Source organism: Telmatherina bonti (genome assembly GCF_933228915.1).
Source record: "Telmatherina bonti genome assembly, chromosome: 12".
Lineage (NCBI taxonomy): Eukaryota > Metazoa > Chordata > Actinopteri > Atheriniformes > Telmatherinidae > Telmatherina > Telmatherina bonti.
In genome coordinates this window covers 15,461,073-15,605,251 of record NC_136610.1, presented here as the reverse complement: position 1 = coordinate 15,605,251, position 144,179 = coordinate 15,461,073, and the positions used below count along the sequence as shown (strand labels likewise).

The 144,179-nt window shown below is 39.3% G+C and overlaps 3 protein-coding genes across 4 annotated transcripts in view; 2 read left to right on the top strand and 1 right to left on the bottom strand.

The window, feature by feature from the left end:
- The window catches only part of etfdh (electron transfer flavoprotein dehydrogenase), a 21,189-nt gene extending 5,986 nt beyond the window's left edge, over nucleotides 1-15,203 (top strand). The window contains exons 4-13 of the mRNA XM_079249977.1: nucleotides 648-729; nucleotides 3,341-3,459; nucleotides 4,580-4,657; nucleotides 5,544-5,690; nucleotides 6,548-6,688; nucleotides 10,855-10,998; nucleotides 12,009-12,177; nucleotides 12,940-13,122; nucleotides 13,537-13,758; nucleotides 14,595-15,203. Coding sequence (XP_079106103.1) covers nucleotides 648-729; nucleotides 3,341-3,459; nucleotides 4,580-4,657; nucleotides 5,544-5,690; nucleotides 6,548-6,688; nucleotides 10,855-10,998; nucleotides 12,009-12,177; nucleotides 12,940-13,122; nucleotides 13,537-13,758; nucleotides 14,595-14,758 — 1,449 coding nt within the window. The 3' untranslated portion in view covers nucleotides 14,759-15,203. The remainder of the gene's footprint in view (nucleotides 1-647; nucleotides 730-3,340; nucleotides 3,460-4,579; nucleotides 4,658-5,543; nucleotides 5,691-6,547; nucleotides 6,689-10,854; nucleotides 10,999-12,008; nucleotides 12,178-12,939; nucleotides 13,123-13,536; nucleotides 13,759-14,594) is intronic.
- A 127-nt stretch (nucleotides 15,204-15,330) lies between these two features.
- ppid (peptidylprolyl isomerase D) lies at nucleotides 15,331-20,761 on the bottom strand. Its single transcript, XM_079249978.1, has 10 exons — nucleotides 20,619-20,761; nucleotides 19,522-19,662; nucleotides 19,115-19,221; nucleotides 18,253-18,441; nucleotides 18,023-18,145; nucleotides 17,522-17,628; nucleotides 17,115-17,256; nucleotides 16,689-16,775; nucleotides 16,299-16,341; nucleotides 15,331-15,550 (listed from the first exon to the last, which is right to left on the bottom strand). Exons 1-10 carry the CDS (start codon nucleotides 20,701-20,703, stop codon nucleotides 15,462-15,464), a joined length of 1,113 nt encoding a protein of 370 aa, XP_079106104.1. The 5' UTR covers nucleotides 20,704-20,761; the 3' UTR covers nucleotides 15,331-15,461.
- Nucleotides 20,762-29,380: 8,619 nt separating this feature from the next.
- rapgef2b (Rap guanine nucleotide exchange factor 2b) lies at nucleotides 29,381-126,509 on the top strand. 2 transcript variants are annotated; one of them, XM_079249991.1, is made up of 29 exons: nucleotides 29,381-30,016; nucleotides 55,163-55,233; nucleotides 58,834-58,890; nucleotides 67,170-67,253; nucleotides 79,420-79,495; nucleotides 82,014-82,181; nucleotides 102,585-102,716; nucleotides 106,363-106,540; nucleotides 107,984-108,120; nucleotides 108,971-109,129; nucleotides 109,773-109,925; nucleotides 110,014-110,178; nucleotides 110,986-111,093; nucleotides 111,201-111,404; nucleotides 114,040-114,148; nucleotides 114,286-114,562; nucleotides 114,831-114,988; nucleotides 115,665-115,905; nucleotides 116,005-116,388; nucleotides 116,561-116,772; nucleotides 117,368-117,491; nucleotides 117,915-117,938; nucleotides 119,021-119,244; nucleotides 119,503-119,670; nucleotides 120,032-120,181; nucleotides 121,453-121,654; nucleotides 121,755-122,263; nucleotides 122,543-122,836; nucleotides 126,338-126,509. In XM_079249991.1, exons 1-29 carry the CDS (start codon nucleotides 29,948-29,950, stop codon nucleotides 126,361-126,363), a joined length of 4,863 nt encoding a protein of 1,620 aa, XP_079106117.1. In that variant the 5' UTR covers nucleotides 29,381-29,947; the 3' UTR covers nucleotides 126,364-126,509. The 2 variants fall into 2 exon arrangements, with proteins under 2 accessions (XP_079106117.1, XP_079106116.1); XM_079249990.1 differs by having other exon boundaries at nucleotides 122,543-122,956; nucleotides 126,338-126,447.
- The last annotated feature ends 17,670 nt before the right edge of the window (nucleotides 126,510-144,179 follow it).

Sequence of the window (144,179 nt, the reverse complement as noted above, 5' to 3'; positions counted from 1 at the left end):
TGCTGTTGCTGTTATTATTTGTACAAATGAGCAGCTAGCAGAGAAATACAGAAAACCGTCTTACCCCAGCGTGCATTGATGTGCCATTCTGGATGAGCTGCACTGCCTGAGCTACTTCTGTGCATTGCAGACACAGCCTCATGTTGCCTCGAGTGGTGACGGCACTGGCAAAATGTAAACGTGACCAAGTCTCAGCCAGAAAGAATTAGGACTGGGATGAATGAAAACAAAAACACATGTTCCTTTGCACAGACAGAGAAAGAGTCTGTGGCTATCACCTGCAGCATCTTTTCTTTGTAGGGTTGTTTTGCTTATTGCCTTTCTGCATCTGTTGTCTGTTCCACTTGTATAACAGCAGGTGATCAGTTTCTTCCTTGCTGGACAGATTGACATCTTAGAAGTGAGACTGACTTTAAGTTACTTGGTAATGATTATGTGTTTTCTTCATTTTTTGGGGGGGCAGTGTACTCATTTAGTGTATATATGAGAATTCCACAACAAGAACACCAACCAATGTTTGATATATTTATGTATATATGTCCATATGTTGTAATTGAGCATAATTATTAGAACCTTTTTCTTGAAATAAAGTACTTATCATAAGAACCTAAACTCCCAACAGCTCACATTATCTTTATCCCTCTCAGGCACCTCTTAACACTCCGGTGACTGAAGATGTGTTCAACATTTTTACAGAGAAACACAGAATCCCTGTCCCCATACTGCCAGGTAAAGGTCTTATTTTTTTATTTATTTATTTTTTTTTAATTCTTGATGGCTCCTTAATATATCACAGTATTAATCAGACATAAAGAAGATTTCTGCTTGTGTCAGTCATTTATAACCATTAGTTTGAGCTTTAAGCAGGGGTGAAAGTGGGTTATTAAAAAAAAAAAAAAAAAAAAAAAAAAAAAGGACATGTGCTCTTTCAGTGGCAAGTCAGCATGTCCCACAGAATCTGGTATCTGTGAAAGTGCAGATAAATTGATTTCATGTATTAATCTAAACTGGTCGATTACTACCGTTTTTTTTTAAAAATATATATCTAATCTACTCTTCTTAGGATTTCATATTTACAGCAGCTTCGACCCCCACTGTTTATTCATATATTAATATATTAGGGGTGGAGCTTTAATGCGTTAGAGAGGGAGAGGGAGAGAGAGAGAGAGCGCTAAATGTTCCAGCTGTTCTCCAGCTGCACATGTTTCCTCTGTAAACGACATATAGTCCAGCCCAGCCTCTGGTCAGCGGATGTTGTGGTTAGTGACAGATTAAAGACAGAAGAGAAGATCCTCGTGTGGTTAAAATCTCTTCCGCTTCCCAGTGAAGTAGGCAAATAGACAAAGGGGAATTGTGAAGATGAAATCAGTCTTTCTGTCTTGTACCGAGCCGGGTTCAGGATCCCTTCCACCCCTACTCTAACACCATCCCCTTCACATCTGGATGACGATGTGTGATCGAACTGAAAATTCTTTCCGGAGGATGTGCTCAACCCTGAAATCAAAACGCAAAGCACAAGGCCTACCCATCGTTAACGTTTTATCATTGTTTTATCAGCCAAACATGTCAGCTTTCTAACTAATCATATTACTTATCTTTTATATCATACATGCAATTAAAGGTTTACTTTTAAAACAAAGCATGAACTATGAATTAAATTAATATTCATACAAGTTTAGCTAAATTATCTTTTTTTTTCTCTTGAAACTTCTTTTCATTCTTTTATAATATGCATATGCAGATGCTGTGCATTAAAATAGAGGAGGCATATTTCGATGCTATTTATTTATTGAAGAATTTACTTTAAGTTTTTCTTTTTTGTTCTTGGTTTCATTTTAAATGTAATTAAACATGTTCTTGTTTACACCAAAATAAAGCCGTTTTATGACTTCCATTTGTTCCCTTACTGTACTAATAAAAAAGAACCAAATTGGGACCTTAAAAGCAATGTACATACCAAACTGTGATTTTGATGTATCGTTACAACCCTAATAGAAAAGTGGAGAGATCGATAGATGTATTTAATAGTGGTAGTGAAGCCATTTTGTCCTGAGAATGTCAAAAAGCTGGGTGTAATGTGAATAAGACACTACTACCAAATACTAATTACAACAGGATATCCACATGTGATGATGGCCGCCTAAACTGTTCAATTTCTTACAATTAAGCAACTTTTAAAAAATTTATAGTCTAAAAAATGTTTAAAAAATGTATGTAAATCTAAACTTCAAAAATATGTTGATTATAACCATATGGTGGTCGCCCTGTGATGCCGTATTTGGGCTGCGATGTCGTGAGGATGTTAAAATGAAAGTTTCACCGAACCAACAGTCCTTTAAAGCTTCTCTGACATCGGGACATTGCTTTAGATGATTGCTTATTACATGGCATCCCCGAAAGTTAGCTGTTAGTTACAACTGTTTTATTCATACATGAAAATGTGGGCAGTGTGTGCATTATCAATGACTTACTTATAAGTTGCTATAGCAACAGGTCTTTGTTAATGTTAATTAGCCATGTGCTAATTGCATAGAATGGCACTGTCTTACCTGATGTAATACAACTGTGTTCAGTGACTTAGTGGAAGTGTAGTTTGAGTGTCATTGCAGCTTTTTAATCTGTCTTATTGCACTGTTGGTAAAGATGAGCATAGAAATGACTTCCCATCCTGAGCACAGTATTAAATGGATGGTGGCCATTAGTAGCTCCAATCCTTCTGGACATTAATTTTTTTTTTTTTTTTTTTTAAATCTGTAAGTGGATCCAGTTGCCAGTTATCCAGTTAGGGCCACTACTTAAAAAAATGTGCACATGTTTCTCTTCTTCTATGTGCCCTTTTAGGAGTTGTGATAAACTGCAAAAGTTACATGCCAAGAACTGTGATTAAAATTGTAATTGTTTCCCAGCACTAATGAACAAAAAATGATTATTTAAGCAAAGTGATACAGTATGAGTAAAACAGTTTTCTGTCTTAGATTTTGTTACATGTACCACTTTTTTTTATCTCATGAATGACATCTGGGAAATTACTTTAGAAAAGACTGTAGTAATGTGGTGTTGTTTTTTTTCTCTTTACTTTAAAAGTTGTTCAAAGCAGATGGTAAGAGTCAAACCCAGTGACCAATCCTCCCTTGCTTCATGTATTAAGTGTGTGTGCATAAAGATGGGTGGCGCTGAATTGAAGCACTTCGATTCAGACTTGTGGTTGTATTAATGGTTTGCACTGAGAACATCCGATCCAAGAGCTGTCTTTTAAACTGGCATCCAAACTTGTTGATGAAACAGCGTTATGTCCACAATGACCTCATGTTTGCATGCTTTTTTTTTATGCTATGTGTAGGTCTGCCCATGCGGAACCACGGTAACTACCTCGTGAGGCTGGGGAATTTGGTGCGCTGGTTGGGAGAACAGGCTGAGGAGCTTGGAGTTGAGCTTTATCCTGGTTATGCTGCAGCTGAGGTGTCATCTCTGCATTGAAAGTTTGCATACATATTTCTGTCTGTATTAAGCCATTATGTTATTAGCTTTCCAAGGCTATAAATGGAAATTTTTTGATAATCATTTTAATTTTGTTGTATGAACCGTTTAACAAGATAACTTTTTTTGGAGCTTTATATTGTGAATATTGACCTAAATGCTGATTCAGCATTTTGTTAGAGGATTGGTAGAAAGGGTTTAAAAGTCCTCATCTCATTATTTTCTCTTTTATTGTTTTTTTTGCATCTAGGTAATACAAGATTTGATATTGATGCTAATTTAAATAAATTTGTTTAAAAACAATTTTAAATGCCATGGTTAGTTCTGTAACAAAATATCCTGTCTTAAAGAAATCAGTGCACATCTGGAGGCCGACCAAAATGTTTAAATCTGCTGTCAAGTGAAACCTTGAAAAAAGTGATGACAAAAGGTTCAACACAAAGCGGAAATCATTCTGAAGCATCAAGAATAGAAAGATAAATTGCTGTAAAACATCACAGGCAGCAGCAGCATTTTTTTTTTAACAGTTTAATCTGTAGCAGAATGGCAGGAAGGAAAAAAGACGAGAAAATAGTTGAGACAACTCATGACCTGCAGCAGACCACATCACCTGACAATGTGACAGAACGCCGAAGGAGCCAGATGAGTTCTGAAAGGATAGACTGTCAGATTGGGCCAAATACAGCAAAGCTGAATGGACAGCACTTCATTGCTCAGATTGACAGTGACCCAACACACACTGTGAAAGAAGCGTGGGGGATTTTGAACGTAAAGAATATATAATCTTCTGCAATGGCTGAGTCAGTCACTCAAATATGGCGTGCATTGGCCTCGCTGAGAACAAAATAAAGAGAGTAAAAGACCCATGACTTTGCCCTCAGGGGCTAATTTTAACATACAAGTTTGATTTTTTTTTTTTTTTGTATATAACTTAACTTTTTTTTAGCATCATTCACATATTTCCAACCTGACTGAGCAGCTTTCATTTATTCTGTCAGACATTAGTTGATGTTTTCTTCTCTCCACAGACATATAATAATCATTAAAATGTGTCCTGTCCCTTCAGCTTCAAATGCTAACTGTTATCGCTTATTACATGAAGGTGCTCTTTCACGAAGATGGAAGTATGAAAGGAATCGCCACCAATGATGTGGGCATAGCCAAAGATGGCTCACCAAAGGTAATGTATCTGAACAAGTTGATTTGATAATACTGTCCGCATATTCCTATGTCATGGTAGTGTGAATGTTTACACATTCATACAATTAGATGCATCAGTTCTTTTGAAGGAATATGTGAAAGAAATAGAAGCACAGTCTTATTTAAGGAAATGTAGCACGAAAAGCTTGGATTTCTTTTTTTTTTTTTTTTTTTTTTGCCTCCGCCAAGGAGGTTTTGTTTTGGCCCACATTTATTTGGCGTCTGCCCCTCTGTCTGTTTGTATGTTTGTTTGCAACTTGACACAAAAACTACGGGGCATATTTTTATATATGTTTTTACTAACCTGAGTATGGATCGTGGTGTATCTTGGATTCCATTAAATGTAGGGAGTGATCTGGAAGGAATTGTGGACACGGATTAAAAGATTCTTTAATATCAGAAGAAATAAGCTGCTTGCTGGATGTCTGTCTACGCACCCCAAGGGTTTTTTTTTTTGCTCCATTTCTATATACTCAGTTCAATGCAGCTTTATTTGTATAGCGCTACTTGTCAACAATGTCATCTCAGGGAACTTTACAGACATATAAATTAAAGGTAATTCATAATAAATAGCCTTGTTAAGAGAAACCAACAGATTGCATCAAATCTCGACATGGATCCAATCTCCATATTTGATCCTGAGCATGCAAGAGGAGGCGGCTCAATCGTCCAAAAAAAAAAAAAAAAAAAAGCTATTGTTTGCCTTTGGACACAAGATGGGGTTGGATATTTTGTAAGCATATATATATTTTTAAAAATCTGTTTGTTTTTTTTTTCATGAAAACATCTCAGTGTTTTTTGCCAGAACTGTTTGAACTGTTTGATTTATTACTTTTGTAACATATTTTATATTTGTTTTTTCTCAGGATGTTTTTGAAAGGGGAATGGAGCTCCATGCTAAGGTCACATTGTTTGGAGAGGGCTGCCATGGTCACTTGGCCAAGCAACTTTACAAGCAGTTTAACTTGCGTGAGAACTGTGAGCCCCAGACCTACGCGATAGGCCTCAAAGAGGTAAATAACGTAAACTGCCTTCATCGGTTTTGCACTGCAGAGAAGACTTCATGACTGTGGGTGTTTATCTGTGATTATCTGCTTTACTGTTTAGTTGTTATTGCATTTTTAGGGCCAATTTGCCAAATGTTATGTGTTGAAACCCTTAGAAAGGAATAAATCAAACTGAGGTCCAGGCAGCTTCTGTTAGGTAAAACTAGCATAACATTATTGTGCCACAACTGAGCACAGAGTTAAAGTCAGCTGCAAATCAGCTTTTTATCAGATCTCAAACAATAGATTTCCTGGATATTGTATATTTAAAAACATTAGAAGTTATGCTTTGAGTGGAAATAAGACAATTCCTGTTTGCATTAAAAAAGTTGTTTAAGCTAAGGAGGGGGATTTACAACTTAAAAGGGTTGCTCATTTTTTGAATTTATGAAGCCAGAACTAATCTCAAGTACAGATGTGTGTCTGTTTTGGGTGCAAAATTATGGAATGGCCTAAACAGTGACAGAGATGTGTAATTCTTTGTTAGCTTTAAAATGTAATATTAAAAGTTATAATAAAATTTGATTTAATTTTTTTTCCCTTTTATTTAAGCTATTATGTGATGTATCAGTGCTGATGTTTTTATTGTGAATTGTTTCAGTGATGACATAGGATTGGCAAAAATACGCCTTGGGGCTTCAGCCTATTCCTTTTTTGATGCTGACTGATGAATTGTTGTAAAAGTATGATTTTTCTTTTGGTTATATTTTGGTTTATAAACCAAAATAAAAGCATTCATTCATTCATTCAAGTGTGTAAAAAAAACAAAAAAAACTTCATGTTCTGATTGTTTTTTTGATGTTTTTTTTAATATATCACTTTAGCTGTGGATGATTGATGAAAAGAAGTGGAAACCTGGCAGAACGGAGCATTCTGTGGGTTGGCCCTTAGACAGAAACACATACGGAGGATCCTTCCTGTATCATCTGAATGAAGGAGAACCTCTTGTGGCCTTAGGTTTTGTGGTGAGTGGCTTTTATTTATATTCTGTCAGTGCATAAATAGATATAACAGCAAAACTTTATTCAAGAGTTGGAAATAAAAAAAAGTCTTGAACATAATTGTCATACAAACCGTGCACCGTGAGAATGCCTACAAAGAACATTTTTAGATATAGCAAGGCTAGTTTATTTTTTATAGCACAGTCTAACATTCAAAGTGCTTTAGAGACATTAAAACATTAGAAAATAAAGAGCAAAATCAAAAGAAAATTGAACATAAAGAAATGAACTTTTAAATGAAAGCTATTGAAATGCAGCTGGGAACAGGTGTTTCAGCTGATCCGAGGCTTTCTGGGGATTTCTTCCAGACACGTGGAGCATAGAAGCTGAATGCAGCTTCTTCATATTTGGTTCAGACACTGGGAACTTAACTTGATGGATTTACAGTTTCCTGGCCTATGTTTGGAGCATGCTGTGGCTCACTTTACTTACAAAAAGCTTTTTTAGAAAGCCGCTCCTAGGCCTGTCACAGTTACAAATTTTTCCATGCAATTAATTCTCATAAATTATTGCGACAGATGATAAAATTGCACTTACCTGTTATTGTTGTCATTTTGAGACCATTTTCAACTAAATAACAAAAATTTCCTATTAATGCAAGTAGACTCTTTCAAAGATCAACATACCTTCATTTCTAAGGAACATATAGCTCGATGTGCAGATTAGTTTATGCTGATCCAGTCCCCAGTCTGCTAACACAGGCATGTGGTCTCTAAACACTTCAAGGTTCAAGGTCCAGGCAGCAGTTATACAATCTATGGTGAAGCTCATCTGTGGGGACATGTTTGGACTTGAGCAGAGGTGGAATGGTGAAACTGAAAGTCTGATCCTCTTCAGTAGGCTGTGTCATTTTTCCTGTCATAGTAAAGTTGTGGAAATGCCATTTTTAACATGAATGTTTATCCAAGCAACTCATACTAGCTGTGAATTTTGATGGGGTTTTTTTTTAGTTTTTTTTTTTTTTATAATTTTGAATTGAATTTTTTTCAGTTTGTGAATTGTGAACTTAGCAACATTTTTCAGAATGTCACCTTTTTAACTATTGAACGAAGAGTTCATGGTTGTTTTAAGTGCAGATGGAAACTTGTTGCATTGCCGTGTTTAGGTAATATGTCTTAAAACAAACATGGCACAAGAAAAAGACAAATGGAAATTATTGCGTCCAGCAAACTCATTGCTCACATTTTTTGTTATTGTGCGATTAATTGACTTATTGCTTATTGCGACAGGCCTAGCCGCTCTGTTTTTGACAGAGACAGAACTTTCTTATAAACAAGGTCCCAGCATGTCCTGGGATAAATCATGATAGTCATTATCCACGCAGCCTGGACCCTCCACGCATCATACATCTACATTTAACGGTCTAGTAACGTCATGGTTTAGGACCTCATATTGTTGCTTGGACACATCGTTTGACCCTGTATGTAGATGGATGTGTCTCAGAGTTGGGTTTTCAGCCACAGCTTGCAGAATTCTCTCCTGATCACTGATCTTATCTTCGGTAAAGCAGAGGGCTTTGGTGTTCTTACCGCACATCCGTTGAACATCACTTGCAGAAGAATCACTAAGACTCATCAGAGTTTCAGGCCCAGCCTTTAGCTTTCCCTGTGGCCTTTTCTTCTCTAACTAGTTAGCAGTCATTCATTTAGCAAATATCATTTGGAATATTTGCTTATTTAGACTTACTAAATAACTTAATACATCTTGACTGTCAAACACTGAGCTCTGCTTGACCCATGTCCTTGAGCTTAATTAATAACTGAAGTGCCAAGAGGAAATTTAATTATAATTTCCATAAACAGCAACTTGAATATTAATTAACTGCATAAAATTATCATTTTGAATTGTGTTTTGTTTTGTTTTTTTTTGTTTTTTTTTAAATAATAACAAAACTAGTTATTAAATGCAAGTACAACTGCTTAAATAATTAAATAATTTCTCCTTGTCAGAAGAGACATCCTCACCTCAAGAGTGCTCCAGCTAGCTTCCCTTCTGGGAGCAAACCTGCATCTATGACACCATGGAAAACATGACATTCCACTGTTTCTTGCAGGCTGCATTGGATTTCTGATAAAGAGAATTTGATTTCATATTAATTTTTTTTTTTTTTTTAAAGGTTTATTTTGTTAATTAGGTCAGTTGATTGTCATTCATGTCCATGGAGCAGGCCTGAGAGTAAAGATCAAAACATGCTGGCAGCATCTGGCAAAATGACAGATGCTCTACAATGCGCTGCTCAGCCTAACTTTTTCAGAAAGTCTGTTGTTTTTTTTGTTTTTTTTAAGTTTCTAATCATTTTTTTAAAAATATTTATTGTCTCTCAGGTATTTTATAACTACATTCAGTGGAGAGACAGAAAATGGGGTTATAGGAGAAATGGGAAGAGGAGTGTGTGCGCTCTGTATATGTGTGTATGTGATATATATACACATGCATGTACGTGTGACTGAAAAATACACTTGAATGTCTTTAAATTGCTCTGTAATATACTTAATTGTGCAAAATATTTTAATATTCATAAATTGTTTCTATTATGTAACGCACTTTGTGTTGCTTTTGGCATGAGAAGTGCTTTATAAATAAATTTGAATATGAAATGCATGAGGAGAGAGTGGTTATAATGGTAACAAGTAACAAGCCTTAACAACCCACAATCTTGTCATTAAATCTTGACAGCAAAAGGTTGGGTAAAAAAAACAAGTATAGGAAGTGTGGATATGCATGCAGAGGTTGGCTGAAAACATTTGAAGATTTAACATTTTATGGTATGATACATGCAAATAATAATTGTTTGATATCTGAAGTTCATATTAAGTTGCTCTAAATGGCCGAACTGTGCCACCTGCTGATGTAAATTTATACAAGTGCTGTCTTTCATCTTGTGAGTTTCAAATAGGAGCATTGCAGAATATGTAGACTGTGTGGTTGGAAAACAAAAAGCATATGGAACATTTCATAGGTTGTTCAGCTGCTCTCTAGATAGTGTCACTTATCAAAATATCCAAACTGAACTAATTGACTTAACATTACCTATAAATTCCATATTTTAGTTAAGTCACCACAGCACATCATCTGTTTGGTCAGATGCTGCCTGCAGCAGATGGCGGCCACTCATCGTGTGAATCTTGCAGCAAAGTGCTGCAAACTTGTTTAGTGTGTAACTGGCAAGCTGTTTTCTTCCAAATGTTGTTTTTCAGTCTTGTCTCTTGTTCTCCAATTATTCTAATGAAGTTGAGACGTTGTGTAAAACCCAAAATAAAAACACTCTACAATGATTTGCAGATATTTTTTTAACCTGTATTTAATTAGATACACTACAAAGACAAGATATTTGGTGTTCAAACTGATCAATTAATTTTTCTGAAAATATCGAAAATATTCAGTCATTTTGAATCTGATGCCTGCAACATGTCCCAAAAGAGCTGACGGGAGCAACAAAAGACTGGGGAAGGTGAAAAATGCATTGAAAACACTGTTTGGAACACTCCACTGGTGGACTGGTTACCTGGAATCAGATGAGGGTCACGATTGGGTATGAAAGGAGCGTCATGTTGCAGGCATCAAATACAAAACGAGTGAATATATGCAAATAATTTATCAATTTTAACATTAAATATCTTGTCATTGTAGTGCACTCAATTGAATGCAAGTTAAAAAGGATTTCACATTATTTTTCTTTTTTTATGAATTTTTTTACACAGCATTGTAACTTTGAGACTTGGACTGTAGGCGCTGTTACTTTCAAAACTTCCCTTTGAGACATTGCAGTCGTGAATTGGTGTGTTTTGTTTGTGTGATTTCATTTTTGTGTGTGTCAGAGGAAAAGTAAGTTGTACAACTGCAGCACCGTCATTGAAAATGAGTTTATTGGAGTGTTGTTTTCTCATCAGTGCCAGTAGGAACTCATTTTAAAGTAATAACAACTGCTGATGAATCATTTGATGCAGGTTTTAATGCCAGTTAAATACTTTGATTCAGGATGCTGGGAGCTATTTTGCCCGGTGTAGTAAGGGTTTTCCCAAACATTCAGCACACCAGTGACTGTAACAGAGGCACACAGCTCCAAACCAGCAGGTTAACCTCAGACTTGACTGACTTTTGCTTTTGTTTTGTTTTACTTCTCACATCAGGTTGGTCTGGACTACTCCAACCCTTATTTAAGCCCTTTCAGGGAGTTCCAACGCTGGAAGCACCACCCTTTTGTATCTGCCACACTGGAGGGAGGTCAGAGGATTGCTTATGGAGCTCGAGCCTTAAATGAAGGAGGATTTCAGGTATTTTTATCCACACACTGGTCAGGAAAACTACTGTTAACCAGGCTGAATACAGCTTTATCACTGGGGATATAATCAGATGTACCATCATTAAACTTTCTTGTCCTACGAGGGCTTTTTAACTTATTTTTTGTCATATTAAGTCAAAGGCATCATCAGAATAATACATTAAGTGGCAAATTAATTATTTTTCTACATATCTGAAAAATGCCTTTTTAAGATAATTTATTAATATCCTTTAAGTTCTGCTGCTTTACTGTGTTTTTTTTTTTTTTAAGTGTTCCACATTTATTTTGAGCCTCTTAACTACTTGTTTCAACTTTTCTATGGGTCTCTAGATCTTATCTGCCAGCCTTATTTTGTTCTTAGAATAAAGGACTGGTGAAAAATATCAACACAAAGTTGGGTAATATTTAATCAGACATGCTTTTCCTTTGAGAAGATCATGAGCAATATATGAATACAGATGCGATTAATTATCTTCCAAGTGGAAACTTCATAAGCAATTTAAACAGACTTAGTATTTGTATTCAAATGAAAAGATGATAGCTGTGTGTCAGTTACACAGAGAATATTTATAATTAGTGTATCATTGCTCTTTGGAAATGGAAATGGGTCATGGCTGAGGGAGAAGAGAAACCAAGGCAAACTAGCAAAACTCAAATCAATAAAGGCTCCATTATTCTCAGAGATGAGTCATCTAACTTTTATGTCAGGGAAACTGTTTTGAAGCATCTAATGAAAATGTCCATGCTGATGGGCAGCAGGGATCTGATCGGGTGTTGATTTAAAGAGGAAAAACTGTGGTCAATATTTTCATTCTTAGTAGATTTTGATTTGGAAATTTCCATTTTATAATTTACTTATTGTTTGTTAGAAAATATCCAACTTTAAATACTAGATGTGTTAATGAAATATTTACCCAAGATGCAGCTGGTTGCATAACAACTAAATTACAGAAATCTTGTTAATACTTGGGTTTTACAAAGTAAACTCTTTACTTCTCCCAGTCTATTCCGAAGTTGACTTTCCCTGGAGGTTTGCTGATTGGCTGCAGTCCTGGTTTCATGAATGTCCCAAAGATCAAAGGCACCCACACAGCTATGAAGAGTGGTATTCTTGCAGCTGAGGCCATTTTCCCTAAAGTCACGGCAGAGAACCTGGATTCAGAGACGGCAGGTACAAAATTTAAGACCCATTGCTAATTATGACAATAAGCACCAGTAGCTGTTTGCACTTCATTTGGTTACCTGGTGTGTAACTCACAGCAGAGTGCCGCTCAGTCAAATGCACAACCGACAGTAAACTGGGTAACACGCTTTCAAATAACCATGTTAAAGGGTGGACTTTGTAAGGAGTGGGACTATGTAAAGTACTTGTAGATATTTAGCATATTTCCTCTTGAAGGAAGTGGTGAAGGTGCTGTAATTTTAGAGATTTGGGGGGAGGGGGGGGAGGGGGGACTCTGATGGGGAGTCTGGCTAAAAATCACTTAAAAGGGACCATTTGAGGATGAATTTTGAAAGTCAGAGCAATGGAAACTTGTCAAAATCTGAGGTTTTAGCAAAAGCTAGATATATTGAGTTTCACACAGTGTCACTGCCTGCACGGTTGTTACCCCATGTATTCTGCTAAGACCTCCAGTTCAGCTTTGCAGATCTAGTCTCAAATTTAAAACACTTATTCAATTTTTGCAAAAGTTGTTGGTTTCTCTTTTTGATGAAACCTTTTCATTTGTTGTTTTACTCCACTGTGTATTTGCTGAGATAGTAACAAGGTCAAAACATTTCATAGAAACTTCTATTTGAAGAGAAAAATGTTAATATTCACTTTGTGTTCACGACAAACCTTGACTCCCTAAAGATGTCAAAATAAAGAAATGTGAAAACACCAATAAGGAAATAAAAGTCCTTTTGATTTGTTTCAATTGACTCTTCATAGGACTCCATGTTCCTGAGTATGCGGAGAACTTGAAGAATTCATGGGTGTGGAAGGAGTTGTACTCTGTCAGAAACATCAGGCCATCCTTCCACAATTACTTTGGCCTGTATGGTGGAATGGTCTACACTGGGATTTTCTACTGGATCTTGAGAGGAAAAGAGCCTTGGACATTGAAACACTGTGGTGAGTACTGCAGAAAAAGCGACCGTACAGGTTCAAATGTTTTTTGTTTGTAGACTCAGCACATCTCTAAAGCACTGTTTATAGTCATTACAAGTAAAAAAAAACAAAAACAAATTAAAGGTACTGAAACAAAAGGTCACAAGAAAATGGAAAATGTTGATGTTGAAGTGTGACATTTTTGCCATCATCTAAAACTAAACTGTAAATATCAGTCCATGACATGAGCTGAATACACAGAGAAACGTGCATGTGCAGCCAGCCGAGCGCTGCTGTTTATCACTCTGGTTACGTATGTTGACATAGACCGGTTGTATCCAGATGATGCCAGTGGTTTTTCTTCGGGTGTGTTGGGGTCATCTTATCATAGCAGGGGAAATCAACATTTTGTAACCAGCTGTGGTCAATTTGTGGCAGGCATTGATGCAAACCAGCTGAAACCGGCTAAAGACTGTAAACCCATTGACTACCCCAAGCCCGACGGCAAGATAAGCTTTGACCTACTCTCCTCTGTGGCTTTGAGTGGCACCAACCACGAGGGGGACCAGCCCCCACATCTGACCTTAAAGGATGACAGCATACCTGTGGCCAGGAACCTGGGCATTTATGATGGACCTGAGCAGCGCTTCTGCCCTGCAGGTAACACAATCATGCTGGCTGAAAAGTCTTACCACACACAATATATCCAGGTGCAGATAAGAGTTAATCTTTCCTACAGTGGATGGTGAGGAAGTGAAAACTGGGCTTTTGATGCAAACAGAATCACTGCAGTGTTAAATCTGCAAATACTAAATACAACTCACACAATCAGATGTTTATTATGACAGCGGGAAGGTTGCATGTTATTAGCCATAGGTGTGGTGATAGAATTGTCTGCTGTAATTTAGATAATTTAGAAACGCCATTCGCAGACAACAGTGGCGACTTCTACAGCCTGCTTCATCTTAAACTCATCAGAGGATGAAATTGATCTGAATTTTACAGAGTCATCATGGTCCATCTCATCAATGTCTCCTCAACAGAGACGCTGATTAAAAGTCCATTATCCAATTTTGAAATCAGTCTCCTTTTGTGGAAAGCCCTTGACCAATTAGCAATGTTAAGTGTGTTTCTGTAGTGCGGCACCTGTCAAGGCTACGCTTCTCTGGAAACATAAAAACCATTGCATATTTAAAATGGTTTGACACATTGATCTGCTGCTGAAGTATTAATGATTAAATCCTTTTTATTCATCATTTTTTTGTTAAACTGCAGTAAACATGAAAGCTTCCCTGCAGATTAATTACGTTACCTGTGCGCATCAAAAGACATAAATTAAAAGCGCTATTAAGAAATATTTCATCACACATGCAAATGATTCTGCTGTTTAGGAAAAGCTGACATTTATTGGAAGGAAATGTAATCAAACAAAATTACGGTTTTTTTTGTTTGTTTGTTTTTTTTTTTCCTTTCCTCCCTTCACTGAACTATCCCAGGTGTCTACGAGTACGTTCCCCTGGAAACAGGAGACGGGATGAGACTGCAGATAAACGCTCAGAACTGTGTCCACTGCAAGACCTGTGACATTAAGGACCCGAGCCAAAACATCAACTGGGTCGTGCCGGAGGGTGGCGGCGGACCCGCCTACAATGGAATGTAAACATGCCTACATTCTTTGTTTTATACCGTTTGTCTTGCAAGATGAAAAGTAAAGCCACGTTCGAGGTTACCGTACTCGCCAGTGTATGTGCCTAAGATTGAAATATTTATGTAGATGGTACAAGAACAATGACTAAAGTGGAGGCAGAGGAGCTTAGGAACCCTGAAACCCATGTAGAAGACCGGACCATGTACAAGTTCAGTTAAAGCTGGCAGTTTCTATATCTCTTCAGGGGCATTTTAATTAGTATAAGAGTGTCTTGTTTTTAATAAGTCCTTGTCCAACAGCAAGTTAATATATTTCTCACAATCTTGTGAAACGCAACAGCCTATAAAATGAATGTGAGAGCATAACTGGTGGCATATCTTGACAGCATTTAATCCAGGTATTATTGTATATATAAAATTCCAATGTCACAGAAACAAATAAAGAAAACTTGACTGTATCATTTGTTATTGACCTCCAGAATAAAACAAGTGTGCTTTATCAGGTTAGAGGTGTTTTAAAGAGAAAATTCAACTACAATGTGACACAACAGCATTAATTAACTTAAAACTCCTGTTATTAGTGAGCTGTTCCATCACAGTGGAGCTGCTTGTTCCAGCAGAATACGACATGAACCATCCAAACAAAACAGTGCATTTTCACACCGTCACAGACCTGAAACTTCACTTATTAGCAAATGAAGCAGTGCTTCATGAGGTCATGCAAACATTTTAGCATAGATTTTCTTCTCTTTTTCCTTCTCTTCTTGGATTTTTTGATGAACACGCTTCATCTCATTGCTGATAGCTGTCAAAAGAAGGGACAAATTTTCAGACAAATTGTTTCAGTCTCAATGTGTCACACAACTTTTACTGCGTTCTTCCACCTTTAATCTGACGTGTGTTTGTTTTGGTCGTGTTGAACCCAAAATAACCTTTACATTTTAGTCTGTTCCCTGTATTTAGTTGACTGGAATCAAATAGCATGTTTAAACATGGGCCAGAGTTTCCTTCTTTCATCCACATCTTCCCAAACATGCCAAACTTTCGAAGCCAAGAGCTCATACACGCTCATTTTTAATGCAGAAGGTTGCCAGTCGGATGCCTCGCTCTGCCATGTTTATGCACATCCCACAGACAGTCTGAGTGCTGCATTTCCGCATCTTCAAGTTCTGCCTTTTAAGTTATTTAACATAGTGTTATTAACACTTAAAGATTCAAAATCCCCTACATCTGCACTGCAACCCATCTTAAAAAAAAAAAAAAAAAAAAAAAAAACTAATTTTTCCCTTTACCACAAATCTAAAGTGTCAATATTTGCAGAGAACCCAAATCCACAAAGTGCACACAAAGTTAACGTACTGGGAAATATCACACTTCCAGGAGTTTCACAACATGAACTGACTAGTTGATATCCTGTTCATCCAGCCAGATTCAGTAAGTAAAGTATCAGAATGAAATATTGCAAACACAAGTGTGGAGGAAGCAAAACGTTTCCTGTCTTCTCTGCATGCTAATATCAAGTCTGGAGTTTATGGGGGGAAATGATATCTCACCTTTATCATCTGGAGCAATTTCTTGAGCTTTCTTTAGATCAGTCTGTCAAGTAAGAAGCACAGCAAATAATCTGGTAAGTAAAGTTGCACGAGATTAAGTGCACAAAGCAACAAACGGTGTTTTCATTTGCTTTAAAAATGGCTTTAATTCTTTCTTAATTTCTGTCTAAACAGGCATTTTGCTACTAGAATGCAGATGAGACCTCATTCCCTCCACTTAGACTTAAGAAGTTGTGATCATCCAGTCATCCTCACGGCCCTCATTTGCAGATGAAGGGCTAAATGATATGACCTTCTTGATCCCCAAAATGAAGGTAAAAGTAGGGCATCAGGTCAAAAGGAAGGAACTGGCAACAACCCTGTTAGAGAGTAGTGCTTTGTGAAGGTTACCAGAGCTTTGTTGTATTCCTTCATCCCCTGCCAGGCCTGGGCTCTCCGGAAAAGTGCCTTAGTGTTGGTTTGGTTCAGCTCTAGAGCCTGAAAAAGAAATGAAGCGTCACTGCCTCCAACCGTTTTCGGTTTTTATTCTTTTAACTGATACGGTAGATTAAGTCCCACCAAGAATCCCCCTAAAGCAGTCACACATCAGATACGTTTCTGCTCATTTTCCTCACGATATCGATGCATCATGAAATGAAAGTTTAGAGCAATAACCCACTTGTTTGGATCAGTTTTGCTTGCTGTTAAGTTCACTGAAATGTAAAATACTTCATCACAGAGATAAATTATGTCATTTAAAACATGCTTCTCAATAGTTAAGCTATGTGGTTGTATTGCACAAGCTGTGTAGGTTTGCTTAGTGTGTGCTAACGTCACCTCGTTGCAGCTGTCCAGAGCATCCTGCCACAGCTGCATCTTCAGTTTGCAAGCAGCTGTGTTGAGGAAGCAGCTGAGCGCCGTAGGCTCCAACTTCTGTTGCGCCTCCCCCTCGAGTTGATCTCCGCACATCTCCAAGTACCTGCACCATTTAAAGTGAAAATGGCTTGATTGCTTTAGATGTCCAACTTTTGTTTAGAGTATGCCTGAACATGAGGCTCATACACACCAGCATCAACAGAACAATGACTTTGCAATGTGAACTCAATTCATATCCTGTGTGCACCATTTATTTTTTTTATTTTTTTTTATCGAGGAATCCTTTATTTTTACTTTGAAAGTGCTTCTCAAAATCTGAGGATGACTGTGACAGAAAGTAAACAGACAATGTTAAGATTGTCCTGTACCTGAGGGCTTTATTATACTTGTTGACTGCAGCTTTCCAGTCTTGTTTCTTAAACAGGTCGTTTCCGATGTTCTTCACGTCTTCAGCAACGGCCAGAACTTTGTCAACCTTAAGAGAGAGCCCAGATGAATTCAACACCAGACTTGGAACATATTTCTTTCATTTTGCAGACATAAAAATTCAATCCGGTTTCAAATTTGGCTTTTTATTTTTGCCGTTTTAGCCTCGACTTCTGAGAATAAAGAGACATTATAAACATCCCATTAAGTCTGCTGTAAACTAAACTGATGCGAACAGGTTACAGACAGAGTTACGTTGTCCTGCTTCCCATGTTTACCAGACTTAACATGTACCGGAACTTCATATCAAAATTTCTATCTGTCCCCTTGACTGGATATGGTGGTAAATGAGTATTTCCAGAAATGGCAAATTGGTCCTTGCGGACCTGTGCGATGCTATCTGCCAAAGTTAACCCGTGTCCTTGAAGATCAAAGATACTTACATCTTTAAAGTTGATGTCGGAGTCCTCGGGGAAGTCTGGGTTGGCATCTCCTGTTCCATCGCTTGGTGCGGTGCCCCAGCTGTCCCCGTCCTTATGCTCACCGCAGTCAGCTATGAGGCAAGGCTGCATGGGTAGTCATTAGCAGAAACCTCAGTAAGACATTTACCACAGATCTAATGGAACGACTTTCTACATGTAATTTAACTAAAGGTCTTTAAAAAGGCATTTACCTTTACAGGCGCATCCTCTGTAGTTTCAATAGATTCAAGCATTTTTACAACTCCCATCCCTTTTAACACCTGTCCAAAGACCACATGCTTTCCATCCAAGTGCGGCGTAGCAACAGTCGTGATGAAGAACTGCGAGCCGTTGGTGTTCGGCCCAGCATTGGCCATGCTGAGCAGACCCACCTTGTCGTGCTGCATGAGTAAGAAGACAACAACTTCATCACCAAAAAGCATTTCATTTTTTTTATTTTTTTTTTTATTCATAATTTAAGTATTCAAAACAAACAACCTACACAGTCCCATACATATATACATACGTTCTTACATAAACCTAGACATACTTATACCTGCACGCATACATTTAGCCTATACATACATACATTTACATCTGCATACAAAATATATACACACATACCCACGTTTATGTATATGTATATACCCCATGCAAAACCCTTCCATTTTAGCTACTAAATATAATTTACATGCTACATGTCGAAAGCCCTGACACACACTCCCTCTATGTCCTATGGGAAACTGTCTCCCTTGTATGGGGGGAAAAAAAAAAAAAAACTCGACATCAATCCCTCATTTATGATCCCATGTGTCCCCATACCAGCTTCCAAATAGATTCAGAGTTCATTTTAGTATCATTTAGCAAAAAGCATTTCAAAGTAGTCTCGTTTGGCATCTTCAGTCAGTAAGACAGTTTTCAGTGTCATTGATACTAAAATCCTCTTCATTTTCAAATAAGTCCTTTTTTAGGTAATTTTTAGTCTGCACAGTAACTGCTCAGGTCCCCAAAAACCATGTTAAAATCTCCTGTAATAGAGTTACACAGTCAGAGCTCTGGTGTTTGGTAGCTTACCTTGTAGTGAAAGTTTTCATCCTCAAACTTCTCTCCATAGATGCTCTCACCGCCTGTGCCGTTATGGTTAGAAAAGTCTCCTCCTTGGATCATGAACTTCTTGATGACTGCCAAAGACAAAAGTTAAATGACTTTTCTGAGTTTAACCAAGCTGAAGGTTAAAAATTCTTTAGTTGTGATTAAATTTTCCCTGTGCTTTTACATGGCAATTCTCAATCACCGGCGGGGTATTCTGGCACAAACGAAACTCAAATCTTAAAAAATACACACATCATCAAAAAAAAAAATATTTGAATCTGTCACAACAATAAATGTCCCTGTAGCTACTCCACTATCACACAGCTTCTCAACAAAATGTCCTTCCAAGCTCAAATGTCACACCAAAGAAAAGGTTTAAGGCTGTGTACTTCTGTGGAAAGGGCATCCTTTGAAGTGCAGTGGTTTTCCTGTTAATTTGCCGATGCCTTTCTCGCCAGTGCAGAGCGCCCGGAAGTTTTCTGCAGTCTTCGGGGTGATGTCAGCAAACAGCTCCAGAACGATCCGACCGGCTAAAGACAAATCAGTCAAAAATCAGTGTAAAGCCTCATAGGATTTACATTATACAACTTTAAGAGGTATATGACATATTTATCTTCATAAATTTCATATTCACATTACATATTAAAATAAATGTCTTTTTGTGCCTCTCTCCAAGAGTAACTAGATAGATAGATAGATAGATAGGGTTGGGAAAATAGAATCGGAAATCGGGATTTTTTCTTCACAATTTTAAAATCAATTTTATTGTTAATTTTTTTTTTTTTTCTTCAAATAAATGAATGCACTATAAAGTTTTTGTCAATTTTATTGTTTTTTATTGATATTTTTACTTGTCTTCTTGGGCATTATAGTAGCAGAATGATGGTCTGGCTACTGTGTTGTTTTTTCCTCATTGAAATGAAGAAAAATGACAAGCAAAAAAAAAAGTTTTATACTTTTTTTTTGTTTTTAATCTACAAAAATTAGAAATATCGGAGAATTGTGAGAATCCCAATTTACATCGAATCGGCACCCAAAAAAATCAGAATCTAATCGAATCGGGACAAAAGCATATTGTCACACCCCTGATGGATGGATGGATAGATAGATATAGATAGATAGATAGATATTGTGACGTCCCTGGTACAACATGGGCATTAGTAGGCTGAAAGCACAGCAGAAGCTGATGATGGACACATTTACAACTTGACCCAGTAGACACACGTTGTTCGTCTATGTCCTGAACAAGCACTATTACAGACTGTCACATTGCTCATATTCCAACTAAATAAGCCATTCCAAGCACATGAAGTCTTTTGTAAAGAAACAAGGCTGTCTCAAAATCGGAACTGACTCTAACTTGGTGTAAATGAGTCCGTTTCTTGAAGAAGCTACAACATGCCATGAAGGTGCTAAGCTAACCAGGCTAGCTATTGAATTAGGGTAAAGAGGAGTTTGCTCTCAGTAGACTGGAAAATGTCCGAACCATTTTCACCATCAACGTCCACATCAAAGAAGACACGAGGGTTCTCGGGGTTGGAGGGCTTTGCGGACGGTGATGGGTGGGACATTTTAACAAGAAATCGTTACTTGTTCTGGCTAAAGTAGCTAAAGCCCTGCCGGTTTACTGGAGCAGGTTCAACGTTAGGAGAGCTTTCGGAACTTCCGCTTGAGAACTTCAAAATAAAACTCGGCTCAATAAATTTTATTTTATTAAATTTGAACTCTACATGAATTTTTATTTGTAAATCAGAATGTGACTTTACAACAATTGGAAAACTTTCTTCAATTTATTTGCAGAATTTGTGCATATTTTGGTCATGACTTGCAGTTAACACATCCGTAGAAAATTAAGTTATACTTCAAATAAGCCTAGTTTACAGAACAGAGTTTGCAATTAAACCTCCATGCCTTGACAACTCAGTTCTGTCCTACAAGGATGACTCTCCAGCAGGTTTTCAATGTATTTCTGCTTTAACTTGCTTTAACGAGTCTTTGTGCAGAACTTCATACATCCTTTAATTTGGAGCAGGTATACACTGAAAACCTACAGGACTGCAGAATAGGATCAAATTGAGTAGCCCTGTTCTATGCACTCACAGCTATGTGATCTGCCCATGTCACAGGCACTTATGTCACCACATACGGTTTTGGAATACAGGCTGATGACAAGATGGGTGGTTGCTCTCCTTTTTTTTTTTAGCTTACAGGACATGGTATCTATGGTTTCAAAAATACAACATCATGAACCGTTTTCCAGTTTGCCTCAGACAGTTTTGGTCCAGAAAGAATGGTGGTAATTCTACATAGTGTTCTTTGCATGACTGAATTGTGCCTGTGTTTAATGGAGACACGGGCACAATTCATAAGCTCATCAGCAATTTTAACCTTAGTCCAGTGTTTTTCAACCACTGTGCCGTGGCACACTAGTGTGCCGTGAGAGATTATCAGGTGTGCCCTGAAAAATTACCCAATTTCACCTAATTGTTCTAAAAAGCCACATTGTCTTAATCCAAACAGGCTCCAGTCAAAGACAAAAATGTTCCTTCTTGTGTTTATATGATTTCTATTCAAGAGGCTTTGATGAGATGGACTTTATATTAATTATATATATTTTTTTTGTTTTTTGTTTTTTGTTTTAGATATGTCTCCACCATAAAGTTCAAAATGAACCGTTTTCTGTGGAATTGTCAATTGCAGCCGTTTAAACATCTGAACTATTCATTTTCAAATAAAGGATGGGTTTATAAGAGTTTGAAAGTGCTGCATTTTGTTTTGATTTACATTTTAACTGTCTCACACTTTTCCAATTTTTGGTACGTATTTTTTCTTAAAACACAATAACAAACATTTCACAGAAACACACTTTTATGAAGCATTTCACAAATACAACAGATCATGAGAAGCAAACATGACCTTTCACACAAAAATAAAAAAGTCACAGCAAAGGAAAAATAAAGGTTTATTTTTATGTTGGTCTTTTTAAACTTTGGACATTTTGTTAATTATACAGTTTAATGCAATGTACTGCGTATCTGTGACAGCGACTAAAAGTTTTAAAACAATGCGACATGTTTAGTTTTTACATTTAGATATTGAGATATTTAAAAATCATGAAAAATCCTGTGAAATTCCAGTATATATCCCGATTTTCTTGGTTCATGAAATGTCACAGCTGTGTTGAGGTTAAGGAGATTGACTCTGAATGACACCTTATGTTAACAAGATTTTTGTTTGTTTGTTTTTTTTTTTTAACGAAGGGCAACTTCTTGGCTGGTTCCCAGTACACATTTTGGACTGTCCTGAAAATGTTTTGTCACAACAAACTCAGCCAAAACATGCCTTCAGGTGAGTGTCAGATTAAGGCCAGCCGATCGTAATGATGGTGTTACAAACAAATTGCCACTGACCCCAAGAAATCGATGTCTATTTGACTCATTATGTGAAGATTGATGGTTTTGCTTGTGACAAACAACATTTACAGTTATCTATACCAGACAGAAGAGGATGTTATTGCTTTTGCCATGGGGAGGGATTACCAGGAGCCTCTGAAATGAGACTCAAAAGTGTGTATCTGTGACAGTTTAAGAGGGGTGAGGGACCTCTAAAACCAAGATCAGTCTAGTAATCATAGTCACTTATTTTTGGATGACAGTTTTAGGAATAAAGACCTCGTCCGGAATCCTTGAGGAGGATGTCAGAGCTTTGATAAAGACTTATTCCGCTTATATAGTTGACACTGTCAAAGATCTGTGCCACTTTTGAATGACAATGGTTATGTTTGATAAAGTGCAGCCATAAATCTTCCAGTTGACATTCACAGTTGCTTTGAATTGTTAAAAGCCGAGGCATATTCCGCTGGATATGAATAATAAGCGTGCCGTTTTCATAGAGAATTCTTCAGGCTGAAGGATGAGCAAAAGAAACAATGTTGAAAAGTCAACTGTCATAAAAAAAAAAAAGTTGCGTGATCAAACTCTTTAGTCAGGTCCTCCATCCAGCGAAAGGTGGCAGAATAGCATCCGCTGTTACCTCCGATTATTTCTGGGAAACTTAGTGTTGACTTCTGGTGAGTCATCCGTCACGCTTATTCTGAGAAGAAACAAATATTAAACCCATTAGAGCCCAGAGAGACATTAAGGAATATAAATCAAGCAAGTGGCATAACTGGCCTTCATGTTTACCAAAAGGGTGCGTCTTTTTTTTTTTTTTTCTTACTGAGCAATGTTCTTTAGCATATTAAAGAATCGCTTGTAAGAGAGTTGTGTATTAGATCATGATGTTTCACCAGGAAAAGAAGAAAATGTCCTGTACTAATGAGTTTGCATTTATTCCTGTGCTGTCAAAGTGAATAAATATTTTTTTTATTTTGCATTTAAAAAGGCCTATGTTCTCATTACGATGCTTTACATACTGGTTGAGTTTTTGAAGGATATTAGGAATGAATATGCAGAAGTTGGTCTGAGGCTGAACATGACGGTGCAACACAAAAAAAAGTATTCCACTTATGAACAGAGATAGCTGGATGTTTGCAGAGCTTCTTCAGGCATTCTGAAGAGTCCATCTGAATAAAGAGAAAATGATGAATAGAGAAGGGACTGGTGTGATTAAAAATATTTCAGAGTTTTAAGAATCTCAGAATGTATTGAAGGGAATTTACAATATTTCTCATTATTCATGTCCCGACTTGCAGATAAGCAGGTGCTTCACAGATCAAGAAAAATACTATTTTCACTTCTTTTCTTGGAAATTATCCACTTCTTGTCTGGACTGTTGGCATTTTAACAGCTCGGTTTCATATGTCCAGGTTTTTAAACCTTCAACCTCAAGGCTGAATGAGTCCGGTGAATTGTCAATAATTTATTTTTAAATCCCCAAAAGAATTTTCATGCTCATCAAATATTAAACAGGGAGACAAATCAATATATGGCAGCGGCGTCAAGCTCCGATTCTAAAAGGCCAAATCCTGCAGTTTTTAGATGTCACCCTGCTTCAACACGCCAAATCCAAAGTAATAAGTTATTATGCAGAATTTCAGCCTATTTTTATGTGAGTTAGGTGTTGTTTTAAAGCAGAAAACATCAAAAACCTGCAGGATGTGGGCCTTCAAGACCCTCATAGTTGTCAAAATAACACAGAAATATTGCGATTTGTTAAAGGATAACTCTGTTACACTGCCAGGCCTCCCAAGATTTTGTCTTTACAAATGAGTGCCAAATTTGCATTGCATAGTTTATTGATTCAACATTTATGACCAGTCTGACTGCCCTGACTGGGTAGCAAAGAGAAACTGTGGTCCCAGTATCTCCATCCTTGCTCTAACTGCATCCTTACGTCCTCTGCCACCATTCAAGCCCATTCAGAACCCTGTTGTTAAACGCTCCCTCAGACTCTACATTCAATTCAGGAAGCACTTCAGTCTTCACAGCTTGTCTCCTCTCAGTCCCATCACACCAAATCATCTGTTCACGCCATCTATTCAAGATGCTGCTTTTCTGAATGGGCACGAGAAAGGTATCGGATGCTTCAGTGACCTTCATGTTGATAATAATGTAGCTTCATTCAACCAGCTGAGTCAGAAATACAACCTTTCTAAGTCAGATTTCTTTAGGTATTTGCAAGCCAGACACTACTTTTCTCTGTCAGTCTTCTGCTATGCTGTCACTATCAGGTACCTAAATTGTGGGATACCATCCCCTCCCTGAAGCTGCAGCATAAAAGACTTGTCTCAGGTATTATAATAGAACGCTGGACTTGAGATGTGCATCTGTGACTAAGCTCCCGATGGGAGGAAGACCTGAGCCTGTTTTGTCAGATGAAACCTGGAACTCAGTACTGAAACATGTCAGCTCATCATTTCTGCGCCTGTCACTGCCTTATTCCATTCAAAGTTGTCCATCTGTCTTATGTCTGGTTTTATATGGCAAAAACTCTTGTTATATTCTGGAGTTAGACTCTGACAAATGCAGAAATATTGAAGCTTCATTAATGTACATGTACTGGTCCTGTTCCAGTCTCAACAGATATTTCACTCTCTCTGAGGGATTAAGTTAGATCCTGATCCTATTCTTGCTCCGTTTAGAGAGAACAGACGGTTGACCCCAGGACAACACCATTTTCTGTCCTTTGCCACCCTTCTGGCTAGACGTGGCATCCTCCTAAAGTGGAGGGATGTTACCCCATCATCTCATTTGCAGTGGATGTCATGTTCTATTTAAGGCTCGAGAAATTTCAACTCCTACTCCAGCGCTTCATGGGAAGGTTTCAGAAGGTTTGGGGGCTTTTCCTGCACTCATCCAGCACCTCTGATAGATTTCCAGAGTGGTGGTCGATTGAACTCATTCATTTACTTGTTAGGCCGGGCCCATGATGGATCCTGACTGTAAGGGGAACGATGCTGGCGCTGATTTTCCCCTTACAATTTTTACATATTATTCTTATGTTCAGTCATATCAATGTACATTTCTAATTCTAGGTTGACTTGTAAATAATAAAAATATTAGAATGAAGAACTCTTGCAGCCTTGTGTTTATATCAGAGGTTCTCCTTGTGTCCCTGTTCATATGTGGACAAAACTGATAGTCCTGATATTTAGTTACATCTCTTCAAAGAGACTGATATTTTTTTTCTTTCTTTTTTTTACAACTGATTATTAAACACTCATATGTGAACAAGTGATGTCCATAACTGACATTATGGTGTTTTGTAAGTCTGTTACAGTTGGTCTGCTTTTTCTGCTTCATTTTGTTACCTTTTAGAACAGGAAGTTTTGTGATGACTTAGACAAAAAATTAAATTTGCTGTCCTAAGTTGTCACATGGAAAACAGTAAAAAAAAAAAATAAAAAAATAAAAATAAATAAAAGGGGCTGAGTTCCTCTTTATTTAAGCACTGAAGATTTCCCTGACCTCAATGACTTCAGTAATAGAAACACCTCTGTTCTGGTCCAGCAGTTGTCTGAAAAAGGCTGTAATTCTTCACACCACAGCATCACAGATAAAGGATAGATCCAAATCATCCAGAACAGTAAGTTCAGAAAGAAAATCAATTATAAATACCAAATTAAGGATTTAAGATGTTTTGTGATGCTCCACAAGTCTCAGCACAACACTGGGTAGATGAAGCAAAAGCTACAGATTTATTTACTAGTCACTTGGAATAAAAGCGTCTACTAAATGACTGGCGCACATGTGATCCCATTTAGACCCAATGTCTGTTTTTTTTTAAGGAAGACCAGTTTTCCAGATGTTAAATAACTGTCTATACTTGCATATGTGGATAAATAAAAGATTCTTTATCTTCTACTTCTTAACAATGGACTCCTCATTTCCAAAAATTATGCCAATAGCAATGAAGAGGATGCTCATCTGGGCATTAAAGGTAATAATAGTTAAAGATGATTCTGCCTTTAAATTGATTAGCTGACGGTAAATGAGTGTTGCTGCTTGTATTCATGGCATCAGTATTTCTAACACCATGGCTGTAGCCCTCTGTCCATCTTCATACTTCAAAGATATTCCCGCACTGGTGTTTTAATCATGATGACATGCATAACCTGAATGGAGGCTTGTGGATTTATGTTTTTATCACTAATTTTTCCTTTAAATTCAAGAAACTGCAGCAAATATAGATTATACTGTGCTATTATTATTTCTAAAGAGTTATTTGCAGTAACTAAAAAGCTGATTAAATGCAGATATTTTGTTCTGAAAAATGTAAACGCACAGGATAAACCTCCCGGGTGTTTGTTCAGGTCAGTAGCCTGTTTGTGTCAGATGTCTGTCTGAGTCAGTGGTTGATTTCTTATTCACAGCTTGAGGCGCTGTATGTTCCTGCTCAAGTGGAAGTGATGCATTATGGATGGGGAAACAGATAGTTTACAATGCAATTGCTCAACACTGTGCAAACCTGAGATGTTCTCATTTGGACCAGCGCATGTGTGATAGGATTCTGAGCTATGAGTACAGGGATGTGAAAAAAGTAAAAAAAAAAAAAAAAAAAAAATTGGGTTACAAATTGTGTCTTACTGGTTGTCCTGAAACTTGTGGGTGACTCTGTCTTCCAGTGCTGCACGTAACTCTGTTTTCTATCAGAAAAAAAAAAAAAAAAGAAAAAATCTGAGATAAGTTTTATTTACCCCAGCCAACATGTCTAATTATGTTACATGCAGTGCATAATGCCCTAAATCAGCGTTGGCTCCCTGAAGATTTACATAAATGCCATTCTGACTTGATTAATGATCCATTTGTCCCACAGCACAGCAGCTATACATTCTATCATCTGCATTTCATACTCAGTTTGTATGACATTGTGCCACTTCAACGAAAGACAATCCCCCAACATGCTCATTAACACACATTGCACATGGTCAGCTTTATTCCTACCTTGATTTGCATATTGCTGAGCAGCGTGTCACGATTCAGCAGCTGGTTATACTGCCATCCCCAGCCCACCTCACCCACATAGCTCTGCCTGGGCATGATTAGGTGAGCATTTGGTGCAGCTCTGCACAAATATGAGAGGTCACCTGTGGCCTCAGGTGATGGGGAGCCCACACCGATGTGCTGGGAGAAATAATTTGATCTTGGCCTATAGTCTCTGATTCCATCTGGACCTTGTCACAATGAGGAGAACAGTATGGATTTAATGGGAAAGTGTGTCCAGATTTTTGACTGGCTCCATCTATCTATCTACCTATCTATCTATCTATCTGTCTATCTGTCTGTCTGTCTGTCTGTCTGTCTGTCAAAAAATACAATTTGTGAAATTACACATGTGCACAACCTTTATAGATAAAAAAAACAACAACAAATGTTAAAATAAAAACAATAAAAGTATATTGTATATGAGTTTTTCCTACCAGTAAAAATCATCCGTTGTCCACTCTGTGGCCCTCCTGATGCTGCGTCACCTTTTTGCATCATTTATCCTCTCTTATGTTTAGATTGTTGCAGACTGGAACCCAATGGATCGCTAATACAAGCCCAGCGGTCTGCCCTGTCTCTCTGTGGGGGTCACGGCTGGTTGTAATGCAACCACTGGTTGTCATGGTGACAATGCTTGAGGCCTAGTTACATTCTATAAACAGGGCAGGCTTCAGCCATTGAACTGTGTCCAGTGTATATCACCTTTCATCTCAAATTATTCGAGTTAATCAATCAGCATCAAGGTGGAAAACATATTTTTTAAATTATGTTATTTGAGTGGTGTGGCTTTTGTGTGGAATATATAGTCAGTACAGTGAGAGGTTAGCAGCAGGTTTTATGGGGTGAATAAGAAGGCTTGAATCCGTTTAATTTTAAATGTCACTTCTTGTGAAGAAAAAATATGCCTTATATTTGTTGTATCTAACATCATCTTTCTTTGCTATAGTTATATTATTCATAATATTAATTTTATTTTGCCTTTTTTTTTCTTTTTTTAACTATTCTTGGGCTGCCAACATAGTATTGCTCATGTATATTCTCTCTCTGTTCTTTCGTATGTGTAAATCTCCAAATATTCACTAGGTGGCGCTAAAGTCCTAGTTTTCCCATTCCACGGCCCCCATTCCGTTCTTTGTTGAATAGACTCGCCCATAATGAGCCTGCTCCATATGTCTAAATATCTGTGAAGTTGAATTTAGGCAGGAACAACTTAATAAGAAGTGCTTTCATCACACTGTCAAAATAAGATGACCGAGATAAGCAATACTTCTGGTTTTTTGTTGACCGAAAGTCTCTTGCACTCTATTACTGGTCAGAAGTAAAACACTAATTTAAATGGCTATTCTCTGTTTTGCAGTTATTTGTTGTAAAAACATTATCAAAACATCAAGTTTAAGAAATCTGAAAATAAAACACAAGAGGCTTCCTGCGCCGGGGATTTCCTTGAGTCGATCGGTGAAGACAAAAAAATGCTGTTGATCTAACACCGAAGGACAAACAGTTGTGTGCTTTGTGACAAGCTTCCCCGGGTCACAGTTATGCCTTTTTATTCATTTTTGTATATATATATATATTTTTTTGCTGTGAATCACATGTGAAGAAATATGCGTTGAAATAGAGATTTTTTAAAAATAGATTTAAATGAATTACAACCTACTGGATCGGTCATTTACTTATTGCCTAAACGCACAAACTTTTGTTTTGAAAAGCTTTGCCGGAAGTGCATCTATTAATTAATTCACACTTGATTGTCATTGTGTCAGTCACCATGGTGGTGGCATACAACAGCGTACGGCATCGGCAGTGGACCAATCTTCACTTTTAGACCTATTAAAACTCTAATATAATGAGTTTTCTTAGTGGCTGTGAGGGTCAGCCTGTCATAATGGACGCCGGTTTGTTGTTGTCGGGATAGCTTTTAGTTTTTAAGCTCACTTTTTGTTTCCTGGATCCTACATGGAATTTCTTCCCGTCGCTAGCAGAATGCTGAGGAGACAAGGAATGGCTTTACCTAACGCTGGCTTGAATAAAGGGACATCGCTTTTTACTGCTAGAGAATAACGCAAACAAAAAAGAAGAGGGAAGACTGTGTGAGTTGCGCTTTGACAAGAAGTTTCTTCCCGGTTGGCACCGGCGTTGGCAGTCCGGCTTCGGATTTGGGGCAGCAGAGGGACAGATACCCCCGAGGAGACTGCTCTGCTGTCTGGTTCCAGTCGTGGCCTGGCTTCGGGCACTCCCAGCTTATCCGCTAGTTTCGGAGCACACCCGACAAGACTTAAAGCAAGACAATAGGGGGGACTCTCTTTGTTTATCTCTCTACCCCTGGATATTCATAAACACTTTCAAGGAATAGACCCATATTATCTTGTAGACGGCGTCTTCCAAAACAATGGCGTCTTATGTGGATAACAGCTTTCGGCAGGCTGTGATGATGAATCCGGCTGAAAGGACGCAACAGGTCAGAGAAATGATTTATTACAATTAGCTACTAATGAAACCCACATTGCGAAGTGGTTGTTTCCGCTGTACTTTGTCAGGCTGCTGTAGCGAGATAACATGGCAACAGCAACGAGCCCTCACCGTCCTGATCTACAACTGTTGCCATGCAGCTCGTTCCCGAGCAACGCACGGCTACATCCCGCTAAGCCCTTTTATCAGCATAGATAATCGAGGCTACTTAACATAACAGGAGCTGCAACCATCGTGGGAATCTAACCCGCTTTAGTTTGTGCACCATTGCTCAGGTGCAGCCTGTAAACCTCATATATGCAAATTGACCTTTGGATTTTTACGCAACGTATGTTTAAATAAAATATTTGAGGCTCATCCAAATTTAGGGGGCGCTTAGCGGGCCAAAACAACATACTAAAAAGGGGCTTATAGATGAATAAATAACGAGAGAGAGGGATAATAACCACACAATGCTTTACTGTTGAAGCCAAGTGTTTTTTCTTGGATCTTTGGAGTGGCCAGCCGGACAGATCTAAGACTTGCTAATCATGTGGTTTGTGGTTTGTTGCCCCCTTTAGCCTCATATCACATGCATTCAAGCTTGCATCACATTTAAATTAAGATCTCATTTACATTCTTATTGGTGCAATAAAAATAAATCCAGTTTGGCTGTGAAAGTGGTATCATCCCCTTTGAGCACCTGCAAATGGTGCTGCTTTAGCAAAGCTTTCCACACAATAGAATAGGCAATCAATAAACCACCACTTAAACCAGTGAGCTACAGTTAGGGGGACAGCTTTGCCCTTCTATCTGACAATTATGGTGTCATTGGCGGCTTGTTAACTGCCCCTAGGCTTATGATCTTCACATCTTTTTGCCAGTTGTAATTTCAATGGGTGACAAATGCCAGGATATGGATGGTTACACACGAGATGTTAGATGTCTCGGTGGGATTACTATTTTAAAAGTTGCCTTAAATCCAGATTAATCCGTAATAAATTAAATCATACATCTTTTGTTTAACATGTTAGTTGAGTTGTCAGATTGTTTACTTTTATTGAGAAACTATCAGTAAAAATAAAATGTTTGTTCTTTTAGTAGTCTACAACATCAGTTTCATAACCACGCTTGTCTTGATAATTTACCTGCAGGAAAAAAAAGCTGTTAAGGGTCATGTTCAAAACTGCTTCAGTCATTCGTAGCCCACCAGGAATATAACGAAGAGTTCAGAATAAAACACTTCAACAGAATATGTTACTCTGTGTGATTAGCCAACAACCCCTTTTTTTTTTTTGCATTGCATTCATGTCCTGTTGCGTTCGTAGAGAAGTCTACACCTTTTCTTTTCTCAGGAATAATAGCAACTTGAAAAGCTGTAGTTATTTGACAAAATTCTTTTTAGCATTGATTGACATTTTTGGAATCATGTGACTTTATGCCTCTATTAGTAGTCAGCTTTATTTCAATAGCAGCACCTTTCCTGGTGTTCTATTAACGTGGAGAGAGGTGCTGTTGTGGCACAGATGGGTTCATCCTAATGGTGTTGGCAGGACCTCTCTGTCAGGATTAGCTAACGGATACAGGGATCTGTTTTTATCTCTCAAGACTGACTATGGTGGGGCTTGACCCTCTGTTTCACACTGTTGTCACATGACAGGTTAAATAACTGACCACTTGACAGCTACTGTTCTCACTGGCTTTGTCAGTTTCCTTTGTATGATTTTGGGCTGGGAGTGGAAATGATCTTGGCAGCGGTGAAACGATGCAGGCTGATAGTCAAAAGAACATAAAAATGACATGGATCCCTTTATTTTTTCCCCAGCAGTGATGTAAATTAAGATAAAAGCTGTTTTATCATTAACATCTTTCAGATGGACAAATTAAGTTATGCATTACAGAGAATATTGCAGTTCTGTTAAAGGGGCCAAATGACGTCTGAAATATGCAGGACTTTCCCAGCAGAACCCTCTTCTTTCAGTTATTTAATGCTGGTTGTATTAGTTATACTATTTACATTATGATTTTTGCCACTTTAGTACACACTATTCACCAATTTTCTCCTAATCCACCTTTTTTTAAAAAAAAAAAAAAGTTTTATATGTGGCCTTTGTCATAACATTTTGAACTTCAGCATTTTATATCCAGTTCTATAACTTAAGATCTAGATACTATAAGATTTGAAGTTGATTCCCTCAAATGTGCTTGCTTCTCAATGTCTTATCTATAACTAATTTATACTCAAATTGAGCATGCATTGGTTCAAATTAAGCATCCCAGGAAAGCTGAGTCATAGGAGTTAAGTCACTTTCTTTGGTTTTTAGAGGAACAAAAACAAGCACACACTTGTCTCAGCAGGGTGCACAGTTGATGTCTGCTGCAGCCGCTGTTTTATTTTCAGCGAGTAGCTGGACCCAAGACAGGCATCTCTGCTGTTGTTTAGCCAGGTGGTGAAGCTAAAGGCCACAAACAACAGTCCTCTGTCGTTATGACCCTGGTTCACAGCCACATAGCAGGAGGGACAGCCGCCTACTTTACATTGTTTCCACATATTCCGGACCAAAGCTGGAGCTCGGTGCTGGTTTGCAGCGACCTTTGAAGGAGACACTTGGGGGAAAAGAAAAGTCTTATTGTTCTGCCATTCACAACCCAAGAGAATAATAGTTTGCTGTCTAAATCCAATTTTAGACTCAGAAAAACTGACATTAACACATATCAACGGAATTACTTTGCATTTTCAAGTGTTGTGTTAGAAAAGGGGCCAGCAAAGCACCTGAAAATGCAAACATTTTAATATTCTTAAAAATTAAGCCTGGATTGGGTACTAGCAGTAACCTACCTTAGTTTTCCTACAATCCAGAGTTAAATTGTTGCTCTGAAATAGTTTATATGTTGCATTCAACTTTTACCAGCCAGTGTCCAGTTTCCATACATAAAAAAATCACTTCCATCTAATGTTGTAATAGCACTGCCGCTAATTAATCAAAATGCAATGTGATACAGAGCCTGTACAAGAAGAGAGCTTTTACAGTAGCTGTAAAATGATTGATGACGAAGCTGCCTGCTGTTCAGCGTCCTGCTCTGTACAGTCAGGAAGAGGAAAAGCGTCAAGACACCTCCTGAACTGAAGCAGGAAGAACGTCTTAGAACCCTTCTCACCCCAAAGCAGCGTTTCTATCTTTTCAAGCTGCTTGTTGTTTCAGTGCGTTTTCTATTTTGTAAGAGCATCACAAGCATGTGACCAACAATTGCCTTGGCCTCCTCTTGCGCGCTGAAGGACTAACCCCGTAGAAGTCAAGTGATGTCACATGTTATTCTTGTGTTGGGAGTGAATGCAGACTGAAGTGGTTACATGCAGCGTGGCCACAGTGATGTGTTCCTCTGCTTTAAATACAGAGGGTGATTTCAAAGCGAGAGAAATACATTAACTGTGATGCCCAGAGAAAGGACCAGCACTATTTCTGAGTAGTTCATTTGAGTCCTGATTTTATTGAGCACATCGATATATCTTTAATGAGATGGTGATGGCACAGGCAACCGGTCTTCGGGTAGCAGCTGATGAAAACAATTTGTGTAAAATTGAACGTATAAATTCATACAAGCCAGGAAACATTTGCAGTCCAGGAGGAATACATCAGAATGTTTAGTGTAGCGCCGTGCGTCATTTACTCCCTAAAATCTAATGATGAAAAGACCGATCCTCTGCAGTTTGTGTTTAAATGCACCACTGAGATTTAAGCAAGTTAAACACACAGCTGCTTTCGCCCCACGAGGCATCATTTAACACTCACGGTGCACAGAAACCAAACAAAGCTCTTCACATTTTAGGTGGCGGTGCAGTTCTGCTTTTTTTTCCTTTTAACTGACAACTTTTACATCTTTGTTTTGTAACTTTTAGTTCTGCACATGGCTTAAGGTACATGTATACTTCCTATCATGGCATGTAGAAAACATTTCAACATGGTTTCACTCTTATTTTACTCTCCTTTATATAAACTAATCATGTATAATAAGTGCATGCAGTACTTGATCTACTTTTGGACTTGCCTGTGTGCACTTTAGCTTTAGATAGCAATCTTTTGGGTAGTTTCTCCAGCTGAACAGAATTTAAGCGACGGTATGCTATGCTTGGCTTTTGTCTGGAAACAGATCTGCGAGGATGTTATTGGTGGCAGCAGCAGATTCTGGTCCAGCATGGCCCCTGAGAGCCGACATCTCTGTGTCTTGTGTAGCAGATGATGAGCGCAGACAGATTTCTATTATAAACCAGAAAAAATTTCGTGCTGCTTTGATGGAAAGTAACTTGAGGTTTCTGAAGTGTAGGGTTGAAAATTGAGTCTTCGCCTTGACCCTGCTTTAATGCCAAGACATGAAATGTTTTAGGCGGATGCTTCCTAAGGAAGAACACGAGGTAAAGTGTTTATGCTGCAAAATAATCTCTCTGATTTCCTTTAGCTAAATTCTGTTACAGCCACAACAATAGAGGGTCAGAGAGAGAGACAGAGTTAATGTATGAGAGTCTGAAATGTTTACCCCATGCTGGCTTCTGAGCTGCTTACTCTGCTGTTGCTGCTTTCGTTTTCTGGTCTTACTCGCCCATATATCGAAGGTTACGATTCGTACCATGGTTGCTTTCATCAGCTGGGTTGCACCTTTCTTTCTCATATGTTTTTTTTCTTTCTTTCAGAAAATATTGCACACATTTGAATTGTTCAGTGATCATGCTGCAGTGGCATTGTCCCCATACTTTTTTTCTTTTTATCTTGTTAGATAAGCTTGGATGTTACCTTCAGGGTCACTTTGTGCATTTAAAGCAGCTGAATCGCACACATTATTTTAAAAAAGCGCATGTTACAGCTCTCTGTGAGCACATTCCTCTGGATTCTTTTAAGGCGAAGCAAAACATCTCGGCAGCCAAGGCTCCAGAAATTCCGCTGGCCTTCACAGCAAAATGCAATAGACCCCCACGCCATTGAGCGACCGCAATCTTTTCATAACTTAGCCCGAGACCCACTTGGATGCTTGGAGAGCTTAGAGAATAAGCCATTCCTGTTGCACAATATTTGCATGACCAGTATTAAATTACTGTGGCTGTCATTAAGAGCTTCATTCCTTACAGAAATACCAACTTGTGGAAAAAATGACACAAGCGTAACAAGAAGATGAGGTTTGAGTGAAACAAAATGAGAAAATTCAGCCCACATTTATTAAATCCTTGTCTTACACGACTAATAACTCAGACACTCTGATTTCATTTTTGTGGTAAAATGAATCTGAATGAAGTCTAGAGCGTGTGCTGTGGTACAAAGTAATTATTTTACCTGGAATAGCTGTATTATCCTTGTTGTAAACAACTTCAAGAGTACTTTGAGTCAATTTGGTATTTAGCCTTAGTCCCAGACAGTACAGCCTCACTCTGCTGTATAATCTACTGTGTAATCCTTTCTGGTGGCAAACTGCTCAGACATGATGTGGATCAGATGTAGAGCTGATTAATTTGCATGATTAGAGATTTCTAAATCCTGGTATATGGCTTCATCATGCAGCTAATACTTGTTTACAGTATTTGAAACAATGGCACTTAATGGTGTTTGCCATTGCATGACTGGGTCAGAATCAGGGCAGGGTTTTTCATGGACATGCAAAGTCATACAACGGAGATTTTGTCCTAGAAATTAGTTCAAGAGCAACACATGCAGAGTTTACATGCAATGTTTTCCACCAAGTTAATCATTCTATCCTTAATATTTGAAAGAAAGCTCTCTGAAACTAGTCCTTTAATATTAACATCTATTTTAAACATACAATTTCTCTGGCAAAGTATCAAACTTTTTTTTTTCCCTTTTGAACTATTGGTACCTTTTTAAAATATGTCTACATCTGTACTCATCACAGCCAGACTCATTAGCATTGCAGCTCTGCTTGTCTGTCTACTTGCACATTAACACTCGGCCTCTGGTGGCTTGCTCACCTGCACAAGCTTTCAAATATTTATCAATGAGTCACTGTCAGCCTTCCTTCCTGCACTATAGCTCCCACATCTTACCTACAGTGTAGTTGAGACGCTTGACTGGATTTTTAGCTCACTTTGCAGTTATGATATGGGTATTTTATTTCACTGATTTGTCCTGACTGGAAGCCGATAAAAGATTGTTATTTTTAACGCCACAACATTAAAATGGCAGCTCTGATAGCCTTATGAAATGACACTTAAAAGCAAAATCTTTGAAGGAATAAAGGCCCCTGACTGCACTCTGTTTTATTCGAAAATATTGTAAATGAAGCTCAACATCAAGCACATTTGGTTGTAATGACATGCTTCATGAAAGCCGTGGCATATAAACAGCTGCTGTGGTGGCAGGTAGGTCGTTACTAGTTGTGGGAGCTCTGGGACGTGATTCATGACAACTATCATGAGGGAAAAACAGCTGTCTCTGCTAATGGATGGTGTTGTCAGAAGTGAAAACTGCTAAAGCAGCAGTCCTTGAGTTCTGCCAGCAGGTATATGAGAGGTGGTGGATGGCATGAAAGGAAGCTTTTTTTTTTTTTTTTTACCTGCACATTTATATATGTGTGATTAAGAATTCTGCTGTTCCACTTCCTGTGTGCAACAGAGCAGATTGGTGTTCTATATCTGTCTTGTTGAAACCTTATCTTTGTAATTGGTCCCTGAGGGTTTGTCCAACCTGTGGCCGGTCACGTTTTCAGCTCTGCAGACATCAGTTGCCCATACAGGAAAATGTCATTTTATTACCAAGGCCTCAACTTAATCAGATTCCTGGAATGTTTAATTTTTTTTATTTTTTTATTTTTTTTTGCCGGCTTAAACTGAACCTTCAATTACCTTCTTTTTCTAACGACTCTGGGTGCAGATTGCCTGGATGCCGGTTTATTATTATCAGGACCCTCACTCCTAGTTTTAAACGATGAACTAGTGTGTGTTCAGAATTTTTAAGGATCTTTCCTGTGGGAGAAGTTTGTAGAAACACATTTACTGCCCAGTTGACATCGTTTTAACTCTTGTTACACTACAATATGTGTTTTTTTTTCTTCTCACTAAATGTTTTGGTGTCAGAGCAGAGCATATTTATCAAATAGCATTAGCCTCAGACCTTGACCAAGATAATTGACACTTGCCTTGGTTGACCTCAAACTGCCATCTACTGCCAGACGTTTTCCCAAATGGCCTTATATTTCCTTCACACTTAAACTATTCCTGCTGAGAGCAAGCCCTTTTCATTAATCATCCTTGCCATTACTATTCAGATCTCCTTATGTATTATTCAGCCTTGATGTGACAAAGAGCAAGCATCAAAAATAGCCTTACATAATGCCACATTAGCAGTTCTATTGAAACGCTAATGCCCCTACAATCTCCTTAAAGTGGTATTTGCTCGTTTGCGATTGAGTAATTTCATTACATTGCCTGTAAGCAAACTTGCGCTGGATAAGGCTGCGCATTATACTTTGAAAAAGAGTTATTGTTTATATTTTAGCCTGAGCTGTACCATAAAACCTGACGAGCACGAATCTCTCCAAGCAACAGGGGAGTTTTGCAACTCTCTGTGATAATGACATAATCATGTTTCTGCAAGTGTATTGACTGAAAAGTCTCGGCAGACTCAGTGCCTTCTCAGTTGCATCATAGATACTGCTACTCTGATGCTATGTCAGGAATGAATACTTGTAATGCTCGTCATGACTGATTAGTCAGAGTCAAGTGGAAGAGTGTGAAATGTTTAGTTAAGAACTCGCACACAGGGAGGAAAGAGCCTAGCTGGGAACATGTCTAGTTTCTACCACTGTAGTCTAATTAAGCCACGTCATTTCCTTGTTTTACATCATGAGTAAAATTTTGGCTTGGAATTTGGGAGTATTAACACACTATATCACGATCAAGGTCACTTTGCTTGACTAGTGTTTTGTTTGAAGAGGATGGGTTTGCTTTTTAGCTTCTTGAAGAATCGCTGGTCAATTACACATTTAAATTGTCACTTTAGATGCCTGCTTTGTGTCTCACATTCTTAATACCAATAAACATGAAAAGAACAAATAAATAGATGAAAGTTACAAAATTCAAGGAGTCGCTTACACTTGATGATTTTTATGTAACTTGACATTTTGCATGAAACACACTCAGGATGCATTTAGATCCGGCCATTTGGTCCACATTCAGAGATGATCTTTTAACACTTGAGGTCACTTTTCTTTTTTAGTCTGAACTTGAAACTGCAAACTGAAATACAGCATGCTCACGTGGCATGGCTCCACTGAAGTGGAGTTTCTATGAGGATGTTTTCTTGTTCTTCCAGTTTCTGGAAAACATTGACTCAATAACAACTGGCAGGATGTATAATTCACAGAACATGTGTTCTTTTTCTTTTCTTATGAATGTATCTTTCCCCTCTATATCTTGTGTTGATTTTATTCATTTCTGCTCCTCAAAAAATTGCAACGTCACTAAGTAGACCTAAACATGGAGAGTAATAATGGTGTGGTTTTTTTTTTTTTTTTGGTTTTTTTAAAGCTGAGACATATTAATGTATATATGGCAGCCTCAAACAAAGATCTTGTTGGTTTTTTTTTATTGGAAAAATAGATGTTAAAACCCCAGTGTGAGCTTAACCAAATATTAATTTATCACACACCACCACTATACAACGCTTCAGGACTTGAATACATGCAGTCCATGTGTGAAAGCAGCTGTCAGCCTTGTCTTTATGTGCATTTAGATCAGTTCAGGTAAGACTGGATCAGAAGCAGTCGGCAGGTGTAAAAACTTGAACTTAAAACTGTCTGCTTGTTCCAATCAGACCAGCAGGAAGTATGTTATAGGCAGGTGTAAATGGGTCCTCAGTGACTGTAGAAATTTTCCATAGCTTTTGTCTTAGTCCCTCATGGAATATTACATGTGAGCTCAGCAGGGGTGACATGCATGATTGATTGAATTGTTTAAGCAGGTTTTACAGATTACTTCAATAAATGTTATTTAAAACAGTGACTTTGGGTTTTGTAATGTGGCCACATTTTAGACATCCTCTTAGTGGCTGTTGATGTCTTTTCTATAGTTCATGGGAGAATTTGATTGCAGCCCCTGTCTGTAAAGTTATCAGGCTGAATCAAGACTATTCAATTGTTGTAGCAGGGAAAACGTACACACCATCCATCCGTGCTTCCTTACAAGCTTGGGTGCTTTAAATCAAGCAGAAAAAGCGCACAATGACTCCCTCTTCCAGTCAGCTTGTGCCTGTCAGACATGGTTAAAATCAATCCTGTTATTTTTGGTGCTGCAGTAAGAATAACAGTTTTTGCAAACTGTACCAATTGCAATTATGCACCGTTATGTGTTGGAACATGTAAAGGCTTTGACATATTTAGCCACTTATTCTTCAAAGTGATTTTGATGAACATTGGGAGTAATATGGAAGTGACTTGAATTCATCAACAGATCCTTTATCACATTAATAAAATGTTCAAACTCTTTAGTCTAAATAGGAAATACAACTAATTTGTTTAATCAGCCAGAAATTAATGAAATGCTGGACGATACAATTTGGAACACCAGTTATTGAAGTAGAATAAATAAGAAAGTGTAACGTCATATGATTCAAAACAAAAGATGTGACTAAAACAGTTTAATATTTCATAGCAAATAACTTCATTCTCCTTGTACTTATATTGTTGAAATTGACATCAGAAGCTATGTATTGTGATAAAGATGAATAACAATCAGTATAGAAAACAACATACAATATAGAAAACATTACAATATTGCCAATAAAATTAAATTGTATGAAGAAGTGGAAAATGTTCTCCATATTCTCTGAGATTACAAAGGAAAGGGAAAACCTCAACTTGTGACTAAGCCCTTAAAAGATCACAATAGTTCACCAAGTTTCTTTTGTAAAACATCCTCAGGATATAGTCTGAAATCCCCGTCCGTCTGGAACTGAGGCCTATTTTAGTCTAACTGAAGTGAAAGGGCTTGGGTGGGATCATAAGGCAACTTTGTAAACAGGAAACTTCTATTCAAGTCTATGTGAGCTTGGTACACCCGTGTGGCACAACACACAGTTAAACATAAGAAAACTTAGACCATTCCTGAGTTGTGCAACTCTTGAATCCCAAACAGGGCTTGAAAATCAGACTCCTTTGTATTGTTGAAGGTTGTACTTGGTTATTAAACACGATTCAAGTATGGGAAACATTGTTGACCTTATATGCTTAAGTGCCTCTCTCAGCTCCACTATCACTTTGTTGCTTTTGTGACCTGAACTGGCAGCTCACCAGATGCAACATCAGCTCATATTAACCGAGGGGATGTTTTGATCCCTCTGGCCTGCAGATACAACTTGTTCATTGTCTTAGAAGGAGTGAGAGATTGACAATGCAACTTTTAAGATCAAAAGACAAGAAGTCGCACCTAAACCCAGGCAGCAGGCGTGAGATCCTACTCCATTGTAATAGGGAATCATGAAAGAGCACAGATGACAATGTTGTTTCGTTACTCACAAAGGCAGTGCTGTTGGCTTGCTCCCAGCGCTGAAGGAACATGCTGTTCATGTGCTGATATTCCAGCAGCACTGAGACCCCCTGGAAGTTCTCCAAACATGAGACCTCAACCTCTGCCAAGGTTGCATTGAAAATCTCTTTAGAAACCTTTTACAGCTTATTGTGGCCGGGCAATTCATCAAATTTAATTTTTCAATTACAATTTTTATTACCCAATGTATGGAAACTTGTTGGTTGTGATAAAGCAATTACTGTGCTATATCCCACTTAATTCAGTCTACTTATGTGTCCAAACCACCCTTTTTTCTGTGGGTTATTATTTATTTTATTTATGCAACATGTCTTCAGAACTCACTCTGACTGTGGCATGTTTACCTTTATTTTTTTTGTCATCACAATCTTATTTTCAGTTCAAAGAAATTGACATATCAACAGAAAAGTTTAATTAAAGTTATACAGTTTATCTTTGTTTAAAAAAAAAAGTATTTTTTGAAAAAGTATTTTTTTCATATGTGGCCAATCATCTCTCATTTGTCCTGTTGGTGTCCACCTTTACGTGACAATTTTAATTCCTCTTTAATGCAGGTTTAAAGTTAAATCTGCTTTAAATAGATGAAAAATGACCTCGTAAACACCTAATTCTTAATGTAAATAAAAGTTCTGAATGAAACTTAAATCTGAAATAAGTGGCTGGCTTATTCCTATTTCAAATCCAGATTGATAAATTTCTCTGTCATGTCTATTAGGGCTGTGACGATATGCTTTTGTCCCGATTCGATTTGATTCTGATTTTTTTGGGTGCCGATTCGATTTAAATTGCGATTCTCACAATTCTTTTGATATTGCTAACTCTTGTGGATTAACAGCAAAAAAAATGTATAAAACTTTTGTTTTTGCTCGTCATTTTTCTTGATTTCAATTAGGAAAAAACAACACAGTAGCCAGACCATCATTCTGCTGCTATAACGCCCTAGATGACAAGTTAAAAGATCAATAAAAACGACAAAAATTTTGCAATGGATCATATTTATCTATTCATTCATTTTCTGAACCGCTTAATCCTTAGCTTAAAAGCTGGAGCCTATCCCAGCTGGCGACAGGCAGGGTACACCCTGGACAGCTCACCAGTCCATCGCAGGGCCACACAGAGACGAACAACCATTCACGCTCACATTCACTCCTATGGGCAATTTAGAGTGACCAATTAACCTATCATGCATGTCTTTGGACGGTGGGAGGAACCCGTAGAACCCGGAGAGAACCCACGCATACATGGGGAGAGCATGCAAACTCCACACAGAAAGGCCACTGACCAAACCCCTCCCCAGCCAAGGATCGAACCAGTGACCTTCTTGCTGTGAGGCCACAGTGCTAACCACTGTGCCACCGTGCAGCCCATATTTATTTATCTGGGAAAAAAAAAAATTTTTTTTAAACAAAAAATCGATTTTAAAATTGTGAAGCAAAAAAAAATCCCAATTTTCAATTTTTCGATTCAATTTTCCCACCCCTAATGTTTATCTTTATTCCACTTTAAGATCATTCTGGTCATTATGTGCATGCTTGTTGACCTGTCCTGTTGCAATGACACACATATTCCACTCTGTCTTCTGTCTCCGACATCCTATCTTCAATCTCCACAGCTGGTGATAAAAGTGAAGCGGTTTGCTCGTGTCGTGCTTCAAAATGATAATCTAAGTCAAATCGAAACTGGTTCTTACTGTGTGGTTTTTCCCATGGTATGACTGAAAAGACGAGAAGCAGGAAGAGGGCTTTGTATATTTCTGGTAAATGTAAGCACATCATGTCTGCCCACTGTCCAATCAGAAACGTTCCCAGCCCTCAGATCTGAAGTGGAATTACGTAAATGTGAATGAACATGTTTTCCATGTGAACCTGAATTCAGAATGACTATTTCCATGTTAATTAAAAAGAATAATAACTCTTAATAACTGTGATGAACTGGCGACCTGTCCAGGGTGTACCTCGCCTTTCGCCTGATGATTGCTGGGATAGGGTTTAGCTTCCCCACGAAGCTGAAAATGGAAAATCAATAAATTCTCAGGATTAAAAAAAACAAAAAACAAAAAAAAAACCTTCATGTCACCATAGCAGTGTATTTTGAATCTTTTTAGCTCTAATAAACTTCTTATTTTTAATGTTTGACGTCAGTGTTTAACATTCAGTACACTGTGATTGCATTTTCTAAAGGCATTTCGGTTAAGTGTTGACTAAGTTGGGTGTGTTTTTTTTCTGATTGTTCGTATGAAGAAAACCATCTGGAGCAATCCGTGCACTGGAATGTGAGAAAACTCAAATGTTCAAAGACTCAGCAGTATGAGCTCAACGCTCAGAAGATGTGTTCCTAAACGTAGATGGTAATTTAACTGGTTTTTACTCTGAAGAAGCTCCAGTGTCCCTCCAGCGAATGGGTAGTGTTCATGGCTTTCGAGGCTTGAAATGAGAACTCTTGTGTTCTCGTAGGAAGGGAGGAAGGCTCTCTATGGCTGTTTCCTAGCAACCAGCAGCAAGAGTAGCATTGTAATGCTGGGATTGTATTAGGCAGAGGGCCACAGGAGAAAGTGGCAGAGATGTTAAAGATTGATTATTAAATTCCATAAATATTTCAGATACACCAGAGGCAGTTTGGGGATTAATGGCCACACACTTTGGAAGCATAACAAACGAACACATTCATGGAGCAGTATTGAACCAGCAGAAAGGAAGCAGTGTTATTTTTCTCCCTTTGTGTTTTCACTTGGGGATTTCATTAGTAACTCTCTTCTGGCATTTGCCTTCTATTTGTGTCAAGTTAATTGGACAGAAGAGAGAGAGAGAAGGCGGGGTGAGGGGGGGGAAGCCAGAGCCAAGCGTTTTGGGATCATTTAGGCCACCAAGCAAGCGATTTGCCCCTGAGAAGATTAAAGCACATCTCCATCCCACTTTATCCACCCTCCCTGTTTCTTCTAGTTTTTGCTTTGAGCTCCTATGAATTGATCTTTATGTGACATTGCGTAACTTTGTGATGACTGCGCTGCACCTCTTTGAGGCCTTTGTTTGAGCGAGATGGGGCGGGTTTCATTGGGTCGGACAGTTGGCTTTGTTCCCAGGGAAGGACCTGCTACGATGAGGTTCAATGACAGAGCAAACAGATCCTTTTGTGGCCAGTTTTGGTCCGAGTCCAGTGTTGAATTTACATGAGCTGTTGTGGTTAAAGCAGCAAAAATAAGACTTATTAGATTATTAGTCACCATTACAAATAAATATTTAAAAGTTGAGTGGTTTTGTTCTATTAATTACAGGGCGATATGACGATATATTTTGTTTGGATGGTAGCAGACGTGTTTCAGAGCAGGGTAATTCACTAAAAGATGACCAGCCAACCCAAACTGATAAGCTTGTTCATAAGAGGGGCAATTTCTGTAGCATGGATGTGGTTTTGATTTTAAAAAAAAAAAACAAAAAGAAAAAAAAACGACATGGAACCAACAATGGACTAGCCCACAGTCCCCAACAACAGACTCCAACACAACTAACTCATTTTATCACCTGCGCAAGAATCAGGATACGCAAAAGCAGTGTCAGGTGGTGACGAAAGCGCTCATAATAAACTCCAGATGCAAACGCTGCAACAAGTATTTACCCCTGAAACGTCATATGGCCATAGTTCCCGCAGATGGAAGCAAATCACTGCTGCCTTTGCCAAGCATATCTGACAAATAGCTGATGACTGACACAACATTACAGAAAAAAATGTATATTGTTATTTGTATCGTTATGGGGATATAAAATTAGCTATATCGGGATATAAGATTTTGGTCATATCGCCCAGGCCTACTTTGTCATAGTAAAGTAGAAAAGTAGGTGCTACTATGTTCTTTAATTAATCAAACTTATAAGGAATTGAAAGTGTTTAAATCACTATTATTTAGTCGTGTGCCAGAGTTTGAAAGCAGTGAGATAAATAGACTTTTAGTAGACTATTTTCATACAACATCATACTCTGAGGCTGTACATCGCCAACTAAATATACTCAAGTTTGCTATTTAAGCCTACATTGCGAGACCTTCAACTTGTCTGCTGCTGATAGCTGGTTGCACTGGTTGGCTCTGAATGAAGCTGCAGTTAGAGTAGCGACACTGTTATAAGAGGTGGTGTCAAAGTGCTGCTGGCTGGATGTCTTCGCTTGTAGCGAGTGTACATCAGTGATAAAGGTCAGAGGTTTGTCGGGCAATTTTAATCCTGCATCATAGTGCAGGAAGCGGCTGCAGTTGGAAACTCAATGGCTGTTTGGGACATAGAAGTGAACATAAGGGAAGAAACACAATGGTTGAACTTTTCACCTCAGGTTTTCCTCAAGGTGGATCCTTTAGTGCTGCATACATTGTGAGCTCCTCTTACACAGAGGCTTCTGCTCTCAGTCTCTCTAAATGTTAGATTTATTAAGTGTCTTAGTTGCACTTTGGCTACGCATAATGACGAGTTTTTCTCATCAGTTTTGGATTTTGCCATTATTCCTGTGTTGTGCTTCAACTTTGTGGCAGCTCACTAGTGTTAGTGATGCGACTGAGTCAACAATGCTAATAAGATAGCTGTGGAATCTCATATCATTGTGGGTTGACTAAAAGTGTGTGGGTAATGGTAAAACACCTCCAGACTGATGCTGTAAAGTGTGTGTGTGTGTTTGTCTCGCAGGACAAGTTATCGTGTTAGGCTCAAGGACAGCAGTGCAGTATTTTGTCTTTATTGTTTACTGCAGCTCTGGAATATGTAATCAGTGTGAGAGCTCAGAGAAATTGTCCTTTTGCATCTTGTGCAGTTTCTTCTTTAAATGTGATAGTGATATGCTTTCAAATGGAATAAAATGTTTTTGCACTCTTAAAAAAAATACAGTTCCTTTATGAACTTGTATGTAAAGCTTAATCTTAAAATGGTGCTTTTGCTGTTGTGCTGTCATTAAACTGTCAGGGTCACGCATGAACATTTATTTGTAGGTTGTTTTAAAGCTTTTGTAATATACTTTCACATGCCGAAACAATAGTAAAGATGTGTCTTCATATAATCTTGTTAAATTTTTTGCTGCAAAATTCAGATTTCTTTGTAGTTCTGAGCTGAAGGACATTTTACTTCCAGAACAACATCTGTGCCGACTGGCTGTGGCACTGATCAAAGCAGATGGTTTGAAGAGGTCAGTAACCCTTCAGTCTCTGTTTAGACATGCTTACTGCCAACACGGTATCATTGTTTTTCTGTGAAATACCCCCACTTCCCATTCTCAAGAAACATCTTGTAATCCTTGCAGCAAAAAAACACTCATTTGTGTCTTCTTCTGCTCTTCAGCACGCATCTGATTTGCATGCCTCAAGACACTGAGTACAAAATAGTTCTCAAGGGTTTTATACTGGCGCACAGCTCAAATAGGTGCTGCTAAGCTCATTCACATGCTTCCTCGAATCCTTTTCTAACCAGCCACCATGTCAACCAGCTGCCTGACCACGGTGGGAAATAAAAAACAGATTCCAATTACTTTTAACTTTTGTCTTTGGCTGTTAAGTTGTTTTAATGCCAGTTTAGATAGCTAAGGAGTAAAACACATCAAGCAGATGCACACATGGAAGTGGAATATTTGCATATGAATTGCAGAGAAAACATGAACTTAAAAACATGTCTGAGAAAGTGTACGTGTTTGCTTTGCTCTTGTTTGTGCATCCAGAGAGAGCAAAAGTTAGAGCCATGTGATGTACTAGCTTAACCTGTGGTGTTAACACCCAGTGCCTAATAATAAAGACTGCTAATTAGCTTTGAACGATTTATGCCATCTTCATTCAAGTGAGGCATGGTTTTAATGTCGCCATGGTGGCAAAATATTTAGGAAAAACTAAGAATTGTGTTCTTCTTTTTCCTAAATTTAAAATATTCCAATAAATTGATTTCAATACTCAACAAAGCCACCTCAAGGCATTTTTACAGACAGTCCAACAATTCAGTACAATCCAGCTGAAACAACAAATTCGTTCCACGTCCCACATTATTGCAATCTAACATGCCTGAATTCATATAAATCAATTCATAAAACATAACTGCTTAGCTATGGACACCAACAGTTTACATCAAATCTTCTTTGATTCAGCTTCCCACCCTGAGCATGCATGGTTGGCAGTGGAAAAGGGAAAAAAAAAAAAAACAAAACCTCTCTTAGCGGAAAGGAAAACATCCAGCAGAACTCGACTCAAACTGTGGCTATCTGCCTAACGGAGGTTGTCACAGTGCGACCTTGTTGTAGCCCACAAAGCCTCCACCTGCTCTCTCACACAGGCTAATGGATAAAAATACCCAGCAGATCCCACACTCTCTGTCAATAGAGATTCAAGGACAGCTGCCGGCCACCCTGTTAACACATGGAATGTACAAACAAAAGCAAGGGAATGCACACAAACGGTGACTGTCAGTCACACAGTGGCACTTGCTGGAGCATCATACTGAGTCCCAGAGGTATATGATGAATGTTGTGCACATTTTAGAATAAACTGCCATCGCTGCTATTTTGTCAGCTTTTGGAGGGGGGTTGGTGGGTGGGTCCACTTCAGTCCCTCTTGGCACACTGACACAGACATGCTGCAGTATTTCTGCTGAGCAGACAATATAATGTAATATATTGCCATTAGCAGATACTGCACCGTCGGCAACATGACCTTCCAACCTTCAACACTTGTCTGACTCCCTGTGGTCTGGTTACCTCGTTACACTGCCCTAGGCTGTTTATCTCCTCACATGCCAGCTCTGTCCTCCTCATTTTGCTCTGACGTGCACTTAAAATTGTTATTCATTCTGTGATGGAGACATATGCTCTTTATCAGGCAGCCATGCATTCATAAGACAGGTTCTTCAATGCAAAGCCACACCAAGTCCATGAAGCCAAGTTGGACCTTAGAAACGACATGATTTGATGCTCCAAGAAAATCATTTATTTAGCTGTACTTTTAATATGATATAAAAAAACTGATATAAAATAAAATATTATTAAAGTAGTTTCAACTTATGCATTTTTCTTCTTGTTGCTATTTAATTTTATTTTATTTTATTATGTAGCTATGGTTCATGTCCTTTCAGTGTAATGGTTCTTTTTTTTTTTTAAAAGGCTTAAAATAACACTGCATAGAGATATGTGGTATTCAGTACTGTACTGTACTGAATGTTTTCATGCCTTTACTTTTGCTTTGTGAGGGATTACATTCTATAAATTGCACATTTAATTGTAGATTAAATGAGATTGTAATTGGCACTTAGTTGGTGGTGACAGTAGGAACCATTTTGTTTCATCATTACACATGCATGTCCTATTAGTTGACCCAGATGTCTCTTCCACCAGTTATGTAGCTCCCTTCATAGGTTAGTGAGCAGCAGGGGGACTGAGAAGGCTTTTTTAATGGCTTTGTGGTGTGGACACTGAGACATCAAGCCAGTGTCATCTGAGGAATGCAGGCCTCACCCCATCTTGACACACAAGACGGCCCCAGCACTGTCACAGTAACAGGATCCAGAAATACCTTAGCTGCTGTGAACGAGGGAGGGTCACTGGCATAGAAAGGCTGAACTGGATGAGGTCAAAACTCCAAAGGAATGCTGTGAATCATGAAGGAGTATGCAGCTGCTCTAATATGCAGAACGAGAAACTGACTTAATAAAGACTCCCAAACTATGAGGAAGTCTTTTCTTTTTGTTTGTAATTCTTTGGCACCCGTGCTTCCTCTGTGGCCTGTCTTTGAAAAATTCTGTGTCCAGTTTTGTGAAGCTACAAACAGCAGTCACCATTGGTTTTTTTTTTTTCTCACGACAGTGTCTATATCCAGCACTAATGAGCTATTTTGGCTTATTACATCCACATTTTTAATTGCAACCTTGAAGCAGCCACAGTAAAGTTCAGAGGGCGAGGGTATGCAGTGAAAAGCTCACCCTGCGGTGACAAATGAGCAATTGTTATAAATCTAGGTCGACCTCTCTACCAAGTTGTGGGGGATTCATTTGTGCTTTTTGTAGCTATTTTTCTAAAACAGAACAACAAGAAGTCCTCGTCTCCAAGTGCTTTGATTAGAAACGGCCGTTCCTTGCTTGACTCCCAGAGATGGAGGTTGTGAGCGTCTTAGGCAGGGATGGTGTAATGAGCAGACTGGAGGAAAGCTGCAGCTTCTCTCTTGAGTACAGCCTCCTGTACATTAGAAACTGCAGATGTCACTTTTGGAGTCATTTTCGATCACAAGCCAGGGTTTTTCTGAAGTGTTTGTGCACTTTGTCAGTGCTTTTCTGTTGGGCTGTCAGCTTCCCCCCGGGTTGCACAACAGGAAAAGTTTCTTCGGTTCACAGGGATTGAAAAATGAACTGATGATGAAGAAGGTGTGTTGAGCCTTCAGAGTTTGTTAGATTCCAACTTGGGGCTTTTACTGTTTCTGACTTTCATTCAGGACAGAAGGAATGATCACAATTTGCCAAATTTCACAGTTTGCCAGTGAGACATTACGCACCATGAAAACTCATTGAGACACCGTCTTTACAAGCGTCTTGGCAGTGCTGGTGGGAGAACATATGCCTCACAGTGGGCAGCCACACTGCTTTCTCCCTCTTACTCTGACTCTTTGATGACTGGCTACAAATAACAGTAGAGTTCACAGGTAGTTTTTCTTTGCTGACTATAACTTTAATTATTTTTGGACCTTCCAGTGTTGTGTAGTAAGAAAAAGATGATTATTATTATTTTTTATTTTAAAAAAAGGTATAGGATTGGTGACCTTGATGTGGCCCTGCTCTTACATGTCAGTGAAAAAAATGCTTTTATGAACCATTTGTAGCCCACAAAAGATAAATATGTGCTTGTCTTTGCTTCTGGAATGAGAGCATTAATCTGTTTATGTTTTTTTTGGAAATGTATCTTTATGACTAAACGAGACTGAGAGATATCACTGAAGGTTAGTGATACCATAGCATTAAGCAAGTAGATAAAACTGCAGTGTTTTCTCTCTCTCTGTAAACATATATATTATGCATACATACATATATACAATGAGAAAAACACATGGTAAATAACAAAAATACCTCCTCCCCACCCTTTAAAAAAACATTTTGGTTAATATTTTAAGTAGAAAAAATAAACAGCTTTCAGACTTCTGGTCAGAAAAATAGCCTTTTTTTGTGTATTTTTTTTATTGTTCTATCAGACAGAAGACATAAACATATTCCTAGTTGTCAACGCAGACTAACATTCTGAATACGCTGCATGCAGTTTTGAAACTTTGCCACCTCAAAATAACAATTTCAAACATTTAAAGCCACAGAAAGTGCTGGGAAACGACTGCTTCCTGGAGAGAAGTCTGCTGTGCCTCTGAACGTAAAAATAGTTTACAGGCACATAAGTGGGCAATGAGGGGAAGAAAAAGGCATGTTAATAAAATGTCTTTCTGTAGAATAACTTTAGCAGACTGTAATCTCTTACACTTCTGGGCCTTTAAGAAGCTGATTTAGGATCTTCTAGTAGCATATTTTGCAGCTCAGTCTGACAGAAACCAGTATGTAAGTGGGATCACTTGATATGAGATAGATAAGCTGGCTTGCAGCCAGCAGGAGATGTTAACGTTTTTTATCCAAAGGAGACACAGTCTTTGATTGACTGTGCTCAGTGATCTGGTGAGCCCAGCTCATTGCTAAACCGACCCACACGTCAGGAGTTATTAGTCTGAAATTAACTAGTTATTACAACACAAGTAAAAGATGAAAGGATAATACATGGTTTAACACCTCAGTAACACTTAACAGCAGATCTGCATCTCCTGGTTTTTTTTTTTTTGTTTGTTTTTTTCTTTTTGTATTTTTTATAGTTTTTTTATAATATATACATATATTTCTCATAATCTAAATAAACTGTACAAGGGAACAAGCCTTCTGTATTTGAATTAAATCATGTTCAGTTTTGGATTAAAAACAGAATTTTTTTATTTGTAATAAACATGCACATGTTGTTAAGCTGATATCTAAACATCCATCTGATACCTGAGCCATTAGAAGCGTCTTTCACCTCCCTACCTGGACCTCTTTTATCTCCTTCACAGTGTCCCATTGTTTTTGAAATGTTTCAGCGCTTTTCTTTGAAGTCGTGTCTGAAGGAGGGTGATAGATGAATGCAGAGGTCTGCTATCTGCTCTCAGCCAGAGCCAAATGAATAAATGGATTGACCATTTGTGCCACAGTGAAAGCTTGGCCGGAGAAAAAACCTCCTATCTGGTAAACAGGTGTTAAAAGATAAGGAAAGAGGAGGCTTTCTAGAAACCTAGTTAGGAATGATCCAGAGCTGTTGACCTAATGAATACAAATACTGATATTACACTACAGACTGCTGTCGGGTCAGATTTAGGGCTTGCATATGTTTCCCGTTTGTCTGAGAGTAGTGTTAAAAAGATCAGTCCATTGATGTGTAGATCAATAAGCTGGAATTCAAGCCGCTTCGTCAATCAACTAATCTTTTATCAAGCAAGTTAGTAGTAGCCAATGAGGTCATCACATTTGAGGAAATTATGTCTTTTTTTCAACATTTTCGGGATTTTTTTTTCTCAGGTTTGCAACTGACAAGAAAAATTCTGGAAAACTGAAATTTTACTTTTTTTAAAAAAAAAGAAAGCTGTTAATTGAGGAAATGGTGAAAATAAGTGCTATTTACAGCCAGACTGTGCAGGTTCTGCAACCAGGCAGTTTGATGTCTAACCTGGAAGAGTTTAGGAGAAAAGTCCCAGCTACAGGGATTAATCATACAGATGCTGTGTTTTTGGAAACTATAAGTCAGAAAAGTTCTTTTTCTTTCTTCATAGGACATCTGTCTGCCTTTCGTGGGTCTCTTCCTGTGCTAATTCTCAGTGAACACAAAGCAGGGAAGAACTTCACAACTTCCTTGACCTCCCTTTGTGTATTAAGTGCTTTGCCACTCAACAGGCTGGCAGCAAGCCCACCGCTGCACCCTCTCCCTCTGGAGCCTAACATGAGGGGTGGGAAGCGGAGGACGGCTTGAGCACTGCGTGTGTGTTTGTGGGCCCAAAAAAACAAGGAAGACAAGGCCTGCTATTGTTTGATTTGTTTCCTGAAGAGGAAATGCCTCCACTTGTCTGACTGCATTGCACTGCTTCCATCTGCCTTACAAATGAAGGTGCAAAGCAATGTCATGTTGTGTTGCATCGAGCAAATGATTGTTTGCGGAGGATTGTTCACCAGAATGTCAATGGTATGCCAGGAATGCCATAGATGGATTTATCCAAGCAGTTCAAGTATCCCTAAGGTTTTATCCAGAGCAGCATCTTGGTATGTTTTCGTCCTGTGGAGGCCACCTGTGTTCTTGCAAGGATTAGTTTGGCACGGGAAGGGGGCAGGATTAGACTGTGTTGCTGGTGTAGCCTGGGAGTTTGAGCTACCAGCAGATTAAAAGAAAAATGTCCAAGCTTTGTTTTTATTCAGCTCACAGAATGAAAGGCATTTCGTACTGTGGTCGCCAATGGCCTTGTTTCTGTTACCCACCTCTCCTTCCTTCCAATCCTTCTCCTCTGCCATATTATTGATCTTGCTCTCAGCCTAATGTGTAAATGAACATTGAACCGGCATCACCCTTATGGAAAATCAGATCAAACCCCCTCTGCCTTTCATCTAAGTACCGAACCTAGAAAAGAAAACTTTCAGAATCGCTGTAATAGATGCAAGTCTTGTAGTTTTTGATGAACTGACAGTAAAGCAAACTAATCACACTTACGGCTCTTATAAGTATCAGTTGTGGATGGTTCCTTTGGGTATAATTTCCCTGTCCTTGTCCTGAAACTTTCCTGATCATGTTTCCTTTTCCTGTGCAGTTTGTGGGGATTGTGTTTGGCAAGATGTAAAAGGAGATCAGACCGGAAAATGTAAGGCCCAGGGAGTGGAAAAGATGGGCTCCTTTACGTTCTTTCCATAGAGTCAATCTAAAGTATTTGAGAGCGAAGCCACAATTGATGGTTCTGCATACTTCTCCCTGTGAGGTTGCGTCTCAGTGGTGCTGTTTTACTCACTGTGATGTCACTGTGGAGAGGGGAAAAACCCCACAACACTGCCACCTAGTGATGTTTTTCTGCTTGTATTGTTTTCTATTACATGTCTTTATTTTCTTCCTCTTACAGTCAGAACAATAAACAAATACACTGAATATATTTTCATTTTTAGTTTTGCTTTGTTTTCTAAGGAAAATAACAATCTCGTGCCAGATGAAAACAATGTTTTTCCCCTGGATTCTGTTGTTTTTGCTCATGAATTACAGTGTTGTCATAAGTTATGGCAAAAGAAAAAAATGACAGAGTCAAATTCCTGGTTAATGGTCTGTAGTGGTTACACAGCTAGAAGAGGAAGAAGAGGTTCTGTTGCAGTTATGTGGTTTATGCTCAGTGACTGCTGGACCACCAAAGCAACTCTATAAGCTGTGGTTAACATTTCAAGAAAATAATCTGTCATAAGTATAAAGAAAAAATGTCTACGGTTTTTATAAACAGACAAACATTGCTGACATTTTAATACCAAGCATCTCTTGCTTTTGAGGAAAATAGTGGGAATAAAACCATGCGACAGCTCAAAGAAATAATTGGTCATGTGTCTTGAAAATGCTGATCTATAAATGTTCAATGGGCCTGCTTCACATCCAACTTGAAAATAAAGAAGGTAAATAAATCACTCATGTCTGAAGGAGTATATTGTTTGTGGTCTTGATTGATAAAACAAAGTTTTCCTCACAGTGTTCAGAATATTATAAGATCATCTTTTACAGTGACAAAAGTAAATGAAGCCATATTTTATACCTTGAGTTATATGTTGTAACTGTACCTGGTTTGTTCATTGAATTTTTTCCTTCAGCTTTCCTTATGCATTGATGTATTCCTTATGCATCATTTTTTATGTGAAAGGTGTAGGCGTTGCATACCTACAGCCTTTTGGTTCATCATTATTTTTATGTTCTGTGCTCTTTACTCACCTTCATCTGTTCAAAGATTTGTATGAAAAACGCACAGTACATGACAGATTTTATAAAAGCTTTACTAATCAGGACCTCGCCACCATATGAAATAACTTTAGATTCATGAATGTTTTGCTCCAAAGAAGAAATTCCTTTGAATTTGCTATCTGATAATTGCACATGGCCCAATAAACTGTCGTTTTTGTTATAAGAAAGTAGAAATATCACTTTATGTGGCCTTTTAGCCTTTGTTGAGAGAACTACTATCAGCTGTAGTTTTGTTTTCATTCACTAGGTGGCAGTAGATATCTGACACTCACCACTGCGGTACTGCTGTGAGTGTGTTCTGTGTCTGACCACGAACACTTTGAGCAGAAGGATTTGGTTAGTGAGTAGACCACTGTATGATGTAACAGGGACGGGCAACCCTCAGGGTCACGTGCACGTTTTGTTTGTGTTCCTTTTGTAAAGATCAAACTCTAATTAAAAGACAGTTTAGGCTGTTTTAAAGAGACCCGCAATTTGTATTGTTTCATATCCCAATCTACAATAATGTTATGAGAGATTTTGATTCATGACCTAAAAAATAATCAACTATCAAATAATTGTAACAAAAAATGAGAGCTAATTTGAGTAGTTTTTGCTGTTTTCTTTACATTTCTTCACCGTCTCTTTGTTTAGTTGTTTAATACCTTGTCTTATTTTAAGTTTGAGTGTTTGAATAACAAACAAACAAACTACTGTGTTAGATTGACCCTGCCTGGTGAATCAGTTTGATGCACAGCTACTCCATTTAACTCTGGTCAGCATTTCTAAGAAGCGATTGACTAAAATAAGAATTGTTTTATTTCACTGAATGTTTTCCAGAAATCAACCACATTAAGGAACAGAACAATGAGTCAGATGATACCCCCTCCTATTCTGACATTTTGTGACACCAAATAATCATAATCTGTGTTTCATTCAACCATTTTTTTTCTTTTTTCTTTGGTGATCGTGTCATAAAATTCCTTCCCAGGGTTTCTGTGAGAAACTTTAGCCAGACTGTCTGTTCTGTGTGGCTTCATATGTGTGTTTGTGGTCTTAACATAAGCTCTCTGTTGTCCCTTCACTCTGCTGTCGCCACATCTAACTCCAGTTGCCGCCAACAAAGGCCTCCCAGTAGATTCCACCAGAACTGCAGCACATACACCAGTCGGTGGCCCAGTGTGGACCAGTAGACAGTGATGTGGCTGTGCTGGCTGCCAGCTCTCAGTCAGGGCCACTTTGTTTCACCTCTGGCTTGGATTCTCGCCAAACAATCCAAGAGTTACTCACTGGGTCACTTGATGAAGCAGTTGAATGGGAGTTTATAGTTGTTCAGTGCAGCTCCTTTATTTCTCTTTTCCCTCTGTGTGAGCTGCTTTTATTGCCATCGATTTCAATGTTAAACCACACAAATCACCGTCACTGTGGTTGTTAAAAGTTTTCTGTGGTGTGACTCGCCAGTTTGTCCGTCGTAGCATAAATTATTGACATTTTATATATTGGCATGAATGCACAATCATATTTTAGTCAGGCTTGAATACATTTTTATTGACATGTAAATTTATTGCAAATGATTTTCATGAATTTAACTCTGAATTGCTCTCTGTTCTTCTGCAGGATTTGGAGATTGTCTACTCTTATCTCCATGGGATGGAGGCCTTGTCCAACCTGCGGGAGCACCAGTTGAAGTAAGTGTCTCCACATGTTCCTGTTAGCTAATCAATATCAAGAAATATTATATACATATTATATGTATTATAATTACAAGAAAAATGTTATTTCAGTTATGCAATTCAAATTATGCTATAACTTCTCAGGGTGTGTTTCGTAACTCTTAAAATCAGAAGTGGAAAATTATGTTTCTTGCTAAATTCTTGTGAATTTCATTTGTTTTTTTTTGTTTTTTTTTATTTTATTTTATTTTTTTTTGCTTGATATCTGGAAGCTTTAAACCATTTACTTAGTGAAATTATTATTTACTGAAGAAAAATGGCAGAAAAAAACAAAGATCAACTTGATGGGATTCTTGGAACAGAATAATTATCTTTAGACAGTCTCAAACATCTAAAACCAGACTTTGTTGTGATTCCCAAAAAGCAGAGCCAAACTGTTGACGTCAGAGGTCGTGTGTATGCTTCAGCATGGCAGCCATTCCTGTTGTTTCCTGTAGCTTAATGTTTCCCACTACTAGAAAGTAAATTAACTTCTGATATGTTGAATTATTTAGTTAAGTAGTGATTTAACGGTCATTAATATCTCATGTAGTCTGAGTTTTTACACATTCTTTTTAAATAGGAGATGTTCTCAAACTTTTGGCACTTACTGTAAGTAATCAGCTATCAGACAGTTCAATTGAGATTAGAGTCTTGATTATTTATTGTCTTCTTAACTTTCTTTAGGAAGTTGTTGGGCACCTTTCTGTCTCACTGCACACCTAGAACAGCTTTATTTTCAATAGTTTTCATTACCTAAAGATGTTGGCATATTGCACAGAACTTCATAGACTACATGTGTAGAAAAATAAACCGATGCATGGCGTTTTTTCCTTTGCATCAACTCCTGACTTCATGTTTTGTTTTTTTTTTTTGGCCAAACTAGAAACTCCTTTTTTCAAGACAACACTGTGTTTTCTGATCCCCATGAGGGAAGCATGAACACACATAAATACCAGGCTAGTTGTGATTATGGTTTATATAGAAGCTATTTTTTCTACTATCTGCTAAAACCACCAAACCTTGACTAAAATTATTTTTAAAAAATCCAAAAACACAAAACAAAACTTCACTGCTCTTCAAACACGATTTTGTTTTTCGATTTTCTGTCACCACAGTGGCCTTCAGTTCTTTTCTGCCTCACATAGACTCTCCAAACAGTACATGTTAGAAGTCTGTTCCCAGCATGGTTTGTGTGCATACGTGGGGATTATATTGGCGAGGGAACAATGTAGCAGTGCATGACCCGTAAGATAGAACATTCCACTGTGTGACCCCTAAGAGGCCTCCCACCCAACAGCAACCCTGCTCACTCCTCACTGTTTGGATCTTGAGGAATGTCCCTGTGGTCCCAAAGACCAGCCCACCTTTCTGCCAACTTCAATTTTACTAAAATATAAAAAATAAACCTATTAATAAATAGATTTTTTTTTAAAAATACTACAGCCAGCTAGACATACCACTGAATATGGGATTATGTAAAGTTTATTTTTTTTCTTCTACATTTTCATCTGAGAGGAATGTGTTGGTTCTGTGGTTCTTTTTTCATGGGGACATCTTTTCATTTTAACTGTGTGACTGTGTTCTGGTCTCTCTGCAAAGGGAAACTGGATGCAACCACCCAGGTTATTTTGGTGCCAGGTTATTTATTGCTTGCTATTTCTGTCTGCCCACGATATAGAAGTACAATTTTCATTTTTTGAAACTTGGAGAAAATCTTTTTGTTTGCAACACACTGTAAAGACACTTTCTGTTCACCCTAAAACTTATATACAAAGCTGTTACACCACATAAAGTTTTGGTCAACAAATAAAGGTCACTTATTTTTTTGAACAAGTAAAGAAACAAACAGGCTTGTGACTCCAAGATTAACCCCACTGATCCCAAAAGAACCTTTCAGTGCTGTCTTGGTTACATAAAGAAAGAGAAACACTACAACTGGATTTATACTCATGCAACGTCCATGTTCGGTTAAGTTAGCGCAGCTGACACAAATCCAGTGTGCTCACGACTCAATTACAACGTTGTGTCGCAGTTTCTCTATGTTTACTTTTTAAAAAAAAAAAAAAAAAAAAAAAAAGATCAAATCTCAAACCAATGAGTTTTTAAAGTAGTTTTGCATAATCGCGCTGCAAGCAAGGGTCTGGTGACGCCGGAACCAACCTGACGCAGACATTGCACAGCCATAAATCCAGTTTAAGCCTTTAACCACTATAGTGGAAATTATTAGTGACTAAATGTATCCGATATGAATTGAGCTGCGCACCCTAGTGATGCCGTAAGTGCAACAGTGTTGTGCCAAATTAAGCTTAACAACAGCAACCTATCCAAGTAAGAGTAAATTTTATAGTTTGGCAACTATGCAAACTAAGATTTTTGATAATACGTCATAGATTTATTTAGCAAAATGACAAACTATGTTTCACAATAAAAAAGAAAGTTCTGCTTTTATTTTTTCTTTTCTGTGTCATATAATAAGTCATGTTCTCTTCATTTGGGCATTGCAAAATGTCAGCCCACTCTAACTATAGTGGAGTGAATATAAAGACCTTTTGGCAGCCTTTATCTTTATACAATCTAATGGTTGTCTATACTGGTCTTGCGTGCATCTTATTTATTTTTTAAACATTTAATTTTGCTTTGTAATACTCTGTGTTGTATTTGAAAGTGAACCAAATTCAAGATTAGTTAGTGTAAATAAGACCTTAAAACCCAAATGGTGCCTGCTAACAAAGGCTATTTTAATTTGTATTTTGCCATTTTCTCCAGTAATATCATCTTGTGTTTGTTTGCTGAGTCAGCCATTGTCAAATCATAATAGTCAGTGTGTTGATAGCCAGTTGCTAGCATGGGATTTTAGTAGCATAAACTAAAACAAAGCTGTCATGTCCTGGGACAAAAGAAAATAAAAGTTATAAAATACAGTTTTGCGGCCTATGGACACTGCAGAGCAATGGTAGGACCAAGGATTTCCATAATGAATGTCAGCATACCATCAAAATGAGTCTGAAGCACACAGGTAGAGCTGCTTTGTTGAATGCTAATGTACCAACTCAGTATCTTTAGATTTTTTTTTTTTTTTTTTTTTTTAAATCATTATACCAATTGAATACTACTGAGTAGACAGTTGGAAACCACACCTCTGGACATTTTGTATGTTTCTATGGCATCATTTGATTTTATTCATCACAAGTGCAAGAAATTCACTTCTGCAACCTTCTGATTTTTCTTCTCTTCAACTTCTGACACAAATGAAAGAAATTTAAGGAACATTCAGAGAATGGTCTGGTCAGTTCTAGTCCAGTTAAAAGATGCTTGGAAGAGTTATAAGGGTTAGTGTCAGCTCTCCACTGCGCTATCTGTGCATTTTTCATTTGCAAAGGCATTTTTTCTAACTGACTTTCAGGTCCTGATACAAAGTTGGTCTTTCCACATCAAGCAGACATTACAATGTAACATTTTCTTTTATGCATTCAGCCTGCTTTTGCTACCGTCCCATGTTTTTATTTGTCTTTGTTAGCCAAGCCTCAAATCAAGTCACATGTCCCTCTCTTTTTTCCCCTTCTGTCTCTGCAGGATAATGTGTGAAACTGTGCGCTACGAGCGACACGAGGCCAATGAAGTACTTTACTAGTAAGTACAACTATATCCTGATCTGCATGTGTGTGAATGCCGGAGTGTCAAAGTATATCGATGATGATGGGTCAGAAGCTTGCCTCTAAACACAGCGAGTAAAAAGGCAGCCACTGCAACAACGTTTCAATTCTGTGCGATCAAAGCACTTTCTGGCTTCGGCAGTAACTCGGTGTTATTGATGACCTGAAACGTGCTGGCTGCACACAGCCGAGCAGCTCGGGTGACGACAAATGAAAACAAATGTTCCTAAAGCACAGAATCACTTAAATGATTCTCCTTATCAAGTTGTGTGTGTCTGTGATCACTGTGTGTGTATGGATGTGTGTGGATTGTACAGCTGAGGGGAAACAAAGCAAGAGGAGATATTCAGTCTCAATTTCAGCTGATTCAATAAGTCACTGTCGACTAATTCTCCAAAGAAAACCTTGAGATAAAATGACCCCTGACGGGTAGAAAACTAGCTAGCTGTTGTCATTTTGTTGGAGGTTAGTTTGATCAAAGAGTAGTATTGACAGCTTCCAGAAAGCTTGTGACTGCTTTTGGATAATTTTCAAAGCCTGTCAGACACACACAGTGTTTGACTCCTGTCACATTTTGACATCTGTGTAACACCCATGGAGAGAATCAAGGCACTTAATTAACTCTGTCAGTGGCTGGAGGGACTGCTTTGTCCCTTTTTTCTTTGCATTCTGATCCCTTCTGTGTGTGTGTGCGTTTGGGGGAAGATGTGGAAGAGTCGACACCTCATTCTAAGCCCATAGGAACTAGTTAAATAGTAGGAATGCAGATTAAGCGTAGGCTGGTTAATGAACTGTAGTATCAGTGGAATAGTTACTTTGCGGACACAAACGCACAGTGTATATATGACAAAACCTCCTCAACTCTTGTCGCTGTTGTTTTTAGTTTGATAGAAGAGATTTTCCAGTATGTTCACTGTCACAAATATCTGAAACAGCTAATTGTGTGTCAATAAATGTGGCTGTATGATAATAAAATTGATTTTCTCACAATAAGAAAGCAGCATCAACCATTTCTAACGCCTGTTTTTTTTCATCTTTTTTTCTGATTTAGCTGCTCTAGTGTGATTCCAGCCCAGAGAGAATTGCTTTTGTTTTAATTTACCCCTGCAGGAACACAGTGGGTTATTTGCTTATTGGCTCATTTCATTTGCTTAAGTATATATGCTCATGCAATTTTTTTTTTCCTCAGTTGTCTTAGTAGAAACGCTGTTTGCATGCATATGTATGCATGTGTTAACCTATAAAAATCAGTCAGAACTCTCCCTGATGAGAGCTGGGTATTAAACAGCGGAGGATCAGATTGAGTTTCCTTGTCTGAGCGAGCTCAATCAGTCTGCTTCTTTGACATAAAAAAAGGAAGCTTTTAAACGCCCATCTTCATGCCCTCCTCTGTTTATAACAATGGCCATAATGCGCAGTGGAATGAGGGCCCTAAAAGTCAATGAAGGTATTTGATTGTGAATGCACCCTATTAACTTGTATTGTTCGTACTCTGAGATGTATTTCACAAAACTTCACATAGTTTTGTGCTTTAAAGCCAAGAAGAAAATGTGGAAAAATTCCAGTTAGTTCAGTCATAAGCTCACTCTGACGATCTGGGGATGTTTGCAATCTTGGGGAAATGATGGAAAGATAAGGGCAATAGTTATAGAACTTCTTTTATTTCCTGCCTGGGGAGGTTGCTCGAGTGTAAACGCTACATGCAGGCACATACACACAAACTTTCACTTAGTATCTCTTGAAAACATCCATCCTATGAAAGGCTGAACCCCCTGAGGATTTACCAGCCAGAGATTATAGTGCTAAACCCTCCTAAGATGGAGGCTGACCCGGCACTTTTGCACAGTGGCTGCTGAAGAGGGCCAGCATCTTCTTGTCGGCCTTTAACCTACTCAGTGCTAACTCTTTCAATCCAACCATTGACCCATGGTCAGCTTAGACAAGTGTGGTCCAACTGGGAATTCAAACCACTTATTTCCAGCATGGTGGAGTTTAACAGTTTTTGCATTGTGACCCACGGGTGTCTAAACTACTAATATATTAAGTTATATAATTGTTTTTTCTTATTATTTCTTGTCACAGAACCTTTATTGCTTGCACATATATTTGTATCAGAAGGTGCCACCTTCTGAACTTTCATTCTCATGTTGTGATTCTCATATTGTGTTATGCTAATCTCTTTAAGATCAAAGTTGCAGCGAGGGTTGCATCAAAACAATCCAGTGAAAGAATTTAAGTGTCCTTTAGTGGCCATAAAAAAAAACTAAAATCATAAAACAAAACACGCAACCATCAGGTCACTCGACTACCACATACTGGATAGAGTGTGAAGAACACGGGTAAACTACTCATGTCTGAGCCAAACTAGTTCTGTGATTATGATTTGCTGTGTCCGCTCTTAGGAGACATTATTTGTGAGGATTGCAGCCCCCAGTGTTTGACCAAGTATTTAGCATGCTAGATGATTAGTAGAAGTTGATCAAGGAGGAGTCGTCGTGTATGGTTGCAAGAGATGAGGTGATACGTGTGGGCCAGGGTGAAACCTGGAAGAGAAAGAACAAACATACAGTCAATAACTGAAAGCATGGTGAGGAAAGTACTGCTTTTAACTCAGGAAATGGAACTAAATTTAGTTGAAATTCCAGCAAGTAAAATTATTAAAGAGGAACTGTTATTATCCAGGAGCTGTTTTTATTATTTTGTAAAGATGCTTGCTAGAGATAGGCTTGTTTAGATGACAGCAGTAACGTCATTATAATAATCATGCAGACATAGTGGTGATCAGTTGTTTGTACAGTGTGAACATGCATCTTTCCCTCATAACGATACACTTCCCGAAGTGTTTACATTACAATGATCTCACATGACAGCCTGGCAGTCCATGTTGTCTGAAGTCGGCTTACATGGAAGATGAACAGACATCAGGCTTGGCAGCAGTGTTGAATAATCTCCAAAACCAACATAAACTTCAGGAAACAGAATAAGCGGAAGCAAACATGATCAGAAGTTCCTGAATCAGCTGCAACTACGGTACCAGTTATTCTCTCAGCTTGACTCACTGGTATTTCCTTGCTTAATGCAGTGTTGTGTAAAAGACAAAAAAAAAAAAAAAAAAAAAAAAAGAGTTTATTCACGACTGTCAATGTGTGTATAAACTCTCAGCCAGAGGTTGAGGTTCAGCAGCAGCAGCTGTCAGAAAGTCGCCCTTCCTCTTACAGCCCCTGCTCCCTGTGACAGTGTGAAGCTGCTCACCTTCAGAAACACAAAGGAAGGAGGAAACTCACTGAAGAACTCATCACATCCCAGGGACCAGTGGGCTTCGTACATTTCAGCCCAGTCTATAGACCCTGGCAAGAGAAAAAAACATTTCTCTCAGGAATGATGCTTAATTCCATCTGCGAGGGAAATATATACCAGTAAAATGGAAAATCCATGAATTTTACCCTGTAAATCACAAGTATTGACAGTTTTTATGTAGTCTCAAACCCACTCATTGTAGGTTTATTTTTTCTTCATTGGTATTAGAACCGTTTTTCATAACATTTTAATCACCACCATTAAAATGTTATGAAAAAGGGCATTGACTCCCTTGAGAATTTTATGGTGAAAGCAGGAACAACTTATTTGGCTACAGTTGCTTGTTTATTCAGGGCCTCTACATGCAGCTGTGATGTGCAGATATACCTCTGTAGTTCAGAAACTCTGAATTTCATGCTGTTGATGTATCCCCAAGTTTTAGGGAAACTGCTTTAATTCAGACAAGGCCCCAAAGCTTGTTTTTAACCCTACTTCTACATCCAAGTTTAGGAAGAATCTCTTCTACTTTATGAACTTCCTCCCATTTGGAATTGACATTTTTCCGTTGTGTGATTATAATGCAGTAACATGTCAGTAGTAACTTATTTCTAAATGTTCTTTTCTTTACATCAACATATAAAACATAGCAGAGATGTTGATTAGAAAAGAACTCTCCATCAACAGCCTACACCCACACACCTCCATGTTTTGTCAAGTTGTTTAAATGTCTGGCACACAATTTACAACAAATGCAACGGATATGTCATTTGTGAACCTTGATGGCCATGAGTAAGGATTTAAAGATATTTTTTCCCTCATCACTTTGTTGTCATGATCCTTACCAAAACCTATGAGTGTGTTCTGTACCAAGAGCCTGCCACAAACAAATTCAGTGCAGAACGGCTCTGTATTTCTCCGTAATCCTCACTTGGAAGTATTAGTGTCTGCTAAATCAGTGTAATGTAATAACACACACAGCGAAGTTGTGTGTCTTTTTCTGTGTGCAGCTTCACACACTGCAATGATTTAACAAAAAAAAAAAAAAAAAAAAAAAAAAAAAACTGATCCCACCCACCAGCATGAGCTTTTCAGTGGAAAATGAAGTGGGCAGGTTATGATCTTCATCACTTGCACTATATTCATGTTGAAAGTGACAAAGTGAGCCCCGAGCAGAGTTCATATTTGTCTCGCTGTAGAGAGTAAAAAGTAGAGCTGTAGCCTACTAGTCCAGCAGCTGTTTGAATAAAATAATCCATGTAGGTCATTAGGGCTGTGACGATATGCTTTCGTCCCGATTCGATACAATTCTGATTTTATTGGTGCCGATTTAACAAAAAAAAAAAAAATGTACAAAACATTTTTTTGCTCGTCATTCTCCTTCTTTTAAATTAAGAAAAAAAAACATAGTAGCCAGACTATCATTCCGCTGCTGTAATGCCCAAGAAGACAAGTAAAAACATCAATGAAGACAATAAAAAAATTAATAAAATTTTGTAATTGATTATTTTTATTTATTTGAAAAACAAATAGTTTTTTTTTAAAAAAAAACAAAAAATGTATTTTAAAATTGTGAAGCAAAAAATCCCGATATTCGATTTTATTTCGATTCGACTTCCCCCTCTATAAGTCATGTTAGCCAGCGTTTTTCTTAAGAATTGCAAAATTATGAACTTCTGGCCTTGAATAGTAGTAATCTATCATTTTCATATTTATAAAAAAGAATATTCATTGTTATTAAAACTTCAGTTTTTATTACATCATTTCACTGCGCCACCATCTTTATGGTGCTCTAATAACCCGGTTCTCTGCCATGACAAGCTTCCCTGGTTGGTTTTTTAGCGGCTAATGTTTAGCATTTAACCATTGCTTCCAGTATGCGTGACCCAGATCAGTCAAGCTGTCTCAGTTCATAAAAGTCTTCTATCTCCTACTTTTTTTTTTGGAATGGTGTCTCCTCCTCATGCGAGATGCCCGCCCCCCCACCACCTCCTTTCCACCCCCCAACTGGATATGGCAGCTATTAATTATTAAACATTTCTTCTGTGCTCTTTTCAAGTACAAAGAGGAGCTATGGAGGATGGAGCTACAGGAAAAGGTTAAAGGAGAGGGGTGTTTTTGGAAGGAGTGAGAGATGTTGGTTTGGGTCAGTAGGGTGTGCTATCCAGTCTCGTTCATAATGCAAATGTTGAGAGGTGAAGGAAGGAGAAGTAAGACTTGCTTCCTCATGATATATAAAACTCCTCCGGCACTTTGTTGTTAGGTGTGAATTTATGCGTCCGTGTGGGAGCACCCAACCTTTACCTTTCTGTAAACACACACCAGTCCCATATTGCTAAGGTGTGACTGGTCATTGATTTTTGTTTTCTTCCCTCCCTTCAGTTTCAATTAAAAAGTCACACTTTGGCCAGATGGAAACACTTTGGTTTAGTCACTCAAGTTGTCTTAACACCGAAGCTCTTTAAAGTGTAGGGTCTAATTTCAGTCTGAGGAGTTCATTTCATCTACTGTGATGAGGTGATGTTTGAGAGCACCTAGCAGTAAACACACATGCCATGCAGAGAAACACTCATTTAAATTTCCTGTAAAGCCACTGCTGTAGCTGATAAGAGATTTTGCAACTTCAGTTGAACATCAAGCCGAAACCTGATCTGTTGCAAACTGATAAGTATCGGTGGAGATGGCATTTTTTTCAAAGGGATGTTATAAAACATTCTCTACATTCTTAAAAAAAAAAAAAAAAAATAGTGGACATCCACTTTGCTGTCCTGCAATATAAACAAGTTGGATCGTTATTCACATCTTTATTAGTCTTTAGAGTAATTAAGCAGCATGTTGGTGTCGGTTATAAGAGTTAAAATAAACAATATACCCTCAGAATAAAATCAGCGTTTGACAAAATATTTGTACTTATAGCATTAAATGTACAGGATAATTTAGCTTTAGGTTAAAAAAAAAAAATAGAATGGTCTAATTTTAGTTTTTTTTCTTTTTTTAAACCATGGTGCAATAGGTAAAGATGATTTAATTTTTGTATTTTAGTATTTTACAGAAATTAGCCAAAAGTTTTGCTTGTGTTGGCATTTAAAATGTGCCGGAATCAAGCTCCAAAGCGGGGTCACTGTAGGATAATATCTAAAGTTTAGTTGAATAATGCTTACTGGAATACCTATTCCTAAATTCCCCTTAAACAATAAAGATGGTATCAGTTTTACACAACAAACCAATACTTCCCTGTCTAAATTTGTTCTTCCTTTTTACAGACAGAAGTGTTGGGTGACATTTCGTCAACTAGTCATGAAACACGCTTCTAGATTAACAATGGTTTCAACATTTTTAATATGTTTAGTCACAGTTTATTCTCTGAAAGAATTGTTTTTAGTAAAATGTGTATCTAAAGAGGTTTAAGGAGTGCACAAATAATATTTGCAAAGCAGTGGATGATATGACATTTGAACTGACCTGCACAGCAGTGTCACAGTAATCGCACATGTTGTGTTGACCTGTTAGCCTTCTGGCTGATTGCATGAAGCCGAAGGCGTCATCAACAATCTGTTTAAGCTTCAAGTAGGTTATTATAACGGACTGTTTTGATAATCTCACATAAATGCTGCCAACTTCAGAGGATTCATACGTGTAAGATGATCTTGCTGCTATCCAACAGCGACAGCTGAAGGATAAGTAACGTCGTGAGAAGGGAAGAAAAAGAGATGCGTTTCGGATCTGGAATATTCTTTAAATATTACAGTTCTGTCTTAATTTTAGCAATATGCTAGTAGAATTAATTTCTTAGCAAATATATGCTTTGATTGTTGATCTGTATGCTAAATTTTGCACTGATGATGTTTTTCAATAGTAACCAAATGATAAAATGTTGTAAAAGCACCCATGGTTCTTTTGGATGCAGTCATAGACTCTGCAGTGTGTGTTTACTAGTGAAGCCCTTACAACCAGCATGCAAGGGTCAGGCTGAGTTGACTGTCTGTGATTTCCTTGTCTGCATGTTTCAGCAGGCCAGAGATGTGGGTGGATACCACATGACTCATAGAAAAACACAGTCGTAAATGACTTTCTCCAAAATGCTCATATCTGTAATATATAAATAATTAAAAAAAATTTTTAGATCATCATATTTTAAATCAATTGTTTAATTTAAAGAAAAAAAACATCTTAGTGCAATAAAATTACTAAGAATTTAGTAAAATATTCTTTCCTAAGCAATCATCAAAACCTTTTGACATTTTAGTTTAAGTTACCCTCTGAAATCATCTGATTTAGAAATTGAAAATGGATAACATGGTAGATGTGATTGTTTAAATTTGAAAAGGAAATCTTGTCAGATGGCGCAAAACATTTTATTTGCTTTTTAAACAATGTTTGCAATTGCCATTTTTGCGTAATTACATTTACACATTCTTGGAAAATAGTTTTGGGGTTGTATTGAAGGCATTCCTGCATCCAAAAGCAGACAGGAATACATTATACTCATTACATTTGGATTGGGTTTCATTATGGATGACATGTGCTATATAAATAAACTGGCCGTGTCTTGCTTTTACTATTTCATGGTACATCCATCGATATTTCAGTGCAGCCAGTTCATGTTGTACTTATGACTGAGTGCTGATCTTTGTCGGGGTTCCACACGTTAGCCAACCAAACAAAACAGGGGTTTTTATGAATGAGCCCAGGGTCTTACCTGACAGCCTCATGCAAATCTACTCTAATGGAATCCCAACATGAGAAGAGTCGGCTTGAGAAGACATTTGTTCTGAGAGAGCAAAAATGGGTTAAAAATTTCAGAAGTATTTGAAGTTGAAGTATACACTTTTACCTTGCAGAATTTTCTCAAATCTCTAATTGTGTGACAATGTATTTTTGTGTTATCTGGACATCTGTCCATAAAAATGTCACTGTCATTAGATTCTTTGTTGATTTGTTTTTGTTTTTCTGTTTTCCCAGCCCTGATGACATTGGAACCTGCTGGTACATCCTCTTATCTGGCTCAGTTTTCATCAAGGAGTCCATGTTCCTTCCAAGAAGCAGGTACAATAGCTAGCCATTTTTAAGTGTTGTTTGGTGATTAGACCTCAAAATAAGATGCAAACAGCTGCCATTCCCCAAGATCTTGAGTCCAGTAGCAAAGGAGGAGAAAGGAAAACAAAAACTTAATACCGCAAAGGGACGAATGTGCCAGCTGTAATTTGTTCGCTCTCAAGAAGGTTTGGTTGTCCGTTTCGTCCGTTTGACTTATTCCAAGAAACAAGCAAGTTCTTTTACAAAACTGGCTTTTTACTCATTATGTGCTGTTTGTACTGAAAGGCTCAGATTATATACTGGCCAAGATTTCTAAAAGGGAAAAGTCCTGCCTGTTCTTTTTTTGTTTTGGATCCAAGAAATTGACTGCATTGATGTTGTGATCAAAGAAATCCACATCTGCCAACAATGTAAGTTTTCATCAAAGACATACACAAAGTTATGTTTGTGAGCAACATAACTTTCAATTAAGCTAATGAAAACTTTCAAAGAGTCTGACTTGTATCAAAGATTTTAAATCTGGGACTGTTAAGCAAGGGTCGCATGGAAGCTGGCGCCAATCCCAGCAAATGGCAGGCGAGAGGCAAGGTACACCGTCGGACAGGTCGCCAGTCCATTGCAAGGCCAACACACACACACACAAACAGACAGACAGATAACCATTCACGTTCACTCTCTCTCCTGGGTGGAAATTAGTGACCTATTAACCGAACATGGGAAGAAGCTGGAGTACCTGGAGAGAACCCATTCATACACGGGGAGAACATGGAAAGTTCACACAGAAAAGCTGCTACTTGACACCTATAGAAATATAAAAGAGTACAGTTTAGTCATAAAACTATAGAAATAAGCAACACTTAAAGTGTGTGACATTACAATTAGCTAAATAAAATGTCTTCAGAACTTTTACAGCTACACAAGTGGGAGAAACTAAAGTGTTGCCCAGGAGGCGACCATATTCTTTTAAAAGGGCAGCACCCTCACACCTCTGCATTTAATAAACACATTATTTATACAACTCTAGCATACCTAAAAAGGAGAAGGAGCAAGATTCAGTCAAATCTGTGGGACCTTTATCAAAGAATTCAAATTCACCGTTCAGTTCTCGGCCATCAGCTCACAGCAGTGATCACCACCTCTGAAGCCAAAGCCCAAATGTTAAAGAGCTGCAATTTCACAAGTAGATCCATTACATGAACCATCTCTGTGGGCGTCTTGACAACAATGATCTTTTTATCCATCAGGCTTGCATAACACACCTACAGCCACTCGGAGCTGGAGGCCATCACTGTGGAGCAGAACTGTTCTGGCTGCACAGGGGAGGGCATCAGCGGTCATTCTTTGGGTTCATATGAACGTGGGAGGCATTTAAAAATGTCGGTTTCCACTATAAATGTGCCAGAAATGCTGGTCCTCTCTTAAACATAACCTTCTCAATTTTACCAAGGTGAAAGTATGTATGGGATGCCTGAGGGGGTGGGGGGTGGGGGGTGGGGGTGGGGGGGATTAGCAGGTATTGGCAGATTAAAGTTAATATCTGACCAGAGCCACAGAGCAAAAGGCACTGAAAGTGTTTACTAAGCATATGCTGCAAAGAGGCCTGTCTGGGGATCCAGTCTGCTGCACAAATAAGAATGGATTTGATAATTGTCTCTGTTGTTGTAGAGTAACGCCAGCTGCTTTGTTCAATGTCATCACTTTTCTTTATTCTGCATGCTAGATTATAAAGATTAAGATAAAGATGATAGATTATAAATATGATCAACAGCATTTGAGCTTTTCAGAAAGTAGCGAAATTCACCTTGGTGTTTGTACAGAGATTAGGGATCACTTTGATCTTGGGACATTATCAGAACTGGCTAATGGTTAATGAGATATCTTCACATTTGTTGTGAAAAATCACAAATAAGTCACGACTTATATACATTATTGTTCAAATAAAGGTTAATGTTTTTTGTTTTAAATGTGTCAACATATCACAATGAATGCAGGCTCATTTAATCAAAAGGATTTTTGCACCCCCTAATGAAAGCTAAATTGGCATGTTTCCTTTATCCTGTTTCTCCTCTGAGCTCTCTCTGGCCAGCAGAAGTCAGTCAACTGTTGGCTCTTGCTTTTTGACGTTCTCTCTTTGTTTTCCTCACTTCCTCCTATTATGTGTTCCTTTCACCACAGTGTGTGTTCAGAATAGTCAATATCAAATAATTTGCAGGTAAATCAGATCATTTAAGCAAAACAAAGCTGTAAGGTAGTGCTGAAAAACAAAAACAATGCATGATTTTAAACTTAAGTATCCCTCTTATCCTAACCAGCTAGTTGTAGTTGGGTTATTCAGTGTGAAAAAAAACAATAAAATGCAACTTGAAAACTTTAAACTACTTAAAAAGAAATACTGAATTGTTGAGTTCAGTGAGAAATAACTAACAAATTGATAATAGAAATGTAATGATTTTTTAGTGCCTGTTACTACTCAAATAAATCATTGCATATTGTTATCTGACTGCTGATGGGTTTTCCTACCCAATCTGTTTGTGCGCAGCTTTCAGTCGTTCATATGTTAATGTTTTTATTCAATCCTGTTAGCTGTGTAGTAAACATATTTAGATTTGTACTGTCACTAATGAGATAAAGCTATTTTCATCTTTTGCTTTATAATATAATGAAAGCCCCATGGTACCACTCTGGCAAGCCATCATATAAGCATTCATGTAATGTGACATTGTAAACTGATGTGATTATTTCTCCAAAACGTGTTTGTACCTGATGCAACCTCAAAAAATCATTCTAAAACGTGAGTTTTTTTAACAATAGTAACATAGTCTAAGCTTCCTGGTGCATGTCTTTGTGACAAAAAAAAAAGCAGAAAAGTGTTTCCTTGTGGGAAAAAGAGGCTAGACTTACTCCCCGGTGTCAAGCAGACGTTTTTGAAATAACACATTCACACTGGCACTTTTTGATTCCCAGTTTCAAGGACGTCTGGGTCAGGAAACTCGCTCAGTTCTGAATGAAAATGTACATTTTCACTTCTGACATGAAAAGGAGAAGAATAAAGCTTTTCTTTTTGAGCAATAGTTTTGTTATTGAAAACGGTGCTGAAAAGGTCCTTGATGATCCGTTAATGTACAGTGTTGGTGGAAGCTATCTGATGACGGTGATGGATATTACTGAAAACTCTGCATGAACAGGTGTGTGTTAGCTTATGAATGAGTTAGGATGTTGAAGGTAAAATGTTTTAAACCTACTGAGAGCTCTTCAGAGCCTCACTATTATTGTGTTATTTGCTCCTCCATAATAGGCTTTTTAAAAATGTATTTATTTATTAAAGGCCATTTCCGATCACTGAAAAAAGACCTCTCTGCCTCATCTAGTCTATAAAGAGGAAACTAGTGAGGGCAAAATGGCTTAAAGGGGAAATTGGTTGTGACACAAAGAACTGAATGGAGTCCAGTGGGACTTCCTGAAGCTTTTAAAGATGTGGTGGAATTGGGTTTCAGACAGACTATGCCTAGAAATGACTGTTCATATCAATGCTGGCAGCAAGGTTGCAAATCTGATATGCCTCCATCATTCTCTGTGCTTCCTCCCTCTCTGTTTCCCTCCCCGGTAGCCGTAGTGAGATCTGATCCAGGAAAAGATGAATGACTCAGTCATTAAGTGAAGAAGGAAGAGCTGTCTGTGCCTTGTGTGAAACAAAATCCAACCCATATAAATAATCTTTACAAGTTGATTTAAACCACGCAGGTGCATACACTGGTAGATATGTTCGGATGGGAATGGTTTACTAACAGCTGAACCATGACCTATTATTAACATTCATGACAGACTCGATTAAGGTGCCAGGGATGAACATCACTGTTCTAAAACAGCAACAACGTTTAATGTTGCTGTAAGTTTTGAGCTTTAAAACCAGTTGGAATTTTTCATGAAAGTTGGACCTTTTTTTATTCTTTTTCCTTTCAAGTATAAAGCAGCCATCACACCTTGTGTGCTTTGCTGAATGTTACATTTACTGATCTGATTAATTGTCAAGAACAAACAGGCCTTTCAATGTAGAGGTTCTATATTCGTCCTACACATGCATACATTCGGTGTGGGTTCTTCAGCTTCCTGCCACAGGCCAAAAACATGTGCGATACATTGATTTGTGTTTCTAAGATAAACCCAGGATTCATGGCAAGTATGAATAGTTTATCGTTTTGTCTCTGTGTTGGCACTGTGAGGGACTGACAGCGTGTTCAAATTTTACCCTACCTCTCATCTGATAGCCAATCAATTCAGCTTTATTTCTCCATCATGGACCTGCCTCTGTTTAAGACCAGGCTAAAGACTCATCTGTTTAGATCAGCCTATGGCTGTTGAGATTTTTACATGCGAATGAACTGCTATTTTATATTTTTACTTGTTTTTATCTTTGTTCAGCACTTTGGTCAACTAAGGTTGTTGTAAAGCGCTTTATAAATAAAATTTGATTGATTGATTGATTGATTATTTTTTATAGCATCATTTTACAACAAAGTTACAGACAAGGCATTTTACAAACATAATAAATTTAAGCCAATTTATTCCTATCCAGTTAAAACAATGCCGCATTGGTCTTGTATAATAAGTGTTCATTCAAGCCCATTTTTAAGTCTGTCTAAGGAAACCAAAGGATAGCACTGGATCTTGTAACATCATTAGCAGCAGGCTCCTGCTAGATTGGACGGATGGATGGACAGATGGATCTCTTATATTAAGCCTATTATTTTATGTGCTGCATGTTTTCTGTAGTTGTATATGAAAATCGGGTGTTATGCAGCCAAATCCTTCAGTTTGAACTTCATGAAAGCTGTCATGTCTTTACAATATGTGGTGTTGAAAACCTGAAAGAACAGTTCAAATTAGGAAATTAACATTTCCTATTACATAAAATGCAAACTCAGTAGATGGCATTTTATGAAGAATCCCATCAGACTTTTAAGCGAGATTTCTGCACACGTTGCATCTGGTTTTAATGCGTTTTATGGATTTTTCTGAAATCAGATAAATCATTTATGCAACAACTGCCATGTTTGTCTGCTCCATGTGAGCTCTCTGAGTTCCCGTTGGTCAGTGTTCTGGAAACATGTCAGATATGTAGAGATCTGCTGTGTCAGTTTTCCTGAGACTTATCACACATCATCTGTGGATAATTGCAGACATTTTCTTCCAGATGTTAAACATCTGTCACTTCGGCATTTTCGGGGCTCAGTTTTTGGATTTTATTTTTTTATTTACCCACATTTAACACTAATATTATTGCTGTGCTCCGTTTAAAGTTTCCTCCAGAAAGGTTACCAGCTTAGTTTTATTCATGAATTTAGGTTAATAAAATGCAAATAGTTCATCTACAGTTTTATTGAAACTCCAGTGTGTGGATGTACAAACTTCCAGTTTCATGCAAACTTTTTTAACCCTGAATTTCTTTCACTTCCCCTCACTCCTTTTTGCTGAGTGCTTGTTTCTAGCATTTTAATTTTGGTTATGAGTCAGATTTCTCATCACCATCATCTATTTTATAGGTTAACAAAACAAAAAGCACAAACATAAACAGAATTCACTCATATCAGCAACCAACTTAGCAGAATAATGTCAGTCTTATGATTTTTGTGTCTGTGTGTGCGCGTGTGGGACCTGCTGAGAAAGAGGAAAAAAAGAAAAGAAAGGTCAGTACAGTTCAAACAATTGCTTGACAGACAACAGCAGCTGATACAGACTCATGTTTAGACAGCTGACTCAGTCTGGTGATCATTTATTCTCTAATTGTGCAACTGTAAACGTCCAGTCCACCTCCAGTTCCTTGACAATGACCTGTGCTCAGCTCCGATAGGATTTCAATAATCTGTTGGGGGTTTTCATTTTTTTTTTTAAAGATATTTTGCCAACAAAGTTAGGAAAAGTTTCCTTTTATTTTCTTCGTTTTCTGTTTTGTACAGTGTACAGCTACAGTGCATTTTAACTCAAATAAGTAATCATTAAAATATTTAGTGTTTGCATTTGAAAACACTCCATTACATTAAACAGCATTAAGACAACCAGCATCCTCACCTAAAACAAGAAGCTATCAACCGACTTGAAAATGTGTCAAAAACTTTAAATTATTCTGCACCAGAACAAGAAACATAAAAACAAATAAATAAACAAACCAAAAAAAAAAAACAAAAAAAAAAACCCCCAAAACTGGCATGTCAGCATTCCTTTTTTTATTTTATTTGTCATGTTACCCATGAAGGGGGAAAATAAAAAATGATTACATGTCTCAGCCTGGAGTAGTTTTATATTTACTTCACGGGAAAATATGGTGGACGGGAGGTTAAATAGGCTAAACTCATGCTAACTTTATATCTTATTTATACCAGCATTTGTTTTTGTTTTTTTTTTTGTTTTTTTCAACTGCGTTTTAATGTTAAATATAATGTATTTGTGTTTAAAATGTTTAAAAGTTTAGTCTTTAGGAAGTTAGCTTTTTTTTTTTTTTTCTTAATCTTTCCTGATGCATAAAGTCAGCTAATTCTATTCCACAGACAAACAATGATATGTCATCTTGGTTATATCTGCTCAGGCTCTGAGACTTAATTACATTAATAAACAATCTGAGCCCCATGACTGACATGAATGAGCATCTAAATTTCTATGACTGATACGACTTATTGAGTTTAACATAGCAATTTAGAATAACTGATAAACTTCAGGCAGTTACTTTGCAATGTAAACGTCAGTATGTCTCTTCCGACACACAGGTGCTGCTTGTCAATATACCTTAAGCACATTCAAAGCAAGAGTCATGCAAATGATGAGAGAAACAAAAGTGTAGATGTTAACTCAAAAAGTTAAAATATCTTTTGTCATCACAATCAATCATTAAAATAGACTTATAGTCAGTTTATTCCAACTTATAGAGCAAACGCCATTAAATGCATTTATTTTAGTTAACCTTTATATAACCAAGTAAGTCCATTTGGAGCCAGTTCTCATCAATATGAGAGAGGAGATCAGAGGTGCATGCACAGAATGAACATGCCCACACATCATAGATAGACAAAAAAAAAAAACACTTTCCCAGCAAATATTTTTTATTATGGTTTTAAATATGTCACTTTAAAATCAAGAAAATCTCATTCATCATCCCATTTAAACTCAAAACTGTAAATTAGGTGAGTAATTTCTCCTCTGATGGAAAGGTTTAGTGTCTACACCTAACACAGTATAAACACACGCGCACAGACACACACACACACACACACACACACAAGGACACACACTCCACCCTCTCACTCATTTGTAACTGTAGCAGGAAGTGAGTTGTATGCTGGAATGCAGGTCGTCGTCTACGCACCACATTACACAGAGAGAGGGAGGGAAAAAGAGAAAAGGGGGCAGAGCCATTGGCCATAAGCTGATCCACACACACACTCCTGTTTCTCACACACAAATCTCAGCAGCGCTGGAATGTGTACAGGACAATATGCCGCAGTCGCAGCGAGGTCTTCAAATTTGGAATGTGTTTGTTGGACTTTCTCTGGACTAACAGAAGGGATATTTTAGAAGGAACCATCCTCCTTATCTTATCAGGTGGCTGCGTCACTCTGGGAGCAGTTTGGAGAGTCAGGGGTGAGTGATCAGTCCACAGCAGCAGCTGCTACTGCTGCCTTCTGCCACCCAAACACACGAGTATACGCCTCATTAAGGCTTTGCCTTGAAACTCCAGAGTTTTTGGTTGTAACTTATAAGTTTGACTTGTCTCCAGGCGCCCGAGCTGGCTGCTGTAAAGCCGTCAAGTCTGGAATGTGAAACATGACTTTGATCTGATTTTGGATTTGTCAGCAAGCGTACTGTCAGTAACGGGCGTGTGCTCTTCATGTTTGAAGGATTAGATACAACTTTTCTTTTTTCGGGAACTCTCAATCACAAACAAAAGCCTCCTGGAAAGAAACTGTGTTGGAATTACGTGAATAGCTGCAGTAATGACTGATTGTTGTGTCGTAGAAGTTGAGACCGGCTTGCAGAGTCATATTCACTCCAAACACGCTTCTTCTGTGCCCTCTTCATTTTGCCATCACAATGTCAGTGGGGTTGTATTTTGGGAAGCAAAAGTCACGAGTCATTCACACATTCTTAGCTGCGGTGTCAGCTGCTATTTCAGAGGTGGCAGGGCAAAGGTTTGTGGTATGCGTGTGGTGTCACCATGCTGCTACTCTAAGGAATTCTGTTCAGCTTTGAAAGGTGGTTGGATGGTCAGCTGCAGCCCTGAGGGGATGCTGGAGAGACACGAGCCAGAATGCGGTTTTCATTGACTTAAGAATTGTAGCCAAACACTCAGGAGATTCCAGTCATCCTCCCTCCACTTCACACCCCCTCCCTCTTTCTCTGTGCTCAATCTAAAGTCTTGCATAACCAGGGAGTTTAATCTTTGTCTTTCTTAAAGGTCTGTGCTCCATCTTACTACTTTATACCAGAGTAGGATACAGAATAATCATTGCATTGTTTCACACAGACGGCTGGAGGGATCTGAGGCTATGATGGTGGGCTTGACAAAGTGAAAGGCTGATGATGCATGTGGAATGACATTCCAGACACCCAAGTTTGTTGTATAACCGAGGGGAATGCAAGGCCGCCGAGGCATGGGCGGTGTCGGTCAGTCAACTGGGAAAGAGCCTCAGGGTTTGATTTGAAACCGAGATACTGTCCACAGCTGGAAAAAAAACAGCTGTACTGTTAAAAGAAAGAGCAGATACAATAAAAAAAAATTAAAAAAATCTGCTTTTTTGCAGTTTTGGATTATTAAACTGAGGAATAAAGACTAAATGATTGATTCTAAAATGTGTAAAACGGATTGAAGTTGACATCTGCAATGATGTTATGATCTGGGATAAAAGGCTAGAGATGGAAATGATGTCAAACTTTTGATTTTACACCCATGTGTGATTGCACATTTGACCTTGTATAATTTGAATGAAGCATTTATCATCACAGTCTGTTTAATATCCAAGTAAATGCTCCTTTGCAGAAAAATGGATTTATTAAACAAGATTTTATAAAGGAGCGAAAAGACAAGGTCACAAGTGACAAGAACATTTTTAAAGGATTATTCACTAAATTTCTCCTTAATAGATATTTACCTGAGTGAATTTTCTCCAAGATTGTTTATGAAATTATACGTTATACAGATAATTGTTGCCACATTTTTGTACAGAAAGTAGGACAGCGATTATCTTTACTTACTGCTGTGTTCAGTTAATCTGCAATATTTATTCTGTTATTATATGTGCTTATCTGTTTTTGTAAGTTTGCTGCCCAGCGCACATAATAGTTCCCAGGAAAGAAAACATAAAGTGTACATAAACTCGTGACCCCAAATTCCTCAGTATTGCATTATCCAAAAATAAGCTCTGCGCGAACCTAAGCATTATAAGAATAGCAAATAAAAATTGAAAATTTGCATAGGTCAGATCTGTGTTGTGTGAAAGCAGGAATCTCACTGTCCTTGTCTAGTTAGCAGCGACGGGCAGAATTGTTTTTTAATTAAAATCCACTCTGTTTGTTAGCTAATACAGGTTGTGAACTTCCAAGGTCTTGTGCTCTCAATACGAGCCCTTAAGTACTGAGAGCTTTAATCTCTGAACAAGATACTTTTTTGTTAGAAAAAACCTGCCTACCCCCACTCTGCACTACCATAATCCCTTCTTTAATATCTCACATTGCCTCCTGTAAAATGGAGGATTGGATTACGAATGTCAGGAATGTAATGGAGGAGCGTGATTGAACATGTCACTTTGCTGTTTGCATTCGGTGGCCTGATGTGTCTGCAGTGCATATAGGAGTAGAACTGTTCTCCCTCTTTTTTTTTTTTTTTTTTTTCCCACAGCAAAATGAGCCCAGGGAGGCTCACCAGGATCAGTGCTGGTAGCAATTCCAAATGTCCATAAGATCAGATCAAAAGCACTCATCCGTTCCTCTGAAGCTGCTGCCCAGCTGACAAATCATCTTTACTGGAAAGTAGTGGCAAAAGAATTTACAGCATTTGTCTTCTGCCATGAACGGGAGTGAAAACACTGAGTAAGCTCTCCGCATACAGCTCTGTTTTGCCCTGTGGTGGAATTCCGGCTTCTGTTTGTCAGGGATACAAGGCGAGTTACAACAGCATTAAACAGAAAGCGAACGGCAACAATCAGCATTAACCCCCTCGCTGCCGTGTCTCACAGACACTGTCGAGGTGCGTCCAATCACTCCTCCTTTCTCTGGTTTCAGGCTGTTCTTCTCAGCTCGAGGTTAACAATGGAACAACTTTATTTTAATTGTGAGGTTGACAAATTGGTCAAGTAAAAACTGCAGCTTTGGCAGAAGAACAACAGAACAGCTGACAAAAGGGGAAAGCGATACAAACTCTCTACAAAGAAAGAGTAGCTACATCGACTTGCAGAAAATAAAAAGCGCCACAAATAAGAAAAACAAATGTGCTTATTCCCCAAAGTGGCTCTTGTCATACTGCTCGTACTTTGCAGTTGGCCGGTGTTTACTTATCAACCTGTGCAAGCTGTGCATGTAACATGTTGCCACAAGCTCAGGGCTCCAAAGCATTTAGGCTGTGCTAGGCCTGAAGTCTGCTCCTGTCAGGGTGATTGATGAAAGCTGCCAGCTCTATAGCCTCAGAGCAGGTAGCCACACACCACTACTCCCCGCTCACTTCATCTCTGGCCACCACGAAGAACTTTTGGCACCAGTTACTCAGTTTGTGTCTGTCGCACAGACTCAACAGACTGTCTCAAACAAGCCTCATTAATGGATTGAGAAACAAGAAAGAAGTTGAACCACAAACAAACTAAAGACTGTAAAATTAACAATTAATCACCTGCTAATTTTGAATATTCACTTTATCTACAATGTTAAAAGAGATGACCTGAACACACTTCTGCTGCTTCTGGGGACAATGGCAGATGCAAAAACAGATGCATTTCATTTGCTGCCAGAACATAACATGGGCAAGCATAAAAGTCTAGTATTTTAAAGACTTTAAGAATATATAAGATCCAAAAAAAAAAGGAAACAATATTTTTCAAACAAGAAAGTTCCAGATTTTTTAAATGACTTTGACCATTGAACCAGTAGTAACTATTCAGAAAATCTATAAACTGAATTAAGAGAACCTTAAATAACTTAACTAACTTTGAAATATTTATCTAAATAGCATTTTTCAACAACTAGGGAGCAGTTTTTTTTTTACCCATTAATTGTTACAAAAGGCCACAATGTAAAAGTTTCAATGCTTTAAAGGCAGTTGTTCCACCTCAAAACATTTATATGTTATAGACAAATCATCACAAAAAGGCAGATACTATGAGTTGTCTGACTTCATTTAAATGATCAAAACATAATCTTTTTTTTTTTTTTTTTAGCAAATTGTTTCACCTCCAACAATGTCAGGAGCGAAAAATCCATTTGCAGTTTCCAAGAAACCCTGTTGGTAATAATATAAGAAAATGAGGTGCTGCCATTAAATCTAAATATTGCAAAGCAGCTAAAGGCTCATGTAGAAACTCAACAGTTTTCTTGTTGTCACTTGAGGTTATCTTGCAAAATAATAAGCAAACATACGAGGCATAGGTCACATTCTGAATCGAAAGATGTTAAAAATAACAAACAAGGGCGCCATTGTGTCTCTGCATTGAGGTTGCATGCTGGACAAAGGCGCTATTCTTCCACGGACCCACTCCTTGAATCTGCTCGTGCTCAGAATTTCCATGGCGGCAGGCCGTCTTTGAGACATTTTTGGTCTTTGCTGCTTTTAATATTTCCCTGCTTCCCCTCCTCATTCGGAGCCAGGCATACTGTACAAATTGTGACGTCGGGAGAGTGGACTTTTCCAGCAGAGGGTGTTCCCTCTCTGAAACTGAAAGGATGAGCTGTTCATTCACTGCTGATCTGTGTCAAATTATATATGGAAGTTCCATGCAGCATATTTAACACCGGGCAAAGAGTTGCCTAGAAGCTTTCAGAAACCTTCTGAGATTGTTTTTACGTTCCCTGTAAGAAAGTGGAAGATTAACTGAAGCACACTTCAGTATGTGCAAACCATAGAAGCCATAACACAACCAGGACTGGGCTCTGCTGGTTTCAGGTTGACAGATCTTTTACATATTCTTTTAATCTTTTTGTCTAGTTTTGGGAAGCGATCAGCGGGCAGCCTGCGACGTGGATGTGAGTGCATCGTCCTTGAACCCTCAGAAATGATCGTGGTGAGTCCCATTTTTTTTACACAATTTTAAAATGATGAAGTTAATATAATGTCATGAGTGCAAATATGCACACCTAATATTCACAAAATGCCATATTAAATCATGTTTTGAGCAAAAAATGTTCTTGGTGGCAACTATAGAAAAATGGAAAGAAATAGCAAAACGCAGCCCTGAACATTGGTACAAGTCCTCTAATATGTTGCATCACATTGTAATGGATTACACTTCCAGCTTTGGTTCTAAACTTCACTTCCTTTATGTGCTGTAACAAGTGCTGAATTTCATCACCTGCTTCCTGATTAAGGAGAAATCCTTTTTCGTCTTTAAGTCCAAAGTGGACTTAGAAATCTGAAGTTTAGCTTAGTCATCTGGGATCTTAGATTTGTTTATGTTTTCAGCATTGTTGATAACAAGGTCAGCTTTGATTTTAAAATAACATCATTAACAGATCTGCTTAGTGCTTGTTATCAACCTTCACTGACAGCATTTGAGCAAAAATGTGTTTAATGTGTCTTTGCAATTTAAAAGAAATCTGGTCCAGGTTTAATTTCAAAAGTAAAAACTTTGAGAACAAATTATTCTTAAGAAAACGGAGCACAGAGACTATGTTGGCAGGACTATACAAAAATAAGTCAAACAGAAGCTCTCTGGCATCTAAATGTCCTGTTTCTGTATGTCAGGTGGGAGGACCGGATTTGAAGTCCAGATGAATTGCAGGCTGTATAAATGCTGCAAGAAACAAAAAGATTTTCTTTATGGAGAGTATTTCATTCCAAAAAAGGTCTTCTATTTACCTTTATCTCTAAACAATCAACCCCAGACCTTAACAGTTTCAGTTTTGTCACATCAGGTTGGAAAGACCTGAATGTATCTGAATAAATATTGCAACTTCAGTTTACACTGAGCAAGTAATACTTGTAGCCATATATAACTAAATATAAATAGGAATATACTTGTTAAATTTATTCCCCCTTTATAATTACAGTATAAAGAGAAACTGTTGGTTCTAACAGGTTGCTTTCGTGACATTTAAAAGATATAATTTTAGAATATGTCTGATAACTTTGTAAAACAAACAAAACTAAAAAGAAGCATGACTTGAAATTTATGGAAATTAAGGTGAAAATTGCCATAAATGCAACAAAGGTTAGAAAAAACTAAGCTGTGCAAATAGTTCCCCCTCCTGCATTTTGGCTTAAAACTGACGACTTCTCCAATACTTAAATATCAGCAATAGTTTGGTTTCAGATGAGTGTTAGGGTTAGGGTTAAAATTCCACATGTACACGCGCACACACACACACACGCACACAGTTACAAAGGTGTCCTACTGTCATCTTTCGTTATAGGAAGACATCAGAGATGACCCACATCTTGTCAGTGTGTAAAATAACAATCAGCTAGCACGGCGGCAGTTACAGCACATCTCTCTTTTTTTTTTTTTTTTTTTGCTATAATTGGTGTGTCTCCATGGGTGTGAGTGGGGAGGGAGGGTAGAGGGGTGTGTGAGTTAACTGAACTCCTATCAGAACAGACAAACCCCTTCAACAATAATACTCTGTTCTGGTCTTACCCCTTTTTGCGATTATATGTGCCACTCTGTAATTACTGAGAAGAGGCTTTGTGCTGCGGGAGCAGAAATAAATATGGATAAGCCCCCCCCCCCCTGCTGAAAGTCTGAAGCACACACATAAAAAGATTCATACCTGCAGTTTCTAACATGATCAGATAAATGAACACGTCTGCACAGTATACAGACACACACCTGCATGCTCACACGCTCCCAGATTTGCAATTAGACACACAGTCACAATTTTATGCTCTCACTCGCTCACAGATTTGCTGCCGTTGTCATGGCAGCAGTTGGTGAGGCAGAGAAAGATTTTTTGGGAAAGTAATCCCCAAGGCAGATCGCCTTCAAATGTGAACCCACAGCGAATGCAGCAAGAGAGATGGGGAATGGGCCCTAAACATTAAGAAAAACTCACATGTGTCATTCCATCAAAAGCTGAAGCTGCCTGGGACTACGTGTTGTCGGAAACTGTAGGATATGATTGGATGCTACATTAAAAGGAACATCCTGTTCTTAGTTCCACGTGGAAAATGTTGTTTTTTCCCCCTTTTCTTCCTTTTCCCAGTTTATTAAAAATTAAAACATGGATTCTTTGCTGTTAAACGTATGATTTAACTGAGTTAGATGTATTTATTAGAGATAAGGTTGAGTACCTGAGCTTGGTCAGAGTGTTTATGTGCAGCTGTTGGTCACGTTCATCCTATCGCCAGTGTCTCCAGCTCACTCTCAGCCCTCTGCCTTTCCACTCTGTCTCTCTGTTTGTGTTCTGAGCACGCTTTGACGTAGGTGTGCATCGTGTAACCCACACACGCACTTCTATTTTTACTCAATGAGGACAGGAGGCAGGGAGGAGGAGGAGGTGGGAAATGTTTTTTTGTGGGGGTGTGGATGAGGACGGAAGCAGTCACTCCTTCTTTCTGTTTGCCTTCCTTCCCATCGCATCCAGGTGGACTATATGGATGAAAATGAGGAGTACTTTCAGCGGCAAGCCTCACACAGACAGTCCCGGCGGCGCTTTCGGAAGATCAACCAGCAAGGGGAGAGGCAGACAATCATCGACACTGTGGATCCGTACCCGACCGGAAAGCCGCCCATAGCCCGGGGATACCACACGGTGAGTTGCATCCTGCGCTGCAGTTTTGTGTTTGCCCTCGCTGTGGCGGATCGCTGTGCGCTCCAGCGGTGCTCTGTTGCAGTGTTTAACTCTGCTTGCGTCTCGAGCTACTTCTTTAGAATCTGTTGTGAAATCCCGCTTCCGATCCCAGCTGAAAATTTGGGTTTCGTGTCATGTCAGCTTTGTGTCTCCTCTCTGTTTGCTGCCTTTAGCTGAACCCTGGTTGTAGATTGTTGTACTGTGATGTTTTGTTTCCTGGGGAAGTGCACCCCTGTCTCCACAGGATGCACTTTGAACCTATTTTCCTCAATCACCTGTTCTCCTTGTAGTGCTCATTGTTTCTGTCTTCCTTGTTGGATTCAAGTTGGTGCACTGAGTGCAACTTGTCTTGCTTCTAACCATCACGCTTTTATCTCTTTACTAAATGTTATGTAGTTTTTTCTTTTTGCTGTTTAGTTTGTCTCTGATCCCTTGGACTCCTTTTTGTGAAAACTTTTTCATTTATCTATACACTCTACCCAAAAAGTTTAAGTATAAGCCAACTTGAAGCATGTATAAAAATAAACAACTGAATATTTAAATATTATGGTCACAGCAAGACATTTAAGCAATGCACGGTTTGGATATTTTTACCAAATAAGTTAGTAAAATTTGGCAAACCATGTTTTAAACTTGATTGCTTGATAAAAAGCCACATTCATTCAGAAAGATGGAGATTCCCAAACATCTGCAGCCCACCTCTTCTGCTTGAAGCTGCTTGAATACTTGTTACTGGTGAAAATGACTTGTTGATGTTGCAGGTGCAAGGTGTTGTCAGAAGAGTAGGGAAAATACAATATCTCTCGTTCTGTTTCATTCATTTATACTTTTTTCACTCCAACTAAAGACAAATCTAATTTGTTACGTAAGCAATGTCATAATGTGGACCTTTTGGACTTTTTGTTGCAAGTAAGAAAAGGGAAATTTTGCTTCCCTTTTTCTAAGATTTGTTAGACATAGGAAAATATCAGGTGTTGAGTACAAAGGTGTTAGTTCCCTGTTGTGTTGCACCCAGCTTTTTTCCCTCTGAGCTTTATTTCCCTGGGAAGAAGGAGAAAACTAAAATACGCAGCATCCAGTTTCTACGTTCAGCTTCCTGTTCTGCACAGTTCCATTGCATTCCCCTCATTCCCACAGCTCCCTCGGGTGTTTTGTCAGTGTACCCATTTTTTTTCTTACAGCATCCTGCAACAGTCACTCTTAAAAAGGGAAAATATAGCAAATGTACAATCCATCCCCCCTCCATCCTGCCCCACCCCAATCTCTAAACGCAGACACACTGTTTTTCATAACAAGACTATGCTGAACTTTCTCATGGCCCAACATCTCCCACCATGCACTCAACTGTTCTTGCTCCAGTACTGCTCCTGTGGGAAGGATGGAGCTGGCGCCATGGCAACCAGCGGTCCCAAATGGGCTCTGCTCTAGTGCACTTTTAGAAGTACAGTGGGGAAGGGAGCTAACTTAACAAGAATGTAGTTCTTTGCTGCTGCTGCTGCTGCTGCTGCTGACAGAGGGGTGGAGGGAAGCAGAGTGACAGAGAAGCTGAATCTGGAGGATGCTAAGCTGACGTAGCAGGCTAATCTCCTGCATTTAGAATGCCAGACGCAACTCAGAGTTCCCTTCCTCTCTTCCCTGAGGCATATTTAGGATGTGCAAAAATGCAGCGTGAAGATTCTTGGGAGTGAAGAAAAGAAACGTCTCTTGCAGAGACTTTGTTGCATTTAGGAAGCCCAGCGTGTCATTTTTCTGCTGATTCAGATGCACATATACGTGACATGAAATTGTAGTGTAGATACATTTGACCGAGGCTAAAAGCAATGGTCAAAACAGACTGCAAGAAGTTCATACTACCAGTGTCATAATCTTGCTACCATAAACGGCCAAACTACTTCTACGTGTGGTGGATGATCCTGCAACATGACTTCTGTTTTGTAGTTGTCAGCCAATAAGAATGCAGCATAGAAATTAACACTACACTGATATCGCAAATGAAAACTAAAGCAAACCTTTCCAGTGCTAATGGAAGTCAAATAAGGATGTAGCATGGGAAAACACCCAGCAGAAGAGGTGAAAATATAAATTCAAAATTTGACCATCCAAGGCAAGACTTGGAACCTAAACAAGTACAATGGGATGTCCTATATAGATGCCATGCAGAACCCAAAATAGTTAAAGCGTTGCCAGCAGGAGCAGCAGCCTTTATTGCAAGTGAAAGATTGTTTTATAACTCAGAGGTCACAGAGTTCTAACAACAGTTGTACGAGTGCCTCCCGTCCCTAAGCAACACGCTCAACGTGTGCAGTCATTGTTCGCAACTCTGGAGAGTGCCAGCTTAATAGCTATAAAATAAAACTAATGCCAGCCCAGCACTAGAAGTCCTAGTGGGGGTTTTGACACAGACACAGTCATACCGTACACACACAAATCACCACAGTTTGATGCAGCGCTACACATCATCTCTTTGAAGTGAACCGTATTTGACTTTCAAGGTTTGAACGGTTTTAGCAGAATGCAAGAGATTTTACTTCACAAGTTAATGCAGAGTCTGGCCTCAGAACGGCATTCATGCAAGTTAAACGTTTCATTTTGACCTGTCTGGACAGTTACCATCACTTTCAAGACTAACATGGGATTAACATTAGGATCCATTAGCTGATTAAGTTTACTTAAATAATGCATTTTATACAGTTCAATACAGCATGTCGTGTGCTATAAATCCAGATTAAGTGAGGCAATGGAATTATGTTTATTTTTTAATCTTTGTAGCTCTGCCAGCGATTTAATGTATTGCTAGATTATTGATCTTTGTGTGTCTGTTTTAAAGCTGGCAGAACTTTAAAACTGCTTTTTGATGGATGAAGGTCAGTTAAGGACACTTCTTTTTTTTTATTTAAATAATTTCATCATTGAAGTAGCCAAAATGAAAAAATCCAGATTAGCCACCATTAGCTGCATTAGGAGGGCTGTTATAAGGCATTGATAAGTCAGAAGTGAACTTTAAATGGCATCATTTATGGTAGGTCAAAGAAATTTGTGGGTGTAAGACCCATTATATGTATGAAAGTGTGTGATATTTAAGCATGAATGAATCGAACTCCTACCTTCTGCTTACAGATTAGCTCATTACTGGGATGCTACTTGTGCTAATGGGTGTCACTGTTTCACTTTTTGGAATCATTTGATGGTGGAAGAAGGTGGTTTTGGCTTTCATTCTACCATGCTGTTTTTTATTCACCAACTGAGACCATCCCCAAGACCCTATTTTTATCCGTCTGGTTACATTAAAAGCATTTGATAGGAGTAATGATGTAAAACATAACTTTTCTTCATATCTCCTCGTGCCTAAAGGGAATTATTCTGTTCACACTGTTTAATGTTAGGGAAATAAAATCTGTTGCAGTTTTATCTAAATCTTGAAATAGAACACAGCAGTGGTCTCGGCATGCATGTTTTATTTGCTATCATTACAGACTAAACAGTGATCTGTGATTTTTAATGGTGAAGACAAATATATAAACTATATTTCTGTTTCCACGGATGAATCAGAGCAATGAAAGACAGCAGTGTTTAGGATTCAGCACATGCCTCCTGTGTGCTCAGAGCTCTGAGTTGACACTTGTTACTTTGTCCAGAATGGACACACAATTACAGCCACACACACACTTGATCTTTTTTTATATCCCCCTTCGCAAAGGCTCATAATCTCCATTTCTTCGTTGCTCCCCATTTTGCACCTTATCTCACACGCACAATCTCTTTCGCTAATATCAACAGCCGTTTGAGCTGTCGACCTGACACACACACACAAGCACACACAGATTTCCTCTCTGATCTCTCACTCAGCCTCTCACTTAAGGTCTCTGTGCAGATTCTGTATGTCACTCACTGCATAGAAATGGCAACATTGCTGCCGTTAAAGCCTCATGTTTGCTGAATGCAACATTGCAGATTTTTCTGCAATTTTCTGCGTTTTTGTCGTCCTTTTTTTCCCCCTGCTACCGTTTAAACCCTTAAAAGATTGACTACCTGTTGCCAGGCCATTATCTGTTTCCTATAAAATTTTACTTCATGTACACAATGCTGTGTGTGAATTTATTGATGAGAACATTTTACGATACAATGACCACAGCAAGTACAGTCAATGCTAATATAATAGCTTTTGGATCCTCAAGCTCAGCCAGCTGCTGTGCCGCATCTTTATATTTTGTCCATCCAGTTGCCTTGTAAATACATGAACCAACATCTTCAGCTTTTCATTACCTTACTTGATCCTGGAAGAGCTCCCATGTTGTGTCCACAGGCTCTAATGGCCAACAAGTTCCCTAGATATACCTGCTGAAGAAATTCTACAAAACATCTACTTGTTGTGTTGTTGTTGTTGTTTACTTGTTTAGAAGATGATTGGGTTAATTGTTGTCTATCTGCATTTAAAGGCATCTGTTTGCCAAAACTCTTTAGTCAAAAGAAATAGTTTAGTTTGACCATCTGAAACTGTAACATGCAGAAATCCACCTACTTTTTTTTAAATAATTCTCCCAGAACGCACATTTTCCCAGAATGTTATGGAGTTCAACTCGTCTTCAGCCCCCATCACACCCTAAACTTTGAGCTGATGAGTAATCTCTTCCTGCGGGTTTACTTGGTGGCCAACAGAGCATCCAAGTCCCTAAACAGATGCTCTATAATTACACAAGCAGCAGGAGGCAAGCAATCAATACTCCTTTTACTCTTTTCCTACATCCCGGCTTCCTGGTGGTTGGTGAGGTCACCCCATAATCAGAGGACTACACATTTAAACCTCACATCATCCACTGTGCCCATAAGGAGTCCCGCATGCTGTGAGCGAATATCCCTCACAGTGACATTGCTCACTCAAGTGCTGACTTCTTTTTGCTTGCTTTCAGACAAACATGGGTGAAGAGTTATACAGATTCAGAATGTTTTCTGCTGTCCACTGGAAAGCATTTTACATTTGGTGCCTCGGGGTTGCATAGTGTGTGTGTGTGTGATTGCTGTGCAGAAAAATGTTGGCTCCTGTGAACTTAAGCCCCACTCTAGTAATGTACCTGTCACACAGACTGGAAGAATAATTGATTTTGTGTCAAATTTGCAATTTGAAATGTACTTTCCAACTTTTTCAGACATGTTGGGGAATGCTTTTATTGGCTCTTGTTACTGGTTGGATGAGTAGGTGGGATTTATGTTTGTCCAGCTCTCATGAAGCCGAGTCCGCCAGCCGAGATAGCTTAATGTGCTTAAACACTGGAAATGAATGAGACATCCAGGTCTGTTCAGAGACCGGATCCAGCTACCGGCATCTTTGAAGGACACTAATTAGTACGACTGGATGTCTTGTTTGTTTAATCCTTTCAGTAGCACAGGTGCAAACCACAATATATCAATTAAAGAGGTCCATGTTTCCGGCGTCTTTACAAGGCTTATCTAGATTAAAGTGAAGCTGTCTCCAGCTAATCAGCCGTAGCTTCATATTTATGAAACAAGCTTGAGTGTGTAACAGTTTCTTCTGGATTCTGTCTGCAAGGCTTGCTTAGCTTCAGCCAACCATGAGCCTATTGCATTTCTTTTTCATCTCCTTTTAAAGAGACACAACCAGCATCATCCTCAAGGCTAGGCGCAGTATACCAACTGACTCGAGGAAAGGGCGAGCATGTTGGTCGCACTGACCAATAAAAGCATGCCGCAACTTATTTAGACCACACAACAGCCTGCAGTTTCTGAAGATAATTAAACCAAAGACGCAAATGCTGAATTGGTCATAAAAACTGTAATTGGATGTTTCCTCTGAAACTTAAGAGACTGAGGGGACTCAGCCACAGGAATAAATAGAGCTTGGTTTCATATCTTAGAGGTAAACAAATCTCAAATTTAATTTAGAAGAGATTTTTTAAAAAAAAAAAAAACTCATGGCTCTTTTTTAAATTAGTTTTGTATCGTCTGCTCAGACGCTGGCATTTTCCTTTGAAGTGATCCGCTCACTAATCTGCTGGCATGCTGGGAAAATGGTGGAAGAATAATTCAGGTGTATGTGTTTTTATTTATTTTGGGGCTTTTTTTTTCTGTTTCAGAACTGTGCAGAATACATTTTTCTTTTTGACTTTTTTTTTTTTCCTTTTTAACATGTCAGTGAATCTTCACCCACAGTTTCTCACATCCTGCATTAGCAAGTGACATGTTTGATAACTCTCATCTCTTCTGCTTCTTTTCACGGCTCACACCTTACTTTGGCTTCCAGGAATGCAATAAACCTCAGGTACCGTATCTATTAACTGTGTGTCTGTAGTATTTACTGTATATGAGTGTGTATCATCTGCTGTCTGTGTTTTCTAGCTGTTTGTGTTTGTACTAATGCTGGTAGTTCTCAGTCTTCATCCTATTTCCCCACATTTGTAGCATCTGTAGCTGCTAGCAGACTTTCTTAATTAGCACCTCACATTTTTGGGTATGGACACGGATGACAAGACGGAGGGAAGCTTGTTCCACACGCCAGTGATGACACTTCAGCATCAACAGCAACATAAATTGAATTTTCCTAGAGATTCCTTGAGATTCCATGCATATTATCTTTGTTCATGTTTTTTTTTTTTTTTTTAAAGGTTTTGTTGGGAGCAAATTTATCTCTTCATCAGTGATTACAGGGATGATGAGCCTCAGTCTGGTACAGTGTATAGACCTTTAAACTGAAATAATGTTAACAATTTATTTGATTGAGGTGGATGTGCTCGGTAATGATATTGATGGTCTCTAGCTCTTTGGATTATTATTATTATCCATGCTGTGGGGGTGTGGTTCTGATGGATCTTGGTCAGTGGTGACAGCAAGCGGATTTCTATTAATTATGATTGTTTTTAAAAAACATAAAACCACTATATAACACATAAGGACCTCTCCATCATATATGCTCCTTGGATTCCATTTATAAAACATCAGATTGGTTTTCCCAAAAGCTCTTAAATGTATTGTATGTCAGTTTTTCATCATGTCATGTCCTGGTGCTTCCAAGCGGAAATGGATTAAGATGGAGGGGTTAAAAAGATGAGAGCGCAAAGGGCTGAGCAGTCATACCTGCTGATAAATGCAGAGAGAACAAACCTGCCACTCTCGGCTGCGGAAAAACCGAGCTCCTATTTTTAGAGCTGTCCTTTGTGACAACCTGCTCTGCTTCAGCTGTGCGGAGGTACAAAAGCCTCAGTTTTGAGTAGACATTGTGTAGGAACTGCCGCAGTTAACACAAAAACAGTTGATTGTACCCTTTTTTTTTCCACCTTGCTGTCATACCCCTTTTATACCTTCATCTTTGGCTGCTCAGACTACAAATTAGGGGAGCTTTTGTTCTGTTTTTTTGGAGGCTGGAGCCTGCATAAAGGTGGTCAGTGGGTTTTCTATTGACAGCCCAACTAGATCATTGGCAAACCTTTTCAGCTTTACATTATTTTACGAAGTTTTAATCAATTACTGGCGAATTATTGTATTGAAGTGTGGTCATTCTGATAGAAAGCATAATTCCATAATTTTCCAGAAGCTTCATGTGGGTTGAGTTTGTAGATGCATTTTCCTTTGCAAATCCATTCAAAGTTTCCCTTGTTCTCTTGAATTAAACACCCACGCCTTTTCTCCTTGCACGGACAACAAAAACGACATTACCTTTGTAGATATTAATAACAAAATATCAAACATTGAGCTTCGAAGGAAATGGAGCAGATATTTTTAGAGTTCACACTCGATAATCCAGCCTAAACGTTGCCTGATGCGAGGAAAGAAAATGAGCTACTCATTCACAGGCAGTGGTTCATTTTTCAACCAGTGTTATCGAACATGCTTTTTGACATTTTATGTGCTTTCCATGTCAGTTTTGACATTCAAAGACCTTTTTGAAAGTTGAGTGTTTTGAAAAGGCTTGACGGATGACATTTATTTTTCCATGAATGGCAATAATAACGCCGCTCTTCATGCATTGTCTGTCTTTGATGTGACAAAAATCAGCGAGCGATTGATATCAGAATTCGTTGATCAGTTCTCTTTTGAGATAAATGAGACTCTGCTAAATGAGTTACCACACACTAATGTTCTCTTATTTGAAGCTAATATGGTACGATGATATATGTGCTACAGTTTAAACACATCATGGACAGCTTTGCTGATCTATGAACTGACACAGTTGTTCATATAAATATAACATAAAGCCGCTCCTCCTCCAGTTGTCAACAGTTGTTAAATTTTGTGATAGTGAAGATTTTGTGAAGCTGCAGAGGCCCAGAAGTGTGACAACTTCTCCATCATCAGTTTAAATGCTGCTGATGTAATTCCATCTTGAAATTATTCCATCACGTCATCTTTCTGCCAAAAGACAAACGTCTTTTTCTCTCAGACCTGCAGAGTTTGGACGGGGAATAAATTTGGCTGTTTTTAAGCCACGTTGGGGACATGGGTGTACCATCAGCAATTTCAGTCGGACTGTCGGCCATCGTGTTTGGGATTAACTGAATTATTTCTTTCTAAACCACCAGATGGATTACCATGGGATTAAAGTCTAAATGAGTGGATCCCAATAACTTCAGTGTTGTCTTAACTTTAAACCAGCTTTAGATCCGATTTTTTCTTTTGGTTTTCTCGCTTCTTTGGGACTAAACATTTTTTTTTTTTTTTTAGAAATAACCCCATTCCTTAGATTTATGCCTTTTTCCAACATATTGTTGATGTGATAAATTAGGTCCAGGTTTTTCCTGAAAAGCATTTTCAGTTTGTTTTTTTGTTTTTTTTTTCTGTTCCAACTTCATGGAGTTGATTTCAATGGTTAAATATTTTCCTCGACTGGAACGTAAAACATTCACTGCTGTAGCCGACTGTCACGCTTGGACCATCTCATTCCTGCTCTTTCCCCACTTTTCTTTGATAAGTAAAAGACTTCCAGTTCATAACCTTCCACAGTTATGCTTTAACTTGATCCGGAAACACCGAGTTTATAATAAACTTTGCGCTTGCTTGCTAACACGCTCGCTGTGCTTCACCTCATTTCCTTCGCCGTTCTTATTTATGCACCTTGTCTCAGGTCCGCGGGCACAACATATGCTCTACCCCTGTACAAGCCACAAGTGTAATCTTTTAGGCGTGCCTGGCTGCCTGCGTTTCTATCAAATTATTTCCAGAGGAGCGTACATGCAGGTGACAACAGCTTGAAAAATGAAGTAATCCCTCGGGCTGTAGCAGCTATGAAAATGGAGTCTCTTTATTAGATCATCTTTCTCGCTCTTACAATGCTATTTAGAGCCGTCGTAATGGAGTAGACGCCATTGATTAATGTTCTTTCTGCATGTGGCCTTTTGTTGCCTTACAAACAAATTCACCAAACAAGGTTAGACGCAGATCAATAAATCAAAGCATGTGAGTTTGATCCTCTAACAGCCACTGTGGGTCCGTGAGAAGCCATGTTTCCTGACGAGGGCTCTTCAGCAACATCAACAACCCCTGAGTTTTACCTTTCACTGATGTCTGATGGAGCTTTGTCTGCTTGGATTCTGGCGTGTTGAGCTCCTGGATTTAGGAGGAATTGTTTTTGTTGACTTCTCTGTCCTGTTAGAAAGTAGCGGCTTATTTTCACATCTTCTGGAATTCTCCATTGTTTGGCTTGAAGAGATAAAAGGGACATCAGACTTTTCAGTTTGATTCCTTCGATGACGGCTATGTAGCTGTAGGTGCTATGAATCCGATAAAGCTTTTTTTTTTTCTTTTCTAATTTCACTATTTTCCTAATAACTGCTTCCTGTAAGTTGTTAAAATTAAAGTGCAGAAAGACGATGCAGGAAATGTTGATATGTGAATGTATTGTGGTTTTTTTGGGGTTTTTTTTAATGTGGGCATATAATAATGTTTGCTTTCATACTTTCTTTTGCATTACACGTTTGTGTTTGTTGCCTTGTTGTATAATGAGGTTTTTATTGCTCCTTTGTTGTGCAGGAACTGGCATGTATGACCAATGTAGTCCCACTCAGCAAGCAGTCTGTTAGAAATGGCAGATGATGCCTCAAACCAGCTTCACTTTACACATTTAGCGTGTTCCAGCTGAACACGAGTGCATTAAGGCCATTCTTTAAGTGGCGTTTTCCACATCGCTCTCTGTAGATCAATGGTGACCTGCTGCTGCCCTTTTAAATTTAGCTTGTGATTAGTCAGTAAAAAAAAAAAGGAAAAACAGATTAATTGGCTTGTTGGTTGCAAGAAATATTTATACAAGAGGGGGTTGGGTAGGACGTTTTGATATTCCCCAGACACGCCGTCGTTGCCACGGTGATACAATGATGCCCCGGCCGTGTTCCCCTCCCCGAGGCAATTGTTAGAGACATTAATGACTGTCTCACACAGCAAAGCACCTGAGCTTTTTTTGTTTTGAAACATTACATCATAGCTCAGGGCAGTGGAGGTGATGTCATACTGGGTCTCCAGCTTCCCTCCCCCCCTTTTGCTGCCTCCGACTCACCTCCCCCAGTGCTTTGACTGGAGCAGCTCCAAAACCAGCTCATAGTATGTTGCTTTCGAGGCACTGTCTGAGGCAGAGCAGACTCTTTATTCAAAGACCGAAGCGTCAGCTGTCTGCATGTGTGAAGAAATGTGTCAAACAAATGGTCAGCTTTACTGGATTGGTTTGGTTTCCAAATGCTCTTAGATTTGTCAGATGATCTAAAAAGCTAATGTTGGATTAGATAATCTGTGTATGTGGATGTTCACTTCTTTTTTTTTATTTTATTTTTTTTTAAAACTGATCAAGTATGAAGCTCTGCAATCGCCTCAGCGATCAATAATCTGCAACGGCTGTTGAACTGCTCATTGATTTCCTTGTTTACCAGTTACTTGTGCAATCTTCCAGTGGACTAAGATACTGAAAATTCCCATCAAAACTTCCCATTTACAGCACAATTGTCTTTCCCCCCAGCTGTTATGTTAATGCCATGTAAACACAGAGGGGGATTTTTATGAAGCAAATTATACTCTCCAATCTTAAGAGAAAAAAACAAAACAAAACAAAAAAAAAAACTTGTGTCCCCACAACCTCGTCTTTATCCACACATAAAAGCATAAGCGCGTCGTTGAACACATCCAGGGTTTATCCATTCTGTGTCTGAGTATACACACAGGTCGCACATGTGACGTGAGAACATTTCTAGTCGCAGACAGTGACGTTTCAAAACCTAAGGTCTCAGTTATGTATGTCAACCTGCAGACACACAAAAAGAATGATTTTTAATGCTGTAGATCTGCACTTCCATGTGGATGACAGGCCAAAGTGGGCTTTGTTTTGTTAAGATACCCTGCTACGTGTGGACATGCCTAAATCTCCAATCTTTAGAGCAGCCCACATCTGGCCACAGACTGTTGTACCTGTGAGCTCTCTCCAATTCGAGGGGACAAGGAAAAAAAAACAGTAACCATGGAACAAATCTGTAAAAGATCAAAGCTGCCGGCGATGCTGGTAAATTGCTAGACAACCAACTTATCAGCAAAAGAAATTTTTAAAAATAAAATGTCACATCTCCACTTCGAGATTCTTTATGGTGATGCTCTGCCTCATCTGCTGTCAAGTACGGATGAAGTGTCAACTGTGGCAGCTGCAGGGTTTCATTATATCCTTTGTGTTGCTTTGGAAGTGAATTTTTGGTTATTTTGTGATGTGAATTTGCAGCTGTTCCGTTGCAGAAGGCTTTCTTTATCGCATGGATAGCCGCTAAGCCTCCTCTACTCCCTGTGGGCTGCTTCTGTGACTGCTGTCTTCATATCACTGTCTTGTCAGCAGACAATCATGTGAGGCTTTCTTTCCTCCCACTGGAATATGGACACATTGCTTCCTCTCACGAAGCAAAAGAGCTAAGAAGAATTTTAAAAAATGGTTTTATTTGAAGCTCTACCGGTGCTGTTTCTGTTCTCTGTACATCCGAGCGAAGGTGAAGTGGCTCCGTTTATTGCCACTTTCCCTGTCTCTGTTACGCCTCCCTCCTTCATTTCGGTGTGTCTCGCTGCTTCTGTCGCCACAGCAACTGACGGCCCTGGAGGGTGTGTAAGGGGGCTGGATGCTGGGTGGGTGCGGGGATTGAGTTCACCCAGTTGCCATGGCTATTCCAGCTGACTGACAGTGACAGTGTGACATCACTACTGCCAGTCTTTGCAGTTGTACTGCTGTGTAGCTTTTCTCTCTTTCTCTCATCTGTCCTCTCCTTTTTTTTTTTTTTTTGTTCTCTCAAGAAGTGATGCAGGTCTACTTGTCTGTCTCTTTTTACTCACTCCCTTAAGAGGAAGTACTACAACAACCCAGGAAATGTCTCTTCTCCATTCGGTTACTATGCCAACCAGCTCCAGATGCTGTGTCCTGCTGAAAAAGAGTCATCACTGACACTCTGCTCCTTTCCTCTTTCCATCTCTCCAACACTCCATCATCCATCCATCTTTCTACATTTTGTTTTTTCTCATCTGCTATTCTCGTGTCATCTCTCCATCCTCACTTTCATTTCCTATCTCCTCTTTCCATCCATCCATGTATCTGGATTGTTGTGAGCCCCCAGGAGCACAGCCATAGCTGCTCTTACAGCATCCCTGTCAGGCAGGGAGGAGGTCCTTACTCGCAAATCCCCCCCCCCCCAAACACCTCTTCTCTTTGAACCACCTCCTCCCCCTCTGACACATACACACATCCCCCTTTGCTCCCGCTACAAACAAACCTCTGGCTTTAACGCGCAGCGCCTCGATGGAGGCTGCAGGCTGTATCGGTCTAGAAATAATCTAATGCTACATAAAGGCGTGTGTGTCTGTTGCTTTACTTTCGGTTGTGGGAGGTAGAAAGAGGGAGATAGAAAGGGAAGGCGGAGGGAGCAAACGTGAGTGAAAGTGTTGTCAGCCATTTTTTTTTTTTAATCTTTTTTTTTTTTTTTTTTTTTTACGTGTTCCTGCTTTCCCATCGGCGTGCCGACCAAAAGATGTGATTGTCAATAGTGCGGAGCGGGAAGAAACTGGCGTGGATAAAAACCATTTTTCTTTTCACTCCTCCTCCTCCTCCCTTGTGGTTTGGAGATATCTGTGCGGGAAGCAGCGGGCTGGCTGGAAGAAACGCAGAAGGTGGCGTTGCTGTTGGAGAGTCCGACCAGGCCGAGCAGCAGCAGCAGCGGCGGCGGATACTCCCAAACTGTCAAGCCGCCGCCTCCTTCAGGAGAGACGGAGCAAGCTGAGGGAGGGGGGACAGGGCAGGCTGAAAGGGGAAAAAAAAAAAGATGGGGCTGTATGCTGTGGCATAGAGCAGGTCCGGGATGTTAGATTTTAGCTCGGTGAACAATTTTACATTATGAAACCATTAGCAGCAGCAGACAGCAATGGAGTCCCGAGCCAGCAAGATAAAACCCCGGTAAGTAGCCTATCGACGTGCAACGTATTCTCTCCATCTTTTTTTTTTTTTTTTTTTTTTTTTTTTTTTTTCATTTTGCTCCCTCCACTCCTTATTTATGACCATCTAGATATGATTACCAGCCTCATAATGGATGTGTATCAGATTTCTATCGAGCCTTTGAGAGGTGTATAAGCACGGGGCGAAGCAAGGACACGCCAGGATCCAGAAAAGCTGGATCAGAGAGGGGGGGGCGACTGCTGCTGCCCTGCCGAGCCTCCGATGTGTGTCAGTGTGTTGCACTAGAAACGGCCGCCATGTGCTTGCTGTCACTGACGCGCGCAAACGCAAGCACGCTTAATGTGAATATTAAGAGCTCAAAGGATCTCGCAGGCCTTTTCAGTCGGATAGGGACATTAATATCACGATATTTAGCCAACGGCGTGATGAGCTTTGCATTTTCTTCGGCTTGATCCACAAACATTCGCGCAGATGAAGATGTGTGTTTAATGACTCGTTAACGAGTCATTAAACACACATCTGACGGAGAACATCTCCGGAGAATGACGGAGAGGTTTGACGTGACGTGCCTGCTACATGAAACACACCAGAGGCGTTTGCTTTTGCTGGAAGCATTGAATAAATGTGCTTTTTTTTCTGGATTGGAAGCGTTGTTTTTGTGCAGAAATGAGGCTCCTTTACATCATGTATCCCACCTTTTGATCTCCAGTAACTGTCAAAACTCGGGTTACATTGCAGAAACCGATGCGAGATTGCTTGTTTGTAGCAAAAAAAAATGAGAGAGAGAGAGAAAAAAAGAAAAAAAAAGAATAGACTTTATGAGAATGCATCAAAAGGATTTTGAAACTGCTTTGCCTTTTTTTTTTTTTTTTTTTTTTTTAAACCCAGCTGAAATATTGGATCCACCCTTGCTGCTGCTGCTGCTGGTGACGCTGTCCGTGGTGCTGGAAGCAGCAGCCAGCTCCAGCAGACACTTGGAGGCCTGAGATGATCTGCACTTTAACAGTGAACAGATTGATCGGCTGTCAGCACCCGCTGGCATCACTCACACACACGGAGGCCACACAGACACACATACGTAAGGGGCAGACTATACATCAGCGTGATGGGCGGTTCCTGGGTGGTGCAGAACAGATTCTGAGCGAGAAATCGCCTAAATATTCCTTTAATAGCCATAGACGTGTCACTGTGGATGAGGGAGCGCTCTCTCTTTTTCTTCACTGCTTCCCTCTGGGAGGCCTGCAGGATGTTAAAGCCTCAGACAGTCTTCACATGAGACCATTTGTATCGGAATGAAGTGGGGGACTTGTAAAGCAGTTGCTTGTCTGACCATTGTTTTATGATATTGTTTTATGCTTTTCCAAGATGGATTGCCAAAGGAACAATCCATATATGAGTGGTTTTAAAGTACCGTGACTTGTTTTATAATTAAGCACAACATGCTATTAGTCTGGTTTTTTAACATTCAAACACGAGTTAGATATTTAAATATTTATCCTATATGTACCTTCATTTACATTTTTAAAGCATCTCTGCCATGATTACACCTTACTAATCTCGAAACATTAACAAATGTTCATTTCACAAATTAGTTGTGACGAAACACTTCAACATATCTTTCAAATATTTGTCCTCCTTGTTGTTAACAAGTAAAGAGCAAAACGGTTGTCTTGTAGCAAATAAGTCTGAATTAAAGGGCTGCTGCTGGCAGAACAGAACAGTGTGGTTGGTCTAGATCACTTACACCTCAAGTTAGCTTCCCACAAGTCAGGAAATAATGGTAATAATGAGAAACATTTAAGAACGCTGACATCTTGAGTTTGGATTGTTGAAGTATTTACTGGATTAGTTGTTTTATAGCATCAGGACCAGATGTTGGTCATTTAATTTGAGACCATGTTGATGTTTGCTGCCCTCTGTTTCAAAATGTAGTTATGCGTCTTTATAGTGCTATAAGAAGCTTTCCCCATTATCTTAGTTCTCTGTTTTGTCTCTCCGCCCCTTCATTTGACTGTTTTCTTATGTTCTTGCATATAAATGGGGGCTTGTGTAAACATTCATTTATCTCAGCAGGAAACTCGCCATGAGCCAACTCCAGTACAGCCACCAGATTGCATTATGGTTAATGGAATCATTTCGACAGTTTTGCCACCCATCGCAGCCATAAGTGCAATTCTGTGTTTGCACATCCTTCCTCTGAAGACTTGCTATTTCCATCCTCACTGTTACTGCAGCAACAGGCATTTTAGCATAACATTTAAAATCAGATGGATTTATCAGGTTTTTATAGACATTTAGTCCAGTTGCCATTTAGAACTAATGTTGGATTGTTTCTTTGTAGAAAGTTGTCTCTTCTTGTCCTCTTCCTTTATGTGGTACTGACTGGTGGAGCTGTAACTAGGCAAGAGAAAGTTCAGAGAGCATATCAAACCCATTTAATCGGACACCCTGCCAAAGGGAATTTAATCTCTTGATCCACAAGGCTCAGGAAAGCGAGAAGCTGCCACCATGGCCAGAGGATGTGCCTGCTCCCTCTTACCCATCTAACACTAGCAGTTTTCTATCCTGTTGCAAGAATAGAAAGTTCAAATCACACACACATGAAATAGTTTGCCACATGTAGCTGCTTGAAATCAGAAGAAAATGAATTCATTTTTTTACACTCTTTGATTTATGTTTTTTTTTTTTCCAGTGCATAGAGATGTATTCAGAAAGTGGTCACTGTCAGGAAGGTAGATCGAGTGTAATCAGCACAGATTCTCTTCCCTAGCATCTATAGGCAGTAAAGAGATTGAGAGGCAGCCAGTGCTTCCACCCAGCAATCTAGGTCATTAGGTCTACAGTGTAATTTAAGGGGCTCCACATCTGCTCACATGTAAGCAGAACGAGTGTTGTCACTCGAGCATTAGAGCGGTGCTTAATCCCCCTGTGACAGCTGATTGTACGCAGTTTTTGAGTAACGGATCCACTGAGATCATTTGTTTTCAAAAGAACACTGAATTTGGAGCTTGAAATTACAGAGAGACATAAACAAAGTAGGAGGATAACAATAAACTAATGCTGGTGTCGATTTTTATTGAATTGCTTACATATTTAAGCAATATCATTTCAGTTTCAGTATATATATCCGTATGAATCCACTAAATTGTTAACTTGCAATCGTCGTCGTACTGATTGGTAAAAACTTAGTGTTATCGTTGACGCGATGGTATTTAGCCCGACCCAGTCTTGTACATTCCATTGGACCAAAGAGGTTGGTCAACATGCTTACAGCCTGACTGGACACTGGCTTATTGACCAACAGACGGATGACCTAAATGAGCGGAGAGAAAGGATTAAGTGTTTATTATCCCCTCCCTTTATCCTGGTTTTCCTGCCCTCCATTTATCTCTCCCCCATTTCCAGGAGGAGGGGCTGGTCCGTGCAGAACGGTTTTGTTTTGCAGTCCAACTGGTTCTGGAGGTTAAATTTACTTTTTTTGACATTTTTTTTGGTTAGTCTTTTTTTAAATCCAATATAATGCTTTTAAATTTACATTTCTTTTGTTACCGAATAAAAAAAACAAGAAGGTATCAGTCTCTAACAGTAGCGCCTGACTTTCCAGCACCGTTACTGGTGCTGGCGCTTCGCTGTAGTTTTTTCAGGTGCAGATTAAAGCCACAAAGTCTCAAAGTGTATTTAAAATATGTCATTTAAAACACAGTTTACAGAAGTGCATGTGCCTTCTCACACTAAGCTTTAAAGCAGGGGTGGGGAAGCCTGGTCTTCAAGGGCTGGAATCCTGCAGGTTTTCCATGTATCCCTGGTCCAGCACACCTGACTCAAATTAAATGGATCCAAAGGCTTATCAAGATCTGCACTGTGATTTATTCATCTGAATCTGGTGTGTTGGAACAGGGAGACATTGGAAGCTGTCAGGAAGTGAGACAATATTCCCCACCCCTGCTTTAAAGCTTCCATTAGCTTCCAGCAAAACCAAATTCCCCCAGAGAGATAAAGATGAAGTTGATGTTGTACCTCAAAGCTACAGGTCTCTGACAGCAGCTGTCAGTCAAACACGGATTTATATCTGGCCTTACTTCTGTGGTATCTATTGTAGAGTGTGATATACTGTAGCGTACGTGTTATGAGGGGAAACTGTGATACAGACAAAAGGTTCATCACACAATATTGTCCAGCTAGTGATAATAACATGGAAGTCAGCTGGAGGCATTCAGAGTGAAGTCAACCAGACAAGAGGATGGGAAATAGCAGCCTGAGGGGGGTTAGTGACTGACTGTGCCCTCCGGTCGACCATTTTGGTTAGTGCACCCAGCCAGATAATTAAACGTGATGGCAATCTTTGACACAGCATAATCACATCACACCTCAGTGCCATAGGAGCTCTTCTGTCTGCCTCTCAGTCGCTTGTCACTGTCGCAGAGAGACTCTTCCTGAGTTGCAACATCTCATTTTCTCCAACACTAATAAGTTCTAAATAAGTTCACGCTCACAAGCTTTTAAAAAGCATCTACTTGTATCATGAATCTGACACATGAATATCGAGTCTACTTTTAGTCAAAACTAGTCTCTAATGCTGCCCAACGCTGATTCTGGCAGGAAGACGTTTTTCCTCCCGTCCAAAAGCTTTTTAATGAAGTCATAACGCGGACGAGTGCTTCACAAGTGCCACAGTGGATTTCTCTTAGAATACATTCAACAGCAGATTTTGGCTGAAATTTTTTTTAAACTTTTGAATGAACTTCCTTAGATGTTTTTTGTTTTTTTTTCTGTCAGAACTGTTCCATTTGTCGTCCAAGAGAGACTTAAATGTGTTTCCAAAACTATCTGAGGCAGAGATCTTATTTACAACCCAAATGAGAGTTTTCGGTAGATGCGGCGACGTGAAGAGTTGAAAGTTTGGCTTTCCTCTCAGCATCCTGCCCTACTTTGTCGGCGTATGGTTTTAAGTTATTGCAATCTTAGTAAACAATTTGAATAAATAAAATTAAACTATTTTACCCTCAGGCATGCAGGAAAACTCGAAACCCAGTTTTCTCCAGATGCTTACATTTGGCTCCAATTTCTTGCCATATGAGGACAAAAGTAGACCAGTTTAAATCTGTCCAATTTAACTTTTAGGGTTAAAAATGTAATATTGATGATCATCCACAGCCAGAAGTGGAGTTAAAAGTGGCGCAGAGCAAATGGGCTGCTTGCTGAATATCAAATATATATTAATAAATAAAACATTCAGCCATAAAATATTAACATCAGTAGACACCATGAACCAGTTTACACTTTTTGATTAGGTTCATAATTCAGCCCTAAAGGACTTTAATAAATAAGATGGATTTAACTAAAAGATGCTATATATTGTAGGATGGTTCATAAGATTGTTGAAACAGATATATGACTCTTATTTAACCCTTTATAGGGAACTCAATGAAGGGCACTCAATGAAATACCTTGAAATTAGAAATTTTAACCTAAATATTGTCCTTCTGATATGTACCAAGACCTCCATTCTGTTGTTACATTAACAACAACAACAATAACAAAAAAAATTATGCTAAATATGGAAGAAAACGAAGTGATCAAAAATTGTCACTTGCCCAATAAAGGGTTAAGTCATGTAACCATGCATCATTTAAATGAAGGACATGCAGTTGGTTAGTGGTGATATATTTATCATCCCATTTAAAGCAAATGTTCAACAAATATTGCAATATTGTATTATTTATGACAGAATCTAATGATTATTTTAATCATCCGTACAATCTTATGACCATTTTACATACTTCTTAATTCATTTTTTGTATTAAATTAAGGAAAATCTTTGCAGATATTACTTTTCTTGAAAGAAAATTGCCTCCAACCATAAATGAATTATTAGAATAGCTGCTGATTGATTCACTATTGATAGTTTCTGTTTAATTACGAAATGTTTAAAATCAGAACAGCGTGTTCAGACGTCTGAGAAACCCCAAAGCTGCTGCAGTTTTACGCGCCTCGTCTTTTTAGTCAGAAGTATTTTACATTTTAGGGTCATCTCCGTGGAGAAGTGGGTTAGTTCATTTACAGCACTGCTAATTACAGCTGGTTCTTTATACAGAATGAGTTACTCACATGAGTTGCCCCCCCTCCTCCCCCCTCCTCCCCCCTCCCCTGTTTCTGCCTGATGTTCATTTGGTTTATTCAAGTTACGTGTTTTAATTAGGGAATTTCCTTCATGTACTGTACGCTGCTTCGTGTTTGTTTAGAGAAAGTGGTTTCTGTGCAGTTATGTCAGGCTGTAAAACAGAATTAATTTGAGCTTTTATGTTGATGGTATAATCCTCAATGATGTCAAGACTCGGAGCTCCAGGAAAGCTTATTTTGTCAGATTTGTTCCCACGTAGCTTTAAGCAGTTAATATTTTTATCTCACCTCAAAGAGAAAACAGTGTTGATAAGAGAGTAACAGTTTTTAGTTATACACTGTGAAAATGCTTTTTTTTAAAAGTTTTTTTTAAACATTTTTCTTCACTCATCCTTGTGTTTTTATTAACAAATTGTGTGTCGATCTAAGCTTTTGTGTTGTCACTAATAAACTGTCCCGCTCTGTTCATGTTGTGTAATCGCTGCTGAGGAGTGAAACACAGAGAAAAGGGCCTTTTGTTCATTTAAAAATAAAAAAGTGTCGTACGTTTCATTGTGAAGAAAAAGACGTTTGAGGTTTGTTTTTCATTGATTGTAAAAGGGAACATGTAGTGATTTCTACAAAGCTGGTTTCAAAGGCAAAACCATGCTGTATTAGCTTAAAACACGCTGTTTGCTTGTGTTGAATAAACACTAAGAGCATAAAGATGTTTTCGACATGTTTCAGACTAACAAACAGACGAACAAATGCGCGACGAACGCCAAGCAGCGAGTGACCGACGGCGGCTTCAGGGCTGGCTGATACTGACCATCTGTGTGTATGTTGTGTGTATGTATGTGCAGCTTCCCGCAGACTTCAGCAGACTTCACCTGGCCGACGGCTTACACCCACAGGTGACCCACGTCTCCTCCAGCCACTCAGGATGTAGTATCACCAGCGACTCTGGAAGCAGCAGCCTGTCAGACATTTACCAGGTAAGGCCTCCGCTCATTGCTGCTGGATCCCCAGCTTGGACTCGCCCTGGGTAGTTAGGCTGATGATTGAAGATGGTCGTCCCCCCTTCAGCTGAAAAAAATCAAACTTTTTCAGAATACATTATTGGTCAAATTATTGTGAAAGGAATAAACTGATTTCAGTTGTGGAGAATTAAGGTTCGAACTCAATTTAAGGGTCAAGTTTGTGTGGATGAGTTGGAAATAAAGAGTTTAAATGATCCAGGGAGTTTTTAATCTTCCTTCGCATGGTGACATGGCAGCTATCCCTCCCTGTGTGAATTCCCATTAAAAAGCACACATTTCTGCTGTTAACCTCAACGTTTTGCTGTTAGAAACGCTTTAGGATGCTGACAGGAGGGTGTTGCTGCTCAGAGGGTGGCGAGCAGACAGGCTGGTGGCTGCAAGCAGGTGGTCCAGCCTACGTCCTGACTCCACCTCTGCCTTTCATCACCTCCAAGCAAAAGTCCAGACCACCCTGGGAGCTCTGACGTTCAGCCTTATGTGTTAACTTCATGTTAAGCTGTAACTAAAATCACCAGCAAGCTTCACAGACTTTCAGAAGACATTGTGACTAATGTGTTGGATGAATACATTTGGACCCGAGACCACATTCCCAGTCAGAGGGACACACAAACACTAAGTCTCGTGGCTGTGCACTCGCCCCAAACCCTGTAAATAATCCTCTTTCAGAGCACACGAACCCTATTGAATCCTAATACTGTCACCTGCTATGTGTCTGCTCATGTGTGTGTGATTGTTGTTTGTGCTTGTGACCATGCTCGAGGGGAGAATTTACCCACAATCCCTCTGCCTTCCTGAGACCATTGCCCAGCCTGTGTTTTTTTTTTTTTCTGTATGTTGGGTCTTACTCCTGGTCGTAGGAGTGGAGCTGTGTGATTGTGTGTGAAACCTGTATGAGCTGCCGTTATAACACAGAGAGGTGTGCTGTGTGTTTGGCCTTGCTGAGGCTGGCGGGGGCGCGTTGAACAGGCTTTCCTGTCCCCAGTCTGTGATCCCTGTCTCAGCACCATCTGCTTGCAGCTCTGTGACGGCCTCTTGATTTCCCTCTGCTGGAATCACACACTCTTTCCTGTTCTCACTTTTCCTTCTTGGCTGGAAGCTTTCTCTTGGAACTGTGGGTCTTCTCTCTCTCTCTCTCTCTCTCTCTCTCTCTCTCTCTCTCTCTCTCTCTCTCTCTCTCAATGCTGCCTTTCTTTTCCACACGCTCTTCTTTGTCTCAGTCTTTCTTTGTCTCTCCTCCCTGAGCTTGGTCAAAATTTACTACGCAAAATTTGATTTACTTTTTTTTTTTTTTTTTTTTTTTTTTGTCAGTAATGTATTGAAAAATGAGCATGTTTCTTCTGGATGCATATAAATGCAGAGGAAGGCTTTTAAGATCATCAGACTCTGGTTGAGTTACATTTTCTGATATTTTTTTAGCTAAAAAGAGGAGTTTTGGATTGCTTTGTTTGAAGTAAGCTGACAGAGTTTAGTCATGGTGTTTGCTAAGACAAACATCGAACCACATTTCCTTTTGTTGTGTGATAAACATACAATACATTTCCTTATTTATCTTGTAGTGATTGTCTCATAAGTGAGATTTTTATGTGGTATAGAAATGCATCAGTACACTCTTCCTCCTGATCACTTTAAATAACAGAAAGCTCCTATTCAGGATTAAAAAACTGACAACTGGCGCAGAAAACAGATTTTTTTCTTTGCCAGTTTGGATTCACCCACTCAGCCTCCTTCACTTCAACCTCATCAAAACAACTAGCGTTTTCTCTTCATAAAGTTGTGCTTTGCAGGTTTCCAAGTTTACGGCTTCATAGATGACACAAAGGTGATTTTAGTTGTCAGTGTGCATACGTTTCAGTAACCAGGTCAGCGGGGTGTTGGTTCCTAAAGCTAAAGGCCTCAGTGGTTGTTTTGTGGATGCTGTAGTAAAGACATGCTGAGTAGACTCCGGTTATTGATGGGAAAAGCTACCAGAGCTTCTTTTCTGCTCTGGTATCCACATGTTTAGAGTGAAGTGAAGGGCTTCACATCATTCTCATGTCACTGCCAACATGGTGGACTGTTTGTGTCTGAATAAATCATGAAATTGGTCCTTTGAAAGCATTGATCCAAGAATAGCTCGCATGAAATATTAACTGCACCTGACTTGCCCACTGACTCGTAATGCTTACTGCAGATTTATGGACTTTTGATACAGTCATAAGTTGAAAACAAACCTGTGCATGAAAACAAGGGGACAAGTTTAGTTGTTTTTAGTAGACACTGTGCACTTTGTTATCAGCCTCATTTTTTCCAAATCCCCAAACTTAGCTACTGCCATATTTGAAATCTCTTAACTGTTTCTTTTGTATTATTTTGTCTAAAGGTAATTTTGATTAAAGCAGACACCTTTCAGGGTCTGTTCAGTCATTGAGAGTCAATATCTTCTTGCCACACATCCTCTGGTTCATTCATTTATGCCAAGATAAGACATAGTGTTTATAAGTTGTACTTGTCTTTAATAAAACTGGATTTGCCCGAATGCTCCGTTGGTACATCCCATGGAATCTGTGCAGACCCCGCCTTAGCTCCACCCACCCCAGTCTGCACCAATGACATCCAAATGGCCAGCTAGGCTCTGAATCATTAATGAATCTTTTGCACATGGTGCTTGAGGAGAAATGTCACAAGGTCTCTGTAAGAGACTGCATGGGGACTACCAGCATTGAAAAATTTAAAGCAGACTGACAGTCTGGGAGGCGAAGATGCGTCTGGCTCTGGGATTTTGCGGACAGCTTGCGAAGACAACCTTTTCATCTCTTTCTGTTAAGAAGCTTGAGGTTGGGCACTACATTTGGGTACGATGGTTTCTTGTTTGCAGAACTGATGTTTTGTATTTATTTTCCTGCCGCTTTGGTTCGACTCCGACATCCTTTGATGCTCTGAGCTTGAATTGAGCAATATGGCCGCTCTGTCTTGTCCACATGTACGTCCTTTGATGGGAGCTGCAGAAGAGCTCTGTTAGTTGCACTCATCCACAAGTAAATTGCATTACGTTCACTTCTCATCTTAGTTGATTTTCACAGCTCCACACATATTTCATCTCGTGCTTTCAAAGAACAGGATCTGGCTGCGAGGCAGGCTGTGGACTTTGCTGAGGGGGAGAAGAGAGGAAAGTTGGGAGTTAATTAGCTTGTTATTATGCACAGCAGACTGTTTGATATGCAGTGATGATGCCTGTCTTTCTCGTGCTGTACTCAATACCTCTCAGCCATATAGTGAACTGGGTCAAATCTGTACAGTTTTACAAACTCTTGTGCTCGTTGGTGTGAGATGTGCAGCGTCTCAGCTGATGTTTGTACCAGAAAAAGACTTCAGCGGAGTTTGTTGGGCTGTAAAACTTCTGTTTCCCGCTAAGTTTTACATTTTAAGTCGCTGAAAGTCCAAACTGCTGCGAGTCTGGTTGAATGAATCGGTGTCTCGCTGAAAGACACGTGCAGCTGGTCAACGCAGAGGTTTGACCTCATGCTTGCGAGACAGCTGCTGTTCCTCGAATGAGAATCCACCTCCTTTCTTCGCATTCATCTAATATGTAATGACTCATTTCTCATCTCTTTGTTGTTTCCAGGCCACAGAGAACGAGCCAGGTGACATGGACCTGAGTGGCCTGCCAGAAACCGCCGTCGACTCCGAAGAGGATGACGATGAGGAGGACATCGAGCGAGCGTCGGACCCGCTCATGAGCCGGGACATTGTGCGGGACTGCCTGGAGAAGGACCCCATGGACAGGACAGATGATGACATAGGTGTGCACCCAGTTTGAGCTTTTCTTACCTTTTTTTTAATACTGATGTTTCAAGGTAAAACCTCCTGAATAAGCAGGATTGTTTGCATCTCAACGCACTAATGAATGCGGCCTTTGTTCACGCAGACGTCTGACTCTGCAGCGTTTATTCTAAATCCATCCTGCATATTCTTGCGCATGCCACAGAGGGTGTTATTTGCAGGATATTTTCAGAGAGCGATGTGAAAAGTTAACAGTTAAAAACACAAGTCGTGTTTTTCTAGCCTGGGACTACTTTCCCAGATTTTCTCTGTGTGAAAGCCATTCCCCTCCTTTCTTATTTAAATCAGTCACAGGAAATTTCCTCTGCTCTGATGGCTGCGCTGCTCTCATTTGCAGTTTGGCTTTCGAGTAATTTTCAGCGCTTCAGCGTCATTTATGATGAAGCTGTGACTTAATTCCAACACCGGCGACAGACATAAAAACATAAAAACAGCACACGCAGTCCGGGCTTAGTTACTGATATGGACTTGGGGAGGATGATGAGTGAAGAGAGAAGAAGCAAATGCCAACCCCCCTCCCCCATTTGCTCATCCTCACCCCCTCCCCACACCCCGCCTTCCTCTCCCTGTGCCGGCAGGGTTTTCTAGGTCACTCCAGCACATCCTCTCGCCTCACCTCTCCCAGCGCATTAAACTTTCAGCGCTACCGTAGCTTCACACACGACGCTGTTGCCATGCCAAGCCCAGGTCAGCCGGTGCACCAGACTGATGCTAGTCAGGCAGGCGGCGAAAGATGCATTGTAGATTGAGGAGGAGGTGAGGGGTGTTTTCCCTTTTTTTTTTTTTTTTAAAAATCTGCAAATGAAGGATGCTTTCTTTTACTCAGAGAATCTTCCTTTACCTGCACATCTTTATATTGAACCTTTGTTTAACAGTTTACAAAACAACATACATTCAGAGGATTTTAGCTCTTTTAAGAGATTTGACCTTTTCTGCAGCTATTTATATGATTAGATTCATTATTAAAGATGTGAACAGGTAAACAGGGTTGTGTGAAAAGCTAGCTTGAATTGAACCCACCTTGACAGTAGTCTTAGTGTGACTTCAGTTGTGGTTTAGTTGGTGCAACAACTCCTTTAACTCATATAAAGGTCAATGAGTGATTTGTCAGCAGTTATTCTTGGTCTGCCTCAAAGTTTATATCAATAAAATTGATATTTGGCTTTATTTTCTCCATGTAATGATTCCTCTTCGAGCTCCATAATGATGATGTCAGTGATCCATTTTGAAGCTGAACCTCCAGCTTGAGTCTCTTTGCCTGAGGGAAATCCTCAGGCTGGGTTTCCAGAAGCGCTGGGCAGCCTCTTGCCTGTATATCCTTTGAGTGACACAACAATTCAGTGTTTGCTTTTTTTTTTTTTTCCTTAAATGCCTCTGTTGTCTCTCTTTTCATTCTCTCACAGAGCAATTACTGGAGTTCATGCATCAGCTGCCGGCATTTGCGAACATGACCATGTCAGTGAGGAGGGAGCTCTGCGCTGTCATGGTTTTTGCCGTGGTCGAACGTGCCGGCACCATCGTTCTCAATGATGGAGAGGAGGTGCGTGCTTGTGCATATTCATTCACATCTAATCCCTGTCCGGTGTCTGTGTCTTGACTTAAACTACATTCATATGTATGTGTGCGTGAGTGTGTATCTCTGTGAACTGAGCCTTTGTCTCACCTCTTCACACAAACAAACCTTTCTTCTTCCCCTCCTTTTTTTTTTTCTGCTCTATTAAACCAGAATGGCTGACATCACTTGTCATTGGGTCTTTCTATGGTCCCCGAGGCACTTAAAAGCTCGACTCGCTTAAGTTCTTTAGTTTAAGACATGGCATGTGGTTTCAAAGAAAAGACAGTTTGCTTATTTTTTCAAACCACAATGCATTTCAACAACAGAGAGCAGAATTTGTCTTTAGGGCCCAGCTTCGGTAGTAAATGGATGCTTTTAGAGGGTTCAGTGACCATATTGTTGCTTTCGGGATAAAAGATGTGAATCTCTCACACTAACTTATTAGCAATTCTTAAAAAAAAAAAAATAAATCGTTATTTTTTTTCCAAATTGAATTTTTGAAGTTTAAAAGTAGCTCATACAACTATTATGTAAGTCAGCTTCTTGTTATCGCTGTATCCCTCAGAGGCTGTGAGGAAACCATCTGTTAGTGCAGCTATCCTCTGAAAGTTTCTGCATATGCTCTTTTTTGTTTTTTTTGATAAATAACTTTGAGTCATTAAGGGACACCAGCTGTTGGAAATATTACTAGCTAGCACATAACCTCATCTGCAGAGTTGTTATTGTTTTCTTTCTTTTCTGCATGTTCTTTCCCACCTTCATTCTCTTGCATCCATCGTCTTGTTTTTGTCTCCTTTAAACATCTGACTGATGTGTTTGTGTGTTACTGCTCCAGCTGGACTCGTGGTCAGTGATCCTGAACGGCTCGGTGGAGGTGACTTACCCCGACAGCCGAACAGAAGTGTTGTGTATGGGGAACAGTTTTGGGGTGTCGCCAACCATGGAGAAGGAGTACATGAAAGGTGTCATGAAGACCAAGGTGGACGACTGCCAGGTAGGATCTATGATTTTGGTTCTCGACTGCTGGGACCGGGTTGATCCGTTCCACTCTGAGCGTTAACAGCTCTATTACCTTTACATTTCAGGGAGGCAAAAGCCGACAAGAGCCCTCTCATCTTAGGTTATTAAATCCCGCTGTGACCCACTTGTGCTGATAATGTTTGTGCTCATGACACAGAAAGTTGCTTTGAGCAAAAGCATAAGTAAGAAACAAGCATTTTCAAAGAGAATAGGTCATCTAGTGCAAACAGAAAGACCCCATTATTTGCATCACATGTTTATAGGACAAAAATGGTTCACAGTTAAAGTTAAGCCAATGAAATATCTGTAGCTTCTGATCATCTGCAGCAAAAAATATTTAAAAAGCCTTTTTTTATGTAATCTCAGAATGATAGCAGTATCTCCTGGTCAGCTGTTACCAGTTCTATTACATTTAATAGGATTTTTATTGTTGTTTGTATCTGTTGCGCTAGCAGATTTAGGCTCCACTGGGTCCAGTAACTAAAATGTTACACATATTTAAAAAAAAAAAAAAAAGAAAAGTCTACGCAGTACTTTTAAGCACATATATTTATCAACATATTAAGTTAGATTCAGAAAATCATCTCTACTGTATCTTCTCCCCCACCCTCTCCCAGTTTGTATGTATAGCCCAGCAAGAGTACTGCTGCATCCTCAACCAGGTAGAGAAAAACATGCAGAAGGTTGAGGAAGAAGGAGAGATTGTTATGGTGAAGGAACATCGTGAACTGGACCGCACCGGCACCCGGAAAGGGCACATCGTCATCAAGGTGACAAATCAATACCAAAAGAATTATGCAAGCTGGTCATCTTTCATTGAAGCTTTTAAACCAATAACTCCATAACATTAATGCATAGGGCACGCCGGAACGCCTCACCATGCACCTGGTAGAGGAGCACTCGGTGGTGGACCCCACCTACATTGAGGACTTCCTGTTGACATACAGGACCTTCCTCTCCAGCCCCATGGTCGTGGGCAAGAAGCTGCTGGAGTGGTTTCACGACCCCAGTCTCAGGGACAAGGTACGAGTAACAATACTCTCGAATGCAAGTCTGAATCTATTGATAAAACACACAGGTTTAACATACGTGTCTTTAAAAAGATCTGATCTCATATCTGTCTCTCAGCTGGTAAAGTGTTTCTCTGGGATTTGTTGTCTTTTCAAAATAGTCATAAGAATATTTTTTAGGAATCTTTGGACATTTTTGAGTCTGGCTGACATCAACTGCACAGACAACAACTGATATGAAATTAAATTTAATTAAATTAAAAAATACTATGAATCATAAAGGCAAATTAGTAACTATATAAGTATATATAATACAAGAAGTAATATAGTATATTATGTATTACACCATGATCAGTGAGAATTCCAATGCCAGCCGGCATGCATTATTTTGTATAGATGCACACATAGTTCGACAAGTTAAGTCACTGTTATACCAGTCCATTACAGGCATCGCCATAGCAACATACCAATCAATTGGTTCAGCTCAGCTCGATTGTGACAGGTAAATGAGAGAAACTCGCTGAGCTTGACAAGTACATCAACATGAAATAGTTCCTATACTTCAGCTTATTTAGCAAGTTTTGTTAAAAAAAAACAAACATTTTATTTATTTATTTTTATTTCTACAATGTTTACTGTGTGTGACCATGGTATAAGTGGTAGAAACAACTCAGACCCATGCATTAAACGGTTGTCATACTCTCTGCTGTGCGATGTGGTGTTGTAGACTCCACTTCGTGCATGAAAACCACACAGTGCATGGCTCCTCGTTGTTTAATCCTTACATATATAATATGTTGATATTATGCAATTTTTCCAGGTTACACGGGTAGTCTTGTTGTGGGTAAACAATCACTTCAATGACTTTGAGGGTGACCCAGCCATGACCCACTTTTTGGAGGAGTTTGAAAACATGCTGGAGAAAGAAGTAAGGATGTTGCATTTAAACAGTAATTCTGCACATTATTTTAGCCAATAAGGAAATCAGTCTGGCTTCTATATTTAGTTCCTTTTTGTTTTGCTCTGTTTTTCTAGAAAATGTGTGGGCACCTCAGACTGTTAAATATAGCGTGTGCTGCTAAAGCCAAGCCGCGGCTGGTAACGCTGACCAAGCCGTCCAGGGACTCTCCTCTGGCGTTCAGCCTCCTCGGAGGTCAGGAAAAAGGTTTCCGCATCTTCATAGATGCTGTGGAGCCAGGGAGCAAGGCAGCAGAAGCTGGCCTTAAGCGTGGAGACCAGGTTTGGGTCCTCATCTCTCTTTTTACTTACAAAAATTACAGATGTCAGTGTATTTTGTACATTTCTGGTTTAATTATTCCCCAAAGATATCATTATACCTCTAGAGTTTATTTAGACCCCCAGTTGTTAAAAAAACAAAAAAACAACAACACACACTTCCCTCAGTTGCAACTGCAGGGAAAACTCACTCCAGTCTGTCACAGAAAAACAGCGCTTGAATTGATCTTTTTTTTTTTTCCTCTTGAAGGTAATTTTTGTTGTGAATTGGTTTTGCATTCAGAGCTGACTAGCATTAAAAATGCTCTTTTAAGAAGTCTGAAATTGAACTTGTCAGCAGCTGCAGGCACCCAGCGTTGACTTTCTCCTCGCAGCTTGACTTCTCGACCGTTTTCACACTCTGCAGGCCTCTCAGCTTTAAGCAAAGTCTTTTAATCCTTGAATCCATCTTGAGTGTGTCTGGATGCCAGTTAAGTCCTCTTGACTCCAAACATCCCCTGCAGCTGTTTCCCCAAAAGGAAGCAGAGAACTTCCTGACTTCCTTGGATGCATTTACTCTTTCACACAACTCACACCTTCTGTCTTGTTTCTGCTTATGGTTACCATCATCATTCACTCATTCAGGACCTAACAATTAAGCACTTTAACATTAATCTTACTTGTCATGAGGATCTCTTAGTCAGTGATTACAGGTATTACACAGCACATGGGGGTCTGTATGTCATGTATAAAACTGTTAAAGGTCACTTCCTTTTCCACCAAACGGGAAGTTGTTGCTCAGTAAGGAAATTGAACATGAATGTAAGTTTTCAGCATTTAAATAGCTCTAAACCTGTATCTGCAATCAACATACATTAATGCAACAACCATATTCTGGGCTAAATGTCATGTATCTAACATGCAAGAGGCTATAAATTTATTTCCTCTCTGTTCAGGGTTTGAAATGCAATTCCAAGATAAATGCCAGGATTATTTTTCTTTATTCCCGTATTTAACAATTTACTGCACAGGTTTAACTTATAGCTGTATAGAAATCAGTGGTTCCTTCTAGGGCTGGGTGATATATCGAGTATACTCGAGATATCGTGGCTAGTCCCCTGTGCGATATAGAAAATGCCTATATTCGTCATATTCAAGTATCCTGTTGTCACGCAGTTGTTTTTAGCTGTGGGCGGGGTTTTCTCCCTCCTCCTCGACTCTGCACCGCTTTGCACAGAGAGTTAAAGCAAGCGCACCTAGTTACGTACATAATGTGAGCTACGTGCTACGTCATGAGAGGCAGCGTGTAGCCGCTGTTACCAACTTGGTGACTTACTCGCTAAATCTGGCAACTTTTTTTGTGAAAAGCGACAAATCTAGCGACTTTTACTGGAGTTATTAGAGACTTTCCTGGTGTTTTGGCAACTGACTTTAAAGCGCATATTGTAAAGTTATTGTCAGAACGAGAGTCTCTCCACGTCCTAAAGCGCTCAGTCGCTCCGGCTGCAGCCAGTCAGAGGAGCAGAGAGGACACCTGCACGACTCCACCTACAGTCACAATGAACAGCCAAATCCGCCACTGATCCCGCTCTGGATTACAGAGTGGGATGTAAATTACAAAGTTTTTCACGTGATGCAAAAATGATTAATTCTATTTGATTACATTCACAGCCTCTGTCTCTTACTCACCTCATCCACTGTGTGTGTGACACAAGCATCTTTATGTAGCTCGTCATGTCTCTAGAAAGTACAGAAAGCAGTGGGAATCAAATCCTGAATTAAAAACTGGCTGAAGCCGTTTATTGGAGACGATACGAGGACATTCTGCCTGTGTTATAAGACTGATTTCTACACTAAACTCTGCGATTAAAAAAATATATATATAACAACTCAAAAACGTATCCATAAAGCAAAGCCTTATAATAGTTCATCATTTGAAATGTCCCCCCCTAGAGCACTTATTTTCATACGTTGCATTTATTACATCATGCAAAGGCACTTTATTTTGTTTTAAAATGACATGTTTCTGCCACTGCTTTAACTGTTCAATAAATACAGTTTTGATCAGTTTGCTTCGTGACAATTTCATCCTTTTGGCATAAATGTTGAAAATCAGCATATCTTAATGCAGTATGAGCAATTATGTTTTAATGGAGACACAAAATCATCTTACTGATGTGATTGTATGCACCAAAGCATTCATTCAAGGCTGAGGTAAATATCGAGATGTATAACGTATATCGTGACAGGCCATAAAAATATCGGGATATTACTAAAAGGTCATATCGCCCAGCCCTAGTTCCTTCCCACAGCACAGTCCACTGAGTGTTCACCATCACAGCTGTTGGAGCCTTAATCCACATATTATTATTCACCAGTCCGATTAGGTAGTTGATTTATATCTTACAAACACAATTTAGGGGTTTATTTGCATCATTCATTTGATTTGCTGAGACTGAAATGGTGATGGACTGTGAGAGACTGTGTTGGGGGGCAGACAGACAAAAAAGCCCAAGTGGCATTATTTTTGTTTGTGGGTAAGAAAACAGGACTTTTCATTATGTCAATAAATAATTTCCTTCTACTAAGTGTCTTTTGTGTTGCACAGACCTTTTAAAAAGTATCTGGTGGATTTATTTCTTGTCTTTTTTTTCTGCAGATCTTGGAGGTAAATGGGCAGAACTTTGAGAACGTCCAGCTCAGTAAAGCCAATGAGATTCTGAAGAACAACACCCACTTGTCTATAACTGTGAAGACAAATCTTTTAGGTAACATTCTTGTTATGGTTGTGTTTTTTCCTCTGTCTTAAGAACTGAAAATATGTCAGTAAAAACTCATCTACTCTAAGTAGTACAGCTGAATTTAACATCCCAGCTCATCCTTGTACCATATCATTTCCATTCAGTGTTTAAAGAGCTGCTAACGAGGCCAGAACATGACCACGACCTGGATGGGGATGAGGAGCATGACAGGAAGAACGGGGCTCCCCATCTGCCAAAGATTGGGGACATCAAGAAAGCCAGCCGCTACTCGATCCCTGACCTGGCTGTGGACGTGGAGCAGGTTATGGGCCTGGAGAAGGCCAGCAAGAAGGCCAAGAGCAACTCTGTTGGAGGGCGCAACAAGCTGAAAAAGATCTTCGATAAGACGCTCACCAGCATCCTTCCACCCAAACCATACAAGTAATAAGACTTTAAAAACGGTTGACTAATCTTTCAGACTGTCAAGTTGGGTTTGCAAAATCTTTAATCTTACAGTTGGTGTTGAGAGGTGAAATAGTTCATTGTTATAATCAAGATCCAGATCAAAACCAGTATATTTAATATCGTCTGGACTGTGCAGCCAAACCTCTAACTGTGAACAACACAAACATTGCCCTCTGCCTGTTGTTGACAAAACTGGTATCTCACTTCCCCTCCTTTTCAATTGCCATCCCTCTTGTTTCCATAGCGACGTTTGTGTAGGCCAATCACAGGATGACAGCATAGTAGGGATGAAGCAGTCCAAACAGATCCCACCAGCTTTGCCGGTCAGTGGAAATCTCTCTTCGTCCAATCCAGACCTTCTGCAGTCACACCACCGCATCCTCGACTTCAACAACCAGCCTGGTGTGTATTTAACTCCTTCTAATGTGAGACTAAGAAGCCTGCTTCATCTGCAAGCATTGAATATATGTCATAAATATATAAAAATATGTCCTAAAAAATAAAAAAGTACACATCTCATGAGGTCATTATGCCTCCAAACAATAACCAGAAATTTTACAGACTGGCTTCAAACTTCTCTCTGAACTGTAAAATTCACTGTTACTTCATCAGACACATACAGCACACAACAGATAAATAAAGACACATTTTTGATTGTCCTTTTATGTCTTGTGTCCTTTCAGTACCAGTCGTATTGAGTGAGTACCTGCTCTGCTTATGATCCTGCTTCTCATAGCACCGTTACTCCATCAGCCTTTGTATGAGACTTGCATGTCCTGCAGCTGTAATTTAGCAGGCAGATGGACCAAACTAAACTGATCTGCAACTTTAGATTTACTTTGGGCATATGGAGGGTTTCTGTGTGCTGCTGGGTTTTCTAATCAAACGGATGGTTGACAGGAAACAAGGTGTGAAGGTGTCACCAATGCGGTGCTGTTAAGATCAAATGGTACATGCTGAACCTTCAAAAACGGCCGAAAATCATAAATGTTACTTTTTCTTTTCAATTAAATTTCATTGAAAATTTGTAGCAGATCAATGAAAATTTATGTTCACAGCTGAAATCTTTTCTCCCCAGATATGTCAGACCAGGTGTTGCGAGTGTTCAAGGCGGACCAGCAGTCTCGATACATCATGATCGGGAAGGACACAACAGCTAAAGAGGTGGTTGCCCAGGCAATCAGGGAATTCGCCTTGACCGCAGCGCCAGAGGCTTATTCGTTATGCGAAGTGTCCGTCACACCAGAGGGCGTCATCAAACAGAGGCGGCTACCAGATCAGCTTTCTAAACTAGCTGACAGGATTCAGCTGAGCGGCAGGTAATAATGAGTAAACCGTCCCTTTAAAGCATGTAAACTGTTAACTAACTGCTCCCAAATGACTTAAAAATAAAAAATCACATCTTTCTCTGCCATCAGATACTACCTAAAGAGCAACATGGAAACAGAGACGCTGTGCTCAGATGAAGATGCCCAGGACCTTCTCCGAGAAGGCCAGATCTCTTTATTACAGCTCAGCACTGTGGAGGTGGCCACTCAGCTCTCAATGAGAGCTTTTGAACTTTTCTGTGCCATCGAACCCACCGAATACATCAACGACCTCTTCAAGCTGCGCTCAAAGAGCGGCTCTGTCAGCCTGAAGCGCTTCGAGGAGTCCATCAATCACGAGACCTTCTGGGTGGCCACGGAGGTGACGCGGGAGCCCAACCAGCTCAAACGCATGAAAACCATCAAACACTTCATCAAGATCGCCCTGCACTGTCGCGAGTGCAAGAACTTCAACTCCATGTTTGCCATTATCAGGTGAGAGAAAGAATAATGAATGTTAAAGATGACCCAGCTCATTTTTTTTTATCTTTCATTATATTTTCAGCCAAGTATCACTTATTTATTGTGCTGCCAGAAAAGTAGCTGCTTTGCATCAACTGTGACTGTTGTGGTTTTTTTTCTTTGGTGACATTGGTTCTCTCTGCAGTGGTCTGAACTTGGCTCCGGTCTCCAGACTGAGGGGAACATGGGAAAAATTACCGAGCAAGTATGAGAAACTGTTTGGGGACCTACAGGACCTTTTTGACCCCTCTAGAAATATGGCCAAATACAGGAATGTCCTCAATAATCAGAACCTCCAGCCTCCAATCATCCCCTTGTTTCCTGTCATCAAGAAGGACCTGACTTTCCTACACGAAGGTAAATGGCCTGATGTTTGCAGCGTTGAAAAATTCCTAACCAGTCACAACTTCAACCTGAAATAATTTTGTAAAGGTGATTTGAAATGAATAAGTCTCAGAGGCATGTGTGAAATAATTTAGACTTTATCTGGATTTAGTGGACATGCAGAGAATACTTTTTTTTCTTTTTTATGAGAGAGGGTGGGTAAGTAAACATTTGTCTGTAATGATGATGTAATGATCCACTTTAATATGCGACTTGAGCTAAAACGTAGTACTTGAATGTAAACAATGTGAATTTCTTTACAAATTAAAATCACTGTAGCTGCTTAGCTTTATGTTTTTTATGCTTTTTGTGTGTTTTATTTCTGTAGTTTCACAAGCAAAATAAATTTGTTGGAAATAAATTAAATATTTAAACAGTGCCTTATAAATAAATAGGAGAGGTTGCTTTAGCAATGCTAACATGCTAACTTTAGCTTATCCAGTTTTGTTGTTTTGTAGGTTAGCTTGCTTGTAGGCAATATATCTTTTACATTTTTTGAGAAAATTTGCATCTGGCTTGTTATTGATCAGCTCTTTTTTGTTGATGTTGCTTCTCCTGAATTTTACAGGCAATGACTCTAAAGTAGATGGTCTGGTGAACTTTGAGAAGCTGAGGATGATTGCCAAAGAAATCCGTCATGTTGGTCGCATGGCCTCTGTCAACATGGACCCAGCCCTTATGTTCAGAACTAGGTAAGAAAAACAAGACCAGACGTGGGATAAATTCTGAACGGCAGGATCGATCAACACTCCAGTGACTAACCAGTTCTGCGGGGGTCGGCCAGTTCATAGATTCCCATTTCTGCATCACGCTTTTCCTTTAAGCAGCTGTTCCCTTTGGCAACCGTCTCCTCAAGCAACTGTTTCCTCATACACATTGTTGGCGTAAGATGTGCTCAAAGCTTCTGTGAAAGTGTGTCTTTGTCTTACAATGTCTCTGCTTAGAGCAGTTTTACCATTTGATTTCTTTTCTGCTGGGGTCTTTGGTGAAATGACTTCTCTTTGGTGATCTTGGTGGTCTTTCCTGTCCTAAGCTTTGTCTTCTGTTTTTCTCTCTCTACTCATACACCCTTTGCCCTCCTCCATGCTTGTCTGTTTATGGCACCCACCTTCTAGGAAGAAGAAATGGAGAAGTTTAGGGTAAGTTTGGTGAACCTTTGCCCTCCCTTCACCACGGCCCACCTTTCTGCCAACTTGTGTACTGCTTTTCTGTTTTGTTTTGTTTTTCTGAAGCCTTTTTTTCTATTAGTTTGAATTGAATGATCCCACTAACACTGCCTGACAGTAACCTCAGGATACTGACTGAAACAAAGGTCACATGTGCTAACATGATGTTAACCACTGCTGTGCTTACATTAGCAAATATGACCTTCTGTGATGTGTTTTTATAACAAAATGCATGCAGCCTAAAAACTTTGACCTGTCTCTTAGATTACATCAGTCTTATAACACCAAAGATTCTGGACATAAATATTGTTTTTTCATGCTTTACATTCTTGTGGTCAAATCGTGAATACCTAATGCTTAATAAGAAACACGTGGAAGCACATTAGTCACCTGGAAAGAAAAAGAAATCCACTTCTGTATTTCATAAGTGTAACAGTTTTTTTTTACACAACATCTGTATGTGGTAATTAGGAGCTTGTTTACTCGTTAAGGTACACCTGGCATGTTTATGTATGATTATCAGGTTGTAATTATATGGAATTGTCTCCTTAAAATGTGTAAAATAGCTTTCCATTGGTTTTGTTTCAAAGCCATATAATTAAAGCGAATGGTCTGGATCATTTTTAGCTTTGACCCTAACTTTTACTACTACCAGCTCTGAGTCAGGCCACAGAAATGTAAACTATGACTGTGCTACACCCCCCCCCTCTGTTCCTCTACTCTTCTGTTGTTTGACTAGAGCCGTCATCTCTTACCCCTCCCTCCTCTTCCCACTGCCTGGAATGTCTGGAATGTTTTGGAGTTGAGAGAAATACCTAAAGCTGCTCTCTGCATGTCTGAGTTTAAAACACCATACTCCCCGTGTGACCTCCTAATATTAAACACACAGTTTTATCTAAAAAATGGACTCATTTATGTTCTGAAGCAATGCATTAAGTCCTTCTCTGGTCTCTTCTGTTTGTTTTTCTTTCCCCCCCTTTTCTTTTCTGCGTGCCTCTTCCGAATTTCCATTCTTCTTCATGTTCGTCTCTGAACACTTGTGCGCACATGTCCAGCTCTCTAAGTCAGGGTAGTGCCAATGCTGCTGTGCTCGACGTCAGCCAGACGGGTGGGCATAAGAAACGGGTCCGACGCAGCTCCTTCTTAAACGCCAAAAAGCTTTACGAGGACGCCCAGATGGCCAGGAAGGTCAAACAGTACCTTTCCAACCTGAGCCTAGAAACCAATGAGGAGAGTCTGCAGACGCTTTCGCTACAGTGTGAACCCTCTATCAGTACACGTGAGTGTGTGATTCAACAGAAGATACATCTCTTATTTAATGTCTCAGTCCAGAACTTTCATTCTTTGTCGTATTTGTGAAGTTAAACATAGTTTTAAGTTCTGCAAATTTCTAACAAGACTGACATATTTCTAGGATTTCCAGTCCAGAGCAGATTATGATTTCTGACTTGTTAGGCCAAGTTGTGATCAGTGTAAGTTCAAGCCTGCTTTAATTCACCTGAATTAAAAATGTACTTGTTTTTTCCACACTCCTCAGTGCCCAAGAATGCCGGTGGGAAACGACCAGACACCTCTCCAGTTGTGTCCAGAGCTGCCAGTCAGCAAAGAGGCCAATTGGCCAAAGGTAACCAGGCCCTTCAGGTCCCCTCTGTGGCCCTTTACCCATCCCGGAAGAGAGTGCCCGTCAAGGATCTGCCACCTTTTGGTGAGAGAAAATAATCAAAATTTCTTGAAAAAAAAAATCACAAGATTATGTTATGCTTGGCTGTGGTGGGAAATCTGTTTACTGAAGAACGGTGCATGACACTGTTGTTTGTAGAGTGCATCAGCTGGCGTTTCCTTGTTTTCTCTTCCTCATCCGGTTACATCCAGACTATAGCAGAGCCACCCTCTCTGGCTTGTCTGAAACCGTGCTGCCACCTAGAGGCTATGTGTCAACAAGCAAACAATAAAATCCCAGACAATGCAGCCTGGCATTATGGGACCCCCCCCCCCCCCCCCCCTCGGGGTGAATGGCAGTGCTCCTCATGCTAATTCTGCTCATTTTCTTACTAAAATGTCTACAGGCACCAGTTCACCGCAGTCTCTGAAGAAGATTCTGTCTCTGTCGGAGGAGGGAAACGAAAGGCACCGGAGGCAGCCAGAGGACACTGTGTCCAACGCCTCCTCCCAGCTCTCCTCCCCACCCACCTCCCCCCAGAGCTCGCCCAAGAAGAGTAAGCCAATAATCCTCCCTCCCCTCCTTCAAACAACATTTTAAGCTCCTTCCCACCATTAGTGTGCCACAAATGCCACCTGGTGGCTGGGAACATGTATTACTGTAGAGCTCGCAGGGCTTTACTCACGTCCACACACCAATGATCTGTCGCAGAGATAAAATTAATTTTAGTTTAATCTTAGTCCAGCAGACCTGCATATTTGCATCACTTTGTTACCTGAAGATGCACAGGTAGAACAATCAAAGAAAAGCACAAGTTTTATCAACAGGCAGCTTCTTTGTTCTTTAAAAAAAAAAGAAGAAAACATGTTTGCTTCATTTGCTGACACCAAAGAATAATTAACCAGAGTTCAGAGTCACACTAAGGCCACAGAGTTTCCACCAAGCTTCTGTCTTCTGTACAAACTGGGATCTGTTTGCATGGCTCAAAGATCCTGGGAAAATAGCTGGAAACATGTCTGACTTTTTTATTTTCAATTTTCCTGTTTTAAACATGGAGTTGTTATTATAATTATTGTCCAATAAAATCAGTTTACCATCATTGGCTTTAGGGTTCATTTGCCATCATTTTTATGGTCTGGTCATCCAGTTTTAACATTCAGTACAGTTCTTCTCATTTCTTTCCTGCTCCACATAGCTATGATATATTTAATGTACATGAAGATTACATCATATTAAATTATGTTAATAATGACCAGAAATATAGCTACTTTTCTTTTTATTCATCTGCTTAGATACCATAAAGACAGCTGTCTGGAGCTAGAAATTATGTACTTAAGTGTGTCTGCAACCAGTGATGGCTCCATATTTTCCTTGACATATGTGCTTCCCAGTACCTTCATGGTATCTGAATTTTTCCACTCTTCAGTGTTGCTGAATCCCAGTGTTGTAGAAAAAAATGCTGTTTCAGTCAGAATTTAATAGACCCGTTCCTTAATATGCAATTAGCCGAGATGGAAATGGCACACTATAATTATTTTCTGCAGTCTGCTTGTGATGCTTTGTTACTGGCAGAGATCGTATATGCAATTGAAAGATGGTTTTTACTTTTTCTCTTTTTCTTTTCCTATAGTCACAAGTTATTTGAGCATCTGCAGCTTAGCTAAAGCTTTTCCGTTCTCTGTTTTTAGTTATAAAATTGAAGGTGATTGTTTTTCAAAGTTAAAAATGATTTGAACTCAGATTGAACCACAGAAAGAAGCTAAACATGCCAACATTTCTGGTGTTTCAGGTCAGTTAACAGCTTGTGCCTCCTTTCCCCCTCTCCAGGCTACAGCAAGATGGGCGACGCCTACTCAGACTCTGGTCACAGCGAAATCTCGTCCCGCTCCAGTCTTGTCAGTAACTCCTCTTTTGACATGGCCCAGGAGGAGAGGAGGCTCCGTCACTCTGGAGGGGTTGGGGAATCCCATATGGGGGGGCCTCGGCTGGAGAGAAGAGCCACCACTGAGCCTGACCAGTACAGTCTGGGGTAGGGGCACTGAGACCTTTTGTTAGACCATTTTTTTTTTGTGTGTGTGTGAGAAGTGGACACGTTTGTTTTATTTTCATTTTTGCCTAATTTATTTCAGGTCATATTCGTCGATGCAGGACTGTCGGGGTATTTATGCCGGCTGTCCCACAGTACTCTCCTCACCCAGTTCAGAAGAGCTGACTCAGGATCAGGGCGACCGCGTGTCCCTCGATGCTGCAGACAGCGGCCGTGGCTCCTGGACTTCCTGTTCCTCCGGTTCCCATGACAACATCCAGACCATGCAGCAAGGACGTAGCTGGGAGACTTTGTCGTTTGGCGGAGGAACTGGAGGCGGCATTGGTGGACTGCCTCCAGGTCCAGAGGCCCTACTAGGTGGTCCTGCAGCACTGTGGGCAGTGCAGGCGAGGGGTAGCTGGGCATCTGCCAGCTCCTCCACATCCTCAGCAGCATACTGGGGAGAGGATTCAGAGGGAGACACTGGTACCATTAAGAGGAGAGGAGGAAAAGACGTCAACGCCGACCCAGAAACAAGTAGCATCACGTCCACCGGGTCAGAGGAGGCGAAGCAGCTCGGCCGGCCGTCTCCGTCGCCCATCACCGCTGGGGGTAAAGGTCCTATTTTTCAGTAAATGATGTTCATTGTCACACAGATTTTATTGTGAAAGGTCAGGTTTTAGTCAAGCCTGTGTAGATCATTTATAATGTTATCTACATAAACTTATTTACCAAAATGCTGTAAAAAAGATGAATTTGAAAATGACGTCTGCATATTTGGATATGGAGGGAAGTTACAGAGCAGCATGTGTGGCAAGTCATCTTTCATTTATCTAAAAATTGTTCTGTAGCTCCTACCAGGAGTCATCTTTGTAATGATCTCATCCCCAGCTCGAAAGGAGGGCCGTTACCGTGAGCCTCCCCCAACTCCCCCCGGCTACACGGCCCTGACCATCTCAGATCTGGCTGAGGGTCATCACCCAGCGCCATCTGCTCCCACATCCACAGCGACCCACTCAGGTCGCCGGCCGCCAGACTACACGACAGCTCTGCAGCGATCGCGTATGGTCACCCAGTCGCCAGACTCCCACCAAGCCCATCAGGCGGCGGCCAAGCACCGGGCAGGCGGCCACCACCGTACACGCTCACCATCTGAGGAGCAGGAGCCCGAGGAGGAAGAGGAGGGTGAGTCCTTGTCTTCCAAACTTGTCGCTCTGAGGAAGCAAGTGGCACAGCACACACCTGAGACTCCCAGACCATGAGAGTGTGTGAGGTTAACAGGCAGGGGCCCTCTTCCCAAGGCAGGTAAAAAAATAAAAAACTCATTTATCACTTAGCCCCCTCCACTTAAGTCAACCTGCATGTGAACTGGGACACACATGAAGTGAAACTGACCTTTCCTTCACTCAGCTGCCCCCCCCCCCCCCCCCCCCCCACTACACTAGCACCAGCAGGGTCAGTCCCACTCCAGACAACATCAGTGTCTGTGGAAATCATGCTTGTTCTGGTAGTTGTGTTTTTTGGAGTGAGACCCTCTACTTTAACCTAAAGTTTATCATCATGCATGAGTTAAACTGGTTGAATCAGAATATCACCATTTCTCGGACGCCACACACTCTGCTCTTCTATTTTACTTCCTCACACACTGTCCAGCAGCTTCTATCAGCGGTCACAGTCCTGTTAGGATCTTCTCACTCTTGCAATTAACTTATGCACCTTCCTTCTCTCCCACCCACACCTACAACTCACAACCTGGATGAGTTGTGTATTTTTCAGTCATATTGATCACAAAGACTTGATAATGGACTGTGTACATTTTAGAATGGAGAGAAACTGAAAGTTTAATGTCTTCTAATATGTGCTGCCAGTCAGATGTTTGGGCACTCTCTGTTATTAAAGCTAATGATAAATAATGTCCAAATGTTCGACTGGTAGTGTACAAGACATGGATAAGATGTGTCAAAGCATGAGATTGTGACAAGCTGTAGTGTTAGTTTGGCTAAAACTGGACCTTTAAGACATCAAAGTCAGTTTTCTTTATGTCAGTCTAACTTCAGATAATTCAGTTTGGAGTCAAGTTATTTCTGTGTGTGCACATTCAACTGTATTTAAACCAGCTTAGCCGCTGTGTGCACACTGCAGACTTGCCATCTCAGGCTTTGATTCAGCTGTCGTTGGAAATGAAAGAGCATTTGTAGCAACAGTGGCACAAGATAGACGTTCACGTAAATGTACCCAGTTCACCAGTCCAGATGGCACCAGTATTCCACCAGCTAGGTCAAACACATACTAACAGGATGATCTTAGACCAGTAAATTAATTCTAGTACTGTACTTATATTTTGGGACGAGAACAGTCATCCAGGCAAGCAGTGTAATAGACCTGCAATCTGGCGTACCTGTGCATGTAAACATGGACTTTGTAGGAAAAATAGGTCATTCTTCTTTGTATTTATGCTGCTGTTGGTTGTTTTCCTTTGCAGTACTACAGGAAAGGTACAGTAGATATCGGCTCATCTAATCAGGATTATTCTGATTCTGATTTATTTGAACATGTTGGATAATCCAATGTCACTAAACAACGGTCATGCTGTATAACATGCTCAAAGGGAGTAAGAAGAAGCTCAAGCTTATCTAGTCCCACCTTTTCTCTGCAGGCAGTTAATCAGTCAGACAGCCCCCATTTACTGCCAGTGCTGTTTACACTTCAGTTCATATTATTACATGAATAATTACTTAACTTATCTATATATCCACATTGCCAGTTAGGTATTAATTTATGTGCAGACCAGAAACAATTAACAATGAAAATATAAAACCAATAAAGAGCACATTTTGTTACTGTTTTACGATTAAAGATGATTTTTAAAAAAAAACTGTCAAATTAGTGTGTATACAAAGAGTTAAAACCTACACAAATTATAACAAAAACCCTGACAGGTCAAAATCATTAGATAAGATTATTAATAACAATAACAGCGTAAAGTATTTACACGTACGCACATAAATCAAAGCATTTTGTGTCTCTGACACTGAAGCCTCCCTTTAATCCGTCATTGCTTCAAGTCCCCTTTAACTTTTCTGAAGGGTCACACAGACGGACTTGACCATAAACTGGCCTGAAAGTATTGTCATTTAGCTGCAAACTCTGCCACTCAGATTTACATAAGTCAGTCATTTTCTGAACCGCTTAGTCCAATTAAGGGTCGTGGGAAAGCTGGAGCCCATTCCAGCAATCATTGGGTGACAGGCAGGGTGCACACTGGAACAGCTCACCAGTCCATCACTGGGCCACACAGAGAGACAACCATTCCCACAACTCATATTCACCACCATGCCATGTAAATCTCTGATTTACATCGCATCAAATCAATTCCCCAAACCGCCCAGAAATGATAATGCAGATGCTCGTACTTAAGACCCAAAATCAGCACCTTGTGCTTTTTAAAAATATATACATTTGTCAACCTGTGAAAAATAAGAAAAATAAGATTTGTGTAGTTTGTTTGGTATAACTACCACTATAACACTTGGAGGAAAAAAAAGTTGTGACTGCTGGCGAGGATCTGTTTCCATCCTCCTAAATGTTTTTGGTCTCATTATAATACTTCACTGTTCTTGTAATGTCTGGTAACTGTAACATTAAGCCCCTCTGTTTTCTTTTGGTTACAGAACTAAACGTATCTGCAAAAAGAAGAATTTATACAAAGTCTTGGGGCTATAAAAGACCCTGCTGGCACAAAAAAAAACCTTTTTCTAACGATAACAGCATTTAAAAAAAAAATATCTGAAACACAACAGTTTTCAGCTTCCGTGTTTAAAGAACAAAAATGTCAAACATACTTTTTGTGGCTGGAGTTTCAGATTAGGAGTTATCAGAAAGTTGGAAGACAATCAATCAATTAGACATGTTACCAGAATTTGGTAAAACAGAATCAAATTAATTCATTGTGATTCTGGATTTAAAAATGAAAAAGAAACTCTAAAGTCTGATCATTTAGCTTTACCTCAGCAACATCCAGCTGCAGTCCTCAAGGGCCATATTCCTGCAGGTTTTTGATGTTTCACTCCTCAAACACATCAGATTCAAATTATAAAGTCATTCTGCAGAACTTCACAGGCTGTCAGATACATTTCATTTGAGTCAAGAAGGGAATCACTGAACACCTGCAGGACATCGGAGTGAGAGGACAATGATCTGAGGATGCTCCAACCTTCACTAAAGAGCAGTGATGAACATCCAACTCTTCCTTTAACAGCATTTACATTCATAGTCACAAATAAAAACACTCAAACACACAGCAGAAATGTGTGACATAACCAGATTTGTTTAATACAACTGTAGCTCATTTCCTCCCTTCACTGCTCTGTAAAAGCTGCTCCGCTGAGAGCCATTTCACACTCCAGCAGATTTAATGCGCCTAATTTACCCTGCACCTTAGACCTCAGTGGAAATGCAAAAAACTCCTAATCTTTTTTCTTTTTTTTTTTATTATTAATTTTGAATTATTCTCAGCGATTAAAATTCATCCGTGTCACCCAAAAGATGGAAGGTTTTCATTCTAACATGTTGCTGTGGCTGATCTCTCTCGCTCTGCTGCTTTATTAGTAGTTTAGTTATTAAAAACAAAAAAAATGTTTGCGTTCATTGTAACCTCAGACTGTCTTGTTTTGTTTCTCTCTGCAGACGATGAACAGGTGTCAGCAGTCTGAGAGACAACAGTGGATGTCGTTTTGCAGTAACTTGAAGTCCGATTGGTCCAAGGTGGGCAGGACTAAAGAGACAGACCAACAAACTCATCATCAGTTACATACGTGCCTGCCTCCTCCACTTGACTCGAATTCCTCTGCTCATCTCCCTCCCCTGCCTTAAAGCATCATGGGGGGTTGAATAACCCTGCATGCAAAAAAAAAAAAAAAAATACTGTGAAAAAGAGACGGAGAGAAGGTCGAAGATGATGACGATATGCCTGGCACTTTGGACTAATTTAAAGATAAAAAAAAAAAGGACTACAGAAACCTAACCTAACGGGGGGGGGGGGGGGGGGGGGGGGGGGGGGGGGGGGGGGGGGGTGGACCTGGCCACGTACACCCAAAACCACGTAGATGTCGCTGTTTAGGGACGGCTCCTAAAGACTGCCCCACCCCACCCCTAAACCCGTGACAAGACCCCAAATCCACCTGTTAACACAACAGCATCATGACGTGTTGAGCTTCATCTGCACTTTCTCATTTTTTACTTTCTAAAAAAAGAAAAAAAAAGAAAAAGAAAACCAGAACAAATGAAAACAATGAAGCAGACTGTTGAAGACAGAGAGAAGCAACTGTTGATTTGAGTCATTTTCAGTGACCCACCAGACCCCTTTCCTGTTTTATTCCACCCCCCCGCCCCTCCTCTTTCCTGTTTTTTTTTTTCTTCTACAGTTTTTGTTTTCTTTGACTGATTGCACTCTGAGGGCAGAGCAGACAAACCAAGTCAGCCCATCATTTCTCTGCCTGGACTGTTGAGTGTTTGAGCCTGAAAATCCAGTATTATCTCACATTCACATGTGAAAGTTTACCACTCTGGTTTAAATCCAAAAGCTAGGAGAAGCGTTCAGTTTTGAGACTACACATGCAGTGTACTGACACACACACACACACACACACAGATAATACATTTTCTATACCAGAAAATACATAAAAACACAGTTTAATTCTAATATCAGCACTTTGAGCACAATCCTCGATGTTACCCAGTGTTCAGCCTGAATAGCAGGGTATGACATCTTCCTGGTTGTATCTCAGTCTCCTCATATTGTTGCTCTCTGTTGCCCTGACAAGAGAACTGTTTTTACCTGTAGGAGATATCAAAAAGCACATCCACTGAGAATCATGGGAGAATCCATCATTTTGGTCCCTTAACAGTGCAGGAGAGGGCTACGCGTGAACTAAAAGCCAGAAACTGTGGAACCATAGTACAAACTGTGGGCGTCAAACGAGCAGTCCGACACAAAAGCTGCCTCTCTGCCCCTTGTTTTCTTTTTTTGACACGGAAGAGATCGGAGCAGCCGGCGTGGCAGACATCAGCACATTTCAGAAGCTATCGTGTAAATTTGAACTCAGTTTATATTAATGATCTTGTACAGTTTTTTTTTTTTAAAGAAAGCTTAAACTGTTTTCAAAATTGGCTTCCCCCCCCCCCCCCCCCCCCAAAACTGAACTTCCATCTTGTGAATGTCCAAGCGCCTTATGATGCCATGATTGCATACATGTCTTTACGATCATTCATGATGCAGGTGGTCTTGTTGAATCAAACGGTAGTGGAGTGAAATGCCTTATTGCAGAAACTTCCCCTGGCTTCTCTTTTGCTTTCATTGAAGACTCAGTGCAGGATGAGGTCAGGCGTTTCCTGTCAGTTTGTCGTGGCTTCAGACGGGATCATCAGACTTGGACTGAGGCCGTCTCCTGTTACATCTCAGTAGGTGTCGTTCACACACAGCTCCCCTACATCCCTTCCGCTGCTGTCGTGCTTCTAAACTCATCCCCAGGAACTTTTTTTTCCCCCTTCCTATCATATCTCGCCGTCAGTGGAAGTGACTGAAGATTTAGATTTATCTTTTTTTTCTTTGACTCCGGTGGAGAAGTTGACATATGAAGTACTTTTTTTTTTTTTTTTTTTTTTCTTCAGTATGTTTGTTTCCAAGGCTGCCAATCAAGCATCCAATTAAGAAAAAAAAAAAACTTGTTTCATTTATCATGTTATCACTGAGTCGCACTGATCACATTGATCAGTCTTGGAAATTACAGACTGAGAAAGAGACAAGTGACTGCAGTGCTTTCCACTGTGTTCTGTGACTACACACTAATTTTTTTTTTTTTTTTTTGGTTATTGTAATTTTTTGTAATGGCTGCAGATAGATTGTTAATTATTTGTTTATAATACAGTGGTGACATGCATCATTCACTTTCATTCAACTCTGAAGATAATGTGCATATTAGTGGGTCGAGTCCTATTTCGAAAAACAAAAAGTTGCACAAAAATGTACAAGCGTAAAGATAAGTGTAGTAGGTAGAACTGCTACTCCGTTTGATGTGTGATGTCAGTGAGATATGTACATTTAGCTGGTGATCACCTTCTTTTCTTCATTCTTTCTTGTACTACTTTAACCTGTATGTCTTTTAAAAAGACAATTGGTGGAGTATGTATCAGTTGTTTTTTTGTATTTTTAATACAATAATTGTAAATATTGGTTATATTTTTGTTCAAATGTAATATGTTTATGCCTCAACATCCAGTTTATATGAAGCTGGGAATCAATAAATACTGCATAAAGACTTAGGTTTAAATGCACTTATTCATCTCCCACTACATTTTTAATGTCTTTCTTTTTCCAGCTCATTTTTCTCTCCCCCAAGGTTTTTCCCCCCAGATTCCATCTAGTGTTTGCACAAAGTCATGGAAGCAACTTGAAAAGTGTAACGCTCATACTTTTCTATCTGACCGCAGTGTGTCAGAATTAATAAAAAAAAAGAAGAGAGAGATATTAAAGTCTCCCATTGTTTTTATTTACTTGTCTTGTTATCTCAGGCTGTGAAAAGTCCCAAATCTCATTTCTTTCATACCATCTACTTTAATTTTTATTCTTCTCATCCATTAGCTATTTCCTTTTCTAATAAAATGCCAGAGCGGCAGCCCACGTCTCCACTGAAAGAAGCGAGATTAGATTAAGCTAAACTTATTACCTCTGGCTCAAGGAGATGCACGCTGCCTTTGTTTGTGTTTTTCTCTGTTGTTTGTCTTTTTCTTGCAAGTTGAATATTAAGTTCACATCCTTTTCATTTGTGTAGTATTGGGATCGATTTTGACTGGAGGATGATTAAGTCACCTGCATAACAACCAGAATGATGTAGAATTATGTATGAAGGGCATTTTTGTCCTAAATAGCACAAGTAATTTGTTTTTCTTAATGAGCCTGGATGTGGGCGGGGGGGGGGGGGGGGGGGGTCCTGAAACCAGACCACAAGAGGGCAGTATTTACTTGAATTTGATCTGAAGTGCACTACACCATTTGGATCTGAAAGTGTATTTTGTACACTACATTTGATGTATTAATTTAAACTAATCATGTTAAAAATCACCACAGACCATCTGTTTTTTAAAAAAAAAAAAAAAAAAAAGCTTTATTATAACCCCACTCTGTCCACCGGTGTCTTATTGATCCTGTCAACATCTTTACTGGTATCCCGATGCCTCAGCTTCTTGTTTATTAGTGTGGGTTAAGATGAGGAGATGCCCTGCACTTGTACAGTTTGACACTGCTGCACTGACACCATATCGCAGCTTCACACATCCAGGCTTCATGAATAATGCAAGCTGGGTTGTCGTGCTTCCTGCTAACACAGAGCCGGGGGCTCTAATTTGTCTCACCTCACTAAGAAAAAAAAGTGACATACATCCCCACAGAGAAATGAGGAGCAGCCCACACATTCAAAGTTTTAGCCTTGTAGAAATAAGCGAAATATCAAGTTTGCTCATCTGGTTTTAATTCTATTTTCAGTATTTCTGAGAAAAACTGAAAGAAAAAAGTTCTGGGAGGCATCATATGTACATATATACACTGTTTAAAAACATAAAGGGAACAATAAAGTAACACGTTGTAGATCTAAATGAATGAAATATTTTAATAAATACTTTCTTCTTTCCATAGTTGAATGTGCTGACAACATAAAATTGCACAAAAATGATCAATGAAAATCAAATGTATCAACTCATGGAGGTCTGGATTTGGAGTTATACCCAAAATGAAAGTGGGAAAACACACTACAGGCTGATCCAGCTTTGATGTAATGTCCTTTATGAATGCTGCACAAGCTGATGAAGATGATGGAGGAATCTTCACACCCTCTCCACAACACAGTGATGAAACAACAAAGTGTGTTCAGTGAGAGGCTTCTTCAGGTCCGATGCAAGACTGAAAGATACAGAAGATCATTCCTGCCAGCAGCCATCAGCCTCCAGAACAAGACTTCCTCAAATTAATTATTATTATATACTACAATATTGAATTTCCCTTTGGGGATTAATAAAGTATTTTCATTTCATTTCATTTAAACAAGTCAAAATGAGGCTCAGTAGTGTGTGTGGCCTCCACGTGCCTGTATGACCTCCCTACAACGCCTGGGCATGCTCCTGATGAGGCGGCAGATGTTCTCCTGAATGGTCTCCTCCCAGACCTGGACTAAAGCATCCACCAACTCCTGGACAGTCTGTGGTGCAACTTGGCGTTGGTGGATGGAGCGAGACATGATGTCCCAGATGTGCTCAACTGGATTCAGGTCTGGGGAACGGGCAGGCCCTTTTTTTTTTTGAGCAGTGTATATAGATATATTGCGGTGATTGGCTACAAACCCTAAAAGAAAAGTTAGGAGGAGCAGTTGTTGCCAGAGGTGACAATCACTGGTCCAGAAGGTAAAAGTCCTGCCATGTTTTTGGATCTACCTGTACATTTAGAACAGGTGTTTCACTAACAGGCTCGCTTACCTGGCAAATAAACTCTGCTCATTAAATTCGGCTTGTTTGGTGACCGGTGAGAACAGCTGCCGGACAGGACTTTTACTTTCTGGACCAGGAATTGCCACCTCTGGTTGTTACTGTTGAGTAGAGTCAGAGGCTTTGATATAAGCTGACAGTTTGATTTCCTTTCTTCCCATTTCTTTTTGAAGAGGTTTTGAGTCTTTAGATTTAATGGTTGGAACCTGAATCATTCCAGCTGTGCCCTCTATCCAGGTCTGTGCGATGTGAAACAAAAGCTGGTGTTTATTTCTTACTAGACGTGTAGAATCCAGTGCAAGTAAAAAAAAAAAAAAAAAAAAAAAGGTGATATATGAATACCTGTATATAATTTCTTCCTCCTCTACCTGCTAATGGACACGCAGAACATCCCGAACACTGGCAGATCATGTTTATGTTGGGATATAAAAATCTGTGGACAAATATTCCTGTGCAGTTGCCTGCAACAGGAAGATAACTGTGACTGACAAGAGAATGAACGTGGAACCGTAACCAAAAGAAATTTTTTTTTTTAAAAACTAAGTACTGCTGCATGAAATTAGAGGCAATGCTTCTGTAATCTGTGTCTGACAGTACAACCATCCCCCTGACTACAGACAGAAGCCATGTGTTTACTCCTCACTTGGCTCTGGCAGTGTACTGCACCAGGGGGCACTCTTTACTATATAATGCTGCCAGATGGACCTGTCCACTCTCTCCGGGCAACAGACCTTATCAAGTCGCAGCAGGCGGCCAACAGCCCTCTGTAGATAGCCGGCTGGTTATGTGTGTGTGTGTGTGTGTGTGTGTGTGTGTGTGTGTGTGTGTGTGTGTGTGTGTGTGTGTGTGTGTGTGTGTGTGTGTGTAAAAAGCCTGGGCCCAAAGTTGTCAACCATGTTCAATCGAGGCAGCTGTGGGCCATATTATGGCACCGTCTCCATTCTTTTCATGGTAAATTGGATGAAGGCGGCATTGCTGGGGCTGAGGGGAGTAGAGATGTCACCAGGCTGCGCCTGGACTGCACACACCCGAACAGACAATTCAGTTAAAAGCTGTCAGAGTCAAAGAGTTGAAAGAAAGAAAGCTGAATAAAAGCCGGATTCGCTCCTCTGCCCAGGTGCTTTCCTGTGCAATTTGCTGAAGTAAAACCCAGTGAAGGTTGTGGGGGGGTGCAACAGTGGTAAAGAGCAGATTCATTCTTCTTTGTTTTGATTGAAAGGAATTTTATATTTCATGTGGTTAAGAAAGGGATTCCTGCTGTTTTCATCACATTCAGCCTCCCATGCAGAAAAAAGTTCCATCTCATATCAGCATGGCATTCTTTAATTACTGGGGATGCTTTCTCTGGATTATTAGATTTGATGATTCCCTCTGACATTTGCATATAGATATAATCTTTAGAAGGCATGACTATAATGTGAGCACAACAATTTTTTCTTTCCCCAGTAGACAAAAAAAAAGCTTTATTTATCATAACATCACAAATCATTTGGTCCTTTCTAAATCTTAAATTTAGATTAATTAAACCCCAGATGAACAACAACATCTTTTCATTTTATTTAACAAAGACTAAAGCAAAATAGAGAAGCAGTGCATGAAAACTTAATTGCACCTTTATGATTCAGCAGCATCTTCAAGCGCAGGAACAATCACTAGTTTTTGTTTCATTGTTTGTTTTTTTTTGTTTTTTTTTACAACCTATCTCTCACATCATTGTAAAGGAATTGTGGGTCATCTGTCTTTAAGAATTTGTCTCAGTTCATTGAACTTTGCGGAAATTTGTTCATGCACAGCTCTCCTATGTCCATTCATTTCAGTCGGGATGTCAACCGTAGCTCATCGATTCTTCTCTTCCTCAGTCACTCTGTCATAGATTTGCTGCTACTGTGTTTGGGACCATTGTCCTATTTGATTTGCCAATTTGAGCCATGTTCTAGCTGTTTAACAGACTTTTGGTCAACACACTGACTGCAAGATGCCAATGTCCTGTGGCTGCAAAACGAGCCCAAATGTTTGTGTTGATGTGTTACGTTTTGTTTTCACCAGACAAGATGCCGTGCAGTACATTATTTTTATGAGATATTGTATTCTCTACATCTAAAGCCAGCTTACAAATAAATCCTACAGCAGACTTACGGTATAAAAGATACAAAGCATTTCACAAAAAAAACCACAAGATAAACAGTAAAGCCCAGCATGACAACACACTACCCTCCCATGGCATAAATAGAAATTCCCCGTCTTGTCTAGAAACCAGAAGAAGCCGCCGCACACGTCTCTGCAGCACGGCCGAACATCTCCACAGGCTTCTCCATTCAAAGGACATTATTACAAAAGATTTTTAGTTTCAACATTTGAAATCCAACGCATTATGATCTGTTTTCAAAGAGAATATTTTTCTTCTGGCAACTCTCCCTTTTTTTAATTGTAGTGTGATCAGTGTCAACATTTTACATGCTAAGTGAGGCTTGTTGGGTCTGAGATGTAGTTCTTGGTGGATACTGCAGTTTTTCTTGCAGGTTCTCCGATTGGGATGAGTTTTGAACAACATCCACTACTGGTTTTACATGTTTTCCTCTTATGAATAAACTGTCTCAGTGTAGAAAGATAGAATGTTTTTGGTTTTTTTTTAAATGGCCTTATAACTCCTTCCCAGAGTGGTGAGCGGCAACATTTGCCTTTCTAAGATGATTGCTTATGTCTTTCCTCTAACGTTGTGTGGACACACAGCTGAAAGCGCCACATAATTGCTGATGATCATTCATTCAGAAACATTTGACTAGCAGCACCTGACTGCTACTTTTCCAATTCCTTTGTGGAGAAGGTGATACTTATTTTTCACACACTGCTTCCTCATTTTGGCTTAGTTTTTGTTCCAGATATGGTAGGAGATGTTTTCCAGGAGCATTTTGTTGTTTAAAATGTCCGTCATGCCCTGATTGCAGCCAAATAATTGAATGCTCCAACACAAAAATAAAACACCAAGTCAACTGTTCAACAGCCAGGACTGAAAAAAAAAAAAACATAATCCACTAATTTTTAATGATTTCCAAATGATTGGATGGTGATATGTCTGTTAAACTCAACTGCCATCTGTCCCTCCCCCCTCAACTCCTTGGGAACAAGCACTGGAGGTTTCTGGGTGAAGTGGTTTCTTTTATTTTTTGTTATTTCTCTCAGCTTCTTGGAGTAAACCTGCAACAATAAACAAGACAAATACCACTCAAAACTTGATTTTTGAAGTACATCTTATAACACCACTTCAATACCGCACCAACAGTATTTTGTAGATATGAAGCTAAAACCATTTGGAAGTATTATATCTCACATCTATCATTCAGTTGTTTGGGAGATGGAGCTGCTTCTCTGTGATGTGCTGCTGGTGTTGCTGTTCCCTTGACTCTGCCTCTCTGGCTCTTAAGTTCCCGCTGTGGTAGATTAGCAGATAGTGGGGTCTGTCGTTGACAGAGCACCTGCAAATGTGCAGTGATAAGAAGAAGAAGCCACCCTATAAACAGGGCACAGATCCAACCAAGCATGCTGTGGCAGCTCCATCGCGCACTGGACTCAGTAACACACGATAATGTCAGTAATTCTGTCGCCTTGGATCCTTCGAGTCACTTTTAGGCAAATTTTTTAGATCAGTCAATCAATTTGTCTCTTGCACCAGTATCATAAATAACTGTTTCCATCCTCCCCGTTGCCTCTGAGAAGTGATTCAGGGGAACCTTTCGCCTCATGCAGTAATGACTCTCTTGTCATTCATGGTGCTTGCAGGAGAAATCACTGAGAGGGAAAATATCCTCTCTGTGTCCGCTGTGGAGTAGAATAAATGTCTGGAATTATTGTGGAGAGGGATCACAGCCAAGCGTTAAATGTTCACACGCACAGTCTTAGTTCCAGATCTCAAAAGTAATGGTTTTTACATTCTTTAGATAAACCTTATTTTGATGTGTGAGGTGAGGCTGGAACATGTGTCAGCCTGTGAGAAATGTGAAGCCCCAACCAGCAGCCAGTGAGTCAAGTTTCCTCAGATATTTAGTTGATTACGAGCTAACAGTGACATGAGTTTGTAAGTGTGTCCAGCAGAGTGTGTGTGTGAAAGCGTGAGCATAGCAGACAGATATACAGTGCAAGCAGGACTCTCACAACACAACAGGTAAGTTGTGTTAAAGTCCCATCCTAATATAAATGAGCATGTTTAAATGCAATTTTAAATTTCTCACTTTTTATTTGAAATTAGCTCAGTTCTTAAATTCACTAAGCCTGCACAGATCTTGAGCATTTTGTCCATTTTTGGCACAAAGTTCATTGACATGCCTGGGAAAGAAGCTTGTACAGGATGTGGGTTCACCGTCTTCACCGTTTGTTAACAAAGTGAAATGAGTATACACACAGTGTTTTGGGTGGTCTCTTCAAGTTCAGATTGTCAGCCACGTTTTATCAATCCCTTATCTTTAGGCAGACAATGGCAAGACTGGTCAGGCATACTAAAATTATAATTTTATTAATTTTCTTTTTTTCATGGGGGTTTTATTTACTTCTCTGACTTTTTCCAAAGATCTCCCGCTTAGCATCTGAAAGCTGCTGACTTCCCGTGATGTTACGTACGTCGCTGCTCACTTCGGGTGATGTAAATTCCATTGCGGTGGTCCTGAGGGAAAAAAAAAAAAAAGAAAGCAATATCACTTCCGTTGTGGCTTACTCTGTTGTGTTGTGGCTTAATGTGTTGTGTTGTGAGTTTTGTTTTGCTGTGACACTTCAGGGCCACCGTATGGATCCATGTTTAAAACACTGTTGTAGTAGCTGCTTATTTAGCTTGGTCTGGTTGTTCGTTCAGCCGCCAACAGAACAACAGGGACCCAAACTCCACAAGGCCATTTTAGTAAACTCCAGATTGTTAAATAAATGCAAAACAAAACAAAAAACAGTGTTTTATCTAGTGAATTGAAAGCAAATTACTTTCAAATAAACTGCAGTCCGTGCTTCACTACCATGGTTAATTTTGTACCCTGTTTTTCATCTTATTTACTGTCAACAGGTCTTGGGTTTGAGTACCCATTACATCTGCAAGAGGGTGGGGATCACTGCGAGGGGAGTGGATGCTTTTATGTATAATACACCGTTATTTCATATTTCATAAAACTTTGTCCGCAGCTGAGTGGGTCGTGCTCACGACTGGGTCCGTGTGTTTAAAATGCCATGTTGTAAACATTTTTGCACTTTCGCACAACCTTGATCAGCTGTTTTATTGAAACAGTCCATTTAACCTTCATCAGCAAAAATGCTTTTCCATGTTAACCACACCCACCTCAAATGGCCAACCAATCACACAATACTTTTCAGTACAGAAATAGGAAGACTTTTGACCTCCTGCGCTTGCCATACCATGTGCATCTAAATGAAAGGTGTTACTTTATTAAAGATTAATCAATCTGAAGATATTCATAAGTGAACATTTAAATTTTCTAAAACTGTCAAGACAACACAGTTTGAGTACAAAGAAATGTTGGATTTGTGCAGAACAATGGTTTAATGCAATGTTTTGGTAAAAAATGACAAAGCGTCCAAACTTTTTTTTATTGTCAATACATGTTGAATGACAAAATGTATTAAATCACCTTGTTCCATCAGTATTTCGCAACAATTTCAATTAAAGTTAAGATAACAAAAAAAAAAGGCCTTAAAGATTAAAATAATTTATGAGGGAGGATTTTCTAGAAGTTTGTTCTGTCATGAAACTTCTGCAGAGACAAGTGAGTAATGACATTTGACCTTTGTTGTACAACATCAATTTACACCATGTTCACAGCACACTTCACAACTCTACAACAGCCTGCCTGAACGTCTTTAGTGTTGTTGAATTTTCTCACCTGCTTGCCAGTAAGAACAAAAAAGGAACCCTTCTCTGACATGTCAGACTAAAACTGTAGTTCACAGAAAACAGCGGTCTCTGTCTCATTGTTTGTCAAAATACACAACAGAGATCTTGTAGCAAGAAGATGCCGAGTCAGACCGGCTACATGTGTAAGGACTCAACATTTGGCTTGCAAGTTTATCGCTAACTGTCAATTCCTGTATCTTACTGTATCTTTAAATAGAGTAAAAAAGTCTAGAGCGTTCAGGAAAAAAAACAAACTGTACAAATAAGGAGCATAACGAGTAAATTAAAACTACGATATGCAGTTTTTTGACAGCCTTAGTTTGCAAATTATTAATGGGGTCACGAAACATTTTCCACATCAACAACAAAACATTACATCCGGTGGGAAAAAAAATTAATACTGAAAACACATTACATTCTGTGTAATGGACTATGTTTAGGAAGTATGAAAAAGCACCTCATTTTGTGGTTGTCTCACATGCTGCGCTTTCCCCTCGTGAGGATCCCATTTGATCGCAATCCCAGCTGTAAATATAGCTAATGGTCACAGTCGAGATGCTCTGAATTCAATTGTGTAACCTTAACATATTTAAGAAACATACACTCAGAGCAAAAAGGCAGAAAGAGAACACGGAAAACATTACATGTTTTCTTAAATCCATTTCTTCTTCTCGCCTCCTGTCTCATTCTTTCACTGATCATTCAGGATTTTCTATATATTTGAGCTTATGGACTGAGTCTGAACAGAGGCGTGGTTTTCTGTCTTCACCCAGTTGGAGCAGACTTCAATTTAGACAAACACATTTGTGGTGATTCCTGTTCCCTGGTGGGCGTGGTCAGCTGGGAACTGGAGGCACAGCTGATCCACATTTCAGCAATCAACGCACCACCTATTTAAGACCAGCTCTGCCTGCTATCCAGCGCCAGATTGTTGATTGCCCTGCGGTAAACCAGCTCTCGGCCTCAGCTTACCTGGCTTGTGCTTGACCCTGATTTGTAACCTGTCCTGTCTTCCCCCTGCCAGAGAAAGCCTGCCTGCCTGCTCGTTCGTTTGCTCCCCTGCCTGCCTGCCTCCTGATGCTCGCCAGTCTGCCAGTCTCTGAAAGTTCCGCTGGAAGAATTCACAGGAATCTGTGGGAAATCAATAAACCTCTCTCTGTACTCAAAGTGTCCGCTCTTTGGATCCTACTAGCCCCTCACCTACAACAACATTAGCATAAAGGTGGATTAATATCAGATGTATGTCTTATTTCTAATATGCAAATCTTAACCAGATCTCATCAAAATGCAATATGTTTCATTTCTCTAATCTCATGAGTAATATTAAAAGAAACGTCTGATTCTAGAGATAAACATTAGCTAACATGAGACCTTTTCCAGCATCTGCAGAGACCCTTTTTAAGAATAACATGAAACAAGGAATCCAAAGGAATGTTCTGGCAACCCATTTGGGGGTTTGTTGATTCTTCGATGACAAGATGCTATTTTGGTTCGAGTTGTTTGGATCATGAATTGCTCTGCAAGCAGATTTATGGTTACCAAGTGTTCATCTGAGCTATCTCTTACATCACCTTTAAACCACCAATTTAAAAACCTAAGAATTGTAAAGTGTGAAGTGCAAAGTGTAGTGATATTGTGACAAACACAGGAGCCCAAAACCTGCATTGAGAAACAAGGGCGGCCCAAATGAAGCCCGCATCGAGGCCCATATTGAGGCAAACAAAGCCTCGTTTGTCTGAAATTGTGTGACGGCCTCATTTAGCAACTCAGCTTGAGTCGTTGAAAATGCCGCTGGAAATATAGGAAGTGCTCTACGCACCAGATTGACTGATGGCATTGCCTCAAAAGAAGAGTCACCAAATAAGCCAAGAATACCAGCAATTTGTTAGCATTTTGACACATCTCCAAAACAAAAACACACACTACAAATCACAATTCTAAATGATGAATGACAAAAAAAAAGATTATATAAATAATATCAATATCATTTATACATATAATACATTTAATTCATTTACAATTGATTTATTGATACTTTTTCACTATACCATTTTCAACTCAGATTCATGTCCACTGATTTTACAGTAGTTATTATGTGGATTTTGACATTTTGACATAACATGTGCGACATTATGTTTGCAGTAGCCAACATGTAATAAATCACAGGAAGGCTGGACATCATACTGCCAGAAGATGGCAGTGCTCCCAAATATGCTGTTACATGGAGCTTTGAATAATGACATTTTTGGTGAAGCAATTGGACAGAAAGACTTATATTCACAAGGCTTCACCACACCATCGCAACTGGTGTTCTCTCTCAGTGAAATCTAATCCTCTGTGCAGTCCACTGTGACATTTGATGATAAATAAAATTCCAAAGCATGGCGTTTTAGGTGTGATTCTTTTTCTTGCTTCCTTTTGTCTCGACATAATGTGCTACAAATGGAACGACCACCCATGGATTCTCCAACAAACCTGACTCACAATAAGCTAGTTGGCATGCAGAGAGCAGAGGCTGGTCCTCCATCTCAATGCCCTGAATTGGCTGAATTTTATTAAAAGGTTTCTACCCACTAAGGGGTGGACAGAGGGGGGGGGGGGGGGGGGGGGGGGGGGTGTTTTAATTTAACTTTTTTTTTATGGGAGAAAAATGATTTAATAAGCCTATTACCAGCTAATAAGTCTTGATTTATTGCAACACACAGTCGACAGAGTGATGTGAATTTTATATGTGTTCTGTATGAATAATACAATGCCATCTGGGACGGCTGCAGAAAATGTCAAAAGTAAAACTGTTAATCTCACAATATCCAAATTCTCTTTGGGGGGGGTGATTAAACTTCCATTCATTTTCTCGTTGGATGTTGCTGCGGCATAAGCAAAGATCTGTAATTTATTGATGACCTTAATTATCATCTAATGTGACATTTACGACACAGACACAAAAAGAAATAAATTGCTTGATTTTATTTTACTGTCTGATACTCGTCAAGAATCAAGAGTGTTGCGCTACTAAGAAATTCTTCCTTAGTTTTCGGTGTTTACGTAATTAAAAAAACAAAAACAAAACAACAGAAAACCTAATTCATAGTGATTTATCGAAACTGGGGAATCTTAGATGGAATGGAGAGTATTAAAAGCACGCTGTCCAAGTCTTTAGCTCAGTATGATCTGCTAACAGGGACTGTGAGATTACAGGCGTTCAATAATGGTATCAAGTTAATGACTCTTTAAACAGCTTTGTGGCTCTGGGAACATTGTGGTAAATATAAATGAATGTAATAGAAATATGCTGACACAGGAGGAGTTTCATTGTTACCCTTACAGATAAGCATCGCCATCATAATCCCATTGCCATATTACTGTTATTTAAACTTATAGTTGATTGGAACTATTGGAACTATTATTAAATGTTTTAACTTATTTAAGCTTAACAACAACTTTAAAATAAACTTCAATTTAGGTACTTATAAGCACGGTAACATTTTGTGAAATTGTAATTTGACCTTACTGTATTTGTCATCACAGTTCTTAAAACTTTCAGTAAAGTGATGAGTAGGAATGGCAAAGTCCATGTGCTAAAAGAGAAAAAACATTGTAAAGCTTAGTGATTTACCTTTAAGACCTTGGCATTATTGTTCTTTTTGGCAACAACAGAATGAAATAAAACAAATACTGTTAGGCTCACAAAGTATTTGTGTAAAATAATAAGCTATTAATAAGCTATTATTAACCCTTGTCAATAATATTTGCTTAGTAAACTTTGAGATGTGTCACTCATGCATCACCTCACTGGATTAGGAAGAAGGATGAGATTGTTTTTTCTGTTCCTGGAGTGACTGGTAACAAACTCTCAGTTTGTCCTCCACTTATAAGCAAGCATTGTGTTTATTTGTCAGTGCAGCCAAAGTGGGGACAGATGGGTCAGAGAGGAACGTCCATGTGGACATGGACGCCATGTTTGTGTGACCTGAGCAGTGGGTTTGGGACACTTCTAAGAGAGGGAGGGGCACAGTCTTGCAAACTTGACTTACTGAATCACACTTTTAATGTTTAATGTTTTTTTTAATGTTTCGTGTCTGGATAATTCCAGTTGCTGCACTTCTGCATGACCAGTGCAGGATTTGCAGACACTTGTTGAGGTGGATGGATTATGTATCCATTGTGGATAATTGGCCCAAATCTGAGATAATGCAAAGTTACTTGTTCAGTTTCTTTAATCTCCACACTGGCCGTGATGTGTAGTTATTCACTTTTTCAGAGATAAAAACTTTTCCCTTTCTTTTTTATGGACTCTCATGTTATGGCTCAAGCTACCCCAGTTGTCTGGAGACCCCCCTCTGTCTCCAAGTGTGTGTCTTTGGGTTAAATTCTCCTGGTTTGGTTTTAAGTTTAGTTTTGGTTGTCAGTGTAGCTCCTGTTTAAAGTGCATTTGCTCCAGATTTCTTGTCTCTATTTTATTTTGTTGCAGCTAGTTTTACTGTTTTAACATGTTTGCACAGAGACAAACGTTCATCTGCAGCTTAAAGCTGTTTTTTCATAGCAGTTTGCTCTGCAGTGGAAAACAGGAGTGTCAGTGGACCAAAGTCTGTTTTGATATGATATCTGTCATTTTTGGTGTTTTCTCCTCTATGTTATGAAATCTGTGGCTCAAGCTATCTTTCAGCCAATCAGCAGTGGATCAACACATTATCATCCCTGCTAGACTTGGTGCATAAAAAAGCAAAATGTCTGCACAGAAACCCCAGTGTAAGCATACAAGACCACCTGCTCATTGTCAGACATAAGTCATTGTATAGATTTTTATCTTTTCCACCCGTTCTGTTCCTGTAGATGCCTTATCTTCACCACCACATCACCAGCTTCCTTCTCCTTTTCTGTGCTTCTCCTTTTCAGTTTGTGTGTCTTTTGATTTTGGATTTTCTGTCACCAGACGTCCCGCCCGAGCAGTCACATCTGTTTGTTGTTATGTTAACAACTCTTTGCAGTAATTTCTTTAAAAAGAAAAAAAAAAATCTGTCTCTTGAGTTTTTTAAGGTTCTGTATTAGACACAAAGTTGACAAGTACTTGTCAGGTATAACTAGCCAGAAGGACAAATATAATGGGTGTTTTTGAGACTTTACATCATCCCTCGCTGCCAGTAGAGCTAAACCTCCATTACAGCAGCGAAGCAGCAACATAAACCTACCACAGCTTTTAGTTTGTGTTCGAGCTTGACTTGTGGACACTGATGTGGAAACCCTCATTTCCTTTCCTAATTTGGTGCCTTTGTCTCCTTCACCAGAGAAGTGAGCATTGGAATTGAGGAGAAACAAAATGATTGAAGATTTGAGATCAAACTGAGATGTCCAGGCTTTGGAGGCATCATTTAAAACCCGCGATGACACACAGCGGAATCACTATGTAGCAGCAAACGGCATAGTTGGACTATTCATGCCATATGAGTATTAAACATCTTTGTGATAACTAATATACTTGTTTTTTTTAAAAAATTTTTTAAAACTCAGTTTATAGAGTTGGATTCCTGTGTCCTGCAGACAATTCGATCGTCGCCATGACATGCCTTTTATCCACATCATCATAGCTGTAGTTAACTAGAGCACTTATGAATGAAGTTTATGTACCTCTACCTCCTGGAGATTCTTGCATGTATGATCAAACTGACATTTCCGACTTGATGTGGAAATAATGAGGTCACGGAAAGATGGGAGATGGAAGATATTTAAGAAGTTAAGAAAAGAAAAAAATTCTGGCAAAGAAGTCAAACTTTACCTGCACTTGCTTTCGTCTGTTAGGAAGAAAAAAAACCAGACAGCTCGGTCGGTCCTGGGAAGTTTTGAAGCAGGCTACATTGTTTCATTTTGATCACATAAACTCAAAAATGACACGCATGATGAAATTAGAAAACCTTTGCAACAAGCTCTATTTGAACACTTTTTAAGTCTTTGTAAAGACAACTTGTTAAATTTGTTGATTATCAATTCATGTATCACTGTTAAAATGTCAATGAAAATGGAACAAAGCACAAGAAAAGAAAAGAAAAGAAAAGAAAAGAAAAGAAAAGAAAAGAAAAGAAAAGAAAAGAAAATCAGGTTTGCTAAGCAAAGCCAAAACACTTTCAAGCAGAAAGTGGAAGGATGCAGCTGTGGCCATAAAGCTCTTTTCAGTCAGACACACGTGAACATCACATGTGCAGAGGCCACATTGTTCATACAGCTGAATGGAGGAAAGGTGGAGCTTGCCAAGGATGAAGCAGGAGTTGAACCACTGGATTCTGGGACCTGCTGTATCACCTGACCCACTGCCACCAACAGTCCTGTGGGCACTGCCAGTTCTCTTGAGTTTTCACAACTTTTTAAAAGATAAATCTCACTTCTTTTTAGTTCTTTTTTTTTTCTCGTTTCAGGAAATCTCACCACGCATTTTCCTTTTCCTCTTGTAAAGACAGCAACCTTTTTTGTAGCGTGTTTAAATTAGTAGTGGAAGGTCTCGAAGCAAATTCTGACTTATAAAATTGGATGTAAAAGATACAATGTGATCTCAAAACAGTGTCTCAATGCAAGGATATAACTTAATATGCATGTATAATAACCAATTTCAGGATTTAGTAACTAAGAAAGAAAAAACAGGCTACACTCTCAAAACATGGTTTTACTAGGGGTGGGAAAATCGAATGAAAAAAATCGAAAATCAGGATTTTTTTGCTTCATAATTTTAAAATGGATCTTTTGTTAAAAAAAAAAAAAAAAAAAAAAAATCGATTTTCTTTTTCAAATCAATAAAAATAATCCTAACTATTTTTTGTCATTTTTATTGTTTTCATTGATCTTTCTACTTTTCTTCTTGGGCATTATAGCAGTAGAATGATGGTTTGGCTACTGCGTTGTTTTTTCCTAATTGAAATAAAGAAAAATGACATGGAAAAAAAAGGTTTTACACATTTCTTTTGTTTTTAATCTAGAAAAATCAGCATTATCGAAGAGTTGTGAGAATCGCAATTTAAACTGAATTGGCACCCAAAAAAATCGGAATCGAATCGGGACAAAAGCATATGGTCACGGCCCTAGTAAATAGTCTGACTCATTCTGCTTTTGCCTTGTGTATCACTCTTT

Excerpts from the sequence above, each read along its gene's own strand:
- rapgef2b (XM_079249990.1), top strand. The coding sequence starts at position 29,948 with ATGGCGTCTTATGTGGATAACAGCTTTCGGCAGGCTGTGATGATGAAT. Across the intron at positions 79,496-82,013 it reads AACCCTCAGAAATGATCGTG|GTGGACTATATGGATGAAAA; the intron begins GTGAGTCCCATT and ends CATCGCATCCAG. Across the intron at positions 110,179-110,985 it reads ACCCCAGTCTCAGGGACAAG|GTTACACGGGTAGTCTTGTT; the intron begins GTACGAGTAACA and ends CAATTTTTCCAG.
- ppid (XM_079249978.1), bottom strand. The coding sequence starts at position 20,703 with ATGTCCCACCCATCACCGTCCGCAAAGCCCTCCAACCCCGAGAACCCT. Across the intron at positions 17,629-18,022 it reads CCGACATCAACTTTAAAGAT|GTTGACAAAGTTCTGGCCGT; the intron begins GTAAGTATCTTT and ends CTCTCTCTTAAG. Across the intron at positions 16,776-17,114 it reads CTCTGGACAGCTGCAACGAG|GCTCTAGAGCTGAACCAAAC; the intron begins GTGACGTTAGCA and ends TTTCTTTTTCAG.